This window comes from Camelus ferus, chromosome 6, assembly GCF_009834535.1.
Source record: "Camelus ferus isolate YT-003-E chromosome 6, BCGSAC_Cfer_1.0, whole genome shotgun sequence".
Taxonomy (NCBI): domain Eukaryota; kingdom Metazoa; phylum Chordata; class Mammalia; order Artiodactyla; family Camelidae; genus Camelus; species Camelus ferus.
Genome location: NC_045701.1, coordinates 37,954,868 through 38,099,046, shown reverse-complemented (window position 1 = coordinate 38,099,046; position 144,179 = coordinate 37,954,868). Strand labels below are relative to the sequence as shown.

General features: G+C 35.8%; 2 protein-coding genes and 1 long non-coding RNA gene across 11 annotated transcripts; 2 read left to right on the top strand and 1 right to left on the bottom strand.

Moving 5' to 3' along the window:
- Window positions 1–3,840: 3,840 nt before the first annotated feature.
- Window positions 3,841–12,073, top strand: DTD2 (D-aminoacyl-tRNA deacylase 2). The gene is made up of 3 exons (XM_006191264.3): window positions 3,841–4,045; window positions 7,152–7,221; window positions 10,873–12,073. The coding sequence occupies exons 1-3, from the start codon at window positions 3,935–3,937 to the stop codon at window positions 11,196–11,198; spliced, it is 507 nt and encodes a 168-aa protein (XP_006191326.1). The 5' UTR covers window positions 3,841–3,934; the 3' UTR covers window positions 11,199–12,073.
- Window positions 12,074–32,133: 20,060 nt separating this feature from the next.
- Window positions 32,134–119,876, top strand: HEATR5A (HEAT repeat containing 5A). 6 transcript variants are annotated; one of them, XM_032481833.1, is made up of 38 exons: window positions 32,134–32,283; window positions 35,606–35,660; window positions 43,729–43,928; window positions 45,221–45,432; window positions 46,382–46,490; window positions 48,565–48,714; window positions 49,506–49,680; window positions 54,725–54,882; window positions 56,112–56,367; window positions 56,970–57,125; window positions 58,542–58,792; window positions 60,979–61,090; window positions 64,883–65,035; window positions 66,055–66,154; window positions 71,847–71,956; window positions 76,371–76,534; window positions 76,620–76,795; window positions 81,904–82,009; window positions 82,627–82,817; window positions 84,113–84,272; window positions 87,114–87,303; window positions 88,181–88,350; window positions 90,991–91,017; window positions 93,278–93,416; window positions 95,718–95,897; window positions 97,477–97,716; window positions 99,126–99,307; window positions 100,583–100,651; window positions 102,076–102,255; window positions 104,020–104,242; window positions 106,067–106,312; window positions 107,692–107,819; window positions 109,178–109,325; window positions 110,189–110,461; window positions 111,771–111,995; window positions 116,518–116,687; window positions 117,849–118,062; window positions 118,341–119,876. In XM_032481833.1, the coding sequence occupies exons 3-38, from the start codon at window positions 43,803–43,805 to the stop codon at window positions 118,646–118,648; spliced, it is 6,177 nt and encodes a 2,058-aa protein (XP_032337724.1). In that variant the 5' UTR covers window positions 32,134–32,283; window positions 35,606–35,660; window positions 43,729–43,802; the 3' UTR covers window positions 118,649–119,876. The 6 variants fall into 6 exon arrangements, with proteins under 6 accessions (XP_032337724.1, XP_032337726.1, XP_032337722.1 ...); XM_032481835.1 differs by having other exon boundaries at window positions 54,722–54,882; window positions 116,533–116,687; XM_032481831.1 differs by having other exon boundaries at window positions 54,722–54,882.
- Window positions 99,495–118,461, bottom strand: LOC106730460. Of its 4 annotated transcripts, XR_004320617.1 has the most exons (8): window positions 118,321–118,461; window positions 117,841–117,953; window positions 117,219–117,372; window positions 109,158–109,542; window positions 108,035–108,217; window positions 104,063–104,233; window positions 100,546–100,634; window positions 99,495–99,956 (listed from the first exon to the last, which is right to left on the bottom strand). It is a non-coding gene; the product is annotated as an uncharacterized LOC106730460 (long non-coding RNA). The 4 variants fall into 4 exon arrangements; XR_004320616.1 differs by having other exon boundaries at window positions 108,035–109,542; XR_004320618.1 differs by lacking the exon at window positions 109,158–109,542.
- Window positions 119,877–144,179: the final 24,303 nt, after the last annotated feature.

Below are 144,179 nucleotides of genomic sequence, written 5' to 3'. Positions count from 1 at the left end.
ATGACTAAATGTAACGTGGTATCCTGGATGGGATCCAGAAAAAGGACTAATGAAATCTGAATAAAGCAGGGAGTTTAATTAATATACCAGTACTGGTTTCTCAGTTGTGACAAACATACCATAGCAATTTGGGATGTTAATAATAGGAGAAATTGGGTGAGGGGTATATGGGAAATCTCTGTACTACCTCTGCAGCATTTTTGTAAATATACACCTATTCTAAAATTTAAAGTTTATTAAAGAGAGAGAACAACTCAAGGTGCTATATATTTATAGTCAGGGAAGGAATGCTGAAATGAATTTACAAATGAATGCAAAACTGGTCAATATCCACAGATTAATAATAAAATTTTACATCTTTATAGACAGGAATGATATGCTTATTATCAGTGTTCAAAGAGTTAACTTCTGTCTCTACAGAACTGTAAAACAGCCTAGTCAAAGACAAATCCTAGATAGCCCTATACGACAGGTAAATTCCAGAGACTCCAGCATTTGTTAAAAGGATATCTAGAAATCTCTTTTGCCTATTTCAAAATCTTTCACAATTTTTTCCTACAAAGGATGCAGGTGTTAAAATCACAAAAAATGACCTTACCAGAGGCCTAACTTGACAAAATGGCTAACAGAAGTATACAAACATTCAAAAGGTTATACAATGCTTTGCTAAGTTAACACAAGACTATGAACTGAAAAATAACCCAAAGATCAAGATAATTTATCAGCCTGCCCTGGGGAAACCCTACAGACTGCCAAAGATATACATCATCGCCTTTGAGTTAAAAGCATTTATGTTACATTACCTAGGCAACACACCAGCAAATGGTGCAGTAATAAAATAAGAATTTTAAAAAGCAAATTGAACAAAAGAACAATCAATATCAAGTTCCACACTGAATTCCGTTCCCTACCTGGTTGTACAAACTATTAATGTTAAGGATGGACTCAGCTCTTAGGTGGAAACTGTCATTTTCCCTGGCCTCCTATTTTTGTATGGAGGGGCTTCAACTGGATTAACACTCGAGGCCTCAGTATCTGCCAGCTTTAGGAAAGGCTCTGTGACAAAATATATGGTTACACTTTGGAACATTTGCCCTTGGACTTTTTATTTCAGGCCCTTATTTAAATATGTGTTCCCTTTTCCCTCACAGTCTTAATGCATGTGCCAAGGGACTTGAAGCCAGAATTCACACAGGTCTTTCACAGCTCATTTTCAGACGCCCTGGTAGAAGAGTGACTGTATCTCATAATAAACTAGTAAAGGGACTTCTGAATATAATCTAGTATCCCCTGCTTGACCACAGGCGAAAATGTGCTGAAATGCCTTATGTGAAAATTTCCACTCCATGTCACAGCAATATTTCTTATTAAAAATGAATAAATTAGTATTCTGCTTCTATCTCAGTTCATGTGCATTTTAGTTAGTGGAAACTAATTTCTCAGAACCTGATCACCTCCTTAGGCACTGAAAAAAAAAATCTCTATGCTTTGAAGTAGGGGGCTAGATTTTTTCCAGCCTTCCCTGAAATGAAACCTCCACCTCTTCCAGTTGCATTTCTACTGATTAACATACTCCCATATAAAGCCTCAGGCAAGAGGCTCATTTTAGAGCTAAATCTTGGGAAAAGCTCTGCTTATTCCAAGAACTATGGAACAGATTATAGTTCATTTCTCTTTCCTTTCCTCTTTACAATCAGGAAGCTTAGTATCAGCTGCAAAGGATCTTTCAGAAGTGATTCTCAAATTTTTCATGTTTGTGAAACACTTTTGAATGTTAAAATTTAGAGCAGCCAACTTGAATGAATTAAACCACTTAAAACAATTCTAGATTACTATACCATCTCAGATGGCCTAGAATACAATTGAAATAAACCCACTATCCATATGGTCTTCTTTCAGCATTGTAGCTGTTTGAGAACTATTCCTGCCCAGACAGCAATTTCTAGTATACTCACAAGGCAAAGCTCTCTTATGTTCCATTGAGTCACCATCTTCCTCTAGAGCTATCTTAACGTTGTGCTATGTCTTTTACTTCTAACTTGAAGGAAATTGTACAATGTGCTCCACCTCAACATTACATGTGATGAACATTAATAGTTTTACAACAAAAATTAAAGTTGTATATCTGTGAAAACTTTGCTACATACTTTATCATCTCAGCACTCTGGTCAAGAACCACTGCCTTAACCTGTTTACTTGTTTTCGATTTTCCCCATTCCAATTAACATAATTCTATTTTCTTTACTCCTAATGCTTTATTTTTATTCACATTTCCCTGTTTCATTGCAAGTACAGCTTGCCTTCTTAAATTCTTTGTGGAATGAGATGATACTCAAAATAAAAACAGAAAGTAAATACTCTTTCGTGCCTACGCTCTACTGCCCTCTGCAGGTAGAAGGAAAGAATAAATGAGCCACAACTTTACCTACAGTAATTACCAGGATATCCTCACCTAACTGGAAAGTTTAAAGTAATTGGTAATTTTTGAGAGATTAATCATTACCAAACAGGCTCTAACTATCTGTAGGAAGGATTTCCCAATTTGGCAAAGTCCCTTCACTGTGTAAAAATTTCTGGGAACCATATGCTATTATCAAGAGACCTCCCTAACTCCTACACCCATATAAAGACGGACATCAAAGTCTTCTCCTATTCTGGGTCAAGGCTAAGTGTATCTATGCTGAAGTTCCTTCCAGTTCTATAAAACTTGAGTCTGGGAGTGAAAGAGAAAAGATATATAAAGGTGCAGACAATGTAATTTGTCTGTGCTCTGAAGACAAATGTCAACAAATGTAGGACCCCTGCAATGCAGCAGAGATAATGTGAGATTCTGCTTTGTTTTTACAAAAAGTGTAAAACAGCCGGCAAGATAACCAGCAAACAGGAGGCTTCAATTCTGAGTAGAAAGAGCCGTTGGTTATGCATGTATTATTTTCTTCAGCCACGGTACTTTGTATGGATAGCAACACGTCAGTGATGTCATCTTTTAAAACAACAGACCAGAATGTATAGGAATATTGTGCCAACTGAGCCCAAATCAATGACCTAGGTAATGCAGTCAGGGTAACACTATTATTCTTCATCTAAACCCTCCAAGCCCATAGAAAAATAATGCTAATCTGATGCATGTTCAAGGAATACATTACGGCGGAGAGAAAATCAAGCCCTTGTTTAACTTTATTCACATTCTAATGTGTACTTACAGGAAACATACCACAGAATTTAATACCATTATGTGCACCAGAATATGTCGTTTCAGTTTTAGTAGAATGTTAAAAAAAAAAAATTAACAACCACACATTTACTTGGATAAGAGTATTTTTAACAAAGATATTCTCTAAAAGATTGATCTCCAAATATGTATTCACATAGCCTACCCATATCCTTCCACAACTGAGAGAACGTAATGACTTATAACATTCCTAACAGAGGAGGCAGCGTTGTTTTATTGACGAGGGTAAAGAAAATTTTTGAAAGATCTATAACTTTCAGTTCCATTTCTGCTTGCTTTGTGATTCAACTGACTCTCCCTATTTACCCATCTTCCTAATGGGCATAATACGGACTTAAGCAGATTAAAATGTTTCAACGTCTGGAAACTTTAGCTTTCCGGGCTGAAAAATGTCTTTTTAAAAGGTGTGTAGGGGAGAGACCTACCGGGTCTTCTCACTCGTTTAAAAGCATACACTGAGCGCCTTCTACAGAGTTGGGCAGGTCCTCAGTAAGGGGTTAGTACCTTCACTGTCTTTGAACATCGCACATCCGGGTCACCAGAGAGCCAAACAGAGGCCCCGCCCTCCTGGGGGCGGGGCCACAGGCGCTCAGGGCGTCCGTCCGCTGCATCGCGCGCCGCCCCGTCCTTCCTGAGCACTGGGGCCCAGCCCATTCGTTTCGTAGCCGGAACCCGCGGGATATATCCGCGTGGGCCTGCGCCATGGCTGAAAGTGGCCGGACACCTCAGGCCCGGGCGCTCCTGCAGCAGTGCCTTCAAGCCCGGCTGCAAGTACGCCCCGCCGAGGGGGACGCCGCGGCCCAGTGGGTGGAGGTAACGTCGGCCCCGCAGCCCCGGTTATCCTCTGGCGCGCAGGAGGCTTGTTCTTACCGCGGCATCTCGGTGGTTTGTCCCCCCGCGTCTCCCCCCGAGCCAGCCGCGTGGCGCCGGCCACGTGCTGTGGGCGGGGGACTTCCAGCCGGTCCGTGCAGCGCAGCCCTCGCTGACCTGCCTGGCTTCGCCTGGCTCCTCAGCCCTGCACCTCCAGCCCCTCCCTCGGACTTACTCTCTCCCGGAGGAAGAGTGTGTCCCCGGCTTGGAGCTGCGGGCATTGGAACTGTTCTCACCGTCTGCCTACCTGAGCTCGGTGGTCTTTATTAGGCCTGGCAGCCTCAGACCTCTTGCCACACCCTGCGCGTTTCTCGGGCTGCTGGTGACCTGTGCTAGTCCGGTTTGAGCTTTGATTTAGATTTGTTGCAAGCGCTCAAGATGTGTTTTTGACTTGTGCACCAGATCCTGTTGAATTCCCTCTGAAACTGCAGCTAGGTGTTAGCACAGACATGAGATTGTTCATGAAACAGTTCTTTTTTCCAAGAAACTTTAAAAAATGTGATTTATTTCCTACTAGGAACAAAGACCAATACTTTTATAATAATGTTGCACTGATATCAAACACATTTCCTCCGAAGAATTTAAAACATTTACACCAATATGTTGTCCTACTACTTGAATATTGGCCTTACTAAGACAGCTTGCCCCTATGCAAAATTCCAAGCAAAAACAATTAAAATGTTCTTTAAGGCCCCTATCTTATTTTTGGAGTAAAATGAAAAAAAAAAATTCATACTGATAATGATGAAGATTTTTGGAGGTACTCAAACTTTAATGTAGGAGCAGTTCATTCATTCATCTTATCTGCAGAATTCAGTCCCAGATCTAGCTTCCTTAACACATTACTAGTCATTATTTTAAATGCTACCCATAAACTATATGAGGATGATTATTAAATCAGAATGTTACCCTATGCTAATTTGGAAATATTTACACACATAAACATTCCTATATTTTTGCCCCCCCCCCTTCTTTCTCAGAAATTCATTTGTTTCTTATTTTTGTTAAGGCCTTTTGAAAATTTCTCTACCATATTTTTAAATTGTATTCTTTTTATTTTTGCCATCCTATCCAAAGAATTGCCTATTTTTATACTTGCTTCATGGGACTATAAATCCCAAACTATTAATCATTTAAGTTTCTTACATGCTTCTTTATTTTTTTATATTCCTGCCATATCTCCTTATGTAAAATCACAGATATTTTATTGCAGCCTTCCAAACTGTCAGTTTGTTTATAAACTTTAAAAGCTATTTTAAACCTTTGACTTCCACTCCCACACATGGCTATATTAGTATAAAGAGCTGACAAGTAATTAGATAGTGAGAAAGTAAATTCTTTCCTCTTTCTCAAGCATTCTCTATTCTATTATTAAAAGTTCTCATTTTTAAACATTTCTTTAATTGTCAAAGATTTGAAGATTACTTTGCACGTTCTTAGTTTCATTTAGATCTTTGCTGTCACAGGTTAATGTTTTTCTTCCTGGGAAGTGAACTTCTAAAAGCTCCAGTGAGAATTATCTGTACTTTCCTATATATTTAAAACGTTCTATTTATACCGAAAGAAGCTACAAGGAAAGTGATTCTGACTTGAAGATGGGAATTTGTAGGTCACAATTTAAGAGCTATTGTTGGAAAAAAAAAAAAAGCAAGCTATTTTTGGAATAAAGAGAAAATACCTTAATGAGGAGGTAGTGTGGTGAGTGGAAAGAACAGGTGTTTATTCCTGCAAATAATTAGATACTTAATTCTGACTTTGCGTATGTCCAAGTATGAATATGCATGAGATTCTTCCTTGTGTTGAAATAACCCCAGTGGAGAGGAGGCTGTAATAGTGGTACAGATACCGTATCATTCAACCTGCCATTCCCTACTGTGGGTGTGCAGTGGGGGTGCTTCCTTGTTCCAGGAGCAAAACTGCACTTCTAAATGGTTACTTCTCATCCAGGTAAATCAGATGTGAGTACAAAGCTGCATTTATATTTAAGTAGAATACTATTTAGATAACACATAGAGCCTGTAAGATACAGCTCAACCTAAATGCAATCAACAGATAATTAAATTGAGTCCCTATCATACACAAAACAGTCCAAAAGTGCTTTGGAAGTTAAAACATAAAATAAATTGTTCTTCAGTCCTTAAATTTGTTTTTACATACTCATTTAATAAGCATTTATATAGCTCTTAGTATGAAGCAGGCACTGTTTTAAACACTTTACAAATATTAACTCATTTAGTCTTCATAATAGCTCTTGGACTCAAAAGGTTAATCTGAAAATTAAAAACTTAATGATTCACTCAAGAACAAAATCAAAGTCATTTATCAAGTGTCTCTTTTCCATATAGCCTCTATCCTACAACAGCTAACAAAGAAATATCCAAGTCATTATATAAAACAAGTAAGCTTATATTCCTGATAGCAGACATCCTCTTGATGTAGAACTTAACATGAATGCAGTTTCCAAGGTTTAATTACAGTGTGATTTAAGGCATTAACAAAAATAACAGAAAATAATTGGACAATAACTTCTTGGATTTTTAAAAACAGAATCAGACTTATTTTCATTACCTGTAAGTAAATGGATTAGGAGGAACAAAGAATAATGATGTCAAAAGAGATATTAATCATAGTGTTGTTTATCCATCAACCATATATGATAATGTGAATTCATTTGGTGTTGAATAAATGGGCCCCTGCAAACTAAGTGTTTCTAAGTCTGTCAGCCTTACTTAGGGAGGAGGAGGCTAGTTCATAGTCCTAATGATCTTGATTAGAAGTAAATGTTTGAAGGTATAACTTGGGGCCTTCACTGCCTTTTGGCTATATTTTAAACTTAATTTTTGAAAGAAATGATAACCGAGGTGATTGAACATTGAAAAAGATTTTTATCTTCTCACGTATTTGAGAAGTCAAGTATATTATAAATAGTTTTTTGTCTTCTTTTGCACTTAACCTCTTATCCATAACAGTTGTGAACTTTTATTCATTTACCTCTGTATCTCTATATAGACATTTCTTTCTAATCTGAATTTATTATGGTTTCTCATAGGTTCAGAGAGGATTAGTGATCTACGTGTGCTTTTTCAAGGGAGCTGATAAAGAACTTCTTCCCAAAATGGGTAGGTATTTGATGTTGTTTCTTTTTTAAGAATGAGAGTGAATAGCAATAGATAGATGAACCAGAAGGAGCAAAAAGTGCAGTCTTAAACTGTATGTATGTAAGTTATACATGACTTAACTCTGTGTACTGTTGTTAGCTTTAGCCACATAGGGAGAAACAGATGCTGCATTTCTTAATATAGTTTCCTTATCTCTCAGAGTCCCTAACAAGGGCATATAGGTGACAATATATGTACAAGATGTGGTTCCCATCAAGTCTGTACAGATCAGGCTTACATCATTATTATGGAAGAATTTACACTACCCATTTATGTTCTTCTTTGTAAGAAATGTGTACAAATATGATTCTTGAACCAAGCTCAGTGTCATCACAGCCACACATCCTCCAGGGACAGGCATCTCTGAACAATAATTTACCTGCCTGCAGCTTTCCAGTGTCCTAGATAGCCATATCACTGCACATTCCTTGTGATAATTACATAGGTTCAGATACACCAAATCAAATCATATACTGCCTCAAGACAGTATCTGAAATAGTAATTATGTCCCCAGAAAAAGCCTGCAATAATGGAGCTGTCCCTAAGGTTGGGGACAGGTTATGCTCTCTTCATTATGAAAGATAGTATCCATTAGTTGGACTAGTAAGAAATATAAATTATACAGATGGGTATTTGAAGCATGCGGAAGTTAACCTAGAAGAGCTTCAGTCATGCAACTCAAAGCAAACAGCCCAGTGAGGAACAGCCTGGACAGAGGGCTGAAGCTCCTAGAGGGGATTCTGTGCTGAGACATCAAACGTGTGTGACTTCTTTGTCAGAGGATGAAAACTAGACTTGAGAAGGGACTATGATAGGTGAGGAGGGAGAGCCAATAACTCTAATAGTTTAACATCTGAATCTGGAGGACAAGAGGGAGCCTTAAAGGGGTTAAAGAGAAAATGAAATGAGGGCTCCTGTTATAGAGGATGATTGCCGGGACTTAATGCTTAGGTGCTGGTCATTCTGTCTGTTTTTGCCTTGGATTAAAGCTTTATTGACCATAGAAAGTATATAGTAGAAATCTTCGAAAACAGGAAGAGCATTTTTGTCATTCTGACTTAAGATTGACTTCCTCAAGTTGTTTTATATGTTCTTAAATGAATCTTATTTATAATAGGATGAAATGAAACCAAATCCAAACTGCATTTTGTTTTATAGGGATGAAATCCTTTGTGCTTCCATATACGTCTCAAGTTCACTTTGAATACATTCATGAGAATGTGGTTATTTAAAAACACTAAGGAAGTTCACCTTAACTCTTTTAGTGGATAGTCTAACACAAAGCTTTCATATGTCATGATTCTCAGTATAGAACTGGGAATCTAAGGATCAGATTCTGCTAGGGTGAGTTATAAGCAAAGTAAGTCCATCTATTACTGATAGTAGTAGCTTGTACTTCCCTCTACCAGAAGTCAAAGCAAGCCAGTGTGATGGGATTCTCTTAAACCCCACCTCATACTTATTACATGGATTCAGATCTTTCCAATCAAATCATGTACCCCTTGGGAACATAACAACCAGTTATATCTATAAAGCCTGAAATAGCATGGCTAACGTAGAGATGTGCAGAATCTTCCCCAATTCATCTTCAGTATAATTGGACTGAGATCCAGGGACCTGTCAAAGCTTAACTTCCCACATACATCATTAGAGATACTTGATTGATAACCTGTCTTAGGATCTTTGAGTTTCCAACGTGCCATTAATTCACTGTCTCATTTTAATTCTACTTACTGACATTTGTATTTGTACTATATTTACTTCTACAAACTGATATTTGTATACCAACAGCATTAATTGAATTCTCATTTAGAGCCAGTAGAGGGAGGTGTTTGGAAGTCTAATAAATTGTGCTTACCTCTCTGGCCTGTTATTTCAAAACTGCCTCCTTAATCTGTCACTAGCCTGAGGCCTGGAGAGCTGGATAGTGATTTCCATGGAATGAAGTGCTCTGGAGAATTAGTTTCCTTCTAAGGAATCAATAAGGAGTGCTGGCTATACAGCAAAGTCCTATTTGTAATAGAGAAAATTAGAGGTATTTTAAAATAGGTATTAGTTAAGTGAAAATTGATAGTGCTTAATGCATAGCTTAGGAATTCATTTGGGTGTTCACATTGGCAGGTTTTTACCAGGTTAATTCCTTGATGTGTAGAGTGGGACAACCATACTGAATCCTTGCTAATATTTACTACAGGCTCTCTAATAATAAAACCAGTGACTACCCACCAGAAAGGGTACTTTTTCGACTCTGATTATTCACACAGGAGTGTGAGGGTTCAGTAGTTTTACCGTTTGTCCTTGCAGGACTATTCTTTACAAGCAGAAGTTATTTGTCCCCTTTCTGGAGGTAGGAGGACCCTAAGGGTGTTTACATCAGGCACTTCTTTTCTTTATTGTTTTGAAAATGGCTAAAGTTGAGATGTAAAGACTTTCTATCTTTAGATATTTAGCTACACATAGATATTTATGGTTATTTTGATAGTTCTTATTAGCTCTAAGAGTATAATTTCACGTATGCCATAAAATAGTATTACCATTGAGGCCTGCGCAGGTCCCAACCTGTCCGTGGTTTGGGGTTGCTATCTGCCTCATAAAGCAAAGTAGAAGGTTTGTCTTCTGGGAAGATAAAGTCGTCTTCTCCTCTGATAAAACCTCTCACATAATTGGCTCTGGCATCTTCCAGGAAGAAGGAGTACAGATTGAAGCCTCACGCGCCTGGGTTTTCAGTTGAGATAGAGAAGACAGTGGTTATAACCAGAGCGTCCAGAGTGGGGTACAGTTCCCTCCAGAGCTTGTCTCTGCCAACCCAGCCTGGGCTTCATGACAAGCATAGAAGTATATTCCTTAATAATAATAAAAACATAATAATTTCCAAAAAATAATAATAATAATATTACCATATTTATTTTCTTACATGTTTATGAAGATAATGCCAGTAACTTTGTACCTCTGGATTTACTTTTTCAGCTGACAAGGAATTTCTGATGATTCTTGCTTTCACCTTTATCCTTCTATGGTGATGTCTGTAAAATGATTAGTCCATGTAATAATGCCTTTGAGGTTATAAAACTGCAAAATCAGCTAGCTTATAACAGGATTGAACCTGGAGCCTTTGCCTCAGCTTAGGACTCTAGGCAGCTAAGTTTAAAATAATAAGTGCACCAAGATTTTTATTTAATATTCTTTGTTATGAAGCAGAATTTGGTGTGAGGAGGCTCTATCATGGTCTTTTTCCAATAGGATTTGCTTTGAAATACAAAAAGAAACAAAAAGGGAAAATATTCTCATGTATCCCAGGGCAACAATATTATGAAGTTCCACTATTTAGTTAGTTCTTTAGTCCTTTCTGGATGATCCTGTTGTTAGGAGACCTGAACTGCCAAGTCAGATTTAAAAAACATCGTGCCATTTTCTGCATGAAATTTGGCTTGTTTTTCATGCTTAGATGATTTAGCTTAGTAAGGCAGTTTTTAAAATCTAAAGAGAAACTTTGAATAAAAAAGCATGAGCTGACAAACTGGATTTTAAATGAGATTTGCTGACTAGAGAATTGTTGGTTTTCTTCATGTTTGTCTTTTTATTTTAAAATGTTTCCCTCTCTTCCTCACCCAGTTAATACACTGTTAAATGTGAAATTAAGTGAAACAGAAAATGGCAAGCACGTCTCTATACTGGATCTACCTGGCAACATTCTTATCATCCCTCAAGCCACCCTTGGGGGGAGAGTAAAAGGAAGAAACATGCAGTATCACTGTAACTCTGGCAAAGAAGAAGGGTTAGAACTTTATTCCCAATTTGTGACTCTCTGTAAAAAAGAATTAGCTGCTAACAGTAAGTGTGCCGAAGCTGGGGTTGTGGTGGAACACGGCACTTACGGGAACCGGCAGGTGTTGAAGCTCGATACCAATGGACCATACACACACCTAATTGAGTTTTGAGAAATTAAAAGTTTCTACAGTTGTTTTCTGGTATAAAATGATCTGGGGTATAATTAGATTTTCGTCCCCTTCTCCTTGAGTATACTAATCTGCAGCATTTTTAGGCAAGAAAATCCTGGGTCCCATCCATAACTCTGCAGCCTGCTTAATTGGATGATCTTGCCAAGTCACCTAAACTCTGGATCTCAGTCACCCTTTTTCCTGCTTTCCCTATACAACACACGAGAATTTGAAAAATGCCTTCTATTCACTTTATGGGCATTGATAAGAACATGGAAGTGAGCTGTACTTAAGCATTTTGTACTTAAGAGAGAGCTGTACTTAAGCATTTTGTAGTGAAATTTTGTGCAGTCAAGAAAAATGTATTTCTTATACCTTCAAATGTACTAATATGTAATAAAAATCATATTTGTATCAAAACTAGGTAAAACCTAGCATAAACTGATTATAATTTTATTAATTTTGTTTTAGTATTTCAGATTTCCATATTTTGAATGGAAAAATATGCAATTTACTATTCTTTTTAATAATATCTATGAAAGTATAATATAGAAATGTTATTATGCATTTTAGTATTACTTTCTAAGGACATCCAAGTGCTTTAAATTTTTTTTAAGAATTTTTAGTTAATATAGGAATGAGGTATGGGGGATTAAAAGTTGTTTTTATTTAATATACCAATGGGTTAATATCTGTTCCTCTTTGTTTTACCAACACAATGTATGTCTCATGTTCTGTCTTTGGTTTTTAAAAGTTACTGCTTCATGAAATTAGTGTTAGTTCATAAAATTTTCAGGAAGTTCCTTTCTTGTCAATTTAGACTGCTGTAAAAGGAATAAAAAGGGAAGCTTTCTACTGGAATTATTTGAAAACAAGTTGACTTGTTCATTTCTGTTTTATATACTTAATGATTTGGAGCCAGTATCATGTTTTCTATTAGTGAATATTTGTGTCCTCCTCAAAAAAAAATCTCATATGTTGAAGTCCCCCAGTGTGGTAGTATTTGGAGATGGGGCCTTTGGAAGGTAATTAGGGTTAATAGGTCATGAGAATAGGGGCCTCTTGATGGGATTAGTGTCCTCATAAGAAGAAACACCAGATAGTTTGCTCACTCTTCTCTGCTGACCATGTGAGGATGCAGTGAGAAGGGGGCCATTTACAAGCCAGGAAGAGAAACTGACCATTCTGAAGTCTTTACCTTGAACTTCTAGCCTCTTGAACTATAAGAAAATAAATTTCTGTTGTTTAAGCTGCCCAGTCTATGGTATTTTGTTACAACGGCCCAAGCTAAGACAGTGATATAAGATAGACAGTTAATAAGGTAGACTTCTCAAAGCCAAGAGAGGAAGATAAATAAGAAGTTGAAAGAATATATGAATAAAAGGTAACATTCATTTTTTGCATTCTCCTCTGACTTAATATTTTAAAGAGTAAAAACAAAATAATATTTATAATTATCAAAAAGGAAGAAATTAACTTCAACAGACATCTTTAAATAGCTGCTGAAAATTCTTTGTGTCTTATAATTTCTTTAGGTTTGTGTTCCTAAAATACTTAAAATGCTTGTTATCACAAAAAAATCCTGTCTTCTCCATATCCTTCCTGTACTATTCTATTTTGGAACTTGGGGATCAATAACTGGCTTGGTAGTGAGCTCAATGTCCTTAATTTTTGCTTTATTGATTCACAATACCCTTATTGAAATGTAATAAACTATTCATAAACTTGCAAACTCCCAATTTTCTCAAAGCTTCTCCAAGGAGGCGTATATGTCTTTCAAAAAGATTATGTGTTACCTTTTTTAAATCATTTTGATTTTGTGTGTGGGAGAAATGCTGACTCACAGCCCTCGATTGCTGTTCTGTAGTTCAGGCAATTCCTTAAAAAAAGTTTGCCTGAGGTACTTGTGGAGAATAGCAATTTCAGCGACATGAAGGCTTATTAAGCAGAAGGGGACAGTCAAGTTTGTTTCATTTCCAAGGAGGCTAAAACGAGGGAAAAGGCAAGAGAAATAGGAGATATGAAAATAACTACACCCTGGCTTTCTGTAGCTCATATGGCCCAAGGTGCTCAAGGAACTTTCAACAGATACCTAATTTTATCTTCACAGTATTTAATGAGGATAGTGCTGTGGAAAGAAAGACAATGCTTAAATAATTTTTCTAAGATCACTCATTAGGGAGAAATAATTTCCATCCCCCTGGCTTTTCTTGTAGTGAGAGTTAAAACTGAAATTCATCTCAATAAAGGCCTAGCATCTCCCAGTGTGGCTCATGTGAGAAAGAACAGCCAATAAACTGGTTTATTTACTAAATTAGGTGGCAGTAGGACTGCATCTAATTTAGGTGCCGTCTGCCTCTGTTTTTCTAAGTTTCCAGAATGTTTAAATTAGAATATCATGTCTACATGCTATTTTATCTGTCCATTTGGAAACTTAATGGATTCATTAGTAGAAAATACTGTGTATAAGACATGGACTAATGAGTGTTAATATATCTTGAATATACTCATACAAAGTAAATCAAATACACTTTTACCATTTCATTAGTTCAAGTCAAAAGAAGGCATGAGCTTTATTAATATTTGTATTAATAATTTATTGACTCCATATTAAGAGACCTAAATTTATCAGATAGAAGGATCAAATACTATAGAATCCCATGCCACCTGTTTTGGAGAATAAGAACTCACATTGGTGTTAGAATGATGACATGTCAGACTTTTACTATCTATGATTAACATTGCAGAGGGCCTGATTCGTTAGTTATAGTTACTTCTTAAAAACCCACAAGATAATGAAACGACTATTGCTAGAAGAGCTAGAAAGGGAAGAACTACTAGAAAAATGACGTTTTCATTCTAAAGCTACACTTTGGTGATGACTCTTAATGTCTGTTTATTTTGATAGTTTCTCCTTCCTGTTTCTCCTATCTCTAATCCTTTTTTGCAGACCAGTCCAAGGAAATGTTTCTAGAACATTCCTTTCTCTATGATATCCCACTGTTCAGAAACTTTTTTAACTCTTTTATATCTACAGGACAAAGTCGAAACTTCTGAAGTTGGCATGAAGGTTCTTCATACTACTTAGGAGTGAGTGGAATCATGCAGGGAGAAATGTAAAGGACCAAAGTCAGAATCCTGAGAAAACGTAAAGAAAGGGCAACATATGAGAGGCCAGAGGACACTACTGAGATCAGAGGGGCAAAGAGAACTGGAAAATGTTAACAGGAGATAGTTTTCAAGATGTAAACAATAACAACTCTGGTGCCAAATACTCAAGAAAAATTGGGTAACACAGACCGAGAGACCTTTGGGCCTAGCAGTTGGCTGTTTCCAAGCTTATGGGAAATTGGGGTAAAATTCATAAGAGTTAGTAGAATAGTAAAAGATTCTTAATCTTTTGTCTTAGAGTGTCTCAAAGTGTGTCAGCTGTATGGGACCACTTGGGGAGCCTAACTTTCTCCCAAATGCAATTTTCTGGGGCCATCCCAAACTTCTTGAATTAGGATCTCATGAGTTAAAAATCTATCTAGTCACCAGTCTCCTCCAGGTGATTCTTATGTATACTGGAACCTCAGAACCACTGTTAACCCGGAATGAAGCCCAGACTTCTAAGGCTGGCATTGCAGTTTTATAATATGGCTCCAGCTCGACTTTGTAACTCCTTCTCTCACCCCTCCCCTGTAGAAGTTCTCCAGTACAGCTCTGTTTATACTTTTTCTTAGGTCATGCTCATACATAAGTTGCCTTCTGCTCTCCTCTAAGTCCATCATTCAGTATCTAGCTCAAGTCAACCTCTTCCGACCCCACGGTGATTTTTCCTGCCTCTACCTTCCTGGGCGTTATGGCTGTCCTACTCTTGACACTTGTACTGTGTCTCATGAGAATGGGTACTTGCCTTTTTGCTTGTTTGCTTTTAGTTTGTTTATATGTCTTAATTACAAGAGTATAAATAATATTGGGCAGAGAAAATGTAACAGTGAGGACATGTACAATGTAATTTTTTCTTAATCTCCCACAGTACTTCCATAGCACCATGTTGTTCATGCTGAATGATGCACAGTAAATATTACCTGAACAGGAAGACATGACAGTGGTTATAATACTCTTGATTTTGGTTCAGTTTTACCAGTACTTCACACATAGATTTCTTTGTCATTAAAGGAATAAAGAGGTTGGAGTGTGTAGGAAGCAAGTTTAATACCACTACCCCTTGCTTGAATACAGTAGATAACACCAGAAAACTTACAAACTAAAACAGATTTTTAAGATTCAGTGTGGGCATTGCTGTTTCTATTTTATCATTTTACTATAGCAGAGTCTTGAGGAGAAAAACCACAGGCCCAGAATGGCAACTCTTGTGCTAAAGCCCATGATACCAAACCTAGATTTAATACCTAACCTAATTGCAGTTTCAACCTTCACCAGAAATGTAATCTTAATCAACCAGTCTGCAGTTTTGCGGCCAGCACCAGTCAGGTAATCTGCCACGCAGGCTCTCTCCAGCTTCCAGAGGAAGAGGAGGCCATCTGTATGCTAAACCCGTGCCTTTCAACCTTCACCCATCCCTGCCCCACCTCTCCTCCCCACAAAATGTCCTGGCCGCCGAAAAATAACCCTTTCTTTTCTTTTACTAATAGCTACCTTACCCCACCCTTCTTCCTATATAAACTTTCCATTTTGTACAACTCCTCTGAGCACCCATCTAGTTGGATGGGATGCTACCTGACTTATGAATTTGCTGATAAAGTCAATCAGGCCTTCAAATTTACTCAGCTGACTTTTGTTTATTTTATCAAGAGTGTTCATTTTACTTAAAGTTTCTTCTAGTGTCTTTCTAATACAGTGTTACTGCATTTATGTACCTGAAAAAAGTGTACAAAAAGCAAGCCCTTCTTTAAATACAGAAGGAAAAAACTGTTTCATTTAAGAAAATCTGTACTTGAATCCTGTGTAAAATAAACTTTTTGTGAATCAAATAGTAGAAATGTCTTTATTTTATTTATAAATATGAATTTTGATGCAATAAGCTTTAAGACCTTTCTATATTTAATGACATTCTGTGGAATGCATCACAAATAGCCAACTTCACAGTAAATATGACCCTACTTCTTTTTACTGGACTTTTCCATATGAATGAATTCTTTGCACTGGATTAGCTAGCATTTTTCTCTTAAGAAGCTTAATAAAATTTGACCTATTATCATCTTTATTTTTCTGAATGTGAGAAGAATTTATGTAGCGAATTAACCATACCCTATGTAACAGTATCTGAGAACCATTAGCTAATACTGTTACAAACAGTTGGGGTTGGGAAAGTAATTGTGGACTTTTTGAAGGAGAGAGATGGAGATTTTTAGGGAAAGTCTGACTGTACTAGCAAAAATGCCATCCTTGGCTCCAACTCTGAGATAATATTTACTTAGCTTTGTACTAACATAGATAAACTAAGACATACTTTCTACTCCAGGCATTCTTTTAAGTTACTTCACAGCCCCAAGGTAAGTCTCTGATGAGTAGATACGATCATCAGTTTCATTTTCTCAGTGCCTCCATTATTTTATATCCTGATTACATTCAGATAGTCCTCCTGGCTTTGATTTATTTTCATTGTATGCATACTTGCCTTTTTGAAGCCAGATGTTGAAAATGTTCTAATGTTTGCTTAATACTGCATCATGGATAGTTGCTCCCCACTTCAAAGTCATAGTCCTTCGAATCTGCAGGTCAGCAGTGGAGCTGAGAGCTGTATGAAATGCAAATTGTTCAAGATATAACCTTAACCGCAAGGAATTTACCATCTAGTAGGGGACATGATAAACACAGAAATGAACTAGGTACTGCGTGATCAGTGATATCTGGACGATGCTATCTCTCAGCTATAGAATAGCAGCAGAGGGAGAAGATACTTCTGGCTAGAGTAGGGAATCCTTGTATTAAAACAGACATGGCAACTTGAGCCATCCCTTGCAGAATGGATAGGATTTCTATAGGCACGAGGGGTAGGGGAGGGCATTTCAAATCTGTCTGGACTAACAGACAACAAAATGCCAGTGAATGCTTTTAAAGAGAAGAGTGACACAATTAAAACAGTTCTTAGGAGGATAGACCTGAGAATGGTACACGAGGATTACAGAAGAAAATTCTGTGGCGGGAAGACAGATTTTTTTTTTTTTTTTTTTTTTGGAGTAGTACAGACATAAAGGGATTCGGGCTCTTATAACACATAGTGGCTATGAACATGGAAATAAACATAACTGGAGATGGGAGATACTGAAAAGTGTTTTGAAGAAAAATACACTTCAAGGTAGCTGATTGGTTATGATGGGGCTAAAAGGAGAAATCAGAAATCACTAAATTTTCATGTATGGGCCACTGAAGAAGGTGAATTCAGATCTTAATATGTTGTGTTTGACGCACTAAAGGCTTAGACAAGTAGAAATGTCAAGCAGATTTGTTGCTCAGGGCAGAGTACAGAATTTGGGAGTCTTGTTTATAAAAGTGGTAGTTGAAACCCTAGAAATAGACAAGATTTAATCATCCAATAAGCAGGGTGACTACTCTGGTAAGTATAAGAGGCACATTAAAAAAGGAAAAGGCAGTTTCCTTGTGGAGATTGCAACATAAACGGTGCGTTAAGGCAGTCGACTGGAACACAGAGGAAACTAGAGGTGTCAAAAGAGAGATAAAAACAGTATTGTGGCGATTTGGAGATGGAAGCAATTTCATCTAGTTAGGGGAGCACTGACATTTCAGTATACTTTGGAAAATCAAGACCTCTGAGAGAGATGATGTAGAGGACAACAAAGGATTTCAGTTCCAACCAAATTTAGCGCAACAGAAGGAAGAGGAAAATTGACAAAAGAAAGAAAGATGAGACAGCCAAGTAGGTGGAGAAAGTGGGAGAAGTGGAAACACCCATGTCCTGGAGTTAAGGTGTCAAGAATTGGGGAAATGGGTGCAAACATAGAAAAGTTGAAATTATTACACACTTAACACCATATACCCACCACCTGGATTCTACAGTTAGCATTTTGCTATATTTGCTTTGCTACCTACCTGTCCGTCCATTCCAAGACTGTGGTTATTTTGTTGGCCAAGGGTTTTTAATTTCTTCCTCTTCTTTTCTCCCCTTTTGCCTCTACTGGTTACCTTCTCCTCCCAGAGGCCCAGGCTGTCTGTGAACCTGCTGCATTTCAGCGATATGCCGGGCTTCACTACGCTTGCTTTACAGGAATGCCTCTCTACTCTTTTTGACTTTCTGTCCTTAAAGAAAGGTCCCAGCTGGTGATCCAAGGGAGAAAGAACTTTTCTGTCCTTCCAGGTAGGGTACTTAACTATCCCTGGAAGTCTGCACTTAAGACTAGAGAAGAGCCTATTTCTAAATGACCCCATGATTTATCTCACTTTCTAGTAGTATACCGAAGTTTGGTCTGAGGATCAACTTAACCAGAATTACCAGGAAAACTTGTTAAAATGCAGATTCCTGCATCTCACCTTGGACTTACTGAATCAGAATTGCTGAGAAAAGGCTTGGAAAACTGCATTTTAACAGTCACTTTTCCCTACCTGTGACTCATACAGACTACCATCTGAGAACGAACTGTGTATTCCTTATGGTGATATCTCTGAACCAAGAGTCAGGGGCTTCTGTTGGACTCTCTGCTTTCCCATGGACTGTGTGTTAACACTGCCCTAGGGTAACTCATCCCTTCAGACTCATCAGAGGGAGGGAGCCGTACCTGACACATTCTCAAATTCCATTCACTTCTACCATTTTGTGGAACTCTGAAAATTGAATCTTATAAATCAGAAGGAGTTGGCAACCAGATGAACTGGGGGAAAAAAAAAGCTTAGGTTTGTGTTCATTTAAACTATAGTTGTTTCTTTTAATTCAACCAGTATGTGACTTATTCATCAAAATAACGAAATTCTTCTTGCAACTCACAAGTTTTCATTTGGTTTTTAAAAGCTGAACCATAGAGCGGGCTTCAGGCATTTCACTCAGCCCTTGGCGGTGTCATAGCTCTGTGTTTCCTTGGTGATTCCAGTGTTCAGAGTTTGCCAGGTCCGTCTGGAGCCGCTGCCATGCTGCATTCCTTTCACATTGTTGATAATATCCTTTTTTTCTTCCTCTCCTTCTCATAAAGAAAGTGACTGCTTTTCTCAAGGTTCTGAGTTGGCAGAAGTTACTGCAAGTTTTAAAGCTGTATTTACTAGTGAAAAAGTGTCCGATTGTCTTAAGCAATGATTAAATTTTGTGCCCTCAGTCACCTTGATGTTGGGTAGCGTTTTTTTTCCCATTAAAAATCTGGGCCTAATTTTAGTTTCACGATGATTTCAGAGTATTATTTTAAATGTTCTTCAGTGTTCTTGCTATCATCTCATAAATAATAATGATGAATGGCCACATCCTCCAAAACGTTTTTTTTTTAATTTTTCTCTTTGATGGTGTTGTAAATTTGGTATGGGCTAAACTTTTCGAAAAATTTTATTGATAGATTCTTATTTACTGAGATCATATGGTCAGAATACAGTTTATCCAGTATATAGCCCACATATATGTGTTTATCCTAAAATATGTATAGGAGTATAGTAATAACATATTAATTCCCACGTTTTCTCCTCTCTTTTTCCTTAATATTTTCAGTTAGAAATAAGGAAAAGAAATTATGCAAGCATTTCAATACTGGGCCACTGCTACTGTCAGTCTGATTAACATTTGAGAGTATTTAATTAACCAGATACTTACTACCTAGTATGTGCAAAACATTGGTAAGCATTATAAGCAAACAGATAAGTACATTGCAAGGTGCCTACCATTAAGCTTACAACAATGATTCATCCTAAATTACACAACAATCAGTAGGAAAATATATTGGACTTTAGCCCTCCCAGAATTTCTTTGTTAGACACACTCAGAATTCAAAAGGCATAATCTTTTAAATAAGAATTTATGTAGAAGCTATTGTATACTCAGTATTGGGAAACATAGGGGATAAAAAGATAAACATGTTCCCTTCCTTTGTAGGTTCATATCTTTACATTTTTCAGGAGACAGAGAGATTGGGGAACAAAATGTAGATTTGGAAGTTAGCTACACATACGTGGTAGTTAAAGTTACCAAAGTTAATAGTGGTCATTCCTTAAAAATTAAAAATACAACTACCATACAGTCTATCAATCTCCTTTCTAGGTATATATCCAAAAGAACTGAAAGCAGGGGCTCAAAGAGAGACTTGCACACACATGTTCATAGTAGCATTCTTCACAATACACAAGAGGTGGAAGCAGCCCAAACGTCCACTGAGAGATGAATGGATAAATAAAATGTGCTATATATGCACAGTGAAATATTATTCAGTCTTAAAGAGAAAGAAAATCCTAATACACGCTGCAACATGGATAAACCTTGAGGACATTATGCTAAGTGAAACAAGCCAGTCACAAAAAGAAAAATACTGTATGATTTTACTTAGATGAGGTATCTAAAGCAGTCAGATTCATAGAAACAGAAAGTAGGATGGTGGTTGCCAGGGCTTGGGGGGAGGGTAAGTGTTGTTACGAAAGGAGAGTTGTTGTTTAATGGGTATGGCATTTCAGTCGTGTAAGATAAAAGTTCCAGAGACACAACAATGTGAGCATACTTAAACTATTGAAATATACACTTTTTAAAAAGCCACCAAGGTGGATGACATTGTCTAAGAGAGTATATAGAAAAGATGTCAAGAAAGAAACAGTAAGAAGCTCAATATTTAAGGAACAGACAGATTAAGAGATGCCATCAAGAGGCTAAGGTTGGAAAAAGAAGTTGCAGAAAAATTTTAAGAGAATGTCATGGAACCCAAAAGAAGGAAGAATTTCTATGCAAGTAGGTCGTGGTGAGCAATATCCAATCCAGTAGAGAAGTCAAATAAGAAAGAACTTTTTAAAAGCGATTTGGATCGACAATTATGAAGTCACAATGAACATTACTGAGAACAGGTTCCTTGGAATTACGTAAATCCTGAGGATTGAATGGGACTAAGAAAGTATAGGAAGTGTAGATGACTCAAGAAGTTGACGACGACAGAAATTGAAGAGCTGTAGTTTTATAGGAAGGCAGTATTAAGGGACTTGTTTAAGATGCAAAAAATCTGAGAATGTTTTCAGAGGAAGAGGAAGTAGAGAGAAATTGAAGAACAAAGACAAGAGGTTTATGGAGCAAATTTATGGAACAAAATGCTGTGTCAAAAGCTTGGGTAGAGGAATGAAGAGGAAAAGATTGTTGAGTGTAGTATGAAAAGGAGATCTCTAATGAAGTTCAGACATCATGACCTCTACTTTTGCTATAAAACATAAGACTTGATCATCTGGGAGAGAAGAAGATGGTATGGAGTAGATGCTGGAGGACAGTAGTGACTGTTTGATGTAGCCACTTTAGGAAATGGGTAAGTGAGCCAACTAGCTGAGGCTAGAAATCATAAATAATGCAACAAATTAGAAAGCACAGTTACGCAGTTTTCTTGGCAGTCTGAGAGCAGATCGGAAAAAGCAGATGGTTGGGTTGACTCATGTTCAGGGATTGGCAGAGGAGATGCAGTATATTAAAGTCATGGAGTGGAAGGAATTGGAAGTGTTAGGAAAACAGTGGTTGAAACAATTGACCTCAAAAACCAAATTGAATAAGGAAAGGGAACAAAAAGAATAAAATCAGCTAGGAGCAAACAGATTAGATGAGGGGTGATGTTGAGAAGAACAGTGCTTTCAAAAAGAAGGAGAATTTCTAAGAGAGTTCAAGTGGGAGATGTGGAAAGAGACAAGTCATAGCATGAGATATCTGAGGTAGAGCCAGTATGTGTGATAATAAGATCAAGGATGAGGCCATGGGAATGTGTAGCTGCAGTGGAGGATGTCAAGGAATTTAAAAACTGGTACCCCATTTGGACAATAAAGGTAACCTAGAATAAGACTCAGAACAGAAAGAAACACCCATATCCCTGAGCCCAAATCTTTAATCACTGTGAAGTGTGATATGAAGGTCTGCAAAAGGCATAGATGTGGATGGGGGGAGAGTGGTGTATCAAGAGGATGCCAGGGGAGGAGCAAAGAAGAATCACAGTCTAAAAACCATGAGAGAAACAGGAAAATGTCAGCTCCATTTTCTGGTCCTGAAATAGGAATTACCTTCACTTAAAGGGACATGCATAGTCAGAAGGGTCAGGTTTCCATTCTAGCAAGAAGATCAAAAGACTGTTAGGGAAAGGTTAACAATATAGGAAGGTGTACTAGCAATAGGATGGTATTTTAGAAGATACAGTGGGATTCGTAGGAGAATCAGCAAGCTGAGTTGTATGGGAAAGAAAATACAGAAAAAAGAAAAAGTGACTAGAAAACAAATGAAGGAGAAAGGGCATTGAGAAGTACTCAAGGGTTGCAGGGAGGTGAGAGAAGAAATGTGAATGGAATTATAATGCAAATCTGTGGCTGACTATTGTTTGTCAGAGATGAAGCAGAAGAAGTTGAGAGAGACAGAAAGGATGTTAATACAACCAAAACACTAATTATGCCTAAATATTGTTTAGAAGAGATAAAGTAAAAGATGGTGACATAAATAAAATGAAAACACTAAATTTTGGCAACATATTGTTTGGGAGAGATGAAGCAAAATGGAGATGGTCTGGAAGTAATACCTAATATATTAGTATAGGCTCTGCTTTAAAGTTTTAGATTTAAGGTTTAAGCATTATGTTCTGGAGGAAAGCATCTAGGCATTTTCTCTAACTCCAGCTTTCTCCAACTATTTATCTTTCAGGATTGGAAATATATTGAGTGCCTCACTGACAATGACTATAATTCAGTTCCAGTTCCCCTCATTAGTACAGCTTTCTTACTTGTTTATTTATTGTTTATGTATTATTGATACACAATTCACATGCCATAAAATTTACCACTTAAAAGTGTCTAATTCAATGATTTTTAGTATATTCACAAGGTGATGCAATATTGTTGTATTGTACAATATTGCAGTAGGGTTGTCCATCACCAGTATCTAATTCCAGAACATTTTCCTCATTCTAACAAGAAGTTTTGTACTTGTTGAAGTCACTCTTCATTTCCACTTTACCCCCAGCTCCTGGCAACCACTAATCAACATTTGACCTCTATGGATTTACCTATTCTGGATATTTCATGTAGATGGAATCATGCAGTATTTGGCCTTTTGAGCATGGCTACTTTCATTCAGCATAATGTTCTCAAGAATCATCCACGTTGCAGCATGTATCAGAACGTCATTCCTTTTTATGACTAAATAATATTGCGTTGGATATACCACATTTTTGTTTATTCATTTATCTAATCGGTAGACATTTGCATTGTTTCTTCTTTTATGACTTTTATGAATAATGCTGCTATAAACATTCAACTACAATTTTTTGTGTGGATGTATGTTTTCAATTGTCTTGAATATATACTTAGGAGTGGAATAATTGGATCTTGTCGTGACTATGTTTAATTTTTTGAGAAACTGCCAAACTTTTTCAAAGCAGCTGCACCATTTTACATTCCTTCTAGTAGTGTACGGGGTTCCAATTTTTCCACTTTATCACCAACTCCTGTTACTTTCCTTTTTTTTTAAATTATAGCCATCCTAGTGCCTGTGAAGTGGTATGTTACAATTTTGATTTGCATTTCCCTAATGATCAATGTGGAGGATATTTTCATGTGCTCATTCTCCTTTTGTATACTTTGGAGAAATTACCATTCAAATTATTTGTCCTTTTTTTAGTTGGCGGTATTCATTTTTTAATGTTGATTATAAGAGTTTTTGTATATTCTGGATACTTGACCCTTATCAGTAAATGATTGCAAATATTTTCTCCCATTTTATGAGTTGTCTTCTTATTTTCTTGAATGTCTTTTGAATAACAGAAGTTTTTAATTTTGATGAAGTCCAATTTATTTATTTATTTGGTTGCTTGTGCTTTAGGTGTCATATCTAAGAACCCAGCATATTTATAACTAGCTCCCTTTTCACTTTCAGAAGTGTCCCAGTAGACAATAAACTATGTCGATACTCTACTAATAACAGTCTTAGGACAGGTAATTAGAAGCCTCTGGGCAGATGGAAGAGTGAATATTAACTTATTTTGTCCTTACTTCATCATAGCCAGTGCCATTATTTGGCTTCTCTAAAGGAAATCTGCCAGCAGTTGTATTTGCCATTTTGTACACTTATTCAGCAAATTTATGTTGTGCACCTACTATGTGTCAAGGACCTTTCCAAAGGGGGAAATGGTGAAGAGAAAACTTTAAAAAATGCTTTTTTTTTTTTTTTTGGTAAAAGCAATATAAACAATTACAAATAATGAAAGTTTATAAGCCTGTAATCTCTTTGCTCAAATACCACTATTTCATTTTTACTTATTAGCTTTGTTTATAATCATGCATATTTTAACATATTTAGTTCAGTTATAAAGGGATTTTATGTTTTGCTTTTTAAAAACTTAATATTTTATCATAATTCTTCAGAAAAAGTTTTTAAAAATTTTGTTCTCAGGGAACATAAGGGAGAGGGAGCAGACAAAAGGAGAAAATGTGTAAGTCAATAAAATATTATTAAGATAAGAAAGTATGTCTGTAAATGGATTTGTGCTCTGGTCTGTGAATGCCTGTAGGTTAGCAAATTGAGTTCAAGAGTATGTAATTCTATTCCATATTATTAACATTTTTCTTTTTCTTTCTGATCTATGACTCTGGCTCCACTGATTATCTTAACTATATTATATGGTTAATTTAATTTCTAGCTATTGTTCATACTGGTCAGTTATCTTATATTTTCATCTAGATAAGGTTCCCTATTCTAAGTTTATAGATAAACAAGAAGTTTGACATATAAACTAATTTTTATTAGAATTTACTTTGAGAATAATGTGTCCCAAAGAAGTTAATAATAGATCTATATTCATAAATACAGTAACTGTAAGAATTTCCATAAGTATTTTTTTATAATATTGTATGTAGTTTTTCCTCATGTATGATAATTCAGCAAGAATACTATTTATCACCCAGTTAGAGTTTTGCCCTTTTACTGGGTAAATGCAATTTCTTGAGCTAGACAAATAATCTTAGATGATGAATTTTGCAACAAACTAGTTGAATCTTAATATCATCATATTGTCTTGTGTGATTATTATTCCAAATAGATTTAACTTTTAAGTAGATGATCTTCCATTATAGTTTTTACATTCAAACATCTCCAATTGGTGAATAAGGTTTGGGTGGGATGCCTTATGTGCTACTTATAAAGGATGAAACATTCCTAAATTAAAGCACTAAATTACTCTCTTAAATTACCTGTCTACAGGTACACAGCTTACTTGTATAAAGAGCTTGCAGCCGAAATTGAGGGTTTATATAATAGCTCTGGCTTGACCTATCCCATTCCTTGGGTTTTGGCTCATGTTTAGAACTGAACCGCTAATGTCATTAAATTTTGCTCCTTTTACTCCTTCACCTTGATACACTTCATGATTAATTTGGCTTATGATGGTGTTTCCTGTGGTTCCCATCAGGAACTTTCTGGCAGGGAAAAACTGATAAACTGACCAAGGAATCTTCTAATTTCTCTCAGCCCCACTTTCATTGATTCCCCACAGACACCTCTTTCCCCCTTCCTGGCGTCTGCTCCGGATCCCAGCGTCCAGAGCCTTCTCTGCCTGGCCACTATTAAGTCTGTTGCTGCCTGATCCTCCTCTTTTCCACTGAGACCTTCCTGTTCTGCTGCTCACTTCGTCAGGGTCACAACCTCCCTTTTTTCCAAGGTGAAAACTGTACTGAAGAAATATCCAGAAGAGCTCTCCAGGATTTTCTCTCCCAACCCAGGTTACAGCATCTTAACATTGACATACTAAAGTCTCTTCCTTGTCTTTCTTAAGAAAGCCAGAGGAATGATTCTAACCATGAGATTCTGAAGCCAGATATAAAGGAAAAGCGGGATCACAGCAAACTATAGAATCATTTCAGGTCCTCTTCAGTCCTTGCCAATGACGCCTAGCTGCAGGTCTCCTCCCCTCACGTCCATGTGACTGAGTGTTAGCAATGTCGTACCCAGGAGCTGATGTTTATATGGCCAGTGGTTATACAATTATGAATACAAAGTTGATGTGCCACATGCATATGACTTTGCTTGGACATACGAGTAACAGTTGAAAGAAAATCACATAAATGGAAAATAATTGTTCTGTGGAGTGGTAAGGTCACATTTTTGTTTCCTTGAATTTTAAAAAATTGTATCTTCAGGGGGGAGGGTATAGCTCAAGTGGTAGAGGGCATGCTTAGCATGCATGAGGTTCTGGGTTCAATCCCCAGTACCTCCTCTAAGAATAAATAAATAAATGAACCTAATTACCTCTCCCGCCCCCCAAAAAATTGTATCTTCAAGTAGATGTTGATAATAATACTTTAAAATAAGTATATGACTACATATTTATAAAAGAAAGACTTTTAAAGGTATTGTTAGTTTAACATATTTTATACAGTTTTTAATATATGTGGTACTGTGATAATATGGAAGATATCAGACAAGGATTCAGAAGGCCTGGTTTTAAAATCTCCTGAAATCTTGTTCCAAACATGGACAAATCACTTAGCTATTTTGAGCTGTGGTTTCTATCTCTTCCAAATAATAACTAGTCTATTTGACCTCAAGGGATTTTTGTAAGAAGAGCATTAGAATATTTGAATTTGAAAATTGGAGATCTTAAAGACCCTCTAGTATAACATGCTTATGTTCCAGAGGAGGAAGTTGAGGCCCAAAGATATTAAGTGACTTACTTATAAAATATATGATAGCAACTTTGGAACAAAACCATAAAGTTTATGCATATATAAAACACTGTATTTCTTAATCTGATCAGATAATGAGAAGTTGGAAGGGATGTTAGGTGTCCTAGTCAAGCGTGAACATACCTGTAGTTGATTCTTGCATAGAGTATTATTAAATACATAGTTGTGTTCCTACCTTTGCTTAGTATTCCTGCTTAGAAGCATCAGCCCTGAATTTAACAGCTTCTTTCCAGGTTATATGGTCTACTATTTCTTACTGGTCATCATGGATCAAGGTCTATGCTATGTTGTAAGTACTTCTTGGCTGAATATTTATAGTGGTAGTTTGCCTACTGAAGAAAATCCTGCCTGTGGCCCAAAGTTCTTAATGGAAATTTAGTGCTAAAAGCTGTCACAGATTACAGCAAGCTCAGCAGTACATTGAGAAATAATGCTTGATAGACCAAAAAGTAGAAAGCCGTATCACAGAGGGCCAGCATATCTTTTGTTGGAGTGGGGTATCAGTGTCATTTCAGGCTTCAGATCACATTGAAATTGACAGAGTGGAAGCTTTGCCTGACCCCTGAGTTTTGTGACATGAGCTTGCCACATGTACACTCCAGGCTCCTCAATGGTTTCATCAACACTGAGCAATGTGATGTGACTGGAGTGAATCACTAATAACCAACTTCCAGAGCTGCATTTACTGAAGTCTGCTCCCAGGAGTGCAAGTTCTAAAAGATATTAGTATGCATTCCTTTTTTATTTAAGACATTATATTCTATTGTCAAATAAGCTTGGGCAACCATTGCATGGAATGCAAACTACTAATATGCCTAGTGACTCTGTAAGAGATAGCTATAAGATGTTGACAGCAGTGTTTCTCTGTTTAAGAATGACTTTTTAGAGAAAGAAAAGTACCATATGATATCACTTACATGTGGAATCTAAAAAAAAAAAGACACAAATGAACTTATTTACAAAACAAACAGACTCACACATATGGAAAACAAACTTATGGTTACCAGTGGGGAGAGGGAGGGATAAATTGCAAGGTCAGGATTTGCAGGTACAAACTACTATATATAAAATAGATAAACAACAGGGTCCTACTGTATAGCACAGGGAACTATATTCAGTGCCTTATAATAGCCTATAATGAAAAAGGATGTGAAAAAGAATATATATGTATAACTGAATCACTATGCTGTACACCAGAAATTAATGCATTGTAAATCAACTATACTTCAGTTAAAAAATAATAATAATTTAAAGAAAAAAAGAATGTCTTTTCAAAGGAACAACTATTAACATCCTGAGGAGTACAATCTAGAGCAGGACACTAGAGTTCCATGCATACATGAGAGTCCCATGGTTTGAGTAATGTTGTTCTATCATTTAATTTTATAATCTCAGGGTTAAAAGCAATCTTAAAGGGAAATCTATCTATCATTTTCAGTTTCCCAAATGTATGATGGTTGGAATCTAGAATCATTGACTCAGATAGGTTTGAACAATAAATCAAAGTAGGATATCACATAGCCGGTCAAATGGGTAACTACTCATTTACTTCACCATTTTTACATACATCATTAAATACCAACAGTTCTACTTCTAAGAATGCTTCATTTATTGGTGGGGAAATTATTCCTTTATAGAAAGCCAGGAAGATGTAGTATGATGCATTATAGTGATAAGTATAAAGAGAAAGTATACAAAATTTTCCACTCTTTCATCAAATATTTGATGAGTGCCTTCTGTGTGCCCAACAGTGACACCAAGTGGGTTGACAAGTTGGACTAAGCTGGGAGTAGAGAGATAAGGTAGGTGCCTAATAATACTGGCTATCATTTGACAATGGGCAACATGCTGCTATATTTCTATAGTATTTTGAATCTTTAGCACACCTCAGAAAGGGAGATGTTCTCATTTTAAAGTGAGGAAACTGAAATATGAAGCAGTTTTCCCTAGGTCACACCTACCAAGCGGTGGAATTAGGATTTGAACACAAGTAATCAGATTCCAAAGCTGTCTTGTTTCCAATACTACAGCTTTTTCTTCATTGTGACTTAAAAATCCCAATATGAGATTGAACAAAGTATAATAGTATTTGAAAGGTGAAACACATTTCCATTTGATTAAAACTAAATTGAGTCTTTCTCAGAACTCTGTCCTTGTTTTCTCTCTACTTTTTTCTCTCTCATTGTATTAGCTTTCTGCTCCACGTGGAAAAGTTCCAATTCTAGATCTCTCACTCTGACCCCTCTTCTAAGCTGTAGTCCCCTATTTCTCCTTGGATGCTCTACTGTCACCTAAAATGTGACATGTTTACAATTAAACTTACTTCCTCCTCCTAATTTTAATCTCTTAGTCATGCAGGCTTAAAGTTTGGAGCCATCTTTGCATCCTTTGTAAAATTAGTGGTTGGACTCAGTGATACATAATGTCCCTTCCAGCTCTAAAATTCTAGTGTTGTTATTCTTGACATACTCAGTCAAAATGAATCACTTTCTCTGACTTGGGCCAAGGATAAATAATTTTGTGCTCAAATTATTTTCCAGAGTTATTTCAATATCTTACAGAGTATATCCTACTCATGCATTCTTATGCATCCTTCAAAGCCAATTTAAATCCCATCTCTTTCTTTAAACTCTTCGTGAGCATCTCTGCTGGACTTCACAGCAATCGCTCTCTCCTTCAGGATCTAGAATGCCTTTGTACCTTCCTTAGCGTACTTTATAGTACTCTACACACACAAATCAAGGTGGGTAAGAAGGATGCCTAAGGGATGCTTGGCAAGGGATAGAACCTGAACAGAGTGGGAAGGGCTTATGGGCTGGGCATGGGCACAGGGTTTGGGAGCAGGGGTCAGAAAAGAGAAAGAGGGGCTTGCAGTGGCTAATATTGCAGAACCTTAGTGGGGTAAGGACAGCATCCTCCAACGGAAGGATGCGTGACTGATTAAATACAGGAGAGGGAAAGATATCCCATGCTCTTGGATTGGAAGAATTAATATTGTAAAATGGGCCATACTATCCAAAGCAATCTATAGATTTAATGCGATTCCTATCAAATTACCCAGGACATTTTTCACAGAACTAGAACAAATAATCCTAAAAGCTGTATGGAATCACACAAGACCCAGAATTGCCAAAGCAATACTTAATAAGAAGAACGAAGCTGGAGGAATATCTATCTATTTATCTATCTATCTGTCTAAGAGAGGTATTCAAACAAGTAAATATCTCAAAGATAATAGGATCCAGGGTTCTCTCCATAGGAGAAAGTAGTTATAAATGTGGAAAGGAGGAAACTAAAATAAACTGTGATGCTGGATTGGATGTATTACTGTGAATATATGGTTTTTCAATATATATTGTTAAAGAAATATAGCTGTAAATGTGTGTGTATGTGAGTATTCATTTACAGATGTATATGTATATGAATGTGCAAATATTCCCTAGGTGCAAACACTGAGACAGTCTGAGCAGCGATACCCCAATAGCAGTGAGCATGCCTAGTGCTTCCAAATAACATTCTCCACTGAAAGGAACCAGGGTTCCTGGAAAAAAATGGCTGCATCCAGGGCTGGGGAATGATGAGCCTTATCTTACTGTGCCAGAAAGTAACGGAATGCTCAAAGAATGATGAAGTATGTCAGAAGGGTACAGAATAGTAAAATGTTACTGAAAAATCTGAACAGTGGATACATGTTACATAAAACTCTTACAAATTTTCTGTATTTTAAAAAATGTTTTACAACAATACATTGTGAAAGAGTTAAAAACACACACACAAAGACATAAAAGCCAGCATGAATGGGTGAATCCTACTGATCAAACTTGGGACAATTTGAACACCAAAATAAATAGTGATAGAAACAGATTATAGCTTACTTAACAGAATAGGAAACTCTGAATTCCTACTGATATAAATAAATTGAAATCTTAATGAGAAACAGAAAACTTACATAGTTTCAGAGAATCTCCCCACAAAATACTTAATTACAAAGGGGGAAAAAGCAGCTTTACTGAAGAAGCCCGGCAGACACTACCTTATTGAAATAAACATCATAATGAGAGAAATTAAAATCATGGGCCACCTGAGAGGATGCAACGAGAAGAATAGAGCATCACTTCTATGAGAGGCTTCTCAAAGACACCCACCGTGAATCTAATCATAAGTAAACATCAGACAGATGCAAAGAGAAGGCCATTCTATAAAATACTCGGCCAGGAATCTTCAAAAGTGTCAAGGATATGACAGTCAAGGAAAGACTGAGAAGTGTTTCAGATTGAAGGTGACCAAAGATACATGACAGATAAATTCAGTGCTCGATTCTGAACTGAATCCTTCCATCATAAACAGCATTACTGGGACAACTGGCAAAACTTAATATATCATATAAATATTTTGATTTTGATGTTATATTGTGATTAAGTAGAGGATGCTAATTAGTAGGATATATACACTAAAGTATTTATGGGCAATGTGGCATTGTGTCAGCAACTTAGATATCAAACGGTTCCGGGTGGGTGGGAGGGAATGTTTTTTATACAGTATTTGCAACATTTTTCGTAAGCTCGAGCTTGTTTCAAAATAAAAACTGTAAAATTGCATTCAAAATGCTGAATATACTGGAAAAACTCACTTGACTTGGAGCCAAGAGGCTGTTGATCCCAATTCCACCAGAGACTGGGTGTGTGACCTTAAGCAAGTCGCTTTACGTCAGGCCCGAGTGTGGGGCTGTAAAACCAGAAGGTGGGACTACGAGACTCTCCAGGGTCCCTTCCACGTCTCACATTCCACTGTCTACAGACAGGGCTCTCCCGCCTGAATTTCTCCAGGCTCCAGTCGTGTCTCAGACTTCTTATGCCCCAAGGCTGCCCCCAAGGATTCCGGCTGGCGCGCAAAACAGACAAAAAATGGGTGTGGCCAAACTCCTCGGACTGCAAAGCCACTGCTTTGGCCTCAACTCAGGCCGCAGTCTCCGCCATCGCCCTTTCGGCGAGGGAGCAGTACGCCTGCCAGAGTGGGCGTTCGATCGCTCGGCGGGCGGCTGGCTGAGCCTGGGGTCGACGGCGCGGGGCAGGGCGCGCTCCCAATCGCTGGCTCCCGCCTCCCTCCGAGCTTTCCTGCCCCGCCCCGCACGCGCCCCTCCCGCCCCGCCGCCTCGCAGTCGCCGCCGCCGGCGAGTCCCAGCGCTAACCTGCTGCGCTGTGGATCCCGTAAACGTGGCGGGGCTGGGACGGGCTCTGAGTCGTGGGGGGCCCCGGAGGTGAGCAGTCGGGGATCCCCGGAGTGGAGGCGGCTCCGGGCGCGAGGGGGTGGTGTCTGGGCTGCCTGCCGGCTGGGAGGGATCACGCACCGGGGCCTGCACTGTGAGTTAAGCCGCTTGGGGGTCCCTGGGGTGGTCGCGGCAGCGAAGTGGTGGAGGAAGCTGGGACTCCCGGGAGCAAGCACCGGTCGAACGACTAGGTGTGTCCTGGCCGAAGGGGCCGGAGCGCGCCGAGGTGGGGGCTGAACCTAGGCGCGGGGACGGCCGAATGGCCAGCACAGTCCGTTCGTCCTTCCTCCTGGGCTCCGGGGAAGTCTGGTTTCTCCCGGGCACAACAGGTAGGCGTGGACTGTGGCCGCCGGCGGGAGCCCCCGGGCGTGCGGGGAAGGTCGGCTGGTCGGAGCCCGCCTGGCCGGCGCGCGGCTCCCCGGACCCGCCCTGGCGGCGCCGGCTGCGCCGGGGGTTGGAACGGGGCCCCAGCCCGGGCTTCGGAGGGCGAGGTTCTCCCAACGCCCGCGCGCAGCCCTGGAGGCGGGTTTCCAGGAGCAGTGGAGAGTGGCTATTGCCTTCTCGCAAAGAAAGAACGCCTTTGCTGGGGTAGCATTTGCTTAGTATGGGGAAATATTTCTTACCCTACTCTCGGCCAGCACAACGTCATTTCAAGGGGTTATAAAGTCTTTGGAAACTTTATAAAGCGCTTTATGGCACTTACTTATCACAGTAATGTATATTCCTGGCAAGTTAAGATCATTTTCCTAACTGTCAAGTCAGGTAGTACTTGTCAAATGATCTGAGCTCCTTTATGAAGGGTCATAATTATACATTGTTTTTATGTGCAGGCGTTTATTCAACAAATATTCAGCACCTTTTATGTGCAGGCTCAGTGCCCTTAAGGAATTTACAACCTAGAGAAGGCGTTAAAAGGAGGGGGAAAAGGGGCCCGCCCGTAAGGACGGTTCAGAACTTTCAGAGAAAATACTCTGGCGAGATACTTTAAAGTTTAAGGAAAGCAGGGCATTAGATGGATAGGGAGAGAATTGTCCTATTTTTTTTTCCCCAAACATTTAGAAAGTATGTCTTTGAGAAAGTGATTTTACATAAGCATTGAAGCCGACATTCGCCTTACATTTTAATACCATAGTTTTTTTTTCTTTAATAAAATGGGTAAGCAGGAAAGGATTATAACGTAAGAATGATGACACTTGAGAAAAGTACAGTAATTTTATATAGATAGCTATAATGTAGGAAGACAGGAGACCTGAATTTTAGCTGAAGCTCCACTACTGTTTATGGATCTTAGGTAACTTTTCCTTGTTCTTGGTTTTTCATTGTATCTGACTTTAGTGACAAAATGCATAATCCAGAGTAGCTTAAAAATTTAAAAAATTACGCAAATAATACATAATCTAAGGAAAAAAATTAAGAACTTCTGTCTTTAAGTAATGCGTGTATCCTCCTTTCTATTCAGTTTTATTTCAGAAAGGGGATGGAGACAGTTTATAACTTTTATGAACTTTTCTTAATTATCTTTTGAATAAAATAAAAGGTTAAACATTGAATTTGTTTAGGTCCCTTCATATTCTAAAATTCTTTTATTCTAAATCTTGATTAATGACATCTGCATTTAAAAACAAAAACTTTATTGAGTCTTTTGTGTTTCATTAATTATCCATAGTATAGTAGATAGGTTTGAACAGTCCTTTCGTGGAACCTTAGTCCTCTTATGTAAAAGCACTTCTGCATTTTAAGGAGACTGCAGAAACTTAGTAAGCTTCATTTTAAGAAATAAATTAACTGAGGCCTAAGGAATTAGTAAAGACTTATTTGAATCATTTAATTGAATCCTTAGTCTAGTTGTAGTGGTAAATTCTTTGGATTACACTAGGGGTCAGCAATTGACAGTTTGTGGGCCAAATCCAGCCTGCTGCCAGTTTTTATTGATAAAGTTTTGCTGGAACATGCAACCACACTGGTTTACCTATTTCTGGCTGTTTATTTATTGTTTATGAGTAGTTGTGTTGCAGACTGTGGCCCACACAGCTTAAAGTATTTACTCTCTGGTCCTTTACAGAAAAAAATTGCTGACTGTGGACTGGAATTCTAAACTCTTAATCTCTAAATCTTTTGTAGGGAGAAATAGGTCAAGTTCAGTTTTAATTCATAATCTTATTTTTCATTATGTCAGGTGAACTATGGGATCTCATAAATGCTTCTGGATCCTAGATGAGTAGTGATGGAAAAAAATCATGGCTTTTCTGTTATATTTGCCTAGTATAAAGTTTTTAATTTCAGCATTTCTAGCCTTTTGGAAGGCTAGAGAAAGGAAAGGATTTTTATATGTTTAGATCTAATGTGGAAATTTTTTTTTTCATTTAGTAAACTCTTTTTTATGGTATCATTGGTGATGGTTACCACAAGTAACAGTACCTTTTACTCAAACATTTTTTAACATGAGTCTAGTCACATAGCAGTTGATTGAAAGATGAGAAAGAAAATTAAGAGAAGTGTAACTGTGAGCATGAAGTCAAACATGCATCTACAGTAAGACCCAAATGGAAAATTAGAACTGTAAACAGATACCCAGCAGATTGAAATGGTAGCATGTCTCCTGAATCAGGTTTGGGCCTTTAAAAAAAAAAAACAAAAAAAAATAGCAACTTAAAAAATAATTATTTCTATAAAAGAAGCATAATGTAGCTATACTAAAACATTGTGTTAATGTTACCTGCCTAAGAAATTATGTCTAATTATGTGATAAGGAAAACTTGTATAAGGTGATGTTTCAATATTTAAAGCAGAGCATATACTTTTGCTAATTTTAAAACGACAGTATGGTTCTCACTATACTAAATAAAACATTTTATGTATGTACTCTGTCAGTAACTTAATTGTGCTTATTGCTCAGATAATGCTTCTCTATGGATACACAAAAGCATCTGTCTATATCTTCTGTTGTGCTTGTAGATTTTTGTATGTTGAATATATGCATGTTTTTCTGGATACATGCAAAATATTACCTCACTTATTCAATACATTTTTATGTAAAGAAAATCATAAGAAAATTGAAATTACTCATTGAAATGCACATTTTTTTAAAGCATAGTTTGGGAGGAAATCTGAAAAGCAAAAAAACCCCCAAAACAACCCCCTCCCCACAAAACCCCCCAGGTAATCCCTTAATCTTAATTCCAGAGTCCTAAAGGCTCTGAAAAGTTTTTTTCTTAACTCATTTGGTAGCAAAACATGACATCAGCTGATATGAAGCTATTTACAGTCATTATATATCCCACCTTAATGTGAATATGTTTATCTTTTGCTGCAGAAATATCAATGAGTTTGACTAAGGAGTGCTGCCTCGGATCAACTGGAGGTTAAAGGTAACAGATGGCATGTGCACTGTATTGGTTTTACCATGACAGTGGGAGTCAGAAAGCAGAGGAATAGTGGAGTTGTTCCAGAGAGCTACACTAGAAAAGTTAAGAGCCTAGCTAGGCATCTGGCAGGTAGTGAGAAGCAGTGTGTGCTAAGACAACCCCTCAGGTAGGGCTCTAGGAAAGTCAGAGATGTGGCTAAATTCTAGACTAGGCATATCTAGATTAGATAGGTTGTAAATTAGAAGTGAGAACCACAAGAAAAGCTGAGATGTCAGACCACAGAATTAAGGATGAATTTGTGAATGCTAACCAAGGTTAGTATGAACAGTTAGAAGGGGGGAAAAGGCTATAACTAAGAAGTCCTAGGTGGCAGACTGCATTAGCAGCAAATACAGTGATACAGATATTTTGGAAAGTGGAGCAATGATTTCTGGCCTCTGCTGAGCTGGGGGAATAGTGGCATTTGTGCACTTTTTGATCTTGTACTAAGTATCCCCATAATGTCCTGCTTTTTAAAATATCTATATTAAATAGTATTTTGGTCACATCCATCACTGTTAGTTGCCTGCTCTGACTTCTTCCTACTCTCACTGAGTTTTCTCCTTCGTTTTTAGTATGGTACTTGACTCTGCCCTAATTAGAATCCAGATAACTGGATTATTATGTTTAAACTAAACTAAGAGTGAACAGGCCTTAAGGGAGAAGAAACTTATCTGAATAAAGTTCATGATCTTTGAAACAATTAGCCTCTGTATATATATATATATTTTTTACTTCTTGTTGCTGGATTCTCAACTAGGTGCCAAGTAGTAAGATTGCTTATTGACTTAAAGATCAGTGTGGTGGGAGATACTAGAGTAAAATTTCTTTTAAAATTTGCTTTCTAGCACCTCAAAATGTCCAGAATGAAATCTTTCTTCTCAGGGGGAGATGTAAAAGTTGATTTGTAGAATGATGAGTGATAAAAATTGCCAAGAATAGCCAAGGACAAAACTAACACTGTTATTATTTATTGATTTACTGTCTAGATGGAAAGGACTCTCCGGAAATTGATGTCTCTAGACCTCACACTTTAACAAAAAGCCTCAAAGTGCTGGAAACCTAAGAAAAGAGTGAAGTGATAAGAAAAAACAACAAAGTTAGAAGGATTAGGTGCTTCAGCGGGGATGGCAGTAACTGTCAGTAATGGCAGCAGTTAGAGGCTATATGGAGAGACTGTATGAAGTAGCTGAAGGAGCAGGGACTTTGAAACAAGACAAATGTAGGCATTTTCTTCTTTCTTCCAGTTAAATAGCATCTTTGTCCTGGACAAATTTCTTAACTCATTATCCTCATCTGTAAAGTAAGGATGGTAATATCTGAGTTTCAGTGTTTTGAAAATTAAATGAGATAGTGAATTAAAAGTTTCTGGTAGCTAAATCTTCAAAAAGCTTTAGTTCCTTTTCCTGTCATTGCCTTATCAGAGTTGGTTCCTGATGCTCAGTCCACCAACACCCCTAATACGTCCTTTTACCCTTCAGGGGTTTTCTATTTTGTAATCCAGAAGGAGAATTGCCAGGGCTAGACTTCAGATGGGGCCCCCATTGGCAGTCTGCTTCACTGAATCCAGCTTCTGCCATTCTGCTCATCCCTAATGGTAACCTGTAGTACTTTGGTAAAACAAGAGAGGAAGGCAAAGGAAATTGCATCCTCACTTCTGGCCCTTTCTTACCCCAATTTATAACTATGTAACTCCTGTTTCTTACTCCATTACAACTTCTCTGTCAAATAGGATGTGCTCCCCAACAGTTTTTGGAGTCGTGTATAACTGCCATTCCTACTGGCTTGTATTATACACTGGTGAGAAGCAACTTTCTCTCCATTTCCACCAAATTTGCAAGATACATTCTTGGAATCTTGCTACACTTAATGTATTTTCATTACAAAGTAAAACAAGGATTTAGTACTGTGCCTGGGGCATGTGACAAGTTATATTTTTGTGATATTACTTAAGAAACATGGACCAAGTTGATTTTATGGGAATTGTATTCAGAATTCCAAAAATCAGATTTTAAAATTTATAATGCAACAAGTCATTTTTAGCCTAGAAAGGGTTTGATATGAAACTTATGAGAAACATTGTTGTAGGTCTGCAGTCTTGACATGCTTAGCTTCTTTTAATTTTAAGTTTGCCTACCTCATCTTTGTTGTTCCTTTTGCTATTTTCCCAATGCTCCCTTTTTGTTTGTTTTGACCCTTATCCTTGGAGAACTTGGGAGATGAAGCCAATTTGTGATTTACTGAAAGGCGTAGGGGGAAATAGGTAGAGAAAGAACCCAAACATAAAGTAATGCTCCCCCTTCCTCCTGCTACCATGTCCTGTTCTCTACTTTATTCCCCTCACATCCTAATGTCGAAAATGCTCTTTTTCCTTTTTTGCCCCAGTGGAAGGGCTACCTAGCATTGAGGAAAATGAATGAGCTTTGTTGCCAAAGAGACCTGGGTTTATTCTTAGCTCTACTGTTTACTGGCATCTAAGTTTTTTCCTCCCATAAAATGGGAACCAGTAATCCCTACCTTGCTTTCTTTCTTGTGGTGACTAGAGATGATATAAATTAAGCACCTAAAAAGTTCCTGGCTCAGGAAATAATAGCCAATATTGTCAGTTTGTGATTTGGGGGTCTGTTGGGAAAGAGAAAGTCATTGCCATTAAACTGCAGCAGGCTATACATGTGTCCTCCCCATTTGTGATGTTACCAAGATGATGCTGACAAATGGTATTGTGAATTGTAAAAGTTAGGAATCTAACAGAAATTTAGTTTATTTCTTGGTTGTTAAGGGTTTCATTTTAAAAGTTTTGAAATCACTAAAAATTTGGAGACTAGTGTAAATAACTCCATCCTTAATGCTACTGCCCTAAGAATCATTGTTAACATTTTTGAACCATGATTTGGAAAAGTACTAGGAGAATCTTACAATCTAAATGATTGTTAGAGAAGCCAAACATTTTAAGAAACATGAATATAATAATGGGAAAAGTGCCATACCAAGAAAAGAGAGTATAACAGAGGAATTAATCATGAAGCTTCCTGAAGAAAGGATTTTTTTTTTAGGTAAATTCTAAAGAAAGGAGTACATTGTAAGAAGCAGCAAGATGTTTTAGATTCAAAAATGGAATACAGGCAAGATTTAAAAATCATGGAGATAAAACTGTTAACTCTAAAATTATAAATGACTTACTTCAATATCCATTTTACCCTGAAGCCAGTTAAGTACAGTGTGTCAGCAATTCAACTTTAGGACCATGTCTAGGGGTATATAAAGTACAGTAACAAAAAGATCTCATTGTTTTCTCTACCAGGGGTAGCCTTCATATAAGCAATATCTTAATTATTACCTAATGCTCCATGTAACTTGTGAGCTCCTGTTTTGTAAACTTTAATTTCACAAAGCCTGAATCACAGGTCAAAGGGAATCTTAGGTCAGGATGGAATGATCCATCTTCTTTCTAGATTAAATCTTCTGAGAGTTCAAAATGAGTTGCCCAGAACAGTGAGGATTTTGCTTGAGGATTATTCTGAAAGGCGGAGAGACCCTGCTCATTCTAAAGGAAATACTGCTTCTCCCTTGACTACCTAGGAGAATTTAAATTGAAGATTTTTCCCAGATGAGAGTTACTACTAGAGATAAATTATATTTATGTGGCCCCATGTATATGTCGGAGCAAGCATCTAATTATCAAATGTCTCTTCTTACCATCCTGTGAGTGGCCCTTTCTGCCCTTGGAAGCCCCGGGCTCCTATCCCACTCCCTGGCTTAAGATGGCAGATATACCTCATTTTATTTTACCTTTCTGTCTCTGAACCTTCCATATACCTGCAGCTTTGACCCTCTTGTGTGTGGGGTTCCTGTGCTTACAAAATTAAATTTTTTCTCCTGTTAGTCTGTCTTATGTCAGTTTGATTCTTAGACTGGCCAGAAAAACCTAGAAGGGTAGAGAAAGTTTCCTTCCTCCTCAGCAAGCTAATTACTGTTTGGGGTTTTTTGTTTTGTATTTTTTTTTTTTTTGAAAGGTGTGGATTTTAAGATTTATATATGTATCCTGAAGTGTGGGAGATTCTTGAGAGGCGTTTTTGTTTGTATATTTTTGTTTGCTTTATGTTTTTTGAACAAAACTAAGAAACTAAAGACTGGTGGCTGAGTTGAAGCTGTTGTGATGTCCTTTAGAGGATTGAGAATCAAAGAAAAGTAATTTAAGTATGAGAGAGATGCCAAAACTTTTGGTGCTTTATACATTCTGGAATTAGTTCCATTTACTTCTTAATAGCTTGTTTATTTTGTAAATTGGTCTTTTCATGCTCTGGAAGGAAAAAACTAATAAAGCTGTCTATTTTGTGTTTGATTGTTCTGTTTGATTATTTGTAATTTTTCCCTCTTTTCTCTCTTCAAAATGGTATAATAAATCACTTTGAGAAACTAAAATGGCCAAAAAGACGAGGAAGACTTCCCCCTGTAAACTTCAACATATGTTCCCATCTCTACCAAAGTAGATCTATAAACCCTATATAGATACGGTGATCATTTCAAAATGTTTGCAGATACCAAATCATTATGTACTACACTTGAAACTAACATAATATTGTATGTCAGCTATATTTCAATAAAGGTAAGTGAATGAATGAATGAATGAAATCCCTGGCTTCAAGGTGTCTGACAGGCCTGACTGGATGAAAGGGTGGCAGCACAGTAGTTTCTAGTTGTTAAAACACATTTATCTGTAGTCAGATTGCTTAAGTGTAACGACCAGTTTCTGTGTGACTGTAGGAAAACTACTCAGATTCTCTGTGTCTCAGTTTCCTCATCTTAAAATAGGGCTAATTATTCACGAAAATGTAAAGCAGTTAGAGTAGTGCTTAGACTATAGTAAGTGGTCAGTAAATAAAAATTAGCTTCTGTCAAAAATAATGGCGAGTGTTACAGTTGATACAGTGGTTTGATGGAATCTTTTTTCAAGTACCTTGAAAAATATATCACTATATATGTCTACTTTTAATAAACAAATCGCTTTGTAGCCTCAACAAAAATGAAAATGGAAAATAAGAGAAAAGTTAGAAAAATAAGTATTCTTCAGGTATATACAGTCATAGAATTGTGGTTATATTAAAACATACAGTAGACTGGCTGCATTTGTTTTCATCTTCCTAAAGTGAAACTTCAGGTTAGAGCAGGAACATTGTTATTTGCAAAATGCATTTGCTTATCTCATTGATAGTACGTGTGTGGAGATCACAGGTGCATTTCAGATTTAGGGGTTTAATGTGGGCTTGCCAATGCGAATTGTCTGCTTCTTTTAGGAGTAATTTGTATGAGGGATGTATTGGGGGCATTGGAGATAACTTTATGACCTGCTTATGATCTCAAGATTTTCACTGAATTATTTATTATTGCATTGTGTTAGCTATTTTGCTTCTTGATAGATCATTTTACACCACAATATTGCTGCTGCCCAAGGAAAAAATGTCTCTTCAGCAGTCCTGATGGCCTCTGAAAAGAGTAATTTGATTCTTAAGATAGGATTTTGACTTGCCCTAGTGGTTGTAAGAAATTTTCTCTATAATGCTGAGGTTATTTTTTTTTCCCTCACGCAGTCATAGATATTGAGTGCAAACTTGCTTTTCACCTTCTGTGTACTTAATAGGTGTCTTTTGGAAATGATTTTGTAGCATTTATTAACTTCATCCTTAACTGTGTGTGTTTTGGTCAGTTTACTTCAATAATTTAAGAAAGGAAAGGGGGATTTTTTAAACAAGAAGCTAAAACTTCATGTTATCTCTGTAAAAAGTGAAGTTGTTAGCACCATTGATTTTATTGTTCTTGTCCCTTAAAATTGACGTTTCTGAAAATAATCTAATATGTACTTTTTTTTTCTTTTGAGGACAATTACTGCCAGTTCTTGGGTGGTGTGGGGCAGGCAGGCAGGATTACTTGGGAAAGGACAACCCAGATGGCTAAAAAAAAGCATAGGCTTGAGAAGACAGTGATGATGAAAACTGTCTTGATGTCTGGGGCAGCCTTCTAGTCAGAATCCAGAATTTTGGCCCAAGCCAGAGGACAAAAGTAATGTAAAGAGTAGGGATTGAAAACCTGAATACCCACAGAAGTTGGCAAATAATGTAAATGAATAAGGTGGTCTAGATGACAACTGTGATCTGCTGGAGAGTCCTTGCTCCTCTTAGATTCAGTCATTCATTGCTATAAGGGGATATGGACCCAGATTTTCATGAAAATCTTGTGTTTAAATGTTAGTAACTAATTCTTCCCTCAATACATATATTGTAGGCCAGATTTGGCCAACAGGGTACCAGTTTGCAGCTGCTGTCTTTTAAAAAGGTTCTTTTAGGTATATAATAATTATGATGATCTGGAACTCTAGGTAATTTTATACCTGTACACTCTCTGAGAGAAATAATGAAAGAAAGAAAAGCCATCCCCATGTCTCCCATCTGATTTTCTAATACGTCTTTACTCACAGGCTTCTCTACAAAAGATGAAGATTTGCTTAGGGGAATATGAGCTATGTATTTTATATGGTTTAGTTTAATTACCTACTTGTAGCATTCTGTCTGTGTTTGTATGCAGTTCCAATGACCTGTTTCTGTTTAGCTTAGAATTTTATTTATAATTATCAAGGTTTTTTTGATACGTTAATTAATAAGAGTATTCATCTTATCTGTATATACCTTCTTTGTTGTTTAATGTTCTTGATGATAGCTGTTACTCTTATAAGTAGTAATAATGATTTTTTTTAAAGCCAGCTTTTGTTTTTTTAATTTCTTTTCTTAAATAATTTTTCCAACTTTTTACTGTGATCTTTTAAAAATGCAGAAAAGTTGAAGAATGGTAAAAGTATCACTCACATACCCACTACTATATTTAACTTAATATTTTGCCATATTTAAATTGATTTACTTAACCATTTGAAAATGAGTTGCAGACATCATGCTGCTTTATATAAAGTATACTGCTGTATACTTTAGCATGCACCTCCTAGAAATAAAAGATTCCATAACCACAAATGCTATCTTACAAATTTGTGTGTGAATGTGTGTATGTATGTATTATATACACATTCTTATATGTTATATATGTTTTAGAAAGGTACTGGGGTATATCCAGGAGATGCTCATGAATATAAAAAAAAAACTCCTCTGTCTTCTGTTTTTTTTTTTTAAGTTGTTTTCTTGTTTCTTTATTTCTGTTCTACATATTTTTTAAACATTTTTTATTGAGTTATAGTCATTTTACAATGTTGTATCAAATTCCTGTCTTCTGTTGATTATTTGTGACAACAGTAGGCTATATTGGATCTGGGTGAGAGTAGATATGATCTTTATTGCTATGATCCCTGGACAACATCCATCCAAGTGCCTTCAAAAACATGAGTTTGCTTTCACAACAAGGCTCACAGAGATAAGGAGACTATGCTGGTTGAGATGGGAATCTTTCCTAAAACTCCCAGCTTCAGGCTACTGCAAGCATAGTCTTTATGGGGGTAGGGGTGGGGACAAATGCTACTGGAAATAAGTCCCTTTGCTCCTGGTTTGTATCTCCAGGTAAACGACAGGTTATCTAGCTGGGCAAAGGCCCAGAGGGATGTCATGCTTTACTACAGTATTTTAGTCAGAAGTCTGGATATTTAGTCATTTGTTTATATGTACCCAAGACCCATTTTATTAGAAGGGTACTTATGGTACAGAGAAAACTGGAAATCTTAACACTTGAGGACTCTAACCTTAAAATTTTCAGGATTTTAATGGAATGTCTCTTCTGCTTAGCAAGATTTTATTGATGAATGTCAGTAATGCTGCTCTATTTTGCCTGTCCTCTAAAAAAGGAGTACAGAATTCAGAGGTGGATTTTGTGTCAATGTTAACTGGGGCTTACTTGTAGAATTTTCCCAGTTTCACCCTAGAGCTGTTGCAAAAGATGTCTCTATTTATTTATGCTTTGTGCTTTTCTGTGGAAGATTTCCAGTATGGCGATTGCTTTCTTTTTCACTCTCCTTTTAAAATGTTATTTTCCTGTATTACAGATTTTTTTCTTAGGTATATTGACTGAAGTTTAATGAGAAGAATCGTGACCAGCTAAGAGAATTTTCTTCAAGGAATGGAATTAGCTCATAGCTTATTGCTGAATGAAGAAGCATATAGTCAACTGGGTGAAGTTCAGAAGGCAGAGTTTATTTTTGATTGGTTGAGATACTTGGAGAAGCTCTTGCTAGCAACCAGCAGGGTGGGTAAAATTTCAAAAACTGTTTTTTGGGTTTTCTTTTAAGTGCCAGATAATGTTTAGTTCCTTTGGTTTGCTTTTCTAGTTCTGTCTAGAATATCCTAAATTAGCTTTCAAAGGCTAGGCCTTATTAAGACTTTATAATGGAATATTAATAAGAAGTTTGTTCTGTTTAAAAAGAAAAGGAAGAAATTAGCCAATGTGTTTGATACTACTTTAAGATACATTAAAAACTAACTGCAGATTACATTGTGTTAGATTTCCTTACCGTTATCTTCTGCACCTTGTGTCCCTCCATATGCATAAGTCTTGGTGCGTATAGTGCTAAACAATGTAATGGGAGTTTCCCTTAGAAAAAGGTGTGAGCTCTTTAAGAGGAATATGAGTTGAAGTCTTTGAGTAAATATGTTCCCTCTTAATGAAATGGGTACCAAAAAAAGAAGAAAAAAGAACTAATCTTTAATACCATTTACCTACATTCAGGAGTTGTTAACATTTTGCCCTGTTCGATTGACTGACTGATCTACTGAGCCATGTGAGGTTGTACTTTACTTCTCAGTACGTTTGCATACATCTCCTAAAAATAAGGATATTCTCCTACATAATAACAATACCATATGTAATGCAAAAGTGGTACAAAGATGCTACTCATGGAGACAGATAGCATTTAACAAATGACAAAAATCCGTACAAAATTAACAAGCATTTGATTCTGGAAGTTTAAGACTCAGTGAACACCTGAATACCATTACCACTGTGATGCTATGTTGTACTTTTTCAGAGAGCAGACAAGTAAAATGGAGTAACATTATAGGTATTTAATGCATAAGTTTGCCAAAAGAAAATGGCACTAAACTTAGAAAAAGATCTGAGTAAAATAGATAACCATCATAAGATCAGCTCTGGGGATAGGTTGCTGCTTACTGATGCAGGTATATACAGGGCAGAGGCTTAAGGACTAAGAAGCTTTAAAATACAAATTTGCTCTACTTTTCAAGCAGAAGAAAGATACAGGAGAAGAAATAGAGCCCTTGTCTTTGTTCACAGAGACCATGCTGTATTGTGGTATATATTTATTTACATCAGAATTTATTTTTTGGAGATAGTAGAGCAACAAGCTACCTGTTCATGACATGTAATGACCACACCACCAACTTACTTGTAGCATTTAGTCAAAATAATTCTGCATTTTTCTAGAGCCTTCGGTTAGTTCTTAATTCTATGAAAGAAAAATCATAGAGGATTGCATGTGATTGTGTTGACTTTTGAGCTGTCTTGTTTACCTTCCTTTCTAGAGTGATGTAAGGGAGAAACAGAAGACTCTCGTTGAACAGCTCCTGTCTTTGTTGAACAGCTCCCCAGGGCCTCCTACCCGTAAACTCCTTGCTAAGAATCTGGGTATTCTTTATAGTATTGGAGACACATTCTCTGTTTACGAGACAATCGATAAATGTAATGATCTTATTCGTAGCAAAGATGATTCTCCAAGTTACCTTCCCACTAAACTGTAAGTTAAAAATTAAAACTGAACATAAAAGAGTCCTTCCTTGTTGTATCATTTTTGTAAAGAACCCAAACTACTTGATAATCATTGAGAAACTGAATGCAAATTGTTGTACTAATTTTTTTTTAAATCTGACTTTCAAAAAGATTTAACATTTTCTCATTGACAGAGAAACAGTTCTTTTAAGACTGGGATATTGTACACCAGAGAAAAACACATTGTAATTGACTGTACAATTTGAAAAAAAAAAAGGTGTTTTAGACATATTCAAAGCTTAGATTTGGGAATCAAAACTGTCAGATTAAAATTTTAGCAGTTGAATGTTTAAGAAACAGGTATTTTAAATTCTTCACGTTTTGAATGTTCTTTTAGTTTATTGGTTCTTAGTAGTGAAAATTAATAGTAAGTATATAGAAATATACTCTTCTAAGAGCCTAGAAGAACAGGTTAATTTCTTTCTCCACAAAACTCAATTCATTTTATCATGTGTTGCTTTAAAGAAGGCAGTTTGCCATGTTATGGTTCCACAGTAGTAATTTTATAGAAATTTTTTCTTGATCTAATTTTTAGCTTAGAATGTATTTTCCTATGAAGTTTTCAGACTCTTTGAGAACATTGTTCTGTTCCTTACTGTCTTTAAGACCATCTTTGATTATCTGATACATGAGGCCCAGATTTATTAAAAATTGTTTGTAAAAAATTTGAGGGAATGAAATCTTTGGACTGAGATTTAGATTAGTTGAAGATAACATCTTTTTAAAATTCTTGTATTGCAAATTAAATTATTTGATACTCACCTAAGTATCATTCCTTAGGACTTAACAGTAGAATAGATTCCAGGAAATTTTATCCTTTAAAAGTAAAAATAAGTAGTCTTGTTTACATGTGCTAAGATTTTTTTTATTTGTGTTTTTTCATTCATGACTAATTTCTAATTTAAATGTCGTTTCAGTGCTGCTGTGGTGTGTTTGGGTTCTTTGTACAAGAAGTTGGGTAGGATATTGGGTAACACCTTTACTGATACAGTGGGGAATATTCTTAAAGCTGTGAAGAGTGCAGAGGTAAATATAGGTTTTATGGTTTCTAGAGCCAGTAAAAGAGCTTTACCTATGACAGGTATAGTTAGTATGCGTGTAAATATATCCATACATGAAATATTTCTAGGTAATGTACACATGTACTTTGTATATTGAATCTTTATGCGAAAAGCAATAATATAATAAAATTTTGTATGTTGACATAAATTCAAATGGGCAAAAACTAAGGTGTTTATCTGGCAGACCCATCCCTGCTCTCTCTTCTCACATCACCTTTTCTATCTGATCCTATTTACAACTGCCAGAGCCAGGGCTTGTCTGAGGGTCCAGATAGAGTTGCTAACTACTATGTTCCTGATGGATGGATTAGTATTGTATCAGCATCAGAAGAGAGTAAGGAACAAAATCAGGGTGGGAAAGAGTGTGGAGGACATTAGCATGACTAGGATCAGGGTGACCTTTTAATTGGCAGGGGAGTATATTCTCAGCCTTAGCCTCATTGATTTGTTGGCATCATTTACACTGTGAAACCCTCTTTGTTTTTGTAGCTATCTCTTCATTGGACTTCCAAGATACTGTAATCTCTTGCCAACTATAGTTTTACCAATCAATTTTGAAATGAAAGCATTTGTATGTTTATATATCAAAAGTTTTACATCTGTGGTCCCTCATATTTAAGGATAACTCAGCACCTTTAAATATAAAATATCATTACCAGTTCCCGTTCTTACCTTACTTAGAAAAACAGTCTAGAAAACAGCTCTGAAGTAATTTATAAAAACACTGGCTGATCACACACTTTTTTTTTAAATATACCAAGGTAGAACATGGGAAAATTCAAATGTAAAATATACTAAATTTCAAAAAGAATGTAGCTAATTCAAGAGCTTTAAGGAGAAGCGAGGTCCATAACATAAAACTAGTGAGAGAATCAACTCAGTGGATCACTTCTCCCCTGAGCAATAGTTTCCTTAGAGATCAAGGGAGGTGATTCAGAGGGAGAGATTGCTAACATCCAGAAATCTAGTTTTATTTAGAAAGACATGTCTGCAAGAACTTTTATTTACTGAGTTATGGCCACCTTAAACTTTTTTTTCTCTTAACTCTGTTGGTTGAGTAATGGACGGCATTTGAAACTGGCATAAAAGTAGCTTAACAAGTTTCCCATTAGGACTCATTTTGTTATGTCCACCTATAATTATTCACTATTGTGCTCCTTTGAACAAAAATAAATTAATAATATTATTGTGAAAGTGATACTTAATGTTGATCTTTCTCCAACTTCAACTTACCTACAGTGGCCTCACTTCCTGGAACAGAGAAAGCATTTGGAGCATTTAGTAAAACATCATAATACAAACAGCTCCTATTTCTTGAATGTTTACTGTGTACCAGGCACTATGGTAACTGGTTTCCCCACAGAGGAACTTTTACTTCTCACACTGACTCAGTGGGGTTCATCTTATCCTCATTTTAAAGACAAGTAAGAACAAGTTAAAGTCTCACAGCTACTAAGGATCAGAGCCGAGATTCAAACCCAAGTCTTTTAAAATCTAAACGCATCCTTTCAACCTGAGTTAAATTAGTCAGACCAATAAATGATAAAATATCAATAGTCGTAAACTCTATTGATCATTTACTGTATGTCAGGCGCTATTCTAAGCACCTCACAGGTAGTAACTCATTTGATCCTCACAACAAACATTTAACAGATAAAGAAACAGATTTGCCCAAGTACGTGTAGCTAGTAGGTGGCAGGCCATGCACTCTAACCATGTTACCTCATTCATAGCAACCGTTTATCAAATGCTTAACAGCATACAAGCTTTGTGCTAGGCATTTTCCGTCATTCCATTTAATCTTCACATCAATCTTAAGAACTTTATTTTGTGTTGAAGTGTAATATATACAAATAACACTTTAAATAGTAAACACTTCATAAAATAGCAGTATTAATGTTTTCTGGTGTCAGAATAGCTTCGTTAATGTGAACAAAAATCTGAGTATTTCTCTAATATATGAGATAAATTTCAATACTTAATGCTGTTTTTCACAGTGCAATTTTTTTCCTATTCCTTACATTTTTCATCATTGATAGTCTCAAGGTCGATATGAGATTATGCTAAGTCTGCAAAATATATTGAATGGACTGGGAGCTGCTGCTGCACCTTGTCACAGGGATGTTTATAAAGCTGCTAGATCCTGCTTGACAGACAGATCTATGGCTGTTCGTTGTGCTGCTGCAAAGGTAAAATGAACAATTGCTAGAAATTAAAGACAACTAAATTTCAGTTTAACCCTGTGAAAACATTAGTAACAGCTGCGTGATCTTAGAGCCACGACTCTGGTGTTCAGATAAGACTGTCTCATTTTAACATATGAGGAAACTGAGGCCCTGGGAATTACATGAATTTCCCAGGTTTCTTAAAGTAGTTAGCAGCACATTGTCGGAGGTGGGGCGTCCAAGTTACCAGCCTCTTGAGTATTTCTTCCACTCTTCTATGCTTCCTCTCTATAATTGTGCAAACTAAAATGTACATGTAGAGTTTGTGTTGTTTGAGAGTGATTTGTTTCTGTTTTTATCATGCCTTCTTTCTTTTTTTTTAGGGGTGAGGGTAATTAGTTTGTTTATTTATTTATTTTAATGGAGGTACTAGGAATTGAACCCAGGACCTCACGCATGCCAAGCAGGCACTCTACCGCTGAGCTATACCCTCCCCCTGTCATGCCTTCTTAACATAGCTGTTAGATAGCTAAGTTGTTTATGTTGGCCAGCAGATTGGTTCTAAAGACATTTTTTATAGCCCACTGAATTAGAAATGGGTCTTTCTGCCACCCTATATGGACACATTGCTTTATATAGTGTCATTTTTATGACTTTTTAAAAAGTATTCACTTCTTGTCCCTGCAGTCATTATTTAGGTACTTTGGATTTGTGTATTATTTTTGTTAGATCTTGAAAGGTTCTACAACTTACATAGTTCTGAACCTGACATTTATATTGTTTTTCATTAATTTCTTATTTTTCCACTTGAGTAGTGTCTGCTTGAACTTCAGAATGAGGCCATCTTCATGTGGAGTACAGATCTGGACAGTGTGGCCACGCTATGTTTTAAGTCCTTTGAAGGCTCCAATTATGATGTACGGATTTCAGTTTCAAAGCTGTTAGGCACGGTGTTGGCTAAAGCTATAATTTCTAAACATCCAGGAGCAGGTAATTCATGTAATTATTTTCAGAATGTCTTCCATAATTTTTTCCCAGTTGATTTAGACAAACATATATAACATCACTGCTATCCATTATTACTTTTGAAAAGAGGCAGAGAATCATATAGATCAGTTTTGGTTTGTAAACATTTCTATAAGTCCTAAGATTTCATTTTAAAACAATTCTGTAAAAATTTGAGGAAAAATAAAAGAATTCTTAAATAAGTATGCTTTTGAATGTCACTGTCTTCCTCTACATTTTTTTTTTTTAAATTGTGGCATGTTATCCAGTAAGAGATATGATCTAAATCTTGAGAATTTTTCTTTAAGGAACATGCATCTGATTATATACATTTGGCTTCCTATTGGTATAAGGGAATAATGATGTTAATAATTCCAAACAGCAGATACTTGAAATTTAATATATTTGGACAGTTTACACTGTGTTAGTGTTTATTCCCTATTTATATACCTCTAGGCAGTGAGCGAGGATGGAGTAATTTTGAAAACAAGAGAATTTGCCAGGGTTTCATCTTTAATATATATAAAACATTGATGAATAATTAAAAACTTGCTCTGAAGAATAACAGTCTCACGCAAATGAAAATGGGCTTGTTCTGTAGAACCTTGCTCTTCAAACGTCTGTAGACCAGGGGTACTGGCATCACCTGGAAGCTCATAAAAAACACAGAAACCCAGGCCCATCCAACTTACTAGATCAAATTCCTGTTTTAACAAGATCCCCAGATAACTTGTATACACGTTAAAGTTTGAGAATCGTCGCTGTAGAAATTACTTATTGTTATGTTAGAGAGGGTTCTTTTTTTTTTCTAAGCCAGTGTTTCTCAACCAGAGATGAGAATGAACAGGGAGTACAGAATATCAGAATCACCTGGGGAACATTAACAAACTATGGTTCCCACCTTCTCCAATTGAGACCTATAAGATTAAAATTTATAATAAGATATTTATTTTTATTGTGGTTCTAATCTTATAATTCAGAGCTGTTCAGGGCATTTAAGAGTTTAAAACTTAAGCCATCTAAGAGATTGAAATTAGAAGACATGTTTAATCAAACCCTCTTGAAAATGTGAATTGCTCATTTCTATAGATATATCATTGCATTAGCACACAGTTCAGTAAAAACAAGCAAAATACAAAATTGCGTAACGTATGTGAATATTTAAATGCCTATCCTCCTATAGTACCATTAAAGTAATACCAGCATTTTTGTAATCAGACTAAGGAAAGTGAAAAATCAGCTTCACCCACACTAAAAATTTGGCTTAATCTTTTGTTAGAAATTCTGCCGTCTTGCATCTGTAAGTTCTAGGCTTGTATTGTAATTGAATTTTTTCAGACAACTAAAAAGTGACCTAGATGTCATAAGAGATTGTTTTTTTTTTTAAAGAAGAGACTAATAGTTAGCAACATAGTTCTTGATTATTTGCAAAACAAATGCAGTGGAGGTTTGTACAGTCAACTAGAGTATGCAAAGATTATGAGATACCGAACTGAAATGATTTTCCTAGTAAAACCAGCAGGCTTCTAATAGATGCTATATTATACCAAGGCACTTGAAAAGCAGGGATTGAATATGACACTTTCCTAACATTGGGATAAGTTGCCAGGAACTTATGGAATCTTTTAAAGTGACTTCTTGACCGTGAACCTCAAATCATACTCTATTTCCTTTATCCATTCACTCTCCCACTTTCCTAATTGACTATTTTATACCTTCATCTTCTCTCCTCTTACTTTCATTTGATGACCTGTCTTCCATAGGGTGTCCTCCTAAATCTTCCCACATTCTGGCATCTGTATGCGTATATTCTGACTTTCCCACTGTTATTAGATGAATTATTGCTGCTTCTATTAAATCCACGCATTCAGTATATATTAGAGCTCACCCTCTACCCTGCCTGAGGACATTGCTCTAGGTAGTCTCCCCTCTCCTGCATCAGCCTTTCCCTTATTGGATATTCCCTTCGATAACATGGTTTTGTTTCTCTCATCTTTAAAAAGTTTTTTTTCTTGTCTTATTTCTCTAGCCAGCTGCAACCCCATTTGTCTTCTTCCCTTTGCAGCAAAGTTCCTTGGAAGAGTTCTTGATATTCACTGTCTTTAGTTCCTCTCTTCTTTCAAACCAACTTCAGTTAGGATTTTCCCCCAGGCACTTCTCGAAAACTGTTTAAGGTCACCAATGACCTCTGTGTTCATCATTCATTCAGTAAATAAAGAAGTATTTATAGGGCCATGATCTGTTCTAAGGATGTGGGATATGTTATTGAACAAAGCAGTTAAAAGCCCCTGCCCTTTGGAGCTTTTGTTCTAATATTTAGCCATAGTAAGTCAGTGGGTAGTTCTCAGTTGTCTTACCTGACCTTTCGGCGTCGTTTAACTCAGTTGACCCCCCTCCTCATCCTTTTTTCGCTTGCCTTTTAGGACCTCATGCTTCCTGGGTTTTCCTTCCTCCTCTTTAGAAATTTCTGTTCAGTCCTTGATGATTCCTTGTCTCCTCATAGAAGAGGCCCATCACCTAGTCCCTGGTCTTCTGCTCTCTATGTATGCTCACTCTTTGATGATCTTATCCAGCCTCATGGCTTAGATACCACCTAAATATCAGGGTTCCTGGATTTATATCTTCAGCCCACACTTCTCTGTTGGACACTGGTCTCTTACATCTTGCTGCCCATTTGACATCTCTATTTGGATGTCTACTTGATGTCTCAAATGAACTTGTCCTAAAGTGAATGCTTAATCTCCCCTCCCCCATACATACACATACCTGCCCTCCTTGGAGTCTTGTAATCTGGACGACAGCTCTGTCCTTGGAGGTGTTCACACTGCGGTTTGTAAAGTCACCCTTGAATCTTCTCTCTCTCACTCAGTAGCTATTCAACTTAATCTAAAATGTACCTAGAATCGGGACTCCTTAGGGAAGTGGCTTACGGGGTTGAGGCAAGGAAAGTCTGAGGATGAGCCTGGAACATCTCGTGCCAAAAAGTAAGGAGCTTCCACTGGCCAAATCCAGGACAGTATTAGAAACAAAATAATGATAGAAATGGATTATACCCTATTACATTAAAAAAGAACCTGTGAGTACATAATGAAAGTAAGTAAAGGAGAAGAAAAAGGTCTTTTTATGGTGGAATACCAACCAAAAAATTTAGAAGTAATGATTGTTGGATACTGACCTTTTTTACAGTTATTATAGTAATTATTTATGCAGATAGGAATCTTCAGTGCATTCTTAGATAAAGGTTTGGTGGGTTACAGGTTATTTGTGCTGTCTTAAAGTATCAGCACACAGGTGGCATAGTAATTACAAAAGGAAAAGTGATATTTTACAGTGGACAAGACTGGCGGACACTTTATTGAGGTGTTCACAGATAGTGTCACCAATGTACGGACAGACTGACACCAAGACTGACGCTGCCTTTGGATGTTATACACTGAGAAGGCTTACAGCATTACTTACGTAATTCTCTTGAGGAAACCCTGGACAAACTCAAATTGAGGGCTTTTTCTATAGATAGAACTAGTCATACATGTATTCGTCAAAAATGAGAATATGATAAGGGAAATATGGTGAGTGAGTTTAGATGAAGAGTATATGGGAGTTTATTTTACTATCATGCAGCTTTTTGTATTTTGACTTTCTTTTCCTAATAAAATCTTAAAATATATATGTATAAGTATGTATATCCAGACTCAACTTTACTGTAGCCACCTTGGCCTAAGCCACCATCACCTCTTGCTTGAATTACTAAATTGTTACTAATGGTTTTCCCTACTTCTGCCTTTGTCCTCATCTACAGTGTTCTCAGCACAAAAGCAAAGTGACAGGTCATATCACTCCTCTTCTCAACATTCTTCACTGGCACCTCCCTTTACCCACGACCTTCTAATAATGGTCTACAAGGTTCTATGTCCTCTGCTCTCTCTTTATCCTTCCACTCTGGCCTGTCTCCCACTAGAGTCCTCCGCTATTCTGTCCGTGTGGCTCTGCCTCAACTCACTAGGCATAAAAAATACCTGCTCTGTTTTTTGCATGACTTTTAATCGCTGTCCTTCATACTTGGTCATTTGTTAGTCTCTCTTTCCTAGAATTTATGATTCACAAGGGCATGGATTCTGTACTGTTCACTCACTAATGTTTCTCTCCTAGATGCCAGTACAGATTTTCATCTGTTTGACTTGGTGATCTCTAAGGCTAGATCTAAGGAGTAGATTTTTAGGCTAAGGAGTAGAATTTTTTGTTCATAACTTTGATTAACAGACGTTTATTTCTTCATAATGTGTATGATTGTTTCTGACCATTATTTTTTCAGAAGGATGAAAGGGAGAAAACAGGTTCTTTTTTTTTTTTTTTAAGGAATTACTATTCCCTAGATATGCACAGGGAGAAACTCAGCTGTGTCAAACTGAAGACAAACTTAAAACATCCTGCCTAATTAAGCTCTTAATTATTGCAGCCTAAGAGCTGAGTGAGCAGTTATAGTAATATTTAGCTTTGGTTTCTTTAGAGACTGAGGATATAATAGAAGTTGTACTTGCAGTTGAGAACTTTTAAAAAACAAGACACGGTGGTTATTTTACTATATAAGTTTCATGAATAGTTTAGAGCATTTAGAAAAACAAAAGTATGATTTTGGCCTTGTTAGTATTTTAAAAAAATTTTCAAAGCATTATATAGCATTTCCATTCATAGAGAAATAGAGTGGTTTATTTATGCTTTCCTTTGTTTTAGAAGACTGTTAGCCTTTTAACTTCTTCGAGGACAAGGGAGCACTAGAGCATAATCTCAAAAGACATAGACTTTAAGATGTCATTGACATGATCCATCAAGAGTCCATTATGATCTGACCTCTGAATCCCTTGTGTGATTTTGTATGTTAATGTGTGTAATGTTCTGTGAATTTTGCTTTTTGTTTGGATTTTTCGTTGATTTTTGTTTCTATTAACATTCTCTTGAATCAAGATCATACATTAAAAGTTAGTCTGTAAAACCCAAATCACATGTTTTGTTTTGTTCTTTGTTATAGCAGCCTCACGTCACAGCACTCGCAGAGTGTCCCTGGAGGAAGTTCTGGAATTACTAGGAACAGGGTTTCTACGTGGAAGTTCAGGATTTCTTCGAGCCAGTGGAGATATGCTGAAAGGAACCAGTTCAGTCAGTAGGGATGTTCGAGTTGGAGTTACTCAGGTTAGAATTACAAATCAGTATCTAAATGTAATTCTCACTGGCCTGTAATGAAAGTTTTAGTATCTGACTCCCAGCAGAAGTGATACTGTGCAAGGTCATCACTTATGCTCTCATATTTATAAATAGATATGGTGAAGCCAAAACACTTGTTTAAAACTAGGGTACAAGTAAGAGAACCTTATTTATACAAAGCCAACTGAACAGGCTATTACCCACTTTAGTTGTGTTTTCAGTTCGTAATAAAGGGAGACTTTTGTTTATTTCCTTTGAAACACAAACACCATTTTTTTGTTTGTTTATTTCTAGGCCATGGGCTTCCATGTGTTTTGTGGTTTAACATGTTTTCCACTGTGTTTATGTCTGTTTGTACAGTTCAGATTTAAGCTATTAGGTACATATTATTTGGCATGGGCAATATTATATTTGCATTTTATATGGTCTCTATTCCCAGATAAAGAGTACAGCATGTAATCTACTTAAGTGCTTAAATTCTTGGTCCTAAACAAAATGTAAAAAGCTAAACCCTGGGAAAGGGGTCTTAGAATAAGACAACACAGAGGTCTTAGGATTCTTTCCGTGAATTATCTTGTTTTCTAAATGCCACCATGGTTCAAAGCAAATGTGTATTTTTTAAATTGACACATATCTGAATTGTTTATACTATGTGATACTAGACTACATGAAAATGTACGATGTCCCAGTGTAATTGTAAACTGTGTTTTTAAAAAACAGATTACATAAGGAAACTGCAGTCTTTGTATCTCTGGGATAAGGCAAACCATTAACATTCATGAAAACAAAGTGCAGTGATTTGTCACTATAAACTTTCTTTCCAGGTTTCTAGAACTAAACTTGTTTAGAGTTAATGGTATTAGAACATAGTTAATTCTTACATTGCGTTTCTTTTGGGTTTTCTTGTTGACAACGTTAAAGAGCTTGAATGCTTTGTTTAGAGACGTCACAGACACATTTTACATACTCACTAGCTATGCTGACTATCCTGAGATTTTGCACAGTCCAGCCAAAATAAAATAGGCAGCATTAATGAAATCTCAGCTGAAACACTTCAATTTTGGCTTAACAAACAAAAAAAAGTACTATTTTTCTATAGGTAAAAAGGCTTTATAAATGAAGAAGTAGTAAATACAGTCTGCATATTTTATGGAAAAGAATGTTAATATAGAATTGAAATTATTTCATTTTGAAGACAAAACTCCTTTCTTTTTTAGGCTTACGTGGTATTTGTTTCAACACTAGGAGGAGCATGGCTAGAGAAAAACTTTGCTGCCTTTCTTTCTCATATCCTAAGCTTGGTGTCACAGTCACACCCTAAGGCCACGCAAACTCAGATTGATGCTGTCTGCAGTCGCCGTTGTGTTTCATTCATCCTCCGAGCTACTATAGGAGGCCTTCTTGGAGAAAAGGCTCAAATTGCTGCTGCCAAGGATATTTGCCAGGCTATCTTGAAGTTAAAGAAAGTTGTGGGTATGGATCTACTAAGACAGTCTGTTTTAACAATGCTAAAGGAGTTGTCCTTTGGAAAAGCTGGACTGATATATTACTTTATTAATAAAGAAAACACCTTTATAATGCAGGTCAGTTGTTTCAGAGTAAAGTAGTCAATGTAGAGATGAGACATACATTAACTTGGTAAGAACTATTATATATATGTACAGGTCTTAAAGGCTGGTAGATAATAGTTCCTCAGAATTCATGATCTTCCTATAAAAGTTAATAAGATACATTGTCTTTGAGACAGTTCGTCTCAGTTCTTGTACTGTGTTAAGTCCACTGCTTATCTTGAGTGGCAATAAAATTGAAATTTCCACGAGTTCTTTGAGTGCCACTTGCTAAAAGTTATAAGGGATCTGTGATCAGGTTACTTGATTATTGGTTGTATTAGTTCAGTTATTTCTCTGTAGATGCAAGTTCTCATTTTAGTATTTTAGTTACTGCCTCAAGCGTTCCACAGCTATCAAGTGGAAGTATTAATTTTTACCTTTATACATTTCTGTTCCTAATACCCACCTCCTAGAATATATTCTAATAAAATGGTGGTGCCTACTTAATTCTTGTACTTCTGTCAGATGCTGTAATGAGTGACGGTAATTTGGAAACCCGGCTTGGCTCCGCAGATGTAGCTGCCAGCCAGCACATGCTGGTCTGTGCTTTACAAGAACTTGGGAACCTCATACACGGTCTCTGCACCACAGCTGCACCTTTGCTACAGGATTCAAGTGCAGGTATCTGTTGTTTGTGACCAGTCTGAATAGTTTTGTTTTTACCTTAGACGGCTCTTCTCCCAGAAAGGAAAGCTCCCTCATATAGCTCATTTATTATTGATTCCACTATATATTTATTATAGATGTCTTATGAAATATATATACTCAAGATTATTTAAAATATGTACATATTTGACTTTTTTTTTTGCCTTTATAGTTGAAGGTTGTTCTCTAAGTCTCTCTCAACCTCCAGCCACCTTTCTGGAGATGTTTAAGATAATACGAAAAAACAGAGAAGTAAACCAGAATTCAGATCTTTCATCTGCAGTGAAAGTTTCTGTATGGTGCACATCATTAATTTCCTCTAAGTTCTTTTCAAGCAGTCTCTTTTCTTTCTCTCTTTGAAAATTATTTAATCACTTTGGAGATGATTCACATACCATAAAGTTCACCCGTTTAAAGTATACAGTTCAGTGGTTTTGGTATATTCACACAGTGGTGTTAACACTACCACTATCACCATATTCCACAGTGTTTTCATCACCCCAAGAAAAAGTCCTGTACCCATTAGCAGCCATTCCCCATTTCCCCTCCCCCCCCCAGCCCTAATAACCACTAATCTGTTTTCTGTCTCTATGGATTTGCCTATTCTGGACAAGATTTAATATAAATGGAATCATACAGCATGTGGCCTTTTGTGACTGGCTTTTTAAATTTAATTACTTTTAAAAATCATCTTTAGTGGCTTTTGTCCTTTGACTGTGATACATAATTCCTGCTGACTGAAGCTTACATTATACTTGGTTGGGAGCTATTTATCCTAGACAGTACCGTTTGAAAACCGTGTACACAAACTTACATGATTTGATGAAGGTGTAAGTTGAATTGTAGCAAATGTAGACTTTTTTCTTACAGGTATTTGCACTCTACTCTTCATAGTGACTTAGTAGCCCACTGAGGACCTTGTGAATCCTTGATTTTGTTCAACATTTTGTTCTCAGATAAGAGAGAGATGATAGGTAGGGAGTATACCAATTGTCTAGATAAATGTGCCAGAAAGGATTTAAAACAAAAGGAGGATGGAGCAAGACGTCACATATCTTCTCAAGATGTTTTTGTTATTTATTGATTATTTTTAATTTCTAGTACCAAAGGAATGATCTCAAGTAAGCAGAATATTGGCTTATTTAGGAAATTAAATTTTTCCTTTGTGTACTGACCTAATTTAAGCCAGTTTTTGTGAGCTATATTAGTAGAAGTAATTCTTGGGTACAAAAAATTGTTTATAATTATGTATCACTTAATTTTTTTCCAATTCTGATTTGGCTTTTGATAAAGAATATGTTTTATATCCGTGTGGCTACTCACTCTTGACTGTTGGGTGGCTGAGTTTTATCTGTGTAGCTGAGTTGTCTTTTGTTTATTCTGTCCTTCCAGGTGTCCTTGACAGTGTCATTTCAGTTGTTCTTCATCCCAGCATCTCTGTTCGACTGGCAGCCGCCTGGTGTCTACACTGCATTGCTGTGGCACTACCTTCCTACCTAACGCCCCTATTAGACCGTTGCCTTGAAAGGCTTACTGTGCTTAAATCTTCACCTGAAGCAGTGACTGGCTTTAGTTTTGCTGTGGCAGCTCTGCTGGGAGCAGTGAAACATTGTCCTTTAGGAATTCCACATGGAAAGGGCAAGGTAATGATTTCATTCTTCACATGTGATAGTGATGTTTCAGGTTTTTCCTAAAAGCATCCTTGTCTTCTGTCATCCCAGTATCACCCAGTCAGAGCCAAGCAGGACAAACTTCTGAGCTGTACTACTTCTTAATTATTATTACTGTGGAAAATGAAGGGATGGTTAAAAATGTCATATTCACACTTAAGCAGGAGTTGCTTTCTGTGCTTTTTGTTAGAAATATCTCCAGTTGGTAACAGATTTTGTTCCTGAAGGCTTTTTTTTTTTTTTGTCATATATTCAGCTCTTCCATAGAAGTGCATTTTAAAATTGCATTGCAAAGGACAAATGGGGCTTCAAAAGAAATCTTAAACTTTATTTAATAATTTTGTAGTTGGTGGTATTATTTTGAAATTAGTTTACATATACTTAGTAAGATGAACTAATTAAGTAATGTTCTTAGGAACCAGTATTTTCCATATTAAAAAGAACTACAGTCATAGAATCAAGAAAGTTAAGTAAAAGCCCCATATGTTAAATTTAAATTAAAAATATCAGTATGAACTTTTAATTTCATTTCACTCTGTCCAGACATAAAAGCAATGACAACTCAGTAGCAGAGAAAACCCCTAGTGCCCAGATTATGGCTCTGAGTACCATTTCCAACCAAAAAGGAATCAAGGCTACTTGGAGGAATGGCTGATACCAGATCGAGGGCAGGAAATGCACAGTGTATAAACCTGGAGTATCTTGTCATGCCAGAAAGCAAAGAAGTCATCAAAGACTATTCATTTTAAATGGATACAGGAGATAGCTGTAGGCTCTCCCTCTGACCAAAGCTGGGATAATGTGTACATTAAAAAAAAAAAAAAAAAGACAAAGATAGATTAAAACAGAATAAATATGTAAAATACCATGAGTTCATAGTGATATTAAATTGCATTACTATCCAAAAATACGGGTTTTGAATGTAGCACTTTGAAACAGATAGATGATACAGAACCTGGTGAGTAAATAATCCAGTCTTAATGTATGAGGAATTTTGAAGAGAACTAAAGAAAACTTTTTAATGAAATATTAAACACAAAATAGGCAAAGCATGGTGATGGAATTTTGTTTCTTTTTGAATAGGCATTGTAAGTTGTCAAAGAATATTGTTTGACAATGAATGCCCTCACAGTCTGGGCCTCATGCACATACAAATATTTTTTAAGAACTAAATCACCATTGTTCTTTTCTTTTCTGTTGTCACTCCTGTGTGATTATTCATTGAGTATTATGGTATATCCTCCACATTTGGGCTTTGCAAAAGAGTATGCCATTACTTCAGAAATTCTTAAGTATTGCCAGCACCATCAGAATAAGGTGATTGACAACTTTGAAAGTTGCTATTCACTTAAATTTATTATTTTAGTTATAATCTAAACTAACACATCACATCTTGCTAAATGAAGAATTGCCATTGTGTACATCTAGTGTTCTCACGTCTTACTAATTCAGGCAGACAGGATTGGTTTGTTTTGCCCTCACTCTTTTTGAATGCTTTCCACTGACTGTAGGGACTGCAAGTAGTCATAAGTTGATAGTAAGTTGGTTGATTATTAAAAAAAAAAAAAATACACTAGCCTTCCTCTTTAGAAAAGTTATATGCCAACTCATAGCATTTGCTGCACTTCTAGAGGTGATTGGTAACAGTTTCTGCTATGAAACTACTTCAGTGGGAGACTATTGACTACTTTTAACTATGGTTATATGGTATACTGCCTCTGGAAAGACTATTATCAGCCGCTCCGTTAGCAAAGTAGTATCCAGGATTTTAAAAGGGCAGGTTCCTGTAATAAAACTTTCTCTGGTAATTACAGATCTAAGAAGATGATTGCTTAAAACTAAAAATAAATTCATATTTTATACAGCTAAACTTGAATGGCTGTACAATGTTGTCACATTATACTCTACAAAGAATTATAGGACTGCTGTGTACAACCTAATATACCAGTATTTAACCTTGAAAACTTACCTTGTTTAGTTTCCTTTATGACATTGTCCTCTGGTATAGTCTACATGAATGACAGTCCTTTATCATGTACATTTTTTATATTTAAGAGTTAATTTTTCAAGAGATTATTATTATTAGTTGCTGTCGTTTGGCCGGGAACCTATAAACTGATAGACTTTTTTTTTTTCTTTGTTCTTTTATATGTAAACAGATTATTGTGACATTAGCAGAGGATTTGCTGTGTTCTGCTGCTCAAAATAGTCGCCTTTCGGCTCAGCGCACACAAGCTGGATGGTTGTTGATCGCTGCACTGATGACATTAGGTAACAGTCTTGTGGAGGGTTTATATAACTACAAACTACTTTGTCTTTTCTGAATGTATTCTAAAGTATGATTTGACAAGACTAACTTAATATATACCAGAATTTAAATATCTGCATAAACATTTTTCTCCTGTTAGTCACTTAGGAAATAAATATGCTTATTTACTCCATTCCTCAAAACGTTTTCAGATCTCCTTAATTGAAATTCTCTTCAAGACCAGTTTATGAGCCTTAAGTGGAGTAAGCAATTTAATCATCTTTCAGACTTAACTCTGAGTGACTCAGACTTTTCCAAAAATTATTCACATCTATCTTCAGAAAAAAAATTTCTACAATAAAAGGATAGGCAAAAGAACATGTGATAGCTCATGAATCCAGTTCTATAATTGTTCTGAGAATTGGTGACACTAATAAAGTAGTTACATTGAAGGGGCTAGGGTGGCTCATTTAAATGATTTTTATTAAAAATAAGCAATTATTTTGTGGTCATGATTTTTATATTTACATCTTACAACTTTGAAACTAAGCTTTATTACTTTATTAAAGCTATGCTTTGTTTTTAAGTCTCTTTTTGATGATTGTATGATTTATTGTTTGTAAAACTTAGATGGATTTGACTGGTAAATCATTTTGACACCTCTGAAGTAATTTGATCTAAAAGGAGCTTAATTAAAAGAAGTAGTTATAAATGAAGGGCCACTTTAATATTTTTGAGATCATTAAAGAGATTTTTTGGACTAGATCAGGGTTCACGCTATGGACCAAATCTGGCTTGCTACCTGTTTTGTACAGCCGGTGAGCTAAAAATGGTTTTTACATTTTTAATGGTTAAAAAAAAAAAAGAATGTTTTGTAATACATGGGAATTATATGAGAGTCAGCTTTTGGTATGCATAAGTAAACTTTTTATTGTAGCACAACCACAGTCATTTTACATACTGTCTGTAGCCTTCAGGCACTGCAGTGACAGAACTGAGTAACTGCAACAGAAACACTATGGCTTTCCAAGCCAAAAATGTTTATTGTCTGGGCCTTTATAGCAAATGTTTGTTGACCCCTGGCATAGATCATGATTTCACAGTGTGATAGGGATAAAGTAGACAAGCTTTTATTTGCTTTCGGCCAGGTGTTTCATGCCTGCCATATTGATATTCTTGGTTAATTAAAGGGGAAAATAAACTACTTAAGAATTGCAGTATTTTAATGAACAGAAGCAGTCAAAATTCCACTGGAAGAAGTCTACAAGTGATGCTTTCTCCTTTCTAAAAGAGACAATCTTTTAATGCATTTTCATATTCAACATACCAAAAAGGATAAATTAATGTTTTATTTAATTATTGTGTTTTCTTGGCCTTTATTTTTTAATGCATTATTTTCCCCTTCAATATCAATTTTTAGAATGTATTACTAGTATCTTAGCAACTTTCAAAGGGGATCAGGGAGGTTTTGCCCTTAAGTATCATTATAAACTCATAGATTTTTGTATATTTATGTTTCAATCCACTGCAGTCATTATTCCTTTTGATCCTTAGATTATCTCATCTTTAGTCAGTGGAGAGCGCCTTCTAGTTAGTTCATATGTCTTCTTAACATGAACCTATATTCTTTGATAACGTCTTTATTTTTGGCATGACAAGATGTCCCAGCTTTTACATCATATATTTCCTGCCCCAGACTTGCAATCAGTCATTTCTCCAAGGAGCTCTGAGTATTCTTTTTGTGGGAAATGGTATTTAGATGACTGTCTGAGTGCTTTAAGTTTTGCCTGGCAGTTTTAATACCTCTTTTGCATTTTCAGCATTTTCTTCACTATTTACATTATTTTTCATATATTCACTGTTCTGAACTAATGTAAACTCAAATAGGCAACATTTAAGTCTGTTCCTCAAAAACGAACTATGATAGTTTTTAGCGTTTTTTGCTCCACACTCCCAGTTTATTTGAATGCACACAGCACCTTTGTTTTACTTGCAGATACCTACGAGTGTCTCGTATCTGGGTGGCTCATAAAGTGAGTTCAGTTTTTGTTGGATCCAGTATTATTCTTGGTGTGAATAAACTTACTGTTGTTTATATTTTAATTTTGTAATTACTACAGACTTTTTTTTTTAGGTTAGTTCATATATGTTTCTGAGTTCATTATCTTGACGCCTCTCTAGGAAAGAAATGGTACATTGTTCACTGTTGAACTCATGAGGTATCTTAGAGGTACAATGGCAAATATTTATGAAACTTCTTATCAACTATGGGTATTCCTGGTGGCTCCAGACTTATTTTATTTTTTGGTATCTGACTAAATTTTGCATTCAGAATTTTCTCTGTTCCCACAGCCCACTCCATAGGAGTGTGCCTTTGTGCACATGTGCATGCATGCATTCACTCACAGAAACCTCTTACAGTCACTTTTTCCTAATTGCCTTACTTTAGTTTTTTTTAATTTTATTGCAGTCCTAGTGTGTTTTCAGTACTACTTCATCAAAGAAAGTAGTGAGCCAAGAGTACTGAATTAGGCTTATTTTGCTGTAGGGATAAATGTAGGGCCTCTTCCTAAAAAGCAAGTCAGAAGAAAAATGGCAAAATTAATTTTTTTTATGTACTAAATTTTATGCATCAAAAAAAGATTGGCTTTTAGTTGCCCTTTCATTTGCCATTATGCTCACTCACCTCTTCATATGCAGATGAGACTGTTTTGGAATGATAACTGCATAATGTCACATACATAAATGCCTATCACAAGTGGAGCACTCTACTGCATATAAATTCATATGACCCTCAGAACCTGTCTAATGAGGTAAATACTGTTGTTATCCCCATTTATAGATGAGGAAATTGAGGCACAAGAAGGTTAAGGAACTCATCCAAGCTTACACAGCTAGTAAGTGGGTGGAGCCAGGATGTTAACCTCGGTTAACCTCTCCTTCCAGAGCCCAGCACGGTTCTGTGCCATGCTGCCATACTGAAGAAGCAGCAGAACATGGGAATGAGAAGTAGGGAGTACTTGTAGGAGAATTTTAAGATTACCCAAGAATTTTAAAGAAAATTACTTGGAGAAAAAAGCTGTGCATTTTCATTTTTATATATCTTGTTCTTTTTTCATAACTGATAATGCTATACGCTATCAAGTACGTACAGTCAGCTCTCTCTATTCGTGGGTTCTGAATTCAAGGATACGGTGGACAGTTGTACCATGCTACGTTATATAAGGGACTTAAGCATCCTTGGATTTTGGTTATCTGTGGGGGTCCTGAAACCATCCCTCACATATACTAGAATATGACTATAAAAAGCTACCATCATATATTGCCTTTCATTACTGGGTTTGTGTATTCATGATCACTCACTTCATAAATGTAGTTGCTCTGAAATCTTAAGAAGAAAAAATTTCATTCAGATGGGTCACATCTGATTTTTGACTTTTAACAAATTGCTATCAAAAGGTAGAATTACTAGGGAAAACATTAGTTTTGGGGCTACTTTAAAGTGACTGAGAAACCCTTGGAGACAGGCAGTACAGGTGGTTCTGGCTTCATTTTATGGTTAATAGAAATTGAGTCTCAAGGAGGTCATAGCAGTAGTGGAAGGGCTGACGCTGGAGCTCAGACTTCACTGTTTTTTGTTTTTCCTCTCTGTACTTCAGTGCTGTCAGTCATTCATCCGGTAGTACATTCATTGAAACGAGAAGGGACAAAGTAATCCAGCAGTAGTGTGGGTTAAAATATACTTAAGAGGAAAGAGTTTTAAAGAGTAACAACTGCTGGGTTCTTTTACAAGTGACAAGTTGAATAAATTACAGGTCCTGCATTTGTCAGTCATCACCTTGCTCGAGTTCTACTGTTGTGGAAGTGTGTCTTTCCAGTGTCTCCTAAAGATCTAGAAACAGAAAAGAGCCGAGGAGATTCATTTACGTGGCAGGTAACCTTGGAAGGACGAGCTGGTGCTCTTTGTGGTAGGTTGAGTTCAGTCTTCTCTCTCTCTTTCTGCTAGCCTTTTCCATTCCACCCTTGAACTTTACACATTCTTGTATGTCTTATTTAAGTTTAGGGGAGGAAAAAAACTGCTTCTGGTGATTTTTGTTATTGAGTATAATTGACTGGTTAATGATTATAACACAAGTATGATGTCATAAGCCAAATTTAAGAGTTCTTATCCTTAGGATGCATGTTTTACTTTATGCAATCCAGTTGAGAAATGTCAAGATTACTTTGTGTTAAGTGGGCATTCATTTCTCTTTTCAGAAATACTAGGGTTCGATTTAACTAGCATTGATTGAGCATGGTTTCCATTTAGTTTTTTGTATATGAAAGTTGTGCCCTTCTATAACACATAGACGATTAAAAATAGTATCCACCATGAAAATTTGAACTAAGGAAGTGTGGGATCCCTGAAAAGACATGGAAGCATTGATTTTGGCTTTGTTTATTCATGACATTTTTACTCTTTGAAAAGAAAAAATTATTTTAAGAGTAAAAATGCCATGAATAATTAAAACCAAAATCAATGCTTCCTTGAAACTGAGTCTGACTTTAAAATATTCATTTTATTCTACATATGAAATAACTCCTTAAAGAAACTTCCGTATTTCAGGTAATATTTATAAAACCTAACAAGCTGACTCAAAAGTCAGTCTGGTTTGTCAGAGCTAGTGTAGAACTGGCAAACTTGAGGATAAGATAGCTTCTACTTCTGAGCTCAAGGGCTGAGTGAAACCCCAGGAAAGCAACGTTTGGTTAACTTGGTTGTTGGTCTCTTATAGTAATTCTAGAAGTTTGATTTTTTTTCTTTTTTTGTTTGGAGGTAGAAGACGTTAGCTTCCTTTTTATAGTGGAGTTTCAAGATTTTTTTGTTTGTTTGTTTTAGGACATTTGTTTATTCCTTTAATAAAAATGCAAATGCTGTACCATAATTGAATGCTTTTTTTCATGATTCATTACACTCTGCCAAGTGAAAGTCTGTTCTATTTTTCAGCTGTCAAGAGCTTTGTTTCCCACTGTGGTGATCTCCTTACTGAGGAAGTAATGCAGCATCTTCTTCCACCACTTCCTTGCGCTGTGGATTTGCTAACTCAGTAAGGATCCACTATTTAGATTTGATAAAATTTTTTAATAGCAATCAGTTACTCTCTGATTATGTAGTATCTTTTAAAGTGCATTATTAATAAGGCCAAGTTTCTATGGTTGGTGAATGATTTTCCTTTTGCAGAGGAAGGCAAACACTTAGTTATATGATTGTTTTTTTTTTTAGGCTAGGATCTTGAAAGAAAAATACATATTAAAAGGGAAGGAAAGTTACTTGGTGGATAATGTATCTTCCATACAGTCAGATTTAACCAAGAAATTAAATATTAAGCCTGTTAACCTTTTCAGGTATGCGCTTTATTGGTTTGTTAGTGCTATTCTGTGTTCCTAAGAACCAGATGCTTGTTAACAGTTTTGGTTTTTTGTTGTTTATATTTTTCATATATTTGATTTATACGTATATGATAAAACATTTTTTTAATCCAGTAAATGTCATGGTCACTTAAAATTTCCGAATTAATAAAATGTATACTTTAGAGAAAGTCTTTACAAAAAGTATTTAATGATATAAAAATGAACACCCATGAACTCTGCACACCTAGTGCAGAGGTTAGTGAAGGTTTGTTGTAAAGGGCCAGAGAGTAAATATTTTAGGCTTTTCTGCCCAGGCAGTCTCTGTTGCACCTACTCAACTCTGTTGTTGTATCTTAAAAGCTGTCATAGCTGATCTGTAAATAAATGAGTGCAGCTGTGTTCCAGTCAAACTTTATTTACAAAAATAGGCAGTGGGCTGGATTTAGCTAGCCCTGAATTAGAACATTAACGATAGTGTCGAAGTTACCCGTGTGCTCCTCTGTACTACCATTCTTTCTGCCCTACTTTAGAGGTAATCATTATCCTGAATTTTACAGTTGTCATTCTCTTGCATTTTTAAGAAGTGTATCCCATATATGTGTTTCCCTAAATAGTACCTTGTTAAGCTTTTGCTTGGTTTTGATCAGGCAAATGGTTATCATCCTGTTTCTGAGACTTGTTTTACTCAACATATGTTTCTAAACTTCATCTGTGTGTAAGTTTGTTCATTCTTTTTGGTTACCGTATAATATTTAATTGTGTGAATATACAGCAGCTTACTCATGCTCCTGTCAATAAAATATCCGAATTATTTTCCAAAAGTCTTGCATATGTCTGTCAGTGGTAATGGGAGTATCCTTTGATCCACTTCTTCACCAGCGATACTCAGACATCAGTTCTGCTTCATCCAGTAGGTATAAATTGGTATCTCATTATGATCTCAATTTATCTCTGATTCCTGATGGTTTAAGTGTCATTCTGTATGTTTATTGTTCCTCATTATGTCCTCTTCTGTGAAGACTATTTATTCCTATCTTTACCTATTTTTAGGTAAAATCGTTCTTTGAGTAACATTCTTAATTTAAATGTCAAACTTACCAATTTTTTTTACCTTTTGGTTAGTACTTTCTGTCATTTGATTAAAAAAAAAAACTTCCTTCACAGTTACAAAGATACTTTCTTTTATTTCTCTCTAAAATGGTTAAGGTTAGCATTTAAGTCTTCGATCCATCTGGAATTAATTTTTGTGCTTGGAGTGAGGTAGGGTTCCAATTTCATTTTCTTTCTTGGTGTGGATAACAAATTGTCCCAAACTTTACAGAGAAATCCGTGCTTTCTCTGATGATTACTGTTCCTCTCTGTTGTGTATTAATATTCGCATATAGACATGGTCTGTTTCTGTGCTCTCTGTTGTGTTCAGTTGGTGTGTTTGCACATTTCTGTGCCAATACCACATTGCCTTTATAATAAAGTATAATATCTGTTAGAGTAAGCTTCTTGGCCTTATTCATCTTTAGGCATAATTTGACCCTTTTTACAGTTTTGATTGTCTCCTGTTGAAATTTTATTTGCAATTAAATAGAATCCATAGATACATTTAAAGGTAATTGTTATTTTTACCATACCTACAAACATGATACCTCTCCCCTATTACTGAGGTTGTTGACGAAGTATAAAACTGAAAGTTTTATGTGTCCTTTTAAAAAATTTATTCCTGGATACTTCATATTTTGCTTTGCAATTATTAAATATGTATATGTAATCTCTTTATTGCCATCTATAAATATCCCAGCCACCTTGCTAAACTCTTTTATTAAGCATTTATTTATAGATTCTTCAGGAATTGTCCCTTCACAGTATTTGTTCATTTATTCATTCATGTTCTCTCTTATGTGCTAACCAGATAACTACCATTTAAAACTGAATAGAAGTGATTCATTAAAAAGAATGCCGCTCATGTTTCACAAATAAGAATGATGTTTACTGTAGGATTTTTAGTAGATATTTTTTATCAGACTAAGGAAGCCACTTCTTAGCCACATTTTCTTTCTTTCTTTATCATGGATGGGTTTTGATTTTTATAAATGATTTAATCTGATAACTTTAATGTAACAAATTTTATTGACCAGTTTTTCACTTGGTTACATTCTTGGGATAAGCTGGAAATAATTATCTTTTTTACAAACTTCTGGATTTGGTTTGCCTATGTCTGGGTTTCTTCCCATATATTCATCAGTGAGACTGCTCTATAATCTTTCTTGTACTGCCCTCCTCAAGTTTTCATCAGTTATACTAGCCTCATATAATGAGGTAGGTGAATGTTTCATTAAGGTCTTCGGAGGATCTTTTATAAGACTGGAATGATGTCCCACATGAAACCACCTGTCTGTAAAACAGTCTAGACCTGCTATTTTCTTTCTGGGACTTTTTTTAAACTGCTGTTTCATTTCCTTGATTGCATTAACTATTTGAGGTCTAGTTTGGGGATTTGTTTTGCTTGTTTGTTAGATTTTTCCAGGAATTTTTCCATTGCATCTTTATCTTCAAATTTTTTTGGCATAAAGTTGTTCTCAGTATTCTCTTATCATCTTAATCTCCGTTATATCTATAGTGTCTCTTCATCCATTCCTGATAAGTTTTCATTATGCCTTCTCTTGGTTTTCCTGATCCATCTTTTATTAATCTATACAAAGAATAACTGCTTAAATTGAACTTCATAAGTTATTGCTTATTATTACTCCTGCTTTTTAAAATTCTTGTTCTTTTTCTAATACCTTAATTTGAATGCTTATTAGCACATGGAATTTCTCTTAATTCTTTTAATATGAGCTAAATTTCTCTCTAAGGGCCCAGTTGCTGAATCCTAAAAGTATTGATGTGTATTATTTTCATTTTTTTCAGTTTTAAGTAAGAAATTTTTAAATTTCATTATTATTTCCTTGAGTTATTTAGAAGTATATTTTTAAGTCTCTAAATGTGTGGAATAGGTTTTAGCTAATAGGTTTATTACTGATTGTTAACCTTATTGCATTGTCCTTAGTGGATATGATCTGTATGTTATTTGTCCTTTTAAATTTGTTGAGACCTGCTCTGTGACAAACATGTGTGTGGGTTTTCTTGTTTTTAGCAGAGGTCCTGAGGATTGAACCCAGGACTTTGTGCATGCTAAGCATACACTCTACCACTTGAGCTATATCCCCTCCCCTCAACATGTTGGATTTTTTTTAGTTACATTGTTCCATCTATTTTCACTAATTTTTTATCTGTTTAACTGATCAGTAATGGAGAGTAATGTTAAACTCCTCCACTTGATGCTGGGTTTATCAGTTTTTCTCCATGGTTCTATTAATTTTCCCTTTTTCATATTTTGAGAAAGCAGTTACATATTCCTGATGAGTTGTATGTTTTATAATTATACATTAACTCTCTTTGTCCTTAATAATACTTTTTGATTCAAGTCTAATATTTATGGTATATGTGTGGTATGTCTTCCGTTTCACTGTGTTTTTAGCTGTGTCTCATAAGCTGCATATAATTGGAGTTTTAAAACTTGAATCTCACAATATCTACTTTAATTGGCAATTTTGCGAACTTCTGCAGCATGGTGTATAATTTGTTGGATTCATTCATACCTTTCAATAGTTCTAGAAAAGTAGCTGTTATCTCTTCAAATATTGCCAGTTTTCCATTCTTTTTTAAGTTTTCTTCTGGAACTCTGATTAGACAAATTTTTAATCCTTTCATTTTGTCTTCCATGTCTCAGTCTTTTTATAATGTTTTATTTCTCTTCTTTTTGCTGCTTTCTGTGTGACTTCTTCAGCTCTCTCTTCCAATTTACTAATTCTCTCTTCAACTGAATTTAATTCAGTATGCCTTTGCATCTATCAGGAGCTGGGACTGTTCAAATCACCTTCTAGAGATTCCATTTATCACTCCCACCTTGCCATGGGCACAAGCTCCATTGAAAGTTCTTGTGTTGGTATCGGTATCAGTATTGGTGTTTCCACTCTGATTTTAGCTCGTGTTTTGTTCATGCTTTTTATGTTTGCTTGTTGGTGGGAGTGAGGTTGATTTGAAAAAGTCCCTTTCTTCAAGCCTAGCAGTGCAAATTATCTTTTTCTAGGATCTAAGTGTATATATATAGCAGGAAGGCCTTTCAGAGACTCTAAACTGCCCTCCTTAATAGAAGCAGAAACCCCTAGGAATGCTCTTCTAAATTCTTATTTTGTTGTATTCATTTTGTTTTGTTTAAACACACAGACATACCATCCCTCTGAACTAAATTCTGTTGTATTTAAACCAAATGAATGTTGCAGGATTTTTTTAAATACAATTCGTATTTCTTAACATCTTGTGAATATTTAAGTTTTCATATATTTCATATATCAGCTGTAATTTTCTCATCTAGTTTTAGAGAAATACAAAAATACAGTGGATTTATTCTTAACTTCCATAACTAAAAAAATTCTACCCAGGTTTTATGAATGTTTTCTGTAAATTGTTTACTAGCTGAAAGATATAAAATGGAACCACCTTTTTTTTTCTTAAATAAAATGATGAGTAGTCAGTGTCTTCTTGAAACTAGAAATAGCACAAGTGCTGTTTTTCTAGAAAATACAAATGAATAAACATTGCCAACATTTCTTAGAGTATGTGGAAACCTCATGCCATGACATCTTCATGGGTTTATTCCAGTTGATAATACGGTACCTTGGCAAAGAGTAGTAATCCTTTAGTAAGTATTGCTTAGATGAGTGAACATCAGTAAAATGTCTTAATACCAGTAGTGAGAAAAAATAGAAGATAAAGAAGAGCTCATGAAAGTAGAAGAAGAGAGTGAAGAGAGGAGCTGGTGATAAGAGATCTTATGATTGGAACTTTTGGGGACACATTTGGCTCAGAGTGTGCTTTATTAAAAGTAAATTTGTTTTATGATTTTGCGTATTTTGATTTTTTTTTTTTTATTTGATGATAGCATTCCAGATCAAGTTTCTAACACTTGGATTTTTCTCTAGGTATTTGTGTCTCCTGTTTGGCCAATTGCTTTTCTACATAACAGATTTTAGTTTTCACAAATGCAAAGTTGTAAATTTTGGAGTTCAGGAAGAGTTTCAGTTTCTAGACAAAATATTTACAGCCTTAGAAATCTAAGCTGAATAGGCAGTTTTGTTTTATGAAGTGTCATAGAAAAGGTAGAATGGTTTTCATGTGTGACACTTGTAATTCCTCTTTTAACTTAAAGGTCACACTTTATAAAAAAATAAATAAATAAAAGCACATTCGCTAGTATGTATATAGCTATTTTATGTTTGTGTGTCAACATGTTCAATATTTGTACATTGTTATGTAACATACACACTTAAGATAGACTTTTTCTTTCATTTTAAGGCTTTCTTCAATACTAAAAACATATGGAAGTCCTTTGAAGACACCATCTGTAGTTTATAGACAAAGGCTTTATGAATTGTTGATTTTATTACCTCCTGAAACCTATGAAGGTATGTGCCTTACACCAGAATGTTTTACTCTGTGGCTAGTATAGTACCTGGAAAGTAATATCTTAACGAATGAATTATATGGCAGTTATTTAGTGCCTTGTTTCTAGGAAGTTTAGGGAGTTCAGTCTTAACCCATGTGTTCTCCATTTTATGCATTTAAAAAAACACATACAAACTATTTCTTCATGTCTTGCTGTCTTTTCTGGGGGAAACTTCCTAGTTTTACTGTGTGGGAGAGGATGAGTTACAAAGATGAGTTCTACTCCAGAGTCTTCTACAGAATATATAGTGCAGATCTATTAGAAATTTGGCCATTTCTAGTTTCCTTCTAGAGTGATTATCTGTTGTACACAATGTGTTCCACCATTCCATTCTTAACTCTGCCCAGATAGAAGTTTAATATTGAACTGCCAAGGTATAATTGATTTTAGAAAGTTTATAATGTAGATGTTGCTTTTATTAGGCTCAAAGATAACTTTGGAATACTGGATTACTGCAGTTGGTAAAATAAACTTGCCCCTGTTTTACAGTTAGTTCTATCTGAAGCCTTTTAATTTAAAGTACAGTTTTTAGAAAATATATTGCTACTACTACAGAATAACTAAAGATGCTTGTTTTAAGAGGTGAAACTTGAAAATGGCCTCTAATGAGAGTATCTTTTTTTAGTCTTAATTTTTAACCAACCGTATGAAATTGATTTTTACTTCAAATCTATATTTTGTAAAAAATACTACATTTATTGCTTTATGTCCTTTTTCTGCAAATAAATGTATACCACATTAGTTCAGAATACTAACTTAGAACTTCTGTCTTGGCCTTTATCATTATGTGAGTGATATTGTACCCACTGCCACTCTTCCTGGCTCATAAATGTACCTAGCAAAATGTTTAATGTACAGTGAGTATTTTGTATGTACTTCTCAGGGGGAAAAAATGGATATATTGCCATTTCTCAGAAACTGTATCAAAAGAATCATTTCTGTAGTGCCAGGCATTGTGTTAGGAACTGTCTGTATTATTATCTTATTTATCTTAGGATAATACAATGAGATGGTTACATTTTCCTCATTTGATGGATAAAGGTACAGAGAGGTTACAAAAACCGACTCAAGTTTACGTATCCAGTAAATAGTGGAATCAACATTAAAACATACATCTGCTTCATGATGTGATGCCTATTCACTTACTAGTATCCTGCTAGGGACTTAGTCAAAGCTCAGTAATAGGTCTGATTCATTCTGTACTATATCTCAATATAAAAGTTATACCTAATAAAAGAGCGGTAACTTCTGTTCCATAGCTCTGATAGCTGTTAGGTTCTGGCAAAAGCAAGTCCCTTCAGACTTTTACATCAGTTTTTACCACTGTATTTTGAAATTTATTTTCAAACTACAGATGAAAAAATTGATTTTTTTTGAAGTCTTCACTAAACATTTAGGAATATCAGAATATCAATTTAAAATAAACAGTTTATCTTCCGATAAATGATAAGTCTACCCTTGAAAGACTTGAAGAGAAAGTCTTGTTCTGTTTTCTCAGAATTGGAGTTTGGGAATGCAATCATACTAAAGGAATAGTGAATGTACAAGTGTATAGAATTTAAATCATTTCCAGAGTGTTCCCTGCAAGACAAACTCAGGAATTACGGTGAACTTCTTGAAAAAAGAAAAGGTTCCTTCACTCTCATACATTTTCAAATATATCTATTTTTCTAACATGAATTAAAGAAAAAAATTAGTTTATAGAAAAATGAAAATATAGATGTATTGTTATTTTTATTTTTCGACCAAAAATAATAATTTGCCATTTTATGTTTGTCCTTTTCCCATCTTTACAACTGTGGAAATAGAATCAAGAATTTTTTTCCTTAAGGACTGTTTTTAAATGAGAATCTATTTAATAGTTTTATGTAATGGGTAGGATGCATAACAGTCAGAAATATCAGTTGATATTTTAAAATAACTTAGCTCATAGTACAGTGATAACGTAGTAATTTCTGAATCTTTAACACAAAAGGAAATAGTAATCTTTAAAGTTATACATCAAGTTAGCTCAGAAAATACGGCTATGTAACAAAGTAAAAGTTTAAAGTTCTGTGATACCAGTTGCTACAGTGCAATCAAGATATGATAAGAAACGGCATCTGTTACTTGGGAAGTATTTAAGAATTTAAATAACTTTTCCTCTTAGTTGTCCAGCATATGCAGACTTCTGTCTTAATAGTACTTTAATTTTCTGAAGTTTATGGAGTAAAAACTGGGTTCTTAGTTTGTATTTCCTGTCTTAGTTTTTTTTATCAATCTCTTTTCAAGTATTTTAATTTTCTCTTCACTGAAAATTGCTCATTGTTAGCATCAGGAAGCCAGTGATGTATTTCTACAACAAAAGCATATTTGCACTTTAAAATTGAATTGTCTTTTTACATACTTTGTTCAGGGTCAGTTAGGCCAGCAGTCACTTAAAATGAGAAATAGAGATTTACCATTATTTTCACACTTAGCTTCAGTACCAAACATACCTTGCATATTGTATTACCAACAAAATTATTTTTATGAGTATCATATACTGGTATTTAAACTAACGGACATTCCTTTGAGCAACTCTCATTTCTTCATTAAGCTTTTACTGATTCCTGTCTACTCTCCTCAATTCATGTACGTAGTCTCCTTTCTCTAACTTAACAGTGCCTCTTCTTTCATCTTTTATGGAACGTAGTACTTTCCACCTTCATTTTATAGTTATATGTATGTATTTGTGTCCTGTATTTTAAGGGAAGATTATATAATAACATTATTATCTATTTTATTAAACACAGTTTGAATGAATGAATGAATGAATGAATGATTGAGCATGGTAGCTAAAAGCTCAAGTTCTGAAGCCTGGACTGCCTGTGCTTCAGTCTGACTCTGCCATGTAATTGCTGTGTGGTCTTGGGCAATTAGCAAACTCTCTGCTCCTGTTTCTTTACCTATAAAATAACAGTACTAACTGGATCTCATGAAGTGGTTATGAAAACAATATGTAAAGTTTTTAGGACATTTATTGTCATATATTATATCCTCAGTAACTATTTGTTGTTACTACTCTTACTGCTACTTATGATGCAGAAAATAATGGCAGGTGAACCCTTCCTAACTCATCCTGTCACTTCTGATAAGTAGACATCATCCAAGTCTTCATTTTATCCTGATGCTGTTGCTCAAAGAAACACAAAAGTGAATGTTTTTCTAAGGTGATTTACTCATTCCTAAAGCACTTAAGTTACAAACTGGCAAAAAGCCTTTATGCTTTAGGTGGATAAAAATTTCTATTGCTAGTCCATCAGGAATTAGGATAAATATCTTTGAAATGATAATTTAGGTCAGTGTGATAAATGGAACAATTTTTCAAAATGTTTATGTAAGGGAGACAGCCGTACGTTGTCTCAAGTCTTATGGAAGATCACAGTGCTACCCGTGAACTAGCTTGCCCTCCAAAACACAAACAAGCAAAAACATGAATCCTCTCTAGAGGATTCATCCAAGTTCCAATTTACACACACACAAATAAAGACGATAGAAGAACAAATTAAAGACCCTAGGGTGTAATCATAAGAAATCCAGACTGTAGAAGTATCTATAGAACAAATAACTTCATTTTTTCAAATAAATTACAGAGGGGAAATAGAAGTAGAGGGAAGAACTTTAGATTGAAAGAGACAAGGTATATCAACTAGGTACAATGCGTAGACTTCACTTAGATCTGGATTCAAACAAAAAAGCAAACAAAAACAGGCATTTATGAGGCAGTTGAAGATTTGAGCACTGAATGGGTACTTGATGTTTAGTGGTTTTTAAAACATGGAATTATGATAATAGGATCATTTAAAATGTTCTTAACTTTAGTGATACGTGATAAAATATTTGTAGATGAAATGCTGTGCTTTCTAGGGATTGCTTCAAAATAATATGGGCATGGTGAGATAATGGGTGGGGATGTAGGTGAGACAAGGTTAATCCAGCTGGTCAGGATGAGTGACAGTCATACACTGGGGTGCTGGGGAGTTGGGGTATCATAATGCTTTTAATGCCTACTTTATCTGCTTTTGTATCTAGTCCTCTTTGTGTGTTCTTGTCATGTCATTCTATTTAATGTCATACTACTATTGTAGTATTATTTATTCAGTATCATAAAGTACACACACACACAAACTTTAAGATGTCTTTTCAGTATTTTTTTATCCTTGTGACCAGCAGCACATAGTTGAGCCATTTGTTGGTAGGGCATTTTTCAAGGACGGGATATATAATCTTCGTGATAAATTAAAGTTAGCTGATGTGTAGATTAACTCAGCCTGGGCCTTTTTAACCCCATTTTCTAACCAGTTAACTGCTACCACTAAATTGCTAACTGCTCTTTTTCTCTGACTCAACAGGAAACCTCTGCCCTATCCTCAAAGAGTTGGCTGCTGACTTGACTGCTCCTGACATACAGGTGGCAGCATCCACATTTTTACTTCCACCCCTCTGTCATCAGGATGATCTTCTAATATTAAGTCCTTTGCTACAAGAGACTGACCATAGATTTATTGAAGAACAGGTATGAGCATTTTTCAGTAACTCTTAGGTTCAGTCTGTGAACAGTGGTTTTAAAACCTTACATATACTTTTTTTTTTTCTTTTAGCTCCTACTTGGTAATGGTATTGCTTGTGGAAGTCTCGAGTATGACCCTTATTCTATTTTTGAGAAAGATGTAGAGGGAGATTCGGTGCCCAAGCCCTTACCTCCAACACTGTCAGTAATTAGCTCTGCAGTCAAGCTCTTTGGAGTTGTATGTGCTCATGTGGGAGAAGCTCAAAGGTAAACCATCAGTAATTGGCTTCTAAATAGTTCACGTATCCTGAAATGTTTCCTGAAATACAACATTTCAGGATTGGTAATTGGTTCAATGAATGCGTAATACTGAACCAGTGGGTAAGAAAATGTCTGAAGTTCTCGTTAATATAAAAGATTTCTTATAGATGACGGATGAAGGTGAGATGAAAGGCTCTTGTTTAATTATTCACCTGGCTAGTTATTTAATAAGTAATTGAGTTGGTGATTAGATTAAACAGAAACCTGCTAAACACTATTATGAATACAATGCAGTTCCCACATTAGCTTCTCATCTAACTGAAGATACAAATGAAAAACTCAATGACACAAGATCAATGATTTATGAGCTAGTGGTAAGAATGAAAGACACTGGTTATCTGCTTAGACAGGTCTCAGACTTTCATACCTTGGAGGCATTGTCAAGCCATTATAGGTCCAGGGGTTAGTCTTCAGTTTATTGGATTTCACAAATTAGATTAAAACTGATCATCGTCACTTTTGTGGATTTGATTCAGTAAAAATGAAGTTTGGTTTTTAAAAAGCAAAGGCTGCTAATGATTTCTCATCAAGAATATGTTTCTTTCTTTCTTTTTTTTAAATAATTGGGTTTATTTATTTTTATTTTATTTTTAAAATTTTTCTTTTATATATTTTTATTTATTTTTATTGGTGGGTGAAGGTAGTTAGATTTACTTATTTATTTTTAGAGGAGGTACTGGGGATTGAACCCAGGACCTTTTGTATGGTAAGCTTGTGCTCTACCACTTGAGCTATATCCTCCTGCCTATTTAATTTTTTTTAACTCGAGGTACTGGGATTGAGCTCAGGGCCTCGTGCATACTAAACACACACTCTACCACTGAGCTGTACCTTCCCATCCCCCCATCCCACCCCTGAGAATAAGTCTCTGTCAGTAATGTGGTAATACCTTTCTTGGGGAACAACAAACACTACTTATAGCCAGTATCCAGGAAATTCTGTTTTCATCTGAGATGCTAAATGGAAGTGGATCTCTTCCATGGGCTATGCTGGTTAATAATTTACAAATGATTAACTATCCTCATTCATTCATGTCTGTTCTCTCTTTCATGCTAGACCAGCAACAGTGTGTTTGACTAGATTATAGCTTTTATATCATTTTTTATTTTCAGTGGATAGAAAAATGAGTAACATTTATATTGCTCTTTAGTAGCTTCATGTCATTTTATTTAAAATCATAGCAGTATTTTCTCAGTATCATATGGTGTACACATACTTTGAGATGTCTTTTCAGATCTTTAATTTCAAAAGATGTTTTCCCCAAATTTATTTGCAGCCTATAGCTCACTATATAAACTGTAACTATAGAAAATTACGGTTTTAAGATATTTAAGATGATCTGTGACTAAATTACAAAAGAGTGCTATAGCACTAAAAGATCAGTTGAGAATTACAGTGGTCTGTAATATTCAAAGAATTGATGGAGAAAATGAGATTTGAACTAGTCCGTAACTGTAGTATTATGTAGAGTGTACAGTTAATTTAAATAATTAATTTGGATTAATACAGCAGTAACTACAGTAGATGAAACAAGGGTGGCCTTGTGGGCAAAAGATTCACATTAAGCGTATTCTGGGGGGAGGCTATAGCTCAGTGGTGGAGCTCATGCTTAGCCTGCATGAGGTCCTTAGTTCGATCCCCAGTACTTCAGTTAATAAATAAATAAATAAACTTAATTACTTCTCCCCCCAAATTAAATAAAATAATTTTTTAAGGAAAAAAATAAATAAGCATGTTCTTAAATGGCTTCACTAAACTCTTTTTTGATAGGTCTAAGAGAAAAAGTGAAAAAGAAAAGTATACTTAAAAACTTTCCTTTTAAAGAATTGATTTTATTACTCTCCTAGAGGTTTGTTTTTTCTTTTCTTTTATTTACTGCCCAATTATAGTTTGAAGGAAGTGGTTTCTTATTTCTACTGTCTAAAGTTTAATGAACTTTAAAATGTGCCAAGTTTGTTTTTACCTCACCTTAATAAAAATAATATGTAGAATGTTCAAGGGAGAAGAGGTTTTGTTTGTTCTAATTAAAAAGTTGAGACCTGGTAAAGTAAAACATACTCTGTTTGGATTCTAACTGAATAAAAATAGTAGACTGTAGTTTTAAAGGAAGTAGTCTAGCAGGATCCCAGATTCAGAAAGTGGATCATAAGCAACTCTCACCAGTTTCCAATGGGTGTCATTAGAGCAACACAGGAAAGATAGGAAAGGTAAGTTTCTAATTTCCTGTTATCCCACGCATGGTAGTTGTTTAAAATGGCAGACCCTTCTTCTTTGGGCCATAGACTTGCATTTCTAGAGAAGAAAGGTCTTAATCAAAGTATGTATATTTAACAAGTTAATACTTGAAAGCATTTCATTATTATTGTGGTTAGCTTCATGTTTAAGCAGTTTAAAAGAAAGTCTTCTATAACATGAGATTGCCTTAAGATTGGAAATAAGTTTTTCATATTTTATTTATGCACTTAGAGATTAAACTGAATCAGTTATGTCAGAATAAGATAACTTTGCATTGGTAATTTTAAAGCGCTAAAATGTTGAAAGTTCTAGAAAATCAAGGTATTTTATATGGAAAATAAGTTATTACTGATCTTGTGCATGTATTGTTCGTGATTACTTTTAGGTATATTTTGCAAATAATGAATTGCTTAGTTCACCTGAAGGTTGTTCCACCCATGACTATACATTGCAATCATTCGGACAACTTTTTAAAACATAGATTCTGATTTAATAGAAATGGTATGCATACTGTGTTGGGCAAAGTTTTTAAAACTTCTTAGGTGATTCTTGTGTGCAGCTGGGGTTGAGAACCACTGCTATAAATGCTATAAAATAATGTAGATTGTGAGTTGGTGGAGAGAGAGGAAAAACATATTTACAGTTCTCAGTACTAAAAATTTTCACATTATACACCCTCTCTGAGGGTACAAGGTAAATCAGTATTTTCAAATTTTATATCTTTGCTATTTCTCATAAAAACTATGTTTTTATTTCATTTGTATAGTCTTTGGCCCATAAATGTGGGCAAGAAAATAGTACAGGTCAAATTTTATTACACAGTAACAAAATTCTCAAACTCAATGGAAGTATTTTTAGTACTTTCAGTGTGATATAGTTCCATTATAACAAGTGATTAGGATATGATCTAATAATGATGTTTTAGGTTTTAAATCCATAAACCTGACCATATGGTTGTCCTTAGTTTTTCTGGCAATTTGGGCATCAGTATATTCTTGAAACAAAATAACTTAAATATGGTCTTGGAAAAAACAGCCAGAAAAGTTTTTATGTAACATTTATTTATAATAAAAATTAGAAATGGCCTAAATGTCCTGAACTAGGAAATTGGTTAAATGAAGTATTGCCAGACTGTTTAATACTAATAGCTACTTAAAATTATTTCAGTACAATAGTAAGTAAGATGAGTTTAATGTTTAGGAAATAAAAAAGAGTTATTAACAAAGTATATACGCTATAATCCCCCAGTTTTCTAAAAATGATATCCATATACCTGGGGTGGGAGTGGGGTTGGGGGGTGAGACTAGAACAAAGATGCCAAAATGTTAGTGATGTGGCTCTTTCTAGATGGTGGGATTATGAGTGAATTTTATTTTTCTTTCCTGTGCCTGAGTTTTTCAAATTCATTATGATGAACAGAATTAACCTTAAAATAAGGAAATAAATATTTAAATAAAGTACTTAAGAGTTATTCTGATTTTCCCAAAGTTCTTAGTGATTCACCATGTTTATTATAGTCTGTGAATTGATTTTATATATTGCTTTCCCATACTCATACACACATCGCCTTATACCTTCCATTTTTTCTAATTTAACTTCTTCCACAGTTGGATATTTTATTCTGTTTTGATATCTATTCTGCTTTGGTAACAGAATTGTCATTTGGAGCAGGACTGTAATTAGACCTTGTGACCTCAGCAGAGTGGTAGGGATTTAGTTAAGGGCTCAGAGATACTACTGGAAGTACATTAGAGTTGAATAAATACCTTATGCCATCTTCAGCCAGTCGTGCTGTTTTCACTCACCAGATGCATTTGTCCCTTATGATTGTTTAGCAAGCACATTTGACTGCCAAATACACACCAAACCCAGATACTAGAGAGATGAAGATAAATTGTAAGGTCCTATGCCTGCCATCAATATAGTCACAACCGAAAAAAGTTATCTTAAGCATTACTTCAGTTTCCCTGATTTAAAGGGAGAGGAGGGGGTAAAAGGAAGTTCAGAGCTTGGAGACAATGTTTTTAAACATTGGAGATATTGGTGGGGAAAATGGGGTGGTTTATTCCATGGTTACGTATGGATTTAAAAGCTTTGTGCTGTAAGGACGTAAAAAAACAATTCACTGAAGCTATGTAAATACCTAATGGACACATTCAACCTCAGGCCAAAAGTAATGTATATGTACATAGTTACAATTGTGAAAATTAGAAAATTACTCTCTACTGGTAGGAGAATGGTTGAATGCATTATAGTACGTGTATAGTAAAATTTGGCTTCATGAAAATTATCTGAAAGTAAAAATGAGTTGAAAAGTGCTGAAGAGGTATTGTTGAATGAGAAAAACAAGAGTAAAAACTGTTTTATATAATATGATCCCAAGTACATTTTTAAAGTATAGTTGGGGTTCAAAGGGCTGTGCTACTTTCAATGCTACCTTTAAAATGAAGCAATATATTTGAATCCAGTAAGTCCTGTTATTAAGAACAAAAATGTTGATACAAGTAACTTTTAAAATATCCTTTGTTTAGAAAATACTTGCTGAAATAGCTGAATTTGCCCAGGTAAATCTTTATTAAGTGATACGCTTGTTAATCCCACAAAATAATGCTTCTCTCCCACTATCAGAATGACACATAATCAAGATATGTTTGTATTAGTTGGGATATATTTTCGTTTCCTAAAATGCTTCAGTATGTTTGGCAGTAGTTTATCCCATTTTAGGAGTTCCAACAAAATGCAACAAAACATATTAGCAGCAGATACTCAGTACTGCCCTTTGCCTTACTTTACCTTTAAATCTTGTTTCTGATTTTTAGGCGCCTTATATTGGAACAGCTTTTGGACAGTGTAAAGCACACAAAAGGAGCTCGCCAGCAAGTAGTTCAGTTACATGTTGTTTCTTCAGTTTCTAGTTTCTTGAAGGTAATTTAAGGTTTTAAAAATTTAGATGTTTGGTTGTTTTTTTCCCTAATATATGGCCAACTAAGTAGGTTGGAGGAAGATACTTTTAAAGGGCTTTTACTTTTTTGTTTTTCCCCCATTTATCTTAATGTTTCAGGATTTGTAATCTACCTTTTATTTTTTCTCCATGTAAAACTTGTTAGTCAGAAATCAAACCTATAATCCTGGCTTAGAGCCTAACATCCTAGACCTGGGATTGGCAGACTACGGCCTGTGGACCAAATCTGGCTTATTGTTTCTTTTTCTTTTCTTTTTTTTTTTTTTTTTATGGCTTATTGTTTCTAAGTAAAAAATAATAGGCTTCACTGGTCATTTTGTTTATGGAAATTCCTATTAATCTTCTGAACATACACGTATATATACTACAGTGATAATTGATCACTATACTCTTTGCCTGGAGTTTTACAGTTCTAAAGTACTTTGAGAAAATCAAATTATGTTTGTGTTCAGTGGGTTTTTGAGTTCTGATTTTTTTTTTTTTAAGTAGTAATCGCCAAGTGTTAACCAGAATATACATTCCAAACTGGGTAAGAGAATTTACTACAATTGTAACTTTGGATTCTTTCTACATATTTCAGTATGTGGCTGGCTCGAAAGGAAATTTGGGTCCAGAAGAAATAAGAAGACCTGCCCTAGCATTAGTGATGGGAGCTTTAGAAGGCCCCAGCCCCCTCTTGAGGTGTGCAGCTGCAGAGGCATGGGCTAGATTAGCCCAAGTGGTTGATGATGGAGCTTTTACGGCTGCGTTAGCTCAAGTTAGCTTTGACAAGTAAGTGAATTGCGTGTTTAATACTCATGGACTATGTGTCAAAACTGGCTATAGCTTGTTGGTTTGTTAGAACTAGTGAAACTTAATTCTGATCATTAACTTTAAGTAATTGAGAAATGTGGATTCTTTAAAATAAAGAACCACCCCCAGCCCCCACCCTCAGCCTGGTTGTCTTGGAACATAAAACTATTACTAGTACTTTGGCTTTCATTTTTTATAAGAAAGATCACTATCTAGGTGAGTGATGTAACAGGCCAGCAGTGGACTCAGGGAGTAAGAAGCTCATGGAGTTTTCTCATGTAAAATACAGATGATAGGCAGTAAGAACAATCTACTGGAAAAAGTAAAGGCTGTAGGCTGCAGAGCAGGAGACAAAGTGTTTTTTCATCTCGACCAGCGTTGGAACCATGAGCAGCTTACTTAATCCTCTCAACCAGCTTTCCTCTATTTCAAGCAGAAAGTTATTAATATTGCCTGCCTACTCAGAATGTTGAGGTAAATGAGATAATACATATGAAAATAGTATGAAAACATGGTATAAAACAACCACAAATAAAGTTCATGGTTACGTTAGTTACACATTTGTAGAGCTTATTACTAGCGGTGGTAGTAATGAAGGTGACATTTTGACCTTCTAGTCTGCTAAATATGTGTGTCTTGAATTGGTTATCAGCTCAAAGTCTAGAGTCAGAATATTGACTTGGTTCAAATCCCAGCACTCTGATTTAATAGTTTGCTTTATAAGAGTTACTTTGGCTAAAATGACTAAGTCATTTTGGTTTCCTCATCTGTAAAAAGGAACTGATAATAGCATGAATCTCAAATTATTGGGAGGACTAAAGGACAAAATGTAAAGTGCTTGAATTAGTATATAATGCATAAGGGAACTCCTAATAAATAATAAGTTCTCTTACGGTATTTAATTTTTGGATCAATGTTCTTGAGTTGGAACTCTCTTTATATGAAATTAGAATATTTCAGCAACGAGAGTTTTTCAGTGTAACTCAGTGATAGAGTAATAATAATTCCTGCCATATAAATTCAGTGTGTATATATCTCTGAGAGATGTTGAAATTTTTTATATTTAAATAATGATTAATAATATAAAGACATTTTTATTTAAAATGTTTTTCTTTTCAAGGTATCTTTCATGTTATTTCCTAATATTTTTTATCAGTTAACAGTAAATATGTTTCTGAATTTTGCAACTGTTCATACAGAAAATTTGCCTGATGGTGTACATGCATTGATTTTGTTTCAGTGATTATCATTTATTTTTATTTCTGTAATCACAGGCTGAAATCAGCAAGGGATGCAGTCACCAGAACAGGACATTCATTGGCCTTGGCATCCCTATATAGGTATTTAGGAGGAATAAGTTCTTCTCAGCATTTGAATTCTTGTGTTGGAATCCTTTATACTTTGTCCCAGGACAGCACTTCTCCTGATGTGCAGGTAAGTACCCCTTCCTTGAGGTTCATGATTTGTAGATAATGCAGATTATGTTTTGATTGACTGTTACTAATTTGTGAATAATTCTCCCTCCTTAATAAAATCAAAGCCATTGTTAACCTTGGTAGATATTTAACATTCAAATCTCACTATCTTTACTTCATAATTTTCCTATTGCTCTTGTCCCTTTTTTATTCCTATCTGATAATCCAAATTTTCTAGTATTCTTAGATCCGATTTAACTACCTTCTTACCAACTTCAGCATCCCTAATCCATGGTTAGTTTCCATTCTTTGACTTACCATATTACAAATAGTTTTTTTTAACATCGTCTAGTACTCAGTGTCTAATGTCAAACTTAGTATCATTTTTTGAAAATGGATCTTCCTTCCATCTTAATAATAACATTTAGAATTTTGGAGAGCTTAATGTACCAGGCATTGTATTACAGTCTTCTAAACATAATTACATATTTAATCCTCACAGTAATCTGTAGTGTATATTCCCACTATACAGAAAGAAAACTGAGGCTTACAGAAGCTAAGTAACTTGCTAACTGCAAAAAAAAAACTAATATATCATTGGATCAGGTGAGGAACATAAGTCATGGACTCTAAACCTATGTTTTCAACCACTTTACCATATTATTATACATATTTTACCCATTTCTGTCAAAATCATCATTCTCCTATTAAGAGTACAAACTTATGTATAAAATAAGCTACAAGTATATGTTGTTCAATTTAGGGAATATAGCCAATATTCTGTAATAACTATAAAATGGAGTAAAACCTTTAAAAATTGTGAATCACTACATTGTACATCTGTAACTTATATAATGTTGTTCATCAACTGTACTTCAGTTTTTTAAAAAATCATCATTCTCCTGATTAAATCTTGAATGATTATTACTCTTCCTGCTCTTTTAATATACCCTTATTAAATCTCTGTCCACCTTCCGTGTCCTAATGACTGTAGTGGCTTCCTAACTGGCCACTTTATTTCTAGATTTTTTTCTTTTCAACTCTCCCTATATATGAAGCCAAAAATGTTTTCCTTAAAGATTTTCATCTTGCCTCTTCCCAAATGAAAAGCTGAGGAAACTGCTTGTTGCTTTTTAAGTCAACTTCTCATTCAAGTCCCATCAGCGGACCCAGAAACTTTCTCTGTTATTACCCCAAAGTAATGGCCTTCTAAGATGGTCTATCCACTTTACTCCCACACATGTCATTCTCATATCTGCACTTATATTTTTCCTATTGCCCCACTCCCTTTCTGTTCCTGTCTGATAATCCAGATTTTCTGGTATTCTGAGATCCAGTTTAACCACCTTCTTGTCAAGCTTCAGTATCCCTAGTTCACAGTTAGCTTCCATTCTTTGAATTACTGTATTACTAATAGTTTTTAAACATCATCTAGTACTTGACTAAGTTGATTTATAAGGTGTTCCATGCTTTCATTGTTGTTTTAATACAGTACTTTTTGCTTCTGTTTATTATATTTCTCCTCCTCCCCTTCAAGAAATCAGTTGTGATCACACAGACTTTTATATTGAATACCTTTCTTGTTGATTAAATTGTTCTTTCCGTAGTGTCCAGTGTCATCAGATTGGTCTCTTCTTGATGGCTGCTGTCTCTCACCTAATGGGAGTTCATTTTTGTATCATTTAAAATACTGTAAACTTTCCTTACATATCCGTTGATAAGAGAGGTAAAACTTTCTTAGTTGATTTACTAAAAGGAGGACTTTTTATATTCTCCTTGTTATAGAAAGTCCAAGCATACACAAATGTGGAATGTATGCTGTAGAGAACCTAGTACACCCATCATCCAACCTGAGTGCTTATCAGTGTATGGCTAGTCTTACATTAAATCAGAATTGCCAAACTTATTTTATAAAGGGCCATATAGTAAATTATTTAGGCTTTATATGTCATACAGTCTCTGTCAGCTCCTCAGTTCTGCCACTGTAGCAGGAAAGCAGTCATAAATAATATGTAAACAAGTGAGCATGACTGTGTTTCAATAAAACTTTATTTCTGAAATTAGATGGTAGGCCAGATTTGGCTCAAAGCATTTTGTTTGTTTAATATATAAATATGTATTTACTTATAAAGTATTTATATTTATTTTACAAATATATTTACTTCTATATATTTATAAAAGGGCACCTGTCTGAAGTGTGCATCTCTGTGAATAAAGTATATAAACTGAATACACCATGCAACCAGCACTTAGATCAAGAAACAACATTATCAGTGCCCCGAACGGCTCTCTTTACATTCTCTTCTAGTTTCTACCCGTCCCACCAAGGATAACCACTATCCTAATTTCCAGCTGCATATCTTAGTTTTGCCTGCCTTTATACTTTATATCAGTGAATTCACATGCTATATACTTCTGTATGTCTGGCTGTCTTCAACACTGTGTTCAAGAGATTGTAATTATTCCATGTGGTTGTAGATGCTATTGAATCTTATAAAAAACTTGACATTTTATTCTCTATATAGATTAAACAATAAACAGTTTTCAACAAACTAGATTTAGTTCAAGCTATTAGCTAAAGAATCAGACACTGACTTGGAATTCTTCGTAGCTGAGATATATCTAAATTGCTATTCTAAATTAGGCAGTTGCCTCTCAGGTTTTTTTACTGGATATTTAAAGAGAAGAATTTTCTTAAAATCCCGAAGTTCTCCATTTCTCTCTCCAAGTTAGTAATAGCACACAAATACTTTCCTTTGCTGTTACTTTATCACTTGCTTCAACAAAAGAACAATTCATTGTGTTTTATGTTTCTTAATGCTGCTGTAACATTTTAAATTGTTTTTTTCTATCTTCACAGACCTGGGCACTGCATTCTCTATCATTGATAATTGATTCTGCTGGCCCACTCTATCATACACATGTGGAACCAACCCTTTCTCTTATCATAATGTTGTTGTTAAATGTGCCTCCTACTCATGCTGAAGTTCACCAAAGTCTTGGTCGCTGTTTGAATGCCCTTATTACTGCCTTGGGTCCGGAGCTACAAGGTATGCATAACTGCTTTTGTGATGTTTTATGTAAAAATATACACATAAAAATGAATTCATTTCCTATTATTGACTCAAATACTTCTCAGTAAAGTGAAGTTTAGCAGAATGTTTTTTTCAAATATATGGGCAAAATGTTAAGAACAGTCTTGTGAAGACTTTGACTCCTGGATGATGACATAATAGAAAAAAACATAGAAACTAGGAAATTTAATCTAAGCTTCATCACTGCTCAGTTGGGTGACTTTGGAAAAATCCTTATGTCTCTGGAGCTTTAGTTTCCTTCTCTGTCAAATAAAAAAAAAGTTTAAAAGCCCTTGTGATTGGCACACTTTGTTAAAAATAAATGCCAATCAGTCTGATTTCTCTTACCTTGAAAAGACAAGGAGTATCATATTTAGAAAGAATAGATATGTCCTAAAAATGCTTCCCTTAATTAAAATGACAGATATGAGCTGGAATAGTTCAAAGAACTCTTAACTCTTTTAAGATATAAATGACTAAGTCTAGAAACTCAGTCTGATCTGTTCCAATGCAAAGAATATGATTTTAATATATGAAAGCAACTCCCAGCTAAGATAAGCAGGGTGAAGTTTATTAGAAATTTCTAATTCTACTTTTCATGGAAACTTGGTATAACCTGCAGATAGTCTTGGGTTCTTTCCCTAATGATCTGTGTTGCCATAAACCTTTCAGACTAAGAATAATAGTCTTAAAATCTATCACCTGGATTATCCTGACTATTGTAGAAGAAGTTTACTTCACAGATCCTTAAGTTTAAAACTGGGGAAAAAAAGATTTTTAAGCCCAATAATGTATGTTTGAAGAGTCATGATTTTACAGGCCAATTATTAAGAGCTTTCTCCTTTGATTTTAGGTAACAGTACTTCAGTTTCTACCTTAAGGACTTCCTGTCTGTTGGGTTGTGCGGTGATGCAGGATAACCCAGACTGCCTTGTCCAAGCTCAGGCCATCTCTTGCCTTCAGCAGCTTCATATGTTTGCTCCACGACATGTCAACTTGTCTAGCCTGGTCAGCTGCCTCTGTGTGAGTATAAAATTATAAATGAGTCCTTAGTTTCTTTTATTGGAAACTTAGATTTATTTTAATTATTCTCTAGATTGTGTACAATAGCTATTTTCCCTCAGTTCTAGTCATTTTGCGGTGTGGAGGCAACATCTTAAACCTCTCGTATATTGATTTATTTATCTCCCACTAATGTTGAACTTAATATTTGGCATGTTTATTCATTAATCAGTAAACACATATGGAGTACTAATGTCCCAGGCATTGTATAAATGCTGTAGGACGTGGGAAAACATACGTGGTAATGTCTTTTTTTCCCTTCTTTCTCTATTCCAAGTTTATTACATATTAAGTTATTTTCATCCCAGATCAGCAAATAACATTTTTGCTTAATATTCTAGAAAAATATGCATCAATGTCTGGGTTCTCATAGTATGTCTAATGAATGTAGAAAAGTGGAGGCAGTCAACAAAAAGTTCTGGTGAGGTGGTTCATAATCGTCAGAGGTTTTAAGGTTTACCTTAAGCATCACCAGTTTTTATCTGGACTGAAAAAGTTGAGTTACATTTGGAGTTAAAACTTGACACTGTTGCTTTTCAACTTTTTCTGCCCCTACAATGTTCACAGCACACTCCCTTTGGTAAGGAGACAGTTGAGAATTATTACTTTAGACAGACCTTTCATTTTCAAGCTTAAGACAAAATATGCGGCATTTTAGGCCTTAGAAGAACCTCAGACATCATTAAAATCAGTCTCCTCAATAAAAAGATAAACTACAGACTGAAAAGTGAAATAGTTTGCCCAGAGTGACATATCTAGGTAGTAGTAGCTCTGAATCTAGAGTCCCGATTTCTGAACTCCTTGTGCAGTCTTCATTCCGTTATTTCATACTGACTTTGTTTTTTTGGGGGAGGGGGAAATTAGGTTTGTTTATTTATTTATTTATGTAATGGAGGGTTTGGGGATTGAACCCAGGACCTCGTGCATGCTAGGCATACACTCTTATCACTGAGCTGTACCCTCCCCCCCAATACTGACTTTGTAGTTTTGAATAACTCTTATCTCAGCTCTGCCCCCTCCTAGCTCTGTGGCCTTAGGAACCTCCCATACCCTCCTCCAGGCTCAGCTGTCTTGTTAGTGAAACACATGGATTACACAGGATGTCGCCTGTAAAGGCCCCTGTTCCCAGCACTTAATAACCACTCAGTAAATAGTAATTGTCTTTATTTTCTTTAACATATAAGTTAAACATAGAATTATATTAATCTTTATACTGATTTTCATAATCATAGCTATGTAAGACTCTTTAAGAGAGAATGTGACTAACTTTTCTGACAGAAACTTTGATTCCAGTCTGGGTTAAACATGCATTAGAGAAAAGAGCACTTACTGGAAAAGAACTTTATCAATGACTTTTCCCTGGGAAAATTGCTCTTTATATTGCCAAACCATTGCCAAAACCAATAATTGAAAAAAATCCACCTCTTTGAAATTGATCTAGCTTTCTACTCTCCATTTAAATATAACCCTGCCATTTTTCCTTCTTGAATCATAGTAGAAATTTTCTGTTAGTAGCCTTTCAAAATTTCCTCTTTAACTGATGCATGAATTCATTTATCAAGTAAAGTTTATTGAGAAATAAAGAGTAAGAGTAATAATTCATCCTGAATTAGATCTGATCAAATTTGTTACTTTTTTCTTTTCCCTGAGAAAGGTTACATATAAAGAAATTTCTCAGATTTTTCTTTTAGGTACATTCAGAGCAACTGAGAAAGTCAGAAGTAACAGTTACAAATCTTATTCATGTTACTCATAATAATTAAGCTGTAAAATGTTTCTTTCCTATACAGAAATTATATTCAGAAATTGCTAAAACTATATAGTGTCTTAATTTTGTGTCTTAATATTTTGGTTAGTAAAGCTTTTATTCTAAATTTATTAGGTTGGATTAATTATATTTTAGAATATTCCCTATAGTAAGGAAATTGCTTTTGCTTTCCTATTAACAACTTTATGATCAGGTTTTATTTTCTCCATAGAATTTAATTATTTAACATGAAGTATTTTCATATTAATTGAAACTCCCTGAATATTCAGAATACATTTCATCATTAGGAAAGAATCTTACTGTAAAGGGTTTTCTTCTGACTGCGTGTTGTTTAACTTCCATTCTGAACTGGCCTTAGCTGCACTAGCAATTCTGACTACTCTCAGTTTTAAAACTTGGCTTCTAAAAGTAAAAAATCTATAATTAACTTGTGATGAGGTAAACCGTTAACTTTGTCCCTTGCTGGACACCTGTTCCTATGAGTGTGATCCACATCACTCTTCCCACACTCGTGTCTGCTTGATCTGGTTTTGTTACTGAGGCTTAGTGAGAGATTCCAAAGGAAAACCTTATTACTCAAATGTGCATTTTGAAATTATTGTATATTTTGTATCTCTATATCTTGAGTTGATTGTTTCTAGTATCTTAGCTCAACTCATTTTAAGTTGCAAAATGAAGTATATATGTCATATTTTTAAAGCTGAAGCTAGGCTAATATGAATGATAGCTCTATCAACATTTATATTTTAATGCTTAGCTGACTGTTGTCAAAGTCATCCTAGTACTTATCTTTTGGTTTTGTCATGACTGGTCTGTCATTTGTTTTTGTGCAGGAGATCTTGTTGGATAATTCTGTGTTGGTAGGTCCCTGACCCTTGATTCCTAACTTTTTTTGAGGTTTGCAGTGCTGTTTCTTTGTGTTGTTTTTTTTGGTTGTAGACATTCTTGTTTTCCTCTGCATCTCTTTGTTTAAGCTAACCATTAATGCAAAGTCTAGTGTGTGTAGCATGTTACATGGTGTTTATTTAATACCAATGTAAACAAATCCTCCCTAACCTTCTCCAGCTGGTGCACTCACTCCTTGCACTAAATTTTGCATCATTTTGATTTAATATGTTCATTTCAGAAAGGAATTGTAATTATAATTTGATTTAATTTCTGTATTTTGCCTGCTTGGTTTGTCCGCCTTCATCCACTCTATTCCTCTTCCCAATATAAATGCTGGAGAATGACATGGAGATATTAAGCATCCTGTTTTGCTTTGTGTGACAGCCTTCAGTATTTTTTTCTACCACACAAGTAAAGAGTACTTTTGAGCATGCTTTTTCTGAAAGATTGTTTGACCAGCCTGAATAAATGCTTCACCTGCCTTGTATTATATGCTTGTAAAACTCCAGTTAAAATAACTAGTAGATTCATTAACTGTTCTTTAAAATTGCCTTGTAGAGTGCTTTTTTGGTTACTGTTGTTAAATATAGTCATAATCGTGGGCATGATTAAAGTTAATCTTTTTACATTTTAACTTCTTTGTTATCCTGTGTACTAGTTTCTAACAGCATAAATCTTAAACATGACTAGGCTGACAAGACTTTGAGACTTTGTGAATGGCATTCCTCTCTTCCCACTTTTGAGTTCATGATATGGCTTGAGAGTTTAAGAGCACGTATTTGTAAAGCAGTTCTCATCCATGTTTCACTGATGATATATTCACAAACTTTTTGTCTCTTAGCTTCTGATAAAATTAAGGATTTAGCTCACTTTGTATGTATCTTCTATATCAAAAATCAGCTGCCACTGCCTACTCATTTCCTCAGAATTTTTCCTCTGCTCATTTCAACAAACTCACGACTTCAGTCCTATTTTTCCCACATAAATCATAGATCCCAAATAGATCTAGAGCACTTGTGAGAATTAAGCCATTACTTCTCAAATTTTGCTTGGAAAATCACTACTATGAGACACATATTTATTGTCACAAACCACACCAAACTGGTCTTTATTTTCATAGTTAGAACAAAATAAATTTCAGAATCTCTAGGCTTTATTTTACTTATGAAATGACTGTGTAAGGATTTGTATCCAGAAACCTTTGACTTGTTTTAATTGCTCATTTAAGGTATACCAATCATCATTTACTGTAGGTAGACACAACCTGTTGAGATTTACAGTGTTTAAATACTTATAAGTAAAAAGACTATGTATTGAGTCTGTCATTATGAGCAGAAATATTCTATACCTAGAAGATATTTACATGCCTATGTACATATATGGATATCCATATAAAAGTAGATATACATAAATAAAATTTGCTATCTATAATATTTGTCCCCAGAGAGCATTTTTGGTGAATATGTTTTCTGAGTAAAACTCTTTCTGCCTTTATTTGAAAATGTGTTTACTTACTGTGTATGGCATCTGAATACACCACTACTGATACAGGCTGCATTAACAATAACTAACATTTATTGAGTGCTTACTATTTGCCAGGTACTATACTAAGCACTTTTGCATGTTTCTCTGTGTTGACTTCACAACAGCCCTGTGAGATGGAGGTAGTGTTATCTCCATATAACAAATGAGGAAACTAAGGCACAGAGAGGTTAAATAACTTGCCCAAGGTCACACAGCTAGTAAGTCATGAATCTGGAACTCAAACTGAGACAGTTTGATCCCAGAGCCTCCATTTTGACTAGTAAACTATAGTGCTTATATGGATTTATATAAATTTCTACTTCGAGATTCATAAAACATTATATTTGTTGCATGAGCACAAATATATAAGCTGCAAGTAAATTCTTTCTCAATTGTATCTCTTTTGTCTCTCAAAACTATTTTACTCATACAAATTTTGTGTCTTCTAACACTGTCAAGAGGCTTTTGCTTGGATTTGTTTATGGATATTGCATAATCAAGTATATGTATTACTCCTTAAGCTATTTCTAAGTTATATAATACAAAATATGTGCTAGGATAATTGAAGAAGTTTCTGTGTATTTAATAAATTGTGACCAGCCCAATAATGGGCGGATGGAATCAGGAAGGGTCCAGTGAATATCTGTTAGATTTGGTGAATGCCACCAAGAATGTCAGCTCTTTCATTTCCAAAATGGTATTTTTCAGGTGAATCTTTGCAGTCCCTATTTGTTACTGAGACGAGCAGTACTGGCTTGTTTACGTCAGCTTGTTCAGAGAGAAGCAGCTGAAGTTTCAGAACACGCTGTTATGCTTGTTAAGGATAGCAGAGAAGAGTTGACTCCAGGTAACTCTTTTTATCTGTATTATCTCCAGCCAAACGATTGTTTTAATCTTAAATCTTTTGTATAAACATGAGTTTTTAAAACGAAATTTAAAAGTTAATATCTGATGCCTTAAACCTGCTACAAGTGATAGTAGTAGTAACAGTTAGTAACAGTTATTACCATTCTAGCCAGTGAAGTTACTGGTTTAGAGTAATGGTTCTCAAATGTAGGCCCCTCCTTGCCCAGCAACATCCATCTCAGCTGGGAACTTGTTAGAAATGCAAATAATTGGGCCCTATCCCAGATCTGCTAATCCAGAAATCTGGGAGTAGAGCCTGGCCATCTGTTACTTATGTTTCTACAATCCCTGAGTTAATGTGTATTGAAGTTTGAGAGCCATTGGTTTAGAATGAATTTTTTCACAGTAATCAATTGAAATTGGATTGAGTCCTGAGGTCATTTATCATATGTGCCTTCCTTCCCCCACCCCCAAATCTCATTTAATAAAATTTCTCATAGATGAGTGTGCTTCAGGTTAAAGGGTTTTTGTACACCTTCTGCATTTTAGAGCTCAATAAAAGGATTTCTTAGCCAGTAAGATTTGTTTTAAGTATATCCCTTCATTTTAAAATTATGTGAGTAACACAAATACGCATTTAAATTCAAACAGCCTACAAAAACAGTAAGGATCATATCTTACACTTTAAAAGTGTGTAGTTTCCAAAGTGCTTTATCGCTCTTTTAGAAGGTCTCAGACTTCACAAAGCTTTCCAATATCTAAAGCTCTCGGATCCATGATGTGTTTTACTATCATGCTGTACTCTTTAAATTACAGTTTTATTATTATATTAAAATCTTTGCTCTGACTTGAGTTTATCAGCATTGCTGAATTGGTATAGTAATCATTAAATAAGTTGCAGAAATTGTTTGAAAACTATTCTGTGATCATCTCCCTTAACCAGAGAAGTGTTAATCTTCTAACCATGTTTGGTAGTCTCCCCAAAGTGAGCTTTAACTTACATTTACTGCTGAAATTATCTGATTGTTGCTTTAGGCTTTTATTATGTAAATATACTGGTACATAATTGCTGAATTAGCTGTATGAGTAAAGTTATAGTAAAGAACTCATATAATTCCTTTTTAAATTTTTGTAATTTTTCAAGCCCATGGAAAAGTTGAACTGTGCAATAAACACACAGATTCTCCTACTTGGTATCTTTAGGACACTCATCTTACCTCTCTCTTGATATACACACACAGACCTTTTGCCAAACCATCTGAAAGCAGGTTGCAGACGTCATGATGGTTCACCCCTAAATGCTTGTTTGCATTTTTCAAGAAAGACATTCTCCTTACGTGACCACACATTATTTCCACACCTAATCAAATCAGCATTAATTTGGTAGCTTCATGAAACGTGCGGTCCTCACACAAATTTCCCATTTTCCAGAAAATGTCCTTTATGACTCCTTCCTATCCTTCTCACCCCCACCTAAATTTAGGATCCAGTCATGACTCACACATTACATTGGGCTCTTCTGACTTTTAGACTCCTAATCAGAAACATCCCTACCGCCTACTTCTGATCTGTAAAAGATAATTCCTCTTTGAAACAGTCTAATGGTAGCATAATCTTTAGAAACTAAATTCTTTCATAAATGCCAAAGGAGTTAAGTCTTCAAAGGAAAATGTATTTGTTCTTTGGACATTTCCAGAATTAGAGGAAATAGATGGCTAGGTCGAGGCTTATATTTCTTCTGTGAAATGATGTATTACTTTTCAGTGGGAATATTGTGTAGTAATTTATACTAATTTAATAGTGTATTTTAGTTGTAGTAATTGAACACTGCTCTCCATACAATAGTTGTTGTTTTCTGTCTGAGTTTTACTCTCATGTTAATAAATTTAAGGCATTTATACCAGCATAAGGAAAGCTTAATTATGATTATTTTCTTGAATTAACTTTAAAGAGAAGAGAAAATAATCATACCAAGAAATATTGTATAAATTTTTTGTAAGTATTGAATGGTAATTTGGTTAAAATGTTTACTTAATGTAAGGAAAACATACTAGTTACTCTTAATAAAGATTTGCCTTTCAATGATATTGTATAAAAAATAACTGTGCAATTATTATTATTATGTTATAGAATAATACTGTAACTGTGAACTAAAATAGACCTCAGGTTGAGGTGCAGTATTTGGACTAGTTCTTTAGAATATATTTACATGTAATATTTTAATAACTACTGAATGTATGTGCTTCTCATATGGCAGTTTTGTTTTCTGTATTACTTAGATCATTGATTTTCTTCTTGTCAGATGCTAACATCAGAGAAGTGGGCCTTGAAGGGGCATTATTGACCTTGCTTGACAAAGAGACAGATCAGAGATTATGCCATGATATCAAAGAGACTTTAAATCATATGCTCACATCTATGGCAGTGGATAAACTCTCCTTTTGGTTAAAGCTTTGTAAAGATGTACTGGCTGCATCAGCTGGTAAGTACTGATGATTACCAGCTGAAATGATAAAACTGAACATAAAAGCCATATGTAACATTGTTTGCCAGTGGCAAGTCATCAGTCTTGTCTGAATATTTGGATCATAATTGCTTGTTACTTTCTTTAAATGAAGTTTCTAGTGCTAGTGTTTAACACTTAAAGCTTACTTTTTTTCCTCTTACGATTTCTACTATGACTTTCCTATATAAAAAAATAAACAAAAAGTTATACTATAAAAGGGATGGCCTAACTTACAGTAGCCTCATCATTTATTTTCATACATATAAGAAATATTTGAGGGATTACTTCAAATAAACTTAATAGAAAGCTCACCAAAAGTAGCGACATTTTAAGCAAACCAGTTTCTCCACTCTTAATAATGTTCATTTCAAGTAGTGATAGAAAATAGTGTTATTTTCTTAATGCCTTAGCTAGTAAAAGATAATTATTAGTGAGAAAGTGTTTTAGAGTCTTTAAAATTTATATCCTTGGAGTAAGAGAGAAAATAAATGAGGAAGAAAGAACATAGAAACCAGTTCTGTTCCAGGTACTGTACATATTTTATCTTTACCTGAGTAGGCAGTATTATTCTATCTTATACAAGAGAAAAGACTTGGAAAGTTTAAGTAATTTTCCCAAAGACACACACATATGGATTCGAACCTTAGTCCGCATGACTTTTAAAATCTAACTTTTTATTGTACTTCAGTAGCTCTCAACTCAGTTACTTAAGCCTGACAATTTAATGTAGCTCTGGTCTCTGAGTTACATGAAAGGAAGAAGGCTACCATCAAAGTCCTGGCATTATTTTTTACACTCTTCTCTGTCTACCTCGATTCTTGTTGGTACTTTTCTTTCCCAGTGATGTATACCTGCTCTTTCAACCATTATGCTCTGTATGTTTTCCTTTAATGTTCCTCTTCTGTCCCCACTAAGAACTTACAAGGACTTTAAAAGAAAAAGGGCTTTGCCATAATTTTATTTGGGACATACAAGATAATTTAAGGAAAACAAATTGGTTTGTTTTATAGCATTAGTTCCATTTTAAATCAAGTTTAACAGTTAATAAATTAACAGAGTCTGATATCAAGAGGAAATAATTCACTACTTAGAGACTCTGACCATCAGGACAATTTGAGACTGTAATTACAGCAATGGGTCTATCTTAGAAAAATATTTGTAGACATTTTCAGTGGGTTTAGAAACTTTCTTAAATTCATTCAATGCCCCAGTGTTAAAACAACATCTCTAGTACAATCCACCACACTCCCTACTAGGGAATTTTGAGCTTCCTTAAGTATATCCATCTACATAGAGAGGATTGATAGTTTTTCTAGTATTGTGTTCAGTTTTTCACTTTGAATTTAAAACTTTGTCATTTGGACCTAAAACAGCTCTTATACCATTTCTTTAGGTACCACTGTTATCAGTAATTATTAGACATGATTATCTTACATTGTTAAAAGGTGTGTGATTGATCAGCAGTAATTCTACTCTGAATTTGAAGTCATTTATGTTCCTACATAAACATATCTTCCAACTGATTGTAATTATGTGTATTCTCCCTTGATTAAAGATTTTACAACTGTAACTTGTGTGGATACAATGCAAGAAGAGGAAGGAGATAAAGGGGATGATGCTTCTGTTCTGACCACCAAAAATGATGGCAGACTTCATCCTTTTACCAATCCCCGATGGGCAACACGAGTCTTTGCTGCTGAATGTGTCTGTAGGATAATTAACCAGTGTGAGAATGCACACAGCGCACATTTTGACATTGCTTTAGCACAAGAAATGAGAAAAAGGGATTCAAGAAGTAAGTGGCATAATAATGAAAAGACCAAATGGTATACATAGAAATGCTGTCTGCCTATAGTATATTTTTAATGTTGATATACATTTTTAATGATTAACCTTCTTAAACTGGCATTCACTTTTGTTTAGTGGACATATGTGATGTATTAAGTTTATAGAGAATAGTCATGTTCTTGAAAAGTGGTATGTGTGTTAGCTAGTTCCCATAATTTATTTTACTAATTTTATTTTCTGAATTGTTACCTAAAGCAGTTTTGCTTATAGATTATTTTGGTTTTACGGATATTGCTTGGAAGCCTATCTCAGTGTAAAGTAAACCTACTTGTAAGAACCATTTTGACCTTTTTTTGTTCAGTTGTTGTTGTTTTTTTAACCTGAAGTTGTGTGGGTTTATAGTTTGATGTCTGATTTTTTTAATTCACTTAAGCACATATGTTCAAAGACAGAATGCTCATATCTAAGTGCCTTGGAAATATTCTTTACCTAACAAAAGAGTCATAAAGCAAAATACTGTTATTGCCAGTCTGAAAGTATGAATTAGGTATTTCTGTTCTGATGATTGTTCAAGCAGGCACTTATTGAGTCTCTTATTTGTGATGAGCACTGTATTGATAGGCATAAAATTAGTATATTATAGATGCTTACTGATTCCTGTCCTCCCAATTAAAATTGTAATTGGCACTTAACTAAGATGAATTGGTTTCTTCATTGTGACCTATAACTAGTATACTTCTTTGAATTAGTCTCAAATATTTTTTAGATAAAGGTTAGTTGCACCTATAAACATTTTATTGTTGAAACAATGTTAAATGATTGTCTATGTCTCTCCCCAGTAGAATTACACCAAAGAATATGTTGTAGGGATGAAAGGAATTCTCATTTATAAACTTGATAGGTAGAAATATTTTTTATGCTCCCATCATTTGTATGTGTGGAAAGACATGCAAAAATAAGATAATGTAGTCCATATAAAAAGCCTTGTAAAACTTTTTTTTTAAGATACACTAAGTCTTTTAGCTTCAACTCGACGTGAAGATGGTGATTACATTACCGCCTAATTCATCAAACCCCAAGATCTCCTAAGTACCCTCTAATGTGCTTTTATCAGAAAGTCCAAACAAAATTTTTATTGAAGGTACCTTTAGCACTCTTTTAAAGGATGCTAATTCTGACACTGGTTTTTGAATAGCTGTATAGTTATTTGCTTTGGGATAGTTTTTTGTGTATGAGTATTTGCAGTGGTGCAGTAAATCCAGCTTGATTTAACAAACAGTAAAACTGTAAATCAAAGCAAAAGTACTTAAAAGAAAGTCTAGGTTATGAAATTAAAAGGAGGAAAAATGATCACTTAACAAATCTTAGTTTCAGCATATTCTTTTTCTTAGTAATACATATTTTTTAATCTTCTAGATGACTTTTTGGTGCTACATCTTGCTGACTTAATTCGCATGGCTTTTATGGCTGCCACAGACCACAGTGACCAGCTCCGTCTTTCTGGCCTTGAAACACTGTTAGTTGTTATTCGGCGATTTGCAACTATTCCAGAACCAGAGTTTCCAGGTCATGTGATTCTGGAACAGTATCAAGCCAATGTAAGCACTTTCTGTTAGAGAATTTTATTATTAAACACCCAGATAAAAAGTCTGTGACACTAATTGGCATGTCACCTCTTAATACATTAATGAGTGTGTATCTCTTGCTAATATATCACCAGTATAATCAGTATATATTTAAAGAAGAAATCTTCAAGTAAACACAAAATAACACATAAAAGAGGTCTTTTATAATGCTAAAGGTTTATTTTCATAATTAAAACCTTCTTGATAATTTGGGGCAGTAAAGGACTTTGGTAATGAAATTCCTTACAAGATAGCTAAATAAGCTTAAGACAACACTAAATCATTAATAAACACTCCATTTAGGCTACATGCATGTTTTATCTTCAAATTATTACTGCTAGAATATATAACCTTTTTTTTTTCTGGACTTAGAAAGAATTCAGATTTCTGTTAACTCATTCTGTAATCTTTTTAACTGGTATTTTGACTGGTGCATTGAGCAATGTAGGAGGAACAAGGAAGATAACAAAATCATCCCACATTACATTATACGCATCACATGTAATCTTCAGCAGCATTCATCCAAGGATGCCTCTCATTATTATTCAGAGGCAGCTTCTGGTGGCTGGCAGTTAGGGCGTCCAGAGCAGTTCACCAGTTGGTTAGCAGGCTCCATCACATCCTGCCAGCAGGTCATGCCGATCGATGTGTGTGTTTAGGGAGAAAGCAGAAGGAAGGGGGGGGGGAGTTATACACAACTATCATATTGGAATAAAATAGTACAATTCAACTTACTTACGGGGAGCTCTGTTACATATTTAATCCTTTTAAAGTTGCAAATGATGGGAATAAAATTACAACTCATTTAACCAGAAAAGGGAAATTGTTTTCAGGAATCTTAGCTGGCTCTGCTCTCTTCTGCACTGGCTTTATTCTTGTTTGCCCTCTCCAAGTGGTATCAAGATGGCTGTCTTAGCATGAGGATTCTTTTAAAGAGAGCACTTCTTTCTTAGTACTCCCAGCAAAAGTCCTGAGGAGAGCTTTCATTATCCCAGTGCAGGTCCCTGGAGCCAGGTGCTGTCAGCTCCATTGCAACAACGTGGGCTAGGAGTTGGGGAGAAAGAAAGTTCCCCAAAGGAAAGCTGGGATGCTCTTAGCTAAAGGTAGAGGAGGATATACTGGGCGGGCAAAAACAACATTGTCTGTAATGCCTATTATAAAGAAAGCGTTTTAAAGTAGCATTCAAAGAGAAAGAGTTCATTCTGTCTTACTTATTGATGCTTGAATGAGCGTGTAATTTCTTGCCAGGTAGGAGCGGCACTTAGACCTGCCTTCACTTCAGAGACGCCACCTGATGTCACTGCCAAAGCATGTCAGGTAAATGGTTAAAAAGATGAATTTTAAGAAGTAAAACCCTCTCTTAGGAAGTAACTCTACAGTAAGTATTTGATACCAAGGTTTTACATTTTAGTTGCCTAAGCATTAATCTCAGCTGCCTCTTTCCCTTTACTTTTTAAATTGAGAGAACTTTCTCTTTCTTATGACTGCACAGTAATCTGGTATATGGGTACGTCACCAGTTCCCTAATAATGGAAGTACAGATGTTTTCATCTTTTGTTGTTACAAATAGTGCTGTGGTGAATGACCTTCTTTCTGTATAGGTTACTTCAAGGGGTCCAAACACATCTGTGAGATACACTCCTCAAAACTGAATTGCTGGGATAAAGGGTACATTACTGGAGTTTATCAATTTAAACTCCTCCCAGCACCATATGCAAGTACCTATTTTCCCGGAATCCCAGGAGCATTGTGAGTTGTCAAACTGAAATTTTTGTGTATGTGATGGAATAAAAAGGATCTCAGGATAGTTTAGATTTGTATTTCAAGTGAAGTTGAACATTATTTCATATATCTAAGAGCCACATAAAATACAGTTTTAAGTAGTTGCTTTTCTTGGAGTGGTTGTCAGACATTCAATATCCAGCCCCAAATGGCCTGAAATAATTAAAAGCAGAACTGGCATGAATTAAAATAATTATAAACATAACGGAAAAATCTTAACTCAGTTCTTTCAATTTTTTTTAATTCAGTTGTGTTTAGGAAATGTTTGAATATCTTAAATATTCAGAGAACTGTGCTAACTGTTGTACTGAATCTAATTTATCATCATTTTATTATGTGTTCTTGCTGTTAGCCACTTGAAAACTTTTGTGAAATGAGAGGAAAATTAAATCAATAGATGGAAGAGGAAAAATTAATTTTTTCTAGTAAAGGAGAAATATGGTAACACCCAGCAAAACCACAGACAGCCTGTGTTAATTGAGTAAATTTTTTGCACTGGAGCATTATTAATGATCTTTTGTTTTAAAAATTAAAAATATCTTCAAAAGAATCAATCTTCATTGAGGTTTTATATGTTAGGTAAATTTATCTCTCTTCAAAGAAAGAACCATGCAAGTTAATCCCTGATTTTAAAATAAGATGAAATAATCAAGATTGGAGATATATAATTCAAATGTTAATCCAAACATTCATGAAAATGGCTTCATTTCTCCATGTTAGCAGCATCTGGAACTCTGATTCATAAACTTGCTGGCACTGGTTTCATTTTTTCAGCCTTTAGTCTTCCTTCCCTTTTGAAGTGCTGGCTGTTGACTGTCATTATCAGCAACATCCCGTTGGGCTTCTTGATAGCAAATGATTTCAGTGACCAGATTTCTGAGATGTGGGTGAGCTCCGGTGAACTCACGAGGAGGTTATTTATAATTTTAAATATAACTTTTGACTTTCTTAAAAACTAGGTTTGCAGTGCCTGGATAGCAAGTGGAGTTGTAAGTGACCTTAATGATCTCCGAAGAGTTCATCAGTTGCTTGTTTCATCATTAACAAAAATACAGGTTGGAAAAGAAGCTCTAAGTCACTTATATAATGAAAGTGCTTCTACCATGGAGATCTTAGCTGTGCTAAAAGCCTGGGCAGAGGTTAGTACTTCTCAGTTTATGACCAGAATTTTGGAAGTTGTTAATAACTTAGACCATAAACTGAAATTAGCTATTTGAAACACAAATAAGTCTATGTTTAAGGTTAATGGAAGTCTTTCAACATGAGATTTATTTATATTTTAATTGATGTTTTGGCCAAGCATTCTAAAGTGTCCTCCAGTGTCTGTTACCTATTGCTTTAAGCAGGAGCAGTCATGAGCCAGAGAGACTTTATAATAGTCAATGGAAATCAGCTTTTATTGAAACCTGAATTATTAGAAGTATGGGGTTACTTGTATATTCTGTCAACTCTATAACACATACTTTAATATTTTTTAATGCTCTTTCATAGGATGACTTTAGATTATTAAGTCAGTCATTTTATTTTCTAAGATTAAAAAAATTCTTAGAAGAAAATATTTAACTTTTCCTTAGTTTTTAATCAGGAAGAAAGTTATATAATTTTAAAATGTATAATGGAAGTGTTTACACATATACAGAAGTAGAATAGTATATAATGAACCCACATACCCATCATCCAGCTTTAGCAGTCACCAGACTTGGCCATTCTCGGTTCATATATCACTTTAAAGAAGTATTTAGTTTCAGATTGCAACTGAGAGAGTTAACCACTATGTAAGAAAAGATTTCCTTCAGTAGAGCTGATTAAAACCAGAAGATTGTCGAGTGTCTATTTTTGTCATTATTTAATGTTGACAATCTCAGGAAGTATTTCTACCTGGATTTAATAAGTTGGATCTAATGTTCTTTAACAGTGAATTCTAAGTGTGTTAAATATATACTAAAAGTAGAGCAAACAAATTCTGTAATTTCTGTAACGTATTTTATAAATAGCTTTATTTACATAGTGTCCTTTATGATTTGAATCTCTGTACTCTTGCATAAGCCATTAATTTCTCCTATTCCATCCTTAGTAAAAATAATGACTGACCAACAAGTTCCATGTACTTGAGGCCCATAAGTATCTGAAATCCTTGGAGCCAGATATATTTGCAATTCAAAATTTGGGGGATTTTCAGAAAGTTATAGTGCATATTCCACGTATCCATCCAGGATGTCTGGGACAGTTTAATAGAATGTAATCAAACACATTAATATGTCTGTGTGAAATGTTTGAATAGTCACATTGTGTTGGAAAGAGACTATAAATAGCCTCACATAATTCAGTTTTGTCACAAGATTGATTTCCCACAAACTTACAGTTTTCAGAGCTTTTTGGATTATAGAGTTTTGAATCAAGGGGTAGTACACATTATGTGCTGTGTTGAATACTTTAACATTGTATAGTCCTGTAAGTGGTCCATGTTAAATCTGTTTAGGTAGACTTTTTGTAGTGATTTGGTGGTAACATTTGAAAAAAATACTCAGTATTTCAGCTTCTTTCAGTTCAGAGATGGCATCTGGAGCCATATGTTGAGATGGGTTACAAGGCTATAACTAGGCCGAGTGAAAAAGAACACTGTGATCATTTAGTTGTAGCGGTCATAATTGTAAACTTCACAGTGGCAGCGTATTTGTCAAATGTTTATTTTCCCTAATGTATCTCATGAGATAATACTTTTGGATTTTTCTACCTTAGTTTTGTGTATATGACTGGCTCCACATGTATACCTTCTTGGTATCACGATGCATTTTAAGTCCAGGAGGTTCAAAGATAAGTCTGCATCTTCAGCAAGATAAAAATATTGTCGCATCTTTTCAGTGGGTACAAGATTTTCCTATTTATAAAGTACCTTTATACAGGTCTACATAATTGCTGTAGAGAGACATAAAACCCACAACCAACCTTTGAAGACTGCTGCCTGTTCAGAAGAGAGTGTCAGAAATGGGTCGAGTTCATCAGACGGGCTGCTTGACTTAGTCCATGCAGATCTCAGCACACTGAGTAGGCTCTGGCTCTCTGCGCTTCAGGATTTTGCTCTCTTAACTTTGCCTTCCGAATTTGCCTCCCAACTTCCTGTTGAAGGTAAGAGGGTAAAATATTTACATGGTTCCTAGAATGGCAGTCAGTAATGTGTATTTTTAAAATTTCTTCGTTAGCAGGTGATATTTATCTGAAACATTTTTCCCAGAATAGTTTTCATTCATAGAATAAAAGCATGGGAGACTGGCTTTCAGGGTGGAGACCCTGAAGTTGAATGGCTCGGTCATAAGGCATGTTCGTGTTCCCTCACAAGACACTGCCAGATTGCTCCCATGATTATATAATGTATATGCCCACCAATACCATGTTTCCGGTTTTCTGCATCTTCCCACCATTATATGTTAATCATATTTAATTTTTGCCAATCTGATGAGTATGAAATAGGTTCTTTTGGTTTATATCCTTGATTGAGAGTCTTTTTTCCTAGGTGTATGGACTGTTTTTCTTCTTCTGTAAATCACTTAGTCATAGTCTTTGCTCATTTTCTACTTGGTATTTCTCATTTTCGTACTGATTTGTTAATCCTTCATGCATTTTTAGCATTGTCCCTTTGTGGTTCCATATCTTGCAGATATCCTCCCCCAGCCTGTAGTTTGCTCTTTTTTTTTTTTTTACATTTTTAAAATTAATGTAATCAGTTGTTTGTGGTTTATGTTTTTGTGTAATGCCTGATATGTTTTTTTACTTGAGGTCATAAAGAAATATAAGCTTTATAGTTTTGCTTTTTACATTTTGGACTTTAGTCCAACTGGAATTTATTTTCTGTTTACGGAATGAGGATGGGGATCTAATTTTATAGTTAATTATTATTAATATCGCTTTTTTTGGATTGGATATTTGGTAGCTGCTCTTAATTTTCATGTTATTCCAAAATGGCTATTAAATTTTTTCTCTCTTTGATATGAATTTTAGCCTGTCAAGTTCTATTGGAATTTTAATTGGAATTGTACACAAAGAGATATGTAGAGTGTTTATCGCACTTTGTACTTTTTAATAGCATAAAAATGGAAACAAAATGGAAATAAACTGATTATTTGGCTTATTTTAATCAGCAAAAGTGAATGACAGACATAAATCAACATATGTAAATCTCAAAAACATAATGTTCAGGGGAAAGCAAGTTCAAAAAGGATACATACAGTATGAGGCTTTTTAAGTAAACTTACGGAATAACAGCATATATTGCTTATGAATATAAACATCTAGTGTGAGTGTGTAAGACCATGAGAGTGATTCACAATGATGTGATCAAAGTCGTTACAGAAGGAAGGGCAAGCATTAGTGGCATAAAAAGTTTTAGGGTATTTTGTTTTGTTTAAAGGAATAAGAGATTTAAGAAAGGTAAAATGTTAACCTTAGAGGTAGATAAATAGGTGTCAATATTTGTTTTAAACATGCATATCCAGAACAAAAAAAAAAACATGCATATACACATCACGTATTTGTTTTTAAATATTTTGTGATTAAAAATAAAAAGTTAAGAATTAACCTGCAAACTTTTTATAAAGCTGTTAAGGTACAACAGCCCTATGACCCGACAAGTCTCAGGAGAAATAAGATCATTGATAACAAAGCAGCATGGGTGAATCTCCAAAAACATTGTTAAGCAGAATCTCAGTCACAAACAAGTGCAGACTGTATATTTTTCCATTTCTGTGAAGCCCAAGAACAGGCAAAACTAATCTGGTGATAAAAGCCAGAAAGTAGTAGCCTTGGCCTGTAGGGACTGACTGGAAAGGAGTCACAGAGGAACTTTTGGGATGATGGAAATGGTCTGTATCTTCTAACAGAAAAGAAGGAGAGTGTAGTGTGAGCTAGTCTCTTCTTTTATTCCTCCTGAAACCGTTTGCTTCCCCTTTTTTGTAGGTGGTGCTTTCTACACAGCAGAGACTAGTGAAAATGCAAAACTACATTATTACAGCTCCTGGGCGCTTATCCTCCACGCTACAGCACTGTGGCTCACCAGCACAGGCTTCGTTGTTGCTGACCCAGATGAGGGGGCGCCTAATCTCTCGAGGCCTGTAACACCAACTTCCATGTGTCAGGGCTCATCTGGAGTGACGGTAAAGTCCCCTGAGGATGTCTACACCGAGAGATTCCATCTTATTTTAGGTCAGTAAAAGACCTTACCAGTTTCCAACCCTGCAGAGTTTTTCTTGAATTGTGCCTGGCTGTCTGTCTCTCTTGGTGGCTGTTATATCATTCTTTGCTAGGCATTAGTGATAGCCTTGATATAACTAAGTAAGCTTGTATACATTTTATAAAATTGCAGATTTCATTATATTAAGTCTAGAATCCCATTACAAGCTGGCTTCAGCATCAAGTTGAATTTAGAAATTGCAAAAGAAGTCTAGTTCTTTCCACGTGATTTTTTAAAGACCTATGTGGTATGTACAAATGTTCTGAATTTCTCAGTGTGTGTGTGTGTATATATGTATATGTGTGTGTGTGTGTGTATATATATATATATATATATACACACACACACATATATATATAAAATATCAATATACCGAATCATGTCCCCTTCCCCATTCTCAAGGACTGCAAGGTTTAAGAAAGTATACTCAGGTACAGAACTACAAGCAAATATTTAAGGTCAAAGATAAATGAGGTTTATAGATTTATGAAGTTTAACCCATTTTTTGGCCTTCTTGGAACTTCACTTTTAAAGTGAGGTATCTTTCTAAGATACAGTGAGTTTCTAGAATAAGAATTTTTCATACTTACCTGGTTCTGAGGAAGCAACCTATTAGAGACCTATTAAGTAAGTTATTAAGTGAAATGTAAGGTTTATAAAGGTAGGTGGTTAAGTAAGGTTTATGGTTCATAGAGTTTCTGTTATTCCTTCCCAGGCCAAACATGACCAGTTTTCCTATAACCTTACGTATATAAACATTTTGTTTCCATTTGGCTTGAGACGAGAGCTTTTTAAAAACAGACTTTTATACAGAGAAGGTTGGCAGAGCATAAGCATGTAGTTCGACTACCTCAGTTCAGATTCTTGGTATACCCCACTGAAACAGACCTTGCGCAAACGAAACTGTTTAGGCTCTGTGTGCTCAAGGGGAATGGTAATAATAGTACCTACTTCCTCAGGTATTTGAGAGTGAAATGATATATTTAAAGTGCACTGCCTGATACATGGTGATCACTCATTAAACAATCAAGTTTTAGTCGAAATTAAGCTATGAAACTATGTGTTAAGTTTTCTGATGCAGTCTTACTGTAATTTCTGCAATAGTGCACAAGCCTAATTGAGATTATTCTTTGTGTACATGTTGATAAAAACAAACTATTAAGAGATCGCTTATCACTTAATTTTTTTATCACTTAATTGTTTAAAGTCTTAAATTCATCGTGGTTTATTTGCATTACCCTTTTGCTAAGTTTATTTGTATTATCTTATCAAAATAGAAAATTATTTAACCTCATAAACTAATCTCAAAAAAGAATCTCAAAAAAGCCTCATTCTCTCCTGCTTTATACAGGAATCAGTGTGGAATTTCTTTGTTCCTTACGTTCAGATGCAACCATGGAAAGCATTACTGCTTGTTTACATGCGTTACAGGCCCTTCTAGATGTTCCTTGGCCCAGATCTAAAATTGGCAGCGATCAGGTGATTTCTTGGTTTTTTTGTTAAACTTCTGTAGATTTTAGGGAACAGGAACAGAAACATGTTCAGGTTATTAGAAGGGACACAGAGAAGTAAAAAGGAAACTAAAAAACTGCACAGCTAGACCTCGGAACTGAAATGCCATCATCAGCTGTGCTGACCCAGGAGCAGTCTTCCCTCTGACTGCCACTTTCTGTCTCTGCTTCTGCTGCACTTACTTCTGCTGTCACCAGCCAGCCACTCTGTGTAGCAGCATTCCGGTTGAACTTTCTGCAATGATGGGAAGGTTCTGCGTTGTACTGTCCGTGTCTCTTTCTGCTTCCGTGCACCCTGCCCTTCATATACATCTGCATCTTACACTTCATTTCCCCAAGAGAGCGTCGTCTTGGTTCATGTAGCTCCTGTAGATTACATAGTATTCCTTTTGGCTGAGTTCTCCATCACGTCTTTTTAAGAGATGACTGGCTAGCCTGTAGGTGGAGTCAGACACTAATACCAGACCCAGTTGTGACCATGGTAAAAGGATCACTGTACAAAGTATGGCACTTCCTTTAACTGCTTTCCCAAGAGCAACTCTGTATTGGGCAGGCACCCTAAGCATCATGTATTACCAGTATATTGAATTGTGTATTAAATTGGCTCTCAGATGCTAAGAAAAATGAATGGTATAATTTCCTTTCTATATAGACTATTATTTAACTTACTACCACTATTCTTTATTAGGTTTAAAGTATTAGGTTCCTGCCTGACTTGGAGTGTACCTGAATACATTTTAAACTTTCTGTTCTTGTTTATTCTATATGTTAAAACAAGTATTATAATGATAGATTTACTCTTTATTTTCAAAGATGAAAGAAAGCCACCACAGTAACCAATGCAAAAGAAAAGGGGAAAATGAAATAGTGCTTGTGTATTTTATTCTTTAGCGAGAGATTTATTCTGTGCTTCATAACTTACCCTCTTAATGTCATGCTTTGCCATCATTCTTTATTAGTACTAGAAATCTTAATATAAATCTGGGAATCTACATGGCAGTCCTTGTATTCTTTTAGCCACATTTTTCATCTTGTTTTGGAAATTTCCTTGTTTGTTTTCCCAGTTTAGGACATGTGTGAAAGTGATCTTTTGTCCTAGTGCCATCTCTCAGAAAATTGGACAAAAACCTGTTTGTCCAATCTGGAGTTGGTTTAAAGTGGAGCACGTGTTACATAACTTTACTGCCCTAACATCTTTATTTTTTTGTGAGCCATCTGTTACATTCTCTTTCTCTGAATTTTTTCATGGCATATAACATTGTGTGTGTGTGTTTTTTTAAGTATGCAATTTTCAATATGGTCTCACCCAAATATTTTCTGTGATAGGACTTGGGTATCGAGTTGTTGAATGTACTACATCGAGTAATTTTGACCCGAGAATCACCTTCCATTCAGTTGGCTTCTCTTGAAGTGGTCAGGCAGATTATCTGTGCAGCTCAAGAACATGTGAAGGAGAAAAGACGAAGTGCAGAAGGTGAATGTTAACCCATACACCAAATTAATCACACGACATCATTATTTTTTAAATTATTGCTTATGTGTCTGTGTCATTCTGAGAATCTGTTGTGTGTAGTACAAGTGAAACATCTGTGGGTATGGCTTCACATCCTCTCATTCACCTCTTCATGTTAGCTTGGATATTGTCAGTAGCTAAACTACTATTCCTTGGAAGAATTAGAATTTTAACAACCCTAGAAGAGAAAAAAAAAAAAAATCCCTTTAGTAACTGGGTATTTATTTTAGTGTTTACCAATGTACCTGGAAAGAATCACTGACAATTTTAATAGCTTAAATTTTGCAAAATGACTAAATTGCTTGTTTACAAGTCTAATTTGGTATTGGTGAGTTTATCATTTAAGATTATATTTGACTATATATAACATAAAATACAATTTAACAGCAGATTTAAAACATAAGAACTTATTCTCTCATCTAAAAGAAGTCCAGAGGTTGGCAGTCCTGGGCTGGTGTGGCAGCTTCTTAAAGACACCAGGGGCCTTGATCCCTCTCTCTCTGCCCAGCCACTACCAGTGCTGAGGATGTAAGGTCAGTGCTGGCATTCTAGCTATCATGTTCACATTTTTAACAGCAGGGAGTTAACCAGACAGTATTACAAGTCTGAGAGGGTCACCAGGGATTTCTTTTGACCCATTGCGACAAGAAGTCAAAATAAAGACAACTACTTTTACCTCCGTAACTACTTTCTGTTTCATTCTTTAAGATCCAGGTTAACCCACTTACCTGTTTTACATACAACAGAAATGACCTCAATTGCCCTCTACTAGAAGCAAAGCAAACAGGAAGTATTTATTCAACACTGTTCTTTTTGTCTTTTAGTTGACGATGGGGCTGCTGAAAAGGAAACCCTGCCAGAATTTGGAGAGGGAAAGGACACAGGGGGACTTGTTCCTGGGAAATCGTTGGTCTTTGCAACACTGGAATTGTGTGTGTGCATTCTAGTTAGACAGCTCCCAGAGCTAAATCCTAAGTTGACAGGTAGTCCGGGAGTAAAAGCTGCGAAGCCACAGCTGCTGTCAGAAGATGGAAGCAGGCTTGTTTCGGCCGCGTTAGTTATCCTCTCTGAACTTCCTGCAGTGTGCTCTCCTGAAGGTATGTGTGGTCTATGATTGCTTTACTTAACCTGGAAGGGGAGAGATGGTTTTAATAGATAATGGAGAAAATGATTGCTAATTTTTTTCTCATTAAACTAATGCTGACCCAGAGGTTTGGGTATTGTCTTTAATCCTCTAAGATTAACATTACATTCTGGTAAATTGTTTTACTAAAAGGGTGAAAGTAAATACAGAGACAGCATGTACTCCAGATAGATGTGCTCTTCTATGGTTGAAAACAGTTTAAGCCAGTGGGTAGCAATTTCTAGCTCTTGGGCATTTTTTGGTACAGTATCTAATGGACTTTCCCTACCTGATGACAGAAGTTTCTCATCATACCAGTTGTGTTTGGAATCAAGTCCCTACTTTTAATATAGTGTTTAAGTCTCTCCATAGAGCTCTGCTGAGTCCAGCCTCCTCCTGATTTCTTCTGTGTGAATCTTAAACCCAGGAGGCTTCATGCACACCCCTGTTCTGTGCTGTTGTCGGTGGTGTTACTTGGTCTGAAATGATCCCATCCTCTCCTCTCCTTTTAAAAAATGTGCCTTCAAGTTCAGCTCCAGGCCTACCTCATCTGTGAAGGCTTCCCTTAAAAACTCCGGCTCATGATGAGTTTTGTTTTTCACATGTGTGTGTATAGCTTCTATATGTAGATATGTAGTTTTTATGTGTCATATAGAGGCATTATATGTAAGTGATTATTATATAGGGAGAAAAGATAAATGTACATACACAGGCATATATGTCTTGTTTCCAGCAAAACTATATATCCTCTAGGACTCTAGCACAGAACAGGCACTGAGTACTTAGTAGATAATTCTTAATTGGTAAGCATATTTCTGCTTAAATGTGTCTTGACCAATTTACATGCTGTCTTATTTTCAACATGACTTGAAAACTCCTTGAAAAAGGTTTAATATAAAATCAAATGGATAATGGTGATGGTTACACAACACTGAATGTATTTGATGCCGCTGAATTGTACACTCAAAAATGGTTAAAATGGTAAATTTTATGTTACAGATATTTTCCCACACTAAAAAATAAATTTATAATTAGTCAGCTACCCAATAAAACAAAATAAGACAGCAAAAGATAATGATACTGTGATACAATTTAAGTGACATCTCCAATTACAACCAAAATTTAATCCAATCCTGAAAGTTATTTAAATTATCTCAAGTTACAATCCTTTATGAAAAATAATCTTAAAAGCTAGGAATCTTTGACATTGTTACTCATTTGGTGGTTTCTGTCTAGGAACTATATATAGGCTGAAATAGTGTTTTTAAAAATATATTTTCTAGGAAGCATCTCAATTCTCCCTACTATATTGTACCTCACGATTGGCGTCCTCAGAGAAACTGCTGTGAAGTTACCCGGGGGCCAGTTATCTTTGACGGTTGCGGCCTCCCTTCAGGCTCTGAAAGGAATATTATCCTCTCCCATGGCCCGCGCTGAAAAGAGCCATACTGCCTGGACAGACCTTCTCCGCAGTGCTTTAACAACGGTTCTTGATTGCTGGGATCCAGGTAATTTGGGCTCTCTGGAAGCAGTTGTGCAGTTCATTTTAAAAGCAAGAGGGACTTTTTTTGAGAATAAGCTATTTACTTGATCATGTTTGGCTGTCTCATCTCGAGGAGACCACATTCACTACGTATTTGTTCAAGCAGATGTATCAGTAGATAGCAAACATCTATTTTAGTATCTTTACCCTTTAATGCAATTAATGACTGGCAGCCTGTATGTTGACAGTGAGAGACCTTTAAATGTAATAGTATGTTCATTTTAAAGTATCTAGGGGGAGGGGATAGCTCAGTGGTAGAGTACGTGCCTAGCATGCATGAGGTCCTGGGTTCAATTCCCAGTACCTCCATTAAATACATAAATAAATAAATAACCTAACCACCCCACCCCAAAATAGATACACATATTATGATCCATGTCTAGCTAACACCTTTTCAGTAAGTGCAGTATACTGAAAACTGCATAAGGTATACATGATAAATACAAGGACTGATCTGGTTCATATCCTCACTCCAGTACTAGCTAGTGACTAGCCAAGTTATCCAACTTCTCTGAGCCTTAGTTTTCTCATTAACAAAATAAGGAGATTATGTTGCAGGAAGTTATTACAGCAGTAACATAATACTTGAAAAGCATCTTGCTTTTTACCTGGCATATATTAATAAATGATAGCCAGTATTATGTTCAGTATTCATTAAAATTAGTTTTTCTCTTTGTGGTTTTGTAGTATTTATTTTCAACATTATGTCCTGGTGATTATAAAGAGTCTGTAGACATACTATAAATTATCCCTGCCTTGTTCAGTTTATCAGTATCACAGTTCACTGTATTTTGTTTCAGGTGGTAAAAAGTTTTCAGTTGAATTTAGCATTTATTGACCACCGACTTCGTGCCAAAGTTGGGAGTCTCGTGCAGTTTAGTGCCTATAAATTGCTATGGGGTATGATTAATACTTTAAGGAGTTCCTTGAAGGCAACAGTAATGTCTTAATTATCACTGCACTCCTAGTACAATAAAAAAGAGAGAACTGGCACAGAAATCATCAGCTCTGTTTGAGTGAACCAGGCAAAGTGTGACAGTAGAGTTCTCTGGAAGCTCACACTTAGATGGAGTTTGGGGAGCAAGAGGTGTAATAAGGGACGTTTGTGAAGGGAATGGGGAAAGCACTGTTGGGCAGAGAAGTCAAACTGCAATGTAGGCTTCCAGCAGAGCTCAGCGCACCTGCCCACAGAGGGGTGGGTGGAGGGAGATCTCTGGAGACTGCCCCTCCTCCTCTTCCTCCGATGTGGCTGCCCTGGGGTGAAGCCAGCCCTGGGGGAGCTGACAGCTGACTCCCCACAGCCGGCAGCACCTTCCCCCACCAAGGGGAGCTCAGGGGGTTGCCTCACTAGCTACCACAGGGGCTTCTCAGAAGAGTCAGTTTCTTAAAGTAGAAAGCATTCTCTGTTCTCCACGTGGACATTATAGAAATGGATTCTTGCACAACATTTTGATCCAAGCCTGGAAGACCTAAATATTATGGTACATTTGGGGATGGCAAGTAGAGCAATCAGGGAATGTGGGTTTGAAGGGCAAGAGTAGGAGGGCGGTGAATGATGATTAGTAGAGAGGTGAAGTTGGATGGTACATGGGGCCAGATTATGGAAGGTTTGGCATGACTGGTACTTTGGACTGCTTTTCATAGGCATGTGTTCTTGAAGGGATTTACATTTCTAAAGACTCACTCTGGCAGCAGTACAGAGAAGAAGGCAAGACTGTTGGAGATAAGATAGCAGTAAAAATAAAGAGGAGTAGAATAATGCAAACTAAAATGTTAAGTAAGTATTAACAGAATTCACTGATAGTTTGGCTTAGGAATTGAAAGGGTTAGGGTGATGTGAGCATTCATATGACTTGAAATACCAAAATGAGGGCTTTCAGGGGAAGATAGTGAGTTGATTGTTAAGTGCCTGCAGGATAGTCAAGTGGAGCAGAATGTGAAGCAGTCTGGAGTTCAGGAAAATCTGGGCTAGAGTTGGTTTTAGACTGTATGTATTGGGAATTGTCAGTATAGCCTCCGGAATGGTTGGAATCTCCTAGCTCGAATTTATGGAGCAAGAGGGGAGGAGGTTCTGAATATTACACAGTAACAGAAGCCAAAAATGAGCGTTTTAACGACTAGAGAGTGGTCAGCAGTGTAAAATACACCAGGGGACCGTGCTCACAGTGTTGAGGTACAAGTGAGGAGGCAGGAAGGGGAGGGATCCAGTACAGGCTCCTCTCCACAGGAAGACAGGGAAGCTGAAGGAAGAGAGAGGCTCAAGGAACTGACTCTAGCATGAGGTTTTGCTTATGGGGGAAAAAGAAGGTGCAGATAGGGTTGGAAGTATCAGGGTGGGAAGCAGTGTCCCTTTCCTGGACAGAAGGGAATAATATTCACAGCGCATTTAGAAGGATTAACCTCTGCCAATGTGAGGGAAGAAAAGGAGATACAATGGAAAGTAATAGGTGTTGGTTTTTAAGCTGAGAGTTATGATGAGCTTGCCTCTTTCACCTTGTACAGACACAAAGATGGTTTTCTGTTTTCTGTCGGGGAATGAGGTTAAGATCTTGAGGATTTGGGCTAGCTACTGAGAGAAATCAAAGGAGCTGATTGTGACAGAGAAAACATTTGCTAGGTAACAAATTGCCCCAAAACTTAGTGGCTTCGAACAACAAACATTTCTTATCTGACAGTTTCTGTGGGTCAGGAATTGGGGAGCAGCAGAGCTGGGTGGTTCTGTCTCAGGGTCTCTCTTGAGGTTACTGTTAAGATGTGGGCCAGGGTCGCAGCTAAAGAACCCATTTGCAAGGGGACGCACTCGTGGCTGTGGCTGTGGCTGCCGGTGAGAGGCCTCAGTCTCTTCCAGGCTGGCAGCAGGAGGCCTCAGCTCCCTACCACTTGGCCTCTCCGCAGGGCTAATGCTAAGGGAACCCTGCACCCATCGCAGGTGAAGGAGAGTGGGAATAAGGGGATTGGGGCAGGGGTAGGGGAATTAGGGAGTTTTAGAAGGAACAGGACGAAGAATCTGTGGAGCTTTATATTACTGAGAATAAAAAGACATTTTTTACTGAACAGACTAGCTGAGTATGTATGTAGCAGTTTCAAGTTGCTATAAATGACTAAAAATAACTTGGCTAGATGGGAAGCAGTGGGGCATGACGGTTCACAGTACGCTCTCTGGATCAAACTGAATGCCTTGTGATTTAGGCAAATGACTGAATTTCTGTTCCTCAGTCTCTCCATAAAATGGGGGAAATAAGAGAACCTACCCCATGGTGCTATTGTGAAGATCAAATATTTAATACATATAAAGTGCTTATAGTAATGTTGTCATAATTTTAAATGTTAGCTATGCACCTGTTTTACCTTAAAATTATTCAGATTATTTTTATAAAATAAATCCCACCCATCCATAATATTTTGCTTTCATTGCTGCTGGCTCTCAAGTGTCAGCACTCTAATATTAATCTCCTCAAGCCTTTCTCTCTCTGGCCACCCAATGTAGCAACTCCTTGGGTCGCTTTCTATTATCTCTTAATTTTTTTTTATATATTCATAGACCTGGTGACTAGCTGAAATTGAATTATTTACTTCCTGGTATATAGTATATCTTTGTAAATTGTATTCTCAGTGCCAAAAAGAGTCCTGGCACCTAGTAAATGTTTCTTAAAGATTTGATGAATGAATGTTATCAAAGCTACTATACATATATGTAAGTAATTTTTTCATGAGGAGCAATCCATTCTTATACAATTTAATGAGCTGAATTTGCCATGCCTTTTCCTTTTTAAATAACATTGATTTTCCACAGCAGGTTCATTAAAATTATTTAATGAGAGTATGACTTTGGGAAATGAAGGTAAATTACATCTAATAGAAAATTCCTTTAAATGATTGTGACTCACACAGGTATTTTCAGTACTGTTAAGAAATAGTATAAGTAGCAAACAAAGTGCTAAGGTATTTTCATGTATTGACATGTGTATTATCAAAATACAAGTACTTTAAATTTAACAGGAAAAACAATTGTCCAAGCATTTCTGTGTTGCTCCACAGTAGAAATAATAATGTAATAGTTACTTTGTTTTGGGCATTATGTGCAACGTGCTATTCTGAATGCTTTATGTGGATTAACTCATTTAATCTTCATAACTTTATAAATATAAGTACTGTTATTCTCATTTTACAGATGAGAAAACTGAAGACTGGGTTAGATATCTAAGGTCACAAAACTAGTAAATGCATATTCCTAGAAAATGAATATATGTGTTTACTGATGGCTCTACCTACCTAGGAAGATTATAATTACTTTGGTAATTCTTGACTCTAGAATGACTTACAGTACCCATTTTAAAACCTACAGCATGTGCCAGGATTCTTGTCAATCAATGTTTATTATCTGTAACTGTTAGGTACACAAAAGAAATTATTACTACCAAACTAAAGACAGCTTTACAGATACATAGAACAGTAAGTATGAGAGCACTGGTATCTGTTTCTCATAGATTGTTTCTCTTTAGTGGATGGAACACACCAAGAACTAGATGAAGTCAGTCTACTTACTGCTATCACAGTATTTATTTTGTCCACCAGTCCAGAAGTAACTACCATCCCATGCCTTCAGAAGCGCTGTATTGAGAAATTTAAGGCTACTCTTGAGATAAAAGATCCTATGGTAAGTGTCTTCAAAAGAGAGGTATTTCTTAATAGGAATATGTTTAGGTTTTTGCAGAACTTTTCTTTGTGATTTTGTTGGGTCCAACAAGAAGTACCAGACTGAATTTCTTTTATTTTTAGGTTTGGATTAAGTCCTATTCTTGTGTCGACAAAGCCAAATAATAACAGTCTTGTTCTTTGGCCCTGAGGATAGAATGCAGCTACAGAAAGAGAGAGGAAATTTTTTTTTATAAAAAGCTAAATTTGATAGGGGCATCTCTAAAATTGATACATCACTAGAACTTTACAAGGGACTTTTTATAAAACCCTTTGTAGCTTATTATAGTAGATTTCCTTAGGAAAGAAGGAAGGAAGGAAAGAAAGGAAGGAAGGAAGGAAGAAGGAAAGGAAAGAGAAAAACAAAAGGAAGCACATGGCTTCAGTATATGATTGTAAAATAATGGGACCTATTTCAAGAACAGTATATACAAATTAATCTCATTCCTTTATGGTCCGTTTACCTGTTAGATTAATTTCCTGTTTTACTTACTGTTTACAAAAATGATCATTCAGATATCATCACAGTGAATCAAATAAAGGGTGATTTGTATCTTTGATGTATAGTCTTCTCCTTTTGTTCTTCTGTCCTGTTTATTGCTTCTGGCCTCACAAGAGCTTTCTGTAGCAGCCTCAAAGTGGTGGCTCTGATAACAACACATAATATGGTCCAGACACAGATCCTTAAAATCTTCATAATATCAAAAATATGTGATTTTAGTCTAAAACATTTTCCAGAGTCTCCTAAATATTTTTCAAGGTTGTGTGTATGTTTTGTTTTGGTTCAGATTTTTACATTATAGACAGACACATGAGGGGAAAAATGGGAACTAGTCAAAAGTAGAAAAATTAACCACTCACATGCCTTTATCCCCACTCTGAGCTATCACAGCCACTGTTAGCATCACAAGCACTTAGCAAGTTTGAATATCTGTTAGTCCTGGACTCCCAAAATTAAAGATAAATTATAAATAAATTTAAGTATTTGGGGTAAGGGGACTTTAATTTTTTTTCATTTATATTTTTCAATTTACTTTTTAAAACTTACATTAGAGCTTACATTTTAATATAATTGCAAATTTATATTTACAGTTTATACTGTTTTTGTCTCTTACCTTATTAGGTACAAATCAAGACCTATCAGCTCCTACTTTCCATTTTTCAGTATCCAAATCCAGCTGTTTCGTACCCATACATTTACTCGTTAGTATCCTCTATTGTGGAAAAACTGCAGGAAATAGACAAGAGAAAACCTGAAGATACTACTGAGCTTCAGATCTTTCAAGAAGGCATAAAGGTCTTGGAAGCACTGGTAGCCATTGCTGAAGAACACCATCGTAAGTGTGAGCACTAAATGCGTGCTAAATCAGAAGCTGTTCAAAATCAGGAATTTAATGTTATTTAAAATATAAAACATCCAATTAGTCACTTAACAATATACCGTCACATTCACTGAAAGGCAGGTGTTAATGTTAATCCAAGTACTGATATTATTTAGTATTAATTTGGGAGGAGAGATTGGAATAACTCTAATGGGGAAAATATGTACAGATCATGTATAAGGAACATTTACATCCCTGAACCTGAGTACTTACATCATTTGTTCACTTTCCAGGCTCTCAGCTGGTGGCCTGTCTTCTGCCCATCCTCATTTCCTTCCTTTTGGATGAGAATGCTCTGGGATCAGCAACTTCCATAATGAGAAATCTGCATGACTTTGCTTTACAAAATCTCATGCAGATTGGGCCTCAGTATTCATCAGTTTTTAAAAGTGTAATGGCTTCTTCTCCAGCTTTGAAAGCTCGCCTTGAAGCTGCTATAAAGGGCAATCAGGAAAGTGTCAAAGTCAAGATACCAACATCTAAACATACTAAGAACTCTGGAAAAAATTTAAGCATCCAATTAAAGACCAACTTCCTCTGATTTTTTTTTTTTTAATAGCTAAGCACCTTAACACAATACTTGATCATTTCCTTCTCTTTCGGGGCAAAAGTGACATTTTAGACACAAGTGCACTTGGAGGTCTGGTTTTTTGTTTTACCTTAAATAGCTGTGACTTTTCAAAGTAACAGCAAACTTAACATTTTTTGTGTTGGTTTTTGATTTGGGGTTGTTTTTGGTTTTTTGTTTGTTTGTTTTTTTCCATATAATAAAATCACAAAGCTCTGTCAGAATTCTTGCCAGGAATTTCAAGAAAGTGTTAAAGAACTGAACTTAGAAAACAAACCACTGCTTTAAAAATGAAGTTTATTTCTTCTAACAGTCCATACACACATGCTATACTTACTACTATGGCAAATATAGAGTTGACTCTAGTATAAATTATTTGCATTTATATAGTATCCCAAATACTGATTTAAAATTCTGCCTCATTCCGTAATTGTATTAAACTTTCTTGGATTTCTCAGACAACATAAATTAAATCATGGGAAAGCTATTCAGGAAACTTGGCTTAGAATTACTTAATATATAAAGTACAAATTAATTACAGCCCTACAGTGTGACTTGAGATTTGGTGTCTATAAATATCATGGCTTTTCACGATCTAATGGCTTTATTTGTATTGAGTTCAGAAAATTCAAATTTTATGCGTTTTAAATAGAATAGGACATTTCCATTTCAGTTTCTTACATGGGTTTTCTTTTACCTCTGTTGCTAACAGTTCTCTTCATTTGTGGCAAACATTCATACTAATGAGTTTAATATAGATTCATATTTATATTTAAATTAACTATGGGTTTATATAAATGTCAAATGTAGTACAACAAATTTAGATCATCAGTGAATACAAGTATGTTTTCTTAACATGAAACATATTTTAATATAGAAAAAAACCTAATGATAAATTCATATTGGTTGAAAAATATTTTTTAACTGTTGGTGATCACTGACTCTCCTACTTCAGTGTTAAATTGTGTGAATCAAGCACTGTGTCAAAACAAATCATTTCCCTGTTAAAAATTAAAAGCCAAAATGATGGCATGTTCAGAAATGAGAGACACTTGGAGTCAAGCAAGAGCAATGTGATATACTCTATTTTATTATGTTTGTAAATACTCTTGTAAATTGTTCAGAATGAAAACATTTGACAAAGTCTAACACTACAATCAATTTTTCTAATTTACATAAATAAAGCTAATTTTCTTTATCATTCTTGTGTTTGAAATTATTTTACCCACAAAAGATGACTGGTTAGTCTCACAGATTCCAAAAAATCAATTCTATGTTGCAAATAATACCGTCTCTGAAACTTAGCCTTTTTTCTTGGAGGGGCCCTTTTCTTTGGAGCATTCTTTGCAGTGGTTTGGATTCTCTGTCTTCCTAATTGTCTCTGAATTCGCCTGTATACTTCTGTTTCCTTCACCTGAATGCCCTTCTCTCCCCTGTTCTGTCAGCCGACTCCCACTCCATTTAGGCCTGTTTTAAATGTCACTTCCCCTTCATAACTCTGCTTAACACTTCGTAACCTCCTTTCAAACCAAGCAGACTTAACTACTTCTTCATCTGTGTTCCTGCAGTACTTCATCTATTCTATGCATTGAAGATCAATCACATTGCATTTTAGTATCTCCCTTTTAGACAGTGCCTCCTCAAAGGGAGAAATTCTGTCTTCTATAACTGCCTGTGTAGCATCAACTAGAGACTTTAAAACTGTTGAATTGCACTAGTGTAGGATGAATTTTAGCTCAGAAATTTATTCCTTTGCCAAGGCAAATGCTGGACTGGGATACTTTCAGGATGTAATTTATTAATTTGATTTGGGTTTCCTTTGTATTATTTTGTGTTTTGTTTCATTTAGTTTGTCCTTAAACTTTAAGATTTCTACTCATCATTTAATGACCTGGTATCCTGAATTGGCTGGATTAAAGGTGCTACGTGAATGTCAACAGTTGTGAAAAAATACCATGTGCAGTGTCATGGAATTAGGAACTTTAAGTTAGGCACTATTCTATCGCCTTTTTAAAAATGTATCATCTTGTTTAATAAAACACTGAATTCGTAAATGTATCCTTACTGACAAAGAAATTAAGGCTTCCTGGTTGAGATTTGGACCCATCTTTCTGATCCCAGGGTCCCCACTAGAGACAAAAGGTCCTCAAGCAGTCCTGATTCCATCAAGATAAAGCTTTTCCCTCCGTGTTCTATGTTCCCTCAGGAGCCTTCACTCTTTGTTAAAGATATTTTCAGTTAATATTTCTACAAATTGCCACCAAAAGGTTTCTGGCTAATACAACATAAGAAAGTGGAAGAAATTTGTGACCTCTACAATTTCTATGGGAATAAATTATATAATTAGATGTTGATGTAAATTGATTTGTTTAAAACTGAATAGTTAAAACTAAAAAACACATAAAAAATTCTTTACATCTGTTTTAACAAGTCTCCAGTCGTGATAAAGCAATTGCATTTTAACTTGGTAATTCTTTACAAATTAAATACGCTGATTAGCAACTTGAATGAAACAAAAGTGGTATAATATTTGCCCTGAGCTTTGTATTTTTCTAAGGGAAGAAACAGCGCAAGCTACTAGGAGAGTCTCATTCTATTTAACCCACTGCTCAAAAGCTTATCATAGAAAGATTTTAAAAATGACATTGGAGATCCCAGATTTCTATTAATAGAGCACTGAAACAAAATTTCTAATTCTATAAAACAAACTTCAACATTAACCTAAAAGGAACATCAAGGCACTTAAAAAGATACAAGTACCTGCTGTGAAAGAGATATAACCATACAGCTACGGGGGCCCAGGGAAGAAAAGCAGGGCTTCCAAGCAGGACTTCACGGAAGGAATATCATATGGTATATAGGCTTAGAGAACAGAACGTACTTGACAGAATAAACGCATAACCTGAGAGTCTTCAGTAATACTAATTTTGAAAAGAAGAATTTTCTTTGTCTTTTTTATTATAATATTAGTTTGCATTATAAGGGAAGAAATTCAACCCTCAAGCTAATAAGCTGATAATATTAATGCAAAACGGACAATATGTAAAATACAGTCTATTACCTCAAAACTATAGAGTTAAAATGTTGAATCATTTCTGGATGTTAAAGGATTGCATTAAGGTAACAGTCCTGAAGCTTCAGCACTCTGCCCATCTGCATCTTTCCAGAGTCCCATTAACATAGCTGGAGTCAAGGTAACTACATGTATCACATTTTCTCCATCAACTGAATATATTTTCCTCTTTACAAATAACTTGCTACTCCTTGCAAGACCTCAGCTTAGAAGAAATTTATCTCCATGTTTGCTAGAAATATGGTTATTCAACTGCTGGCTAACTGACAATCATCAGCCAGTTGAGTTGTATGTTTATCAGTCTATTTAACTGAAGCCTGGGCTTTTAGCTTTGAGGAAATAGGAAATTTAGTGTTGTGATACAGCACTGGAATATATACAGTACAGACACAAATACAATCCCAGGTTCTATAAATTCAAAGGAGCTAGCTTCCTTTAGTTGCCTGTTTGGTTAGCTGCACTATTCTACTTGGGGCATTATAAAACGAGTTCACAACCTACTTGAAGAAAATTCTAGTTACCTGGTAGCCATTCTTAGTACATGTCCACATATCACTTTAAATAGACAACGTATTTCCAAAAAAACATAGTTATTTTTTTTTAAAAGGATTCTAACTATATTTTTTAAGAAAATAAGAGGTCATCACTGCCAATGAAAAACTGATGTTGATGTTTTCCTTAATGGATCAAGATTTAATCACTTTTTTCCTGAAAAAATAACTAGATGCAAAAAACTTTATAAGCAAAATACATACACATACACACACACACAAACATATCAGCAATAGTGGAGTGCTTTATAAATTAAAATATTGCAAGAAAGAACAAAACTTGGAATATTTTAGTGAGATAGTTTTGGTGAGGTAACTATCACACTAGATAACTTGTGAGATATTTTTTAAGCAATTTAAAGCATGTCAGTGACACAGCAAGAAAAGTTTTGTTAGTGCTGTTATTGGAGGTAGTGCAAGTGGCCTCAGGAAAAAAAATGTGCACGTGCAACCAAAACTGATGCTCTCTGCTGAACAGTGAGTTCTATAAACCTCAGTATTTCTGTTAGTTACTTGTTTCTGATCTTAAAGCTTTGGGTCTTAGGGTCTATAAAGCAAATGCTGGAGGACAGCTCACCCCTCCCTGAACTGCCAGAGTGACTCATCATCTCGTACCTTTCCCTCCCTAGTAGAATCAGGTGCTAGAAACACATTATCTGGCCTTTGTTTAAACACAAAATTACCATAAAAATAGATTTTCTAAATTATGGAAGTGTTACTTCCAGCATTCAACCCACCTATTGTGAGTCAGTATCAAATGAGAAACGGTTAGACCATCTACTTCCTATTCCCCAGCTGTACTGGCACTCTGCCAGCTGCTATATTTTTCATTACAGACGCTTTCTCTTTTCACTAACAATGTGACCATTCTGACTTCTCAGTGTTGTATAAAAATTTTGCAGACTTTTCGTTGTTTGATTTCAGTCCTTAACACAGTACTAGAACTTGCAGAATCTGTCTCTCGGCAAACATGCCTAAACCATTTAGAACAGTTCATTCTATTTTAAAAGGCTGGGGGTTTTCCATACTCTTCCCTGAAAACCTGTCTAGCATATATCATTACGTGAGCTTCAAAATCATCTTTTCTATAATCATTTTCAAGTACCTACTTGTCAATGGTTTCTTAGCTATGACACCTACAATACACAAGTGACAAGGTAGATAAACTGGACTTCACCAAAATTAAAACCTGGTGCTTCAAAGGACACCAATCAAGAAAGTGAAAAGACAACCCACAGAACGGGAGGAAGATTTTTGCAAATCATACCTAAATATCTATAGAGAGAGAGAGGGAGGGAGAGAGAATATCCAGCATATATAAAGAACTCTTGCAAGTCAACAACCAAAAGACAACTCGATTTTAAAATGAGTAAAGGATTTAAACAGACTTTTCTCCAGAGAAGATAGACAAAGGGCCAATATGCACATGAAAAGATGCTATATCCTTAGTCATGTGGGAAATACAAAACCACAGTGAGATACCACCTCATTTCCTCTAGGCTGTAATCAGAAAGACAATAACAAGTGTTGGGGAGGATGTATAGAAATTAGAACCTTCTTACATTGCTAGTGAGAATTTAATTAATACAGCTGCTTTGGAAAGCGATTCGGGAATTTCTTAAAAAGTTAATCATAATTGTGATATGATCCAGCAAATTCCACTTCTACTTCTGAAAGAATTAAAAGCATTTATGTGAAAACTTGTACAAGAATATTTATAGCAGAATTATTGATAATAGCCCCAAACTGGGAACAACTCAAGTATCCATCAACTGATGAATGTATAAACAAAATTGGTATAGCCATACAATGGACTAGTATTTACCCATAAAAAGGAATGAAGTAGTGATGCATGCTACAGAGTGCATAAACTTTGAAAACAAGTATGCTCAGTGAAAAAAGCCACACATAAAAGGCCTCTTACTATATCATTCCATTTTATGAAATGTCCATTTATATGAAATATTTATGAATACACAAATCCATGCAAACAGAAAGCAGATTACTGGTTGCCAGGGGTCGGGGGAGGCTGGAAGGGAAGGTGACTGCTAATGGGTATCGGGTCTCTCTGGAATATAGAAAAGGTTCTGGAATTAGTGGTGTTGGTTGCACAACCACATGACTATAATAAAAACCAAGGAATAGTACACTTTAAAAGGATTAATTTATGTTATGTGCATTTGTTATGGGTTGAATTGTGTCTCCTAAGTAGATGTTGTCTTAACCACTACTACCTCAGTATGTGACCTTATTTGGAAACAGGGTCACTGCAAATGTAAATACTTGAGGTCACACTGGAGCAGGGTGGGACCTTAATCCAATCTGACCAGCTTGTCCTTGTAAGAAGAGGGGAATGCCATTAGAAGACACAGAGACAGACACTCAGGGAGATGGACATGTGAAGACAAAGGCAGAGACACAGCTGAGAAGTGCCTGGGCCTGCCAGGAGCTTGAAGGAGCAAGGAACCCCCTTAGAGGCTTTGAAGGGAGCATGGCCTGCCAATACCTTGATTTGGGGTTTTAGCCTTCAGGACTCCAAGAGAGTAAGTTTCTGCTGTTTAAAATGAGTTGGTGTTTTTAAATGGTGAAAAATAATACATACATACATACATGCATGCATAATACATACATACATACATACATACATACATACATACATACGTTTGTGGTACTTTATAACGGCAGCCCTAGAAAATCCACACAGATTTATATCAAGTTTTTAAAAAAGGAGTTAGTTACAGGGGTAGGGTATAGCTCAGTAGTAGAGCACATGCTTAGCATGCTCAAGGCCCTGGGTTCAATCCCCAGTCCCTCCATTAAATAAACAAATAAACATAAAAAAGGAGTCAGTGACAAAGTTAAGAGACGAGGCTATACTCAGCACAGAGTAGTTGCTCAACAGATCAGGTGAACACAAGGCACTTTAACAGAAGGAAAGGATGCTAGGGAGAGTGCCTAGCTTGTGTAACCATTTTATTGAGACAGATTGTAAATCTTTACTGCCCAGCAATCAGCAGACTGATATTTATCTTTTCCGTAATCTAACTTAGTAATGCTATTTTGATTCCCAAATCACAACAGATTCTATACTGCTTTTCCTTTCTGCCTATCGACCATAGTATGGTGGTGTATCCAACTGTGTGATCGCAGGAAAGCCACCTTACTACCTGGGTTTTCACTCTTCTCATCTATGAAGCGTTCTTCCTCCTTCATATTTTAATGAGAATCCAATGACAAAAGTGCCTTTGAAAACACCTGAAACCCCAACTGTAAAGTATTATTCTTTCAACACCATGACTGTAGCTATCTATCTAAATTAAGCCTTATTTAAAAGTCTTCATTAAAATGACCTTAAGGCCGTGTTTTACCAAATATGCCTGACTGTGCAAATCATCTAAGGATAGTTGTTAAAAAATCCAGATCCTTGGGGCTCACCCTAGACCCACTAAATCAGAATCTTCAGAGAAGGGGCCTGACACTCTTATTTATAGTGCGAGTCTATGTTACTCATATGATCTCACAAATATGGGACATTTTTCCCTGTCAGTATCTGCCTACGTGTAGTGTGCCTGAAAACAGTAGGAAAGCCTGTTGAAAAAAACAAGTGCCCCCCACCAAAAAAAGTGCTAGAAAGTAATGGCATGCTAAAAACAAACTAACAAGAAAAATCAATAAGGAGGCATGTCAAAGTACAAAATAAATGTCCACGAGTCTATACCAATATAAATTACTGAATAAACAAATGGTAGAAAACAAATCTCCCACGTACAAGAATTCCAAATAATTTATGTAGATATTTTACCCTCACGGAGGTGAAACACAACTCTGCACCTCTTAAGTGTGGGCTGCACATAGGGATTTCCTTTCAAAGAAAAGGGGAAGAAAAAAGAAAAATTTTACATTGGAAAAACTTTAAAATACTACCTCAGCCAGGTGATCAAGATTAACATCAACAATGGTAAGTCACGTTGATAGTATGTACCCCTGAAATGACACAATCAGAGTGGCACTTTACCTCTGTGGTCTTCTTTCCAAAAACCTGTAACTCCAGTCTAATTATGAGAAGAACAGCAGACAAACCCAAATTGAAAAGCAGTGTATGAAACTTCTAGCCAGACTTTCCAAAACCATCAAGGTCATCAAAAACAAGGGAAGTCTGAGAAACGGTCACAACCAAGAGCCTAAGAATGATGATGCAATGCAATGTATTCTGAATGGGGTCCTGGAACAGAAACAGGACATTAGGTAAAAATTGAGGAAATCTGAATAAAGTATGGACTTTAGTTAACAATGAAGCATCAATGTTGGTTGACCAGTTGTGACAAATGAACCACACTAACGTAATACATTAATAACAGGTGAAACTGGGTGTGTAGTATATGGCAACTCTGTACTATCTTCACTTTTCTGTCAATCTAAAACCATTCTAAATTTAAAAGTTTATTTAAAAAGAAAACCTAGGGGGCAGGATATAGCTGAGTGGTAGAGTACATGCTTAGCATGCAGGAAGTCCTGGGTTCAATCCCCAGTACCTCCACTAAAACAAACAAACAAACAAACAAACAAACCTAATCACCTCCTCCACCCTCCAAAACAAAACAAAACAAAAGTAATAAAAAGAAAATCTTATTCAGAATGTCTAGGTACGGTCCAATAATTTGCATTTTTAACCAGCATTTGTTAGTCGTCTTGCTTCTGAATGGCTGGTCACAAGTCCACTTTTTGAGCACTCCCCTATCTAAGGTCAGCTCCCAACTTGGCCTTCAGTCTAAAGCAGAATGGCTATGACACCACATGACCTCTGCCTGCTTTAGTAAATTTGCTGATTAACACTATAACAGGTACTTACAAAGTAGGTCAGCTCAGCCTCTGTTCACCTGTGTTTTTAGCTATTAGTCAGAAGAACAGGTAACTCTGTCTCTGGTCAGCAGCAGGAAAAGGTGTGGTGGAATAGAAAAGTAGGTACCTGGCTTCCATTTTGAGAGTAACACCCATCTTAATGAGTGTCAAAACACCTTAGTCACTTCCATTTTGTTTATGCTGCTCCCTTTCCATGTACCACTTCCTTGGGCTCCAGCCCAGATAAAAGAAATCAAGTGCCAAGCACTACCACAAAGGGAACTGCTGAAGATGGCCACAATAAACAATGTTGTTCCTGGACCCTTGTTTCCAATAGTCACCTCTCTAATCTTGATTGTCAACTAGTCATATTCCTAATGCTTTCTCCGTTCCCTCATTCAGATAACCTCTTGCAGGTGAAAAGACTATAGCACTGAATAGGAATACAGCAGTGTGTAGATAAATGATCACAAAGATCTAGATATAATAGACTAATGATCCCTAGGAACTTATGCAACTTTATAAAAAAAAAAAACAAACTCAGCATCCAGGGGAGAAAATTGGTAAGAAAAACAGGCAGATCTCAGATGTCGAACAAGTACTGCTGGGAGTTAGGTTCTTTTGAAGTCCTTGGAAAACACAGAACCATGAACCCCGGTGATATGATTTTCATCACATGGTTGTTACCACACTTTTTCTGAGGGAAATAATACATCCTTCTCTTTGGTTTTTACACCCTGTAACCTATTTCTGTGTGTCCCCGGCTGTAGTGTTGCTCAGCCAATCTGTACACCTAGGTCTCTCCATCTTTGTACAATCCTTCTGTTTTCTTAACCGCTTCCATTATTTCTCACTAAACTTCCCTCCCCTTGATTCACTCTGTTCTGTTCAGAGTTGAGAAATAGAGGCCTAATTTCACCATGGATTCATCATGACCTTGAGTGAGATCATTGCTAATTAGGAATGATCCTATCTGTGAAAAGCACTTCCCTTGAACTCAAAAAATAACCACAATAGAAACTTCAGCACCTAAAGTGTGCAGTGCATGGTGCGAATATAAGTACCAGCATAGAAAGAGCGCTGAACTCTAAAACCAATGCAACTGGATTCTAATTCCAGATCTGCCACTGACAAATTTTGTTAACATGGGCAAGTCAGCCTCCTGGGCCTCAGTTTCTTCTCTGCAAAATAACTGAGCATAGCATGACCAACTATCCCAATTTGCCTAGGATTCCCAGGTTCAGCACTGAAAGTTCTGTGTCCTGGGAAATCTGTCAGTATCAGGTGAACCAAAATGGTTAGTTCTCCTCTTGGACAGGCTATCTGAGATCCTTTCTGGTTCTGACACTTCTGGGTCTAAGCCTCAGATGCTTCTCAAGGTATGTTGTCTATGCCCTTTTCAGAGTGTGGACTGAGTCACAGAGAAGTAGGGTGGTGGCTACATGCAAAGAATTTGGAAGGCTTCCTGCCTCCTGACCTGTGACTCACAGGGGATGTGGCAGGGCATCATTCCTAACATCTCAGGGGAAGAGATCAGCTGAAAATGGTACACTCAGGCAAGAGACAATCTTGGGTTTCCCAGTGGGAAAGAAACTCAAAAACAATTGACTAATGAGAGAAACTTGCAGCAAATGTTGAGGCTGCCAGCATTCTTGCAAGTGAGCCAAAGACCTTTTAAGCTACATCTACAACTGACTAGCTTCTTGGCCACCATTCCAATGAAGGCTCTTTTCCCAGTTTAGTCTGTATTCAAAACTGGCTTGGCAGCAAAGCTTTTAGCAACCTCAGATATAGACTTACTCCAGCAGGAGACCATATGAAATCAACTTTCTAATAGAGGCTTTAAAAATTTAAAAACAAACAAACAAACAAACAGAGTGAGTGACTACCACAGCTGATGCTGACAACTGAATCTGTTGTCCTATTTTCATGACTTTCAAGAAAAGGATCACAGCATAATTTGAATCAATAGGGAAGACAGCTGAACTCAAAGTTTTGAGTGGATTTACCCCACTGCAAAGGACTAGAGAGGTTGCCAACTGGCCCTGAGCTGAGTCTGAAAAAAGATGCAGCTTGCTGCAGTTATATCTAATTTAGAAGCAAATTTCATAATCACCTTGCACATTTTTCTGCGTGCCTGATTTCATTTTGGCTTCATGCTTAAGATCAGCTCCTATTTCATTCTCACCTCGTAGAATAAATTTGGTCTAATTTCCTTCTCAGTTGTTCTTCTTAAACAGCTGGATCCAAAACACAAGCTCCAAATAATTACCGAGTGGTGATAGAATGAATGCTCATGGAGAAATCAAAAGAAATGAACACAAGCTATATAAGGAACTAAGTAAAAATCAAGGAGCTTCTCTAACTCAGCAAATTAAGATAGCAGTTATGTAAAGTCTCTTACCTACACCTGACCAATCAAAAATACAGTAAAATCAAGTTAAACTGGTTTAAGAAGTATGGGCCAAATAGTATTTCCCCCAAACTTACTTCTCTCCCCTTTCTGTTAGCTTTACTTTAGTAGAATTTAAGGCTATTAAAAAGGAAAGTTTTAGCCACAGATTCATGAGTTAATTATCTGGAGACTAATTATGACTCAAATGAAAATTCCTGTTTACACATAACTAAGATAGTAGTAAAGGAATCTAATAGCATGAATATCTCCAGAATTTTTTTGATGATACATGGTCAACATAGAGAGACTGGATAAATAAAAAGGTTCTGGGCATGTGACTTTAAATGCTTTTAGTTAAAGAGTATTTATTATATGTTACCTAATAGACTGTGAAGAAATTAAAAAATATGTGCTGGTTTGCTTTGTCCACGCTGGCAGGTGGCCAAAGTTCTCGGAATAGCAAGATTGAGCCACCTGCCCTATCCTCTGGCTTTTGAGTTTGTTAACCTCTCATCTGTGAAGCTGGGGGATGGGCAGGGGAGAGCTTTTAACTTCTTTAAATCCTACATGCCAAGGAATTTCTGACAAAAGATCAGATGACCACAAATAGTCCAATCAAAGCCTGAGTCAGCTCTGGGCATGTATCAGAGTTATCAAACTCATGGTCAGACTTGTGGTGCTCTAACCAGATGTCAGTGTTGTCCTGCTCAAGAGACATCCTCTGGGCACCCACTGTGTGCTGGGGCCATTCAGCTTAGAAGGTGCACAAATGCCCATTTTTTTTCCTAAAAGATGGGGAGTTTGTAGGTGTGGTGAGTTCAGGACAAAGCCTTGTTTTTGTCAGGGACTATCTTGTATATTTAATAGTAAACTTATGTGTATTAAAACTGATCTCTAAAACTTGATCATCAAGGGTTCTATCTGCCACCCCATCCTGGTCCTCTGAAAGTAGGAGTTTTTGTTTCCTTAAGCCATTTATGCCGAGGTTAAGGATGAAAGTCATCTGCTATTTTGCTCCCCTTCAAATCTAATGCAAATCTAAAGGCACTATTCTGTAATGAGGAAAAAGGCTAGATTCATGGCCACATGAAGTTCTACCCAGAACACAGTATCATCTTGTGTTGTAGGCAACAACGTAGCCTAATATGGACATGAAATGTTGACTATGGGTTGGGAGGAGGTCTATCCTGACTAGGAAAATGGCATTTGCACTGACTGTTCTGAGCCCAAATATTCTAGACCACAGCATATGGTATTCCTGCTACAACCAAAAAGCTTAGAACTCCATGATCTGGTCCCAAAGAATATAAAATGCAACGAGGTAGGTCTACATTTTGCCTCCCAAATGGGGACACATTCTTCAGCATGTTTCCAAGTTTTCCAGGAAAAATTAAGCACTTTGTGTCTTTTGGAGGGGGGGTCACTTAGATTTAGCCTGTCTGGTCTGAACGTCTTGCTATAAAGTCCTTCTTTCTCCGGCAGACTAAAAAAATTTCCCACTGCCTTTGGAAATTGCAGCAATTGGTTAATACAATGATGAGGTTTAGTAATTAAACAGAAATGACTGGTTAGGAATTCTACAGATCAATCATCTTGCCCTTTTCATTTTTAGGGATAAGGATAAATGAAGTAAATTTTAAATGATATTGTTGTTCTTATTTGGTGCTGTAAAGAAAGGATTTCTCCTTCCCAAGTACCTCAAACTTTCCAAGAAATGAAGCTCAGTACATAGTCCCTGGAAATAGCCGTATATGGATTCTCCCCCAGCAGTTCCTTCTGGCCTTAAGATGCAGACTGTCTGAATCTGTTTTTATAAAGGAGTACATTTAATAGATTATGTTGGCTTTCCAGGCCCAAAAGATGATGCCCAGGAAGAACTGGATGCCATTTATAAACTCCTTTTTAAGGAGGGAGTGATGATGATCAAGAAGGAAGTCAACATGCCAAAGCACCTGGAGCTGGCAGGGAAGCATGCGCCCAACCTTCATGTTGTAGGGAAGCAAAACCTGACACCCCAAAATGTCTCTTTGGAATGAGGATTATTTCCAGCTGAAAACAATCAAGGCCTGAGAGACTCAGGAAGAAGCTTTGACTGTCCCCCTAACTGCCTAAAAGAATGTAGAAAGAGAGGGCCTGTTCCAGGAAGGGGGCTACCACCATAGATAACTATAGTATGAACCAGGTGTGTAGATGCGGAGGAACCTAGCAAAGTCTGTTTGTTAAAATTCCTCTCTGAGTCCCACTGTCTCTCCGTATGGCCCAGAAAACATTTGTTTATCAAACACTTCCTTTTCCATCTCCATGTCAATAGCTTTCCTCTCCCTTTGAGGTCCCAAACCAGTACCCCCAATATCGTCTTTTGTCTTTAGCTGAAGATGGCTTTTAAGGTAAAAGTTTCAACCATTTTGACGAGTTACTCAGTTTTCCTAGGTCTCCCCCACATATACATGTTATTAAACTTTTGTTTAGATTTTCTCCCATCAATCTGTCTCATGCCAATTTTTAGACTAGTCAGAATAAACCAGAAGGGGAGAGGAAATTTTCTTCCTCCCTGACAATGTTATGAGAGTCACTACTGAAGGGAAGAACAGTTTGCCTGGAGACATTGCTACAGGTTCCTTACCAACAGGGTAGCCAGGATCTCCCTAACGACCACTATTTGCCCCTGAGATCATGCCTATTACCCTGTACCACAGTTATCCTGAGAATGGCAGGCCAGCCCACAGGCCTGGAGGGCAAGCAACCAGCAAAGACTCACCCAACAGAGACACCTATAGACAGGTTGCTGGGTCAGCAACCAAATTCCAGTCCAGAGGCAGATATGGTGGTCAACTTGCTCAGCCTATTCAGGTTGGAGGGGATTGTTTTGTGTGAATAAATCTATAGCCAGAAAAAATTTTTTTAAGTACTTACGTTCATTTATTTGCTCAAACCTTTATAATCAGAAACCTAGAAAAACTTATGAATTATGTTGCCTTATTTTAATTTATTTATACCATAAAATTACTACAGTTTCTTCTTTAACTAATATTCTATGTCTTTCACCACAGCATATTCTAGTTCAGTGTCCTGTTTACACATTTTTATAGATTATGTGTTGGTAGATCTTGTTTGCAAGTCAGATGATGAGAAAATTTTTGACTCAATTGTAAGGGCAAGGATCATGTCTTAGTGACCAATGTGGCCATGTATCTAGTTGGTGCTCAATAAATGTTTTGATGATTATCATGACCGGTGCCTTTTCTCCATCTTCTGAACCCATGCATTTTTGTAGTGTTTGGTCACAAGCTTAATATTAGGACTTCTTACCTTTGTGTATAATTCCACTCTTGGGAATTTATTCTAAGCAAATATTAAAAACAATTGATTAAAACATACAAAAAGATTTATTTGAAGATTATTTATAATTCAGACATTTTAGAACAAACTCAAATATCCAATAGGACCATGGATAAGGAAATTACGGTGCAAATACTATGGTATAATTACATAAACTTTAAAATTTATTTACATCGAATTTAAAATAATGTATTTGTGCATGCTAAGCTAAATAAACAAAAAATAGAGTGCTTGATCTTAATAATAATAAAAAATGCAAAGCAAAAATCTGGGGAAAAATAGAATAAAACATTGACAGAATTGCTTCCAGGCAGTAGAAAGAAAGATGTTATCAGTCAAGGTTCTTAGTTGCATATACATAATACTTAAAATAAAAAAAAAAATGAGAATTTACTGAAGGCCCTCATGAGTTCAATAAGTCAATGAGAAAGAAACACCAACTTAAAAGATATGCATGAGTCAAGCAGCTCTGGAAGACCACGAAGTAGGAAGCTGCTGGACAATGCCCGTATTGAACACCAACACAGCTGGCACAACTGAACCATCATGGGCTATCTGGCTAGAGTAGAGTCCAAGCAGGAGCACCTCATGGCTAAGCCAAGATCATATACCTGATTAAAGCACAGTAATATAAATATTGGAATAATATGAAACTATTTGTTAAATGTAACAAATCAATTGTACTGGTGTGCAAAAATGTCCAACACTAAATTCTTAAAAAAAAGTTGCAGAATACAATGCTTATTATGCTATTTATGATTTTATTAATATATTATACATTATAACATGTATTTATTTGTATATAAGTCTTTATATTTGTTGAAGCGTGTGTGTGTGTGTGTGCTTTTATAAGCATGGAAAATTTCCAGAAGGATATATAAAGAACTATTAATGATGATTAGGGACTGGGACCAGGAAATCACCTTATACTATTCTTTACTATTGAATTTCCTTACATGAGCACAAAGTTTATCATTTAAAATACTGAGGAATTAAAAAAAAATTTTAGTGCATTTAAGAGGCTACCTTAGGCACCAGTCAGGAAACATAACTGGCCTTCCTAATATTAAAAATCAAGAATCTCAATGAGGAGGTTATAGCTCAAGTGGCAGAGTGCATGCTTAGAATGCATGAAGTCCTGGGTTCAATCCCCAGTATCTCCTCTAAAAATAAATCAATAAACCTAATCTCCACCCCCACAGAAAAAAAATCAAAAGTCTCGGAGTGGGCTCTGAATAATAAAATTCTGCCTTTAATGGCAGCTTTTCAATCCCCTTTAGTCATTCAAGCTACTGAGCAACCCAACAAGAAACATTAGTGAATTAAGCCCTTCTTCTAGCTTCTGTATTTGGGTAAACTGGTGTCATCCCATGCTTAGAAATGAGAATGTGTCCTTGGTGCTGTTATAAATCACCATAATCACACCCTAATACACACACACTCTTTAAATGTTTAGCTGTTTTCAAGGCTCTTCCCATGGGGTAACCAACTGAGAAGATCCTTCTGGATTTCTGTTCCTTAAAGGAAGGAAGGCAGTTAGGTCCCAAGGTGACACTAGCACCTTCTAATTATTCTGTCTGCCTTCCAGCTAGCCACTGAGAGACTGAGAGAATCAAAGAGGGACTACTGGGGAAGTTTTTCCATTTTGTTGAGCCCTTGTAATGGTATCTCCTCATCTCTAAGGCATTAATTTCTTCTATCCCGACATGATGTATTTTATCATTGGTTACTTATGTAATGCTAAAAATCATGTGCATTATTTAAGTGCGCTCACTGGTTCCTGGCAACTCTGTTGATTTAAGTGCCACCATCAGGTGAAGAAGTTTATACTCTGGCCTCCTGCTGCCAGTGAACACAAGCTCAGACCCAGTAGCTACCGGCTTGTGTCTGTAGAGAATGGTGACTGGCAGCTCAGAGCTCGGGAGCCATACACTCATAGCTCACAGCAGGGGAGCGGTGATGAGGGAGGAAAGTTCTCAGCACAGGCAGCGAGCTTTTGCCCTGCCTTGGATCCTGGAGACTGGTGGGCAAAGTTCCATTATAGGATGTGACAAAATCACACACCAATTCATGGAGCCCACTATGCCATCGTGACGAGCCAAGGCCGTTTGTTCCAGGATCAAAGAAGGCACTGGGCCACTGTCCACCAATCAGCCCAGCTTTTTCAAATCTATATTTGAGGACAGCAGAGAATCCAAGCCTGGATCTTGTTGAACTGAGTTGTTAATTCAGGTAACAGGAAAAGCAGCTGAGACCCTCATCTAGAGGTCTCACATTGCTGCCTTTATTATTTAAGTCAGGATATCCTGTTCTTCTAAGGATACATGAGGGGCTTAGCCTTATATACAAACTGAAGAGTCAGAGGGAGGAAGTTTCTAAACTTCCCTAAATGGTTTCTCTCTCAAACCTCTTGACTAACTGTAGACACTCTTATCTCCCAAAACTGTTAGATTTTTGGATTAGGAAATTTAGAATCTAGAACCTTTTTTTCCTTTCCCAAAGATCAACTTTCTCACCACTCTCAGTTTATAAATAGCATTCCGAAAAATAAAGGTAACAACAGACAAACAAAAAAAGAATCAGACAGTTCAGGAAACCAGGGAGTCTGAAAAAAATTTTTTCCCCTCTAAAGAGTGTGTGTGTGTGTGTGTGTGTGTGTGTGTGTGTGTGTGTGTGTGTGAGTGTGCTATTTCTTAAATCATCAATAAGGTTGTACATTCTGTCTCGCAACTTTTTTTCCCTCTCTTGTCTCTGATTTAAAAAATGGTTCTTATTTGCCTACCTCCACCCATTTCTTTTCTTCCATCCTCATTCTTTTGTGAAAGAACAAATATGCCTCTATGTCCAGAGGGGCAGCCTAAAAAACATCACATACGATGAGAAAAAATACTGTTTAGTTAAGAGCATGGATTCTGGAGCCAGACTGCTTGGGGTTGATTCCTGGCTTTATTCTATATCTGCAAAATGGGGATGCAGATAATCCTAGCACCTATTTCTTAGGGACACAGCCTACATTAAATGAGATCATAATTAAAGTAGTTAGAGTAATGCCTGGCATGCAGTAAGTACTCAATATATTTCAGTTCTTCTTATTTACTAAGAGCTTCTCTTTCAGTGCCTGGGTGTTTTAAAATATAGCAGTTCTCTTTCTCTTTCTGACTATTCCTTTTGCTACCATAACGTCTTCTACTCTTTCTTCTCTTCCTCCTCTTGTAGTCTTCTTCTTCCCCTTTTCCTTCTTCCTGTTGCCATAAATTCTCATACTCCTCTTCCCTCTCGTATGTGCCTATTTATTTCCCATTTCCTGTAGCCACCACTGTAGACACAACAATACATAGAGTCTCACCCCCACCCAAAGCCATTGCCACACCTTGGGCCCGTCACCATTTCAACTAGCCCAGTTCAGGCTCTCAATCAAATTGCTTCCTTGGCTGGAGACACACCATCATTGGTAGCACAATGCCTCAGGAGCCCCAGAAATGACTCACCCAAGTGTGGGAGAGACTCCTGAGCTACTGAATAATTGTGAGTTTGAGGACACTGTAGAGACTGGAGCATTATTATACCTTTGTAACATTTTCTCTCTCTCTATTTCTCTCTCTCTTTTTTAACTGAAGTATACTTGATTTATAATGTTAGTTTCTGGTATACAGCAAAGTGATTCAGTTATATGTATATACCATCATCATCATTCTTCTTTGTCTTTATCACAATTAATATTTTTTGTCTTGTCCATATTTCTAACGGTATTTATATGCCAATGATTCTTATATTTCCAGACTCTAGAGACAATGTATCCTAGAGAGTCTTTTAAATTCAGATCTTTCTACTTCCTTCTAGTTCAAAATGCTGTCACCTCCCCAGAGAAACTGGGAGCCTGTGATGCTTGTAAATAGATCATCCTAGCAGAAATGTTTCCTCCTTTATCTCAGGGGAGAGCTTAGGCTTTGAAATTATTATTTCTTCAAATGTCTTTTTATTCAATTGAAGTATAGTTGATTTACAATGTTGTAACAGTTTCGGCTGTATCTCCGAAGGCCTTTTAAATCAGAGGATATTCTTAAGCAGAAAGACTGAACTAGAAATCATAAGTGAAAACCATAAAGTAGCAGGGCAAGGAAAGGATTCACTAATTGACCTCCCAAGTTTCCCACTGTTAGGCTGCACCCTGCAGACCTACAAGCCCTTTACTTGCCCAGCTTCAACACCAAAGGGGGATCGTATGTCTGAAGCTTTAATACTTCATTTGCATATTAATAAGTATTCTGATTATAAAAGATGGTTTGCCGTAAGAAAAAACACATTTTTGTCTATGTTTTTAAAATTATAACATATTCACATTGCATTTTACAATTTACAAAGAGTTGCTACCTACTCTTTCTTATCTGATATTCACAAGTGTGGGGTAGGATAAACAACACCAAGCTAACTATTCCCATTTTATACATCAGGAAACAGGCTTAGAGAGATTAATTGATTGTGCAGGTTTTAAGTAACAAAATGAGGACTTGAACCCAAGGCTAGAGATCCACATAGACAAATTGGAAATACTGATAAATATGCAAGTAAGAATTTTTTTTATAAGAGGTTAGCTATTTTGTTAATCTGGAGGCATTTCTGTCTTTGTGTTGAGTATACTGTGAATTTAATTTACTTTTGTATGGGGGGGGTGCTGGTGGAAAGGTAGACAGATACTGTTCTGATGAACTGCTTATTACCAGGCCTTCATTCTCTTACAGCCTCTTCGTTCTTAAGGAGAGACTGAGAAAGACTCTCCCTAACCAAACTTTAGTCAAGCTCCTCTGAATCCTCTTCTCAACTAGGCTTTGACCTTTGGACTTCCATGTCTGTCTTTGCATCATCCAGTTTTAGCAAGAATCCTATTAAGTCAGTTTAGCCAGGTCCCTCCTTACCCTTGATGTTTCCCTTTAGTAACTTAACCATCCACTGACTCTCATCCTCTTCACTGGCTATAAATCTTCACTTGATCACACTGTACTTGCAACTGAGCCCAGTTCTATACTGAAGTCTCTTTTCCCCTATTGCAACAGTCTTTAAATAAAATTTATTTATAATGATTGAATCACTGTCTGTCTCTGGTTTCTTTTAACAAGGTATCTGTAAGTGAGAGTGGTTTCGGGTTTCCCTTTTATCATAATGGTGGACTCAATGACTAATTAATGCAGAAAAGCTCAGCTGTTACTTTCCTATGATAAGCTGAAAAGGAGAAGTTGGCCCAAAGAGGCTTACAAGGAATTTACTGAATTTGGCTTTAGATTTCCAAAAAAAAGTTGGAAGTGGAAGGAGAAAACAGGCATGGGGTTGCCAACTTTTTACTTTGACACATAAGAGCTTTTAAAAAACCCAACATATCACTTATTATATCACCAAAGTTTCATAAAAGAAGAGATACGGTAAAACTAAAAAAAAAAAAAAAAAAAGTAGGTTGGATATTAATCTCAGAAGAGATTTCCCCTCAAAAATGACAGTCGTCATTTCCCAGACATTCTCACTAGAGACCAGAGAAAACTTTGGTATGGACAGGCGCAGGTGAAAATCCAGACATCAGAGGCCCTCTTATATCCCTCTCACAAGGTTCAGAAAACATTACCCCAAAATATGGTTCTCTGAATATTTTGAAAATATAGAATAGTTTTAAGAAGGACTTTTAGAAATAGCAAGTACAGGAAGGACTGCCTGATCTCCCCTCTTCCCCCTGAAGCAGGTCATATGACCCTCATGTGAGACATGCCCTCCCTATACTCAGAGGAAAGAAGCATCCTTATCTCTGAAGATGGACACCAATCATGGTCCTATCATGGTTCTATGATGGTTTTGTCCTATCACAGTCCTATTTTTGTCCTATCATGGTTTTCCATGACTTTTCACACTTCATCAAGCCTAGTATAAAAACTCTCAAGCTTAACTGCTTCTTCAGGTCTTTCCTTATGAAGGATTCTTCAGGTCTTTCCCATGTCATGTAAAACTTACATTAAATAAATTTGTATGCTTTTCTCCTGTTAACCTGTCTTTGTCAGTTTAATATTCAGGCCCAGCCAGGGACCCTAAGAGGGTCATGGAAAAGTTTTTCTTCCTCTACACTTCCTATTTCTTTATCATTAAGAGTCTAATGTATCCTGGTTAAATCTTTGATAATAATTCCATATCTTTGTATGGTGATACATGGTTACTAGATTTTGTCAGGGAAGAAAATACTTTTCTCTATCCTTCTAGGTTCTTCTGGCTGGTCAAAGAACTAAATTGACTTGAGACAGATTAGCAGGAGAAAAATCAAACAAAAGTTTAGTAACATGTAAACATGGGGGAGACCTAGGATTGCTGAGTAACTCACCAAAATTGCTGAAGCTCTCACCTTAAATACCATCTTCAGCCAAAGACAAAAGGGGATGTTGGGGGTAGTGGTTTAGGACCTCAAAGGGGAGGAAGGCAACTGACATGGAAATGGAAAAAGAAGTGTTTGGTAAACAAATGTTTGTTGGGCTATGCTGACACAAAGGGACTCAGAGAGGAGTTTTACCAGACTTTGCTAGGTTTCTCCCTGGCTACACACCTAGTTCATACTATAGTTGTCTTTGGTAATAGCTCCCTTCCTTCAACAGGTCCTCCTTCTATATACGTTCTTTCAGGAAGTTAGAGGGAAGGTCAAAGGTTCTTCCTGAGTCTTTTGGGCCTTAAAAATAATCAGCCTAAATGAATCCTCCAAAGAAACACAATTTGGGGTGGCAAATTTTATACCCTACAAGTTTTTTTGGAGATCATTTTGTAATGTATATAATGTCAAACCACTATGCTGTACACGTAAATCTAATACTGTATGTCAACTATCCTTCAATAAAAAGTAAAAATAATAATAATAATAATAATAATTCCATGAGTTTATAATTAACGAATAGTGACGTTTTCTTTCTGCAAAGCATTTCACCAAAATTTTAGTGTTGAAGAGAGGTCAGCTTCAGAATTAGAATTAATGTTAGGAAAATCCTCAAGGAAGTTTGTGGTTTGTGTTTCCCATAACCTCTACTACTCTCTGTAGTACAAATGCCACCTGGAGTTCAGAAGGGTCTAGGCATGGGAAAGTGTGTGTCTTTGTGTGTATCTATGTGTGTAGTCTAGCCTGGAATAAAGTTTCCATCAGGTGAAAAAGCCACTCATTGCATTATATCCTGCTTCTTCTCTCAGGAAACTTTAAATACCTAAGATAGTTTCTAAAATATAGATCAGAATCTGCTTAGAAGCAAGATTTCCTTGTGAGTCAGAGGCAAAAGATTTAGAAAATGATTTGAATGTCATTCTCTTCATGAAGAGGGTTAACACTTACTCTTCTTTAACTTAATTTTTTTTTTGCATCTAAAACTATGTGTTTATTATAGGAAATTCAGAAAAGTATAAAATAAAGTAAAAATAACTCAGAATCCCAACACAGGGAGAAAACAACCGTGAGTATATATTCTTTCATCCTTTTTCTACAAATATATATATACTTTTCAAAATTGGGATCAGACTTAATCTACTTGTTTTTGGTGTTGTTTTCACTTGTATCATTTTGTGAGCAAAACATGATTTCTGATGGTCATTTAGTATTATTGCATCCTATGAACTATTACATACTTAATCATTCTCCTGATTTTGGTTGTTGCAATTTTTCACTACTGCATAAAAAGCTGTTTTGAACGTTCCTGTTTATCTTTATTCATGCCCCTATTTTTTCTCCTTAGAATAAATGACAGTGGAAGAATGATTGAACCAAAGGGTATATATAATTGTAAGGCTTTTGATACAAATTGCTCATCAAAGAGGGCATTCCCACAAAAAATGCTCAAAAGTTCCCATTTCATTACATTTACCCAGTGCTGAGTCTGTTCATCATTCTAAATCTCAAGCAATTCGGTGGTGGACCAATAACACCTCATTGTTTTTATTTGAATTTCCTTCATTACTAATGGATTTAAAAAGTGGATTTAAAAAAATGGAAAATTTTTTTCACATTTGTAGGTCATTTTGATTTTTAATTTTGTTATTCTTTAATATTTTATGTTTTCTACACAGAAGTTTTATATTTTTATGTAGTCAAAGCTATTATTTTCATTCATTTGTCATTATTGTTCTCTGTTGGGGTTTTTGGTTGGTTGGTTTGTTTTACTTAAGGAAAATTCCAACCTGGCATCTGATTCATATTCATCGATAATTTCTTCTAAATATAGGTATGATGTCTGTTTCTGAACCATGTCTAGAGTTTCCATGACAAGGTAAAATAAAGTGGGAAACCTGCTTTATCCCAACTTTAATCAGTGTTTCATAGATTACTACGATGTTTTTGTTACTGCTCTGAAATTTCTTGACTCCTAAATTATTACTTATCTTTATCTTATCATGTCTTCATAGTTTCTCTCTATAAATACTGAGCTCAATCTGTTACATTCCTGTATTCTAGACACAGACCCTAACCCAAAGTGCAGATCATCAAGTACCCAAATAAACATTAAAAATATATCTTGAATATACAATTTTGATTTAATATGTTATTTTAATAGCCCCCATAAAATGTAAGATATACATATAGTTTATTGTTTGGTTCTTTCCCCTTATTCATGTATTACTATTACTCTTATTACTACAATTGAATATTCTTAGTATATTTACACCATTTTTGACATTTCATCAATTAGTTCATTTCTATTTCATTTTCTCTGGGTCAAATATTATGTTCACATTTTAAGAGACTCTAAACATACTATTAGAATGTGTAATATTCCTAATTATCATTGCTGGGTTCTTAAATATGGCAAATTTCTGACAGCACAGAAAGTAAAAGGAGATGAAAGAAGCCAGAGAAACTCTGTCAAATATGTAGTTTTAGCAGTAATTATTTTAGTAATGATCATTTTCACAGAGCAATTGATTTTCAGCTAGAGGGAATTCCTTCACTGTTCCAGACAACAAATATTTATTAACTAGGATCTCGAGTTCAATTCTCAGAAAGGTTTTGCTTAGCAATCTCCCAAGCTACATTAATTGAGGGTTAATGTGAAAAACGGCAGTGTCTCCCAGATTACTTCTGTTATTTCTTTCCTAACTTCACTCAGCTTTCTACTTCTACTTTTATATCATTTCTTCAACTCTTGTCTTTAAGCTTTTCTTTTTGACAATTTCCCCCCACTTCTCTTCTTTATAAGTGCCGCCAGACTTGGTAAAATCACAAAGATTTCTGGTTCAAAGATTATTGTAAAATCAGTGCTATGTAGCCAATGGTTACAAGCAAAATAATTTTGAGTACCAAGGTCACAGACAAGAGCACTACTCAAAACTAAGAAGAAAACAGAGTGTGCTTTGCACAAACTGTAACTGGACCCTGGTCTTTGCTTCAGGCAAAATGCCTTTACTTGCTTTAATCTTATATCTCATTCTTGCTCTGGACCGTGGTCAGTGAAAATCTACTGCTAATTTGATATAAGTTATATGATTTTGATATAAGTTATATGATTAAGGTGATTCCTAGGCTTCTTTCTCTCATATTAATATTTCAAAATAGTAGTGGACTAAAGAACTGGGTTCTTCCACTTTCAACCAGCAAAATACATCACAATGAGTTCCCATAGAAAGGATTGCTATGTAGCCACCTAATCCTATATCTCAGTGCTAAACAAATATAAACAGACTAGAGAATACAAGGGTACTTACTGTATCACTTTTCTTAGGTTGCTGCCCCTGTTCTAGTGTTTCTCAAGTTTAGGGTACTGAAAAGTCATGTGAGGTGCTTATTAAACTACACATTCCTGGACATTATCATTAGAGATAATGATTTGGTAGGTCTCAAATGAGATCCAGGAATCTCTGAATTTACTACATATCTTAACTGATTCTGATGCAGGTGATCAGAAACACTACTTTGGGATTTTTACTATTGACCTAAAAGCTAATGATCCTTATTGTTTCTACTACTGGCCAACTATTTTCAAATTGTTTTGGTTTCTCCATTTCAAAACTGAGAAGATAAATCTGACCACTCTGATTCCTTGGGGTTAGATAAAGTTGAACACGGTTATGCTGGCATTTATTCTAGAAGACAGACACCAATATGCTAAACAAAAAGAACTGCCTGCTTTAAATGAATAATTAAAATAACAATTACATACAAATAATAAATTAAAACCAAAATAATTGGGAATCGAGAAAGGACTGGGAGGAGGGAGGGCAACCCTTTTATAGGTAAACCAGAATCATCTCTCTCTATGATAAAGTTTCTCAGTCATAACCCATAATATCCTCATACTGCAGGGAGCTGTCACAGAATGTACCTCCTTATGAGGCAAAGTTTTCTTTGGTCCGTGGGTCTGCCCTGCCTACTGGGGTGTGTCAAGCCTGATAATTTCTTTTCTTTTCTTTTCTTTTCCTTTTTTTTTTTTAACTTTTTTTTATTGAGTTATAGTCATTTTACAATGTTGTGTCAAATTCCAGGGTAGAACACAACTTTTCAGTTATACATGAACATACATGTATTCATTGTCACATTTTTTTTCGCTGACAGCCACCAAGCCTGATAATTTCTGAAGGAGAAATGTAAGCCAATGCTTTCCACCAACATCAGAAACTAGCCCTGATAAACATGTAACCCCATTCACATTAATTATTAAATTCTCTTAGAAAGAATCTATCCTAAGGAAGAAATCTAAAATACAAAAAAAAAAAAGTATATCAAAAAAACTTTTAGGCTAGTGATTATTTCTGTAGGGGAGAAAGAGAACAGGATGTGACCAGAGAAGCACACAGCTAGGCTTCTAAGTTACAGGCAATGTTTTATTTCTCAAATTGGAAGTGGAAACTTAGCTGTTCATTTTATTATTAACCTTTAAGCTGTTTATATATGCTTTATATAAATTTTATATTTGATATAAAACATCATAAATTTTAAAAATTATATGAAAAAAGCTGTATTTCTAAGTATAGCCATTTTAGTGTTATTTACAATAACAGCAGCATAAAATGGAAGCAGCCTATTTGTTGGAATGGGCAAAGTGAACACTGGTTCAACCATATGCTGAATGAAATACTATTCAATTATCTTAAATATGGTTATATAGTCTATGGGAAAAAAAGCTTATGATAAGTTACCAAAAATTCATGTGACAAAATCTTCTAATTGTATTATTATAACCATGTAAAATAGTTCAAATAATAAGAATGCATGCTACTATGATATTGTTATTATTTTTATCAAAAGGGATTTGAGTGTTTTCCCCCTTGCTTTTTCTAATTATCCTTAGTATAGTTATGTTGTTTTTAATATTT

Coding starts and splice junctions, on each gene's coding strand:
- DTD2 (XM_006191264.3), top strand. CDS start 3,935: ATGGCTGAAAGTGGCCGGACACCTCAGGCCCGGGCGCTCCTGCAGCAG. Junction 4,046..7,151: donor CCGCGGCCCAGTGGGTGGAG/GTAACGTCGGCC, acceptor GGTTTCTCATAG/GTTCAGAGAGGATTAGTGAT. Junction 7,222..10,872: donor AGAACTTCTTCCCAAAATGG/GTAGGTATTTGA, acceptor TTCCTCACCCAG/TTAATACACTGTTAAATGTG.
- HEATR5A (XM_032481831.1), top strand. CDS start 43,803: ATGGAATTAGCTCATAGCTTATTGCTGAATGAAGAAGCATATAGTCAA. Junction 66,155..71,846: donor GCTGTGGATTTGCTAACTCA/GTAAGGATCCAC, acceptor TTTCATTTTAAG/GCTTTCTTCAATACTAAAAA. Junction 118,063..118,340: donor CATTGCTGAAGAACACCATC/GTAAGTGTGAGC, acceptor TTCACTTTCCAG/GCTCTCAGCTGGTGGCCTGT.